Source organism: Acinonyx jubatus, chromosome E2 (assembly GCF_027475565.1).
Source record: "Acinonyx jubatus isolate Ajub_Pintada_27869175 chromosome E2, VMU_Ajub_asm_v1.0, whole genome shotgun sequence".
NCBI lineage: Eukaryota > Metazoa > Chordata > Mammalia > Carnivora > Felidae > Acinonyx > Acinonyx jubatus.
Window position 1 is genome coordinate 58,467,918 of NC_069396.1, and position 141,509 is coordinate 58,609,426.

Below are 141,509 nucleotides of genomic sequence, written 5' to 3' on the forward strand. Positions count from 1 at the left end.
CTTGTCAACTTTAAAAGGTAATAGAAAATGTTAGTCACTCAGGTTAAACATAATGTTTTGGGGCGCCTCGGTGGCTCGGTTGAGTGTCTGACTCTTGATTTCGGCTCAGGTCATGATCCAAGGGTCACAGGATCAAGCCCTGAGTCTGGCTCTGTGCTGAGCATGGAGTCTGCTTAAGATTCTCTCTCTCTCTCTCTCTCTCTCTCTCTCTCTCTCTCTCTCTCTCTCTCTCTCTGTCTCTCTCAGATTTCTGGGTTCTAGTGTTAGGGAGGTTTGTTTTAGCACCAAGTACAGGAATCCTTCTGTTAGGGGAGGTAATAATGGTATCATTAAACCAGAAGCTGAATGCCACCTGGTCACTTAAAGCTTCTGCTGCCATTAGGAGAGACTTAAAAAAAAAAAAAAAAGCAAGAAAGAAAGGAAAAATATAATGGTTTTATAAAGTTAAAAAGGGATGGGGTGCCTGGGTGGCTCCGTCAGTTAAGCATCCGACTCTTGCTTTCAGCTGAGGTCATGATCTCAAGTTTTGTGAGTTTGAGCCCCGCTTAGGGCTCTCTGCTGACAGCATGGAGCCTGCTTGGGATTCTCCCAGTCTCTCTCTCTCTCTCCCCCCCCCCCACCCATCTCTTCCCCTCCCCTGCTCTCCCTCTCTCTCTCTCAAATAAACATTAAAACTTTTTATTAAAAAGGGGGAAGGTTTTACAGTAGTTATTGGAAAGACATTATGGTTAGGGCATTTCCTTGTACTATCTGGCACGTCTGGGTATAATGTCCCATGTTCAGAATTGTTAGTTTCTCAATTCTGACTTATGCTTGTGTAAAGGTCTTAATCCTGGAGGAAGTCTTCCAATCAGGAATAATAATGGGTGCAGTGAAGGTTGAATGCTCTCTGTTCCATATGTCCCATGCCACTGGAGGGATAAAAAAGCCACAGTAGCTGATCCTGACAGACAAGAATAGAGTTGATGCTGAATAATGGGGCTTGGGAGGGTTATGGACAGTCCACACCCTTGAGTTGTCATGCACAATGGTAAATGGTAAACAGAAACCAAAGACACCTGTAATACCACCTAGGCCATTGATTGTTTGGGTCACACTATCCCCGGACCCAGGCAAAGAACCCTGACTGAGATGTAGGTCAAGCTTAGGAGAAACATGCAGTACATAAAGAAGTCCTAGACACCAATAATTACCCCAAGGCCAGTTCCAGAAAGAAGGACAGGTTATATTCTCTACCCATGGTTTTCTATTTGCTGGTTCATAATTAAGCTCCCTCCCCAGCCAGTGCCATTTTATCAATTCAAAGAAAGTGTTTTAATTAAAGTGGTTTAGGAGCCTGGGTGGCTCAGTTAAGTGCCTGACTTCTGCTCAGATCATGATCTTGTGGTCTGTGAGTTCAAGCCCCGCATCAGGCTCTGTGCTGACAGCTCGGAGCCTGGAGCCTGCTTCGGATTCTGTGTCTCCTTCTCTCTCTGCTATCCCCCTGCTCGTGTTCTCTGTCTCTCAAAAATAAATAAACGTTAAAAAAAATTAAAGTGGTTTAAACTCAGTTCCATCATGTCAATGAGGGCTTTACAACTTTATTTTTAATGAGGAAACATTTACACACAGATGTTATGTGTAAAATTTCATGAGTCTTTAAAAGCTGGTACAGTAAAACATACTTTAGGCCTAGAATTCTAATTTTGCCAAATTCATACAATTGTGTAACTGATGTGGTTTGAAGTGTTGGGGTTGGGAGCCGACGGCTCAGAAAGAATTCTTGAGGGACGCCTGGGTGGCTTAGTCAGTCAAGTGTCTGACTTTGGCTCAGGTCATGATCTCACAGTTCGTGAGTTTGAGCCCCGCGTTGGGCTCTGTGCTGACAGCTAACAGCCTGGAGCTTGTCTTGGGATTCTGTGTTTCCCTCTCTCTCTGCCCCTACCCTGCTCATGCTTCTCTCTCTCTCTCTCTCTCAAAAAAAAACAAAAACAAAAAAAAAAAAAACAAAAAAAAAAAACCCACAAAAGAATTCTTGAGACATCTTTGGTCCAAAAAGGTGCTTTTTATTAAGGTGCAGGGACAGGACCCACGGGAAGAAAGAGCTGCACTGGGGTTGTGACGGATGACTGATTATATACCTTCAGGTTGGGAGAGGGTCAGGGATAGCGTAAGTCTCTAAGGAATTTTGGAAGCAAGGTTTCTAGGATCATGAGGGGGCTAGCTGCTGTTAGGAAAAGGTCATTTACTACTGTTTAGTAAAACCTCAGTCATGAGACTCTTCAGATGTATATCAGGGGGCCATAAGCTTGGAGGATGATTGCCAACATATATCTTGGTGGGGGGGGGGAGATAAAGGAAGTTTCAAAAGGAATTTTTATATGTTAAAGTAGACTCACAGGATCCTGGAGGGGCGGGATAACCTTAAGCTAAGATTGCCCTTTGCCCCTAGCAAAGTGTCATCATCAAGGCAGCTGAGCTCTTAGAGGAAGGTCAGTCCACCTGTTTCAAGGACTTGCCAATGGGCTGTAGACAGTAAGGACATTTAATTTTTTCTTTTGCCTTTTGTTTCCCATATCATAACTACTACCACCAAGATACAGAAGACCCACAAGTTCCCTGTGCCTTTTGTAGTGAGTCTCCTCCTTCTCCTGCCCCCAGCACCCACTGCTCTCTTTTCTGTCTTAAGTGACATTACAAAATGTCACATAAATGTAACCGCATGCAGCCTCGATTCTGCGATGGTGGGTGTAGTAACGGCATTATGCCCGCACTGTTGTTAAGTGAGGTTATTCACCAAGCAGAACAAGGCGCTCAGCTCCAGGGATCCAGAAAGCTCCGGACTGGCCCTAAACAGTAAATGAATAAAAACATCAGTTAACTCAGATAATCATGAAGGTCACCAGGTGGGTGGCGTCTGTGACTGCGAGTCTGGGCAGCCCTCTGAGAGAGTGACAGAAGGGAACCAGCCCAGACGAGAGTTTGGGGGAAGACCATTCAGGTGCAGGACCCACCAATGCAGGCACGTAGCACCTGGAGGACCGGGTGGGGGCCGGGCCGACCCGAGTGTCCAGGGACAAGGGGACCCATCTGAGGTCGAAGGTGCGAAGTGAATCGGACGCGAGGGCACACGTCACTCACACGACCCCACCAGGATCACACTCTGGACACCGGCAAAGCCCAGCGCTGCCCTTGGCCGCATCTCGTCGGCGGGGACACCGCCGGGACGCCCACCCGCGGACCGCGCCACCTGCCCCGCCCTAGCGTCACCCTGCGACCCCGCCCCTCGCCTTCAGCCCCGCCCCCGCCCGGGAACTGCGCCTGCGCGCTCCGAACCCGGCGCTATCTCCCAGAAGCCCGTCGGGCGCTGTCAGTCCCCCGGGAGGCCTGCACTTCCGGCCAGGCACCGGTTGGGCATCCATAACCACCGGGGGGACCGCGATCCGGAAAAGCCGGAAGCGGCGGGCCCGGAGAAGGGATGACGGACGCTGTGTAGGCCCAGGGAGGGCCCGAGCCTTGCAGCCTGCGCTCCGCTCAGTCCCGACGCGGCGCTGGCCGGGACTACACTTCCCAGGAAGCTTTGCGGTGGCCGCACACGCCCACTTCCGGCAGCGGCCCGCGGCCCGGGTTGGTGCGGCCCGGCGGTGTCGGGGTCTCGGCGGCCGGGGTGGGCGCGGGGCGGGGCGGGGCCGGCTGGACGCCGGGCGTGCCCGGGGCGGGAGGGGGAGCGAGCGCGCGCGCCGCGCAGACATGCAGGGGGAGGCGGGCACGGGTAGGAGCGCGGGGTCCCGCGGGCAGGAGTCCCCGCCGCGGCGAGGCGCCCCCAGTACAAAGCCCGGGGCGGACCGGGGCCGGACTGCGGGGACCCCGACTGCCTTCGTCCGTCCCGCCCGGGGAAGGCCGCGCGGGAGGAATGGGCTCCCGTCCAAGGGCCAGCGAGGCGCGGTGACGACGGGGCCTGAGAACCGAGGTGAGGGTGACAGGTGGTCGGGCCTGATGGACGGGGACCAGCGATCCCCCTCAGAGGGCGGGGAGGGCGAGGTCGTGGGGCCAGGGGCTTCTGGGGCCCGAATGCGGGTGAGTGGTTGTCCCTAGGCTCTAGGCTGGTAGGTCGGAGGAACCCACCGGGTTGGAAGTTTACCCTGAGTCCGGGCATCAAGCAGCGGTGCAGGGAAGGACCTTGACTTGCCCCGGGTCAGCCTAGCCGGACACTTCCGCAGTTCATGCTCCTAGAGAGGGGAACCCCTCTCCGCTCCGTGGCAGCCCCCGGGGAGAGTAGTAGTAGTAGGCAGATCACCCCCTTCCAAATTAGTGCTGTCCTGTTCGTGCCCGAGCGTTCGATTCTGCACTTGTTGAAGCCTTTTCCGATTGATTGATGGCTGTGGTTTAAGACTCAGCAGGAAGGGACCGATTCCACGCCGGTGGTCAGGGGCGCGGTGTAGACTCGGCCTCTGGCCACTCCCTTCTGTTCCCCCAGCTCTGCCTTCCAGAGGCCCTGCGCTTCTCCAGGACAGGAGGCAGAAGCAGGAGGCCGCGGGGACAGGACCTGAACTGAAAGCCTTGTCTCGGGTGAGTTGGCATTTCCTCCCTCCTCTCGGAAATGCAGTCCTGCTTTTCAGGACTTAATAACGTTTATTTTCTTTTACAAGTTTTCAGTTTAAGATGCCTGTCCTGGGAGCTGGTTCCCATTTCCTCACATTCTGGTGAGTGGTGGGCTGCAGGGGTGGCCCAGGGCCTCCCTCCCTGCTTTCTCTGCATCCCATTTAGTGTTCATTCTTCACTGGTCAAGTGACTCAGCCCCTCGCTGGGCCGCTTCTCTCCGAGGGACCCTGATGGAGCCCAGAGGTGCTCCTTGGGGCAAGCATGACCGTAGCTTGTGCCAAACCTGGTTTGTTTGGTATCAGCTCTGTGCCAGTCCCTGGAGAAACAGATGGCTAAGCCCCAGTCCCTGCTCTCCAAGAGCTTACAACCTGTGGAAAGTCCTGGAAGCAAACAAGGTCCTCAAGTGCAGGTGAGAGGTGAGAGCTGAGTGCAGGTGAGAGCTGCCTGGAGGAGCTCTTGGCTCCTACCTGCCCAAGGGGAGGGTGGGGGGTTGGGAAGGGAGGTGATGTTTTTGAGCCAGAGTTTGAAGGGAGAGGGAAGGGCAGCACGGGTGCAGTATGGAAGGCTGTCTTTTTCTCACTTGATTGTGTGGCTTCTTAAAGTGCTAACAGGTAGTTTTGTTTGTGTCTGTCATCTGTGTCTCACAAATAGGAGAGCCAGCTCATACATACATGCACTGGGCTCCAATTGTCCCGCCCAAGCTGCTTCTAAGCAAGTTACCAGTGATCTCCATATTACCAAATGCAGTGCCCAGTTACCGTCTTTTTAAAAAAAATTTTTTTTAATGTTTGTTTTTTATTTTTATTTTTATTTTTTTCAATATATGAAATTTATTGTCAAATTGGTTTCCGTACAACACCCAGTGCTCATCCCAAAAGGTGCCCTCCTCAATACCCATCACCCACCCTCCCCTATGTTTGTTTGTTTGTTTTTTAATTTTTTTAACGTTTTTATTTATTTTTGGGACAGAGAGAGACAGAGCATGAACGGGGGAGGGGCAGAGAGAGAAGGAGACACAGAATCGGAAGCAGGCTCCAGGCTCTGAGCCATCAGCCCAGAGCCCGACGTGGGGCTCGAACTCACGGACCGCGAGATCGTGACCTGAGCCGAAGTCGGACACTCAACCGACTGAGCCACCCAGGCGCCCCAACCTAATGTTTGTTTTTTAGAGAGAGACAGAGTGTGAGCAGGGGAGGGGCAGAGAGAATGGGAGAGAGAATTCCAAGCAGGCTCTGCACCGTAGCAGGGCTTGATCCCATGAACTGTGAGATCATGACCTGAACCAAAATCAAGAGTCAGACGCTCAACCGACTGAAACCCAGGTGCCCCCGTCCTCAGTCTTTTTTGATTATCATTGGCTTTTGAAGTAGCTTAGCAATTGGCAAACTTTCAGTGTAAAAGGCTAGGTAGTAAATATTTTAGGCTTTATGGTAACTGCTGTAGCTGCTCCTCTCTGCCTTCTAGAGCTCCACTCCTTCTAGAGCTGAGGCAGCCACAGATGAGATATAAATTAATGGGCCGGGTTACGTTCCAATAAAACTTTATTTACAAAAGCATTTGGCTGCCAACCCGTGAAATAGCTCATCCCTTGCTCTCTGGTGGGACCCGTTTTTCCCTTGGCTTGTAGGGCACAACATCTGGCTTTCCTCCCACCTCCCTGACCGCTCTGTTCTCACTGCCGGTTCCTCCCCATCTCCCTGACCTACACCTGTCGGCATGCCTTGGGACTGTGTTCTTGGCTCTCCTAGTCCACCTGCGCACCTTCTGCTGAGGAGGTCAGTTCTCATCTGTAAAAACCAGCCACAGGCAGCCTTCTCCCATATTTGCCTTTCCAGCTCCAGCCTCTCCTCTGAGCTCCAGGCCTGTGTATCCAACCTGACTCCTCCTCTTGAATGTCCAACGGAAAACTCAGACCCAAGACATTCAGACCCGAATTCTGAGATTTCCCCCAAACTGGCTGCTCCCACCGTTGTCTCTGTCTCAGACCAGTGGCAGTTTCATGCTCCCAGTTACTCAGGGGTGATTCTTATCTCCTCTCTCTGCCTCCCATGTTTGGCTTGTGGCAAACCCTGTCAGTGCAGTTTTCACATTCACATTGTATTCGAACCTGAGGTTTTCACATTGTATTCAGAATCTGATGATTATCATTATGCCCACTGCCCCCATCACAGCCTCAGTGGTTATTTTACTGTTGGCCCCTTGACTCCGCTTCTGTGACATCTCCCACGTGTGTTCCTGCAGTCGTATCCCAGTGTAGCAACCAGGGAGAGTGTGTGTGTGTGTGTTCCAACTGCTGTGTCACTCCATGCTCAGAACCCTCCGGTGGCTTCCCTGAATGAAGGCCAAATCCTTAATGTACTGATGGGGCCCTGCATGACTTTGCCTCTGGACTTTTGGACCTCTGACTTTTTTTTTGTTTTTTTTTTAAAGTATTTATTTTTGAGAGAGAGCGGTCACGGGAGGGGCAGAGAGGGAGACACAGAATCTGAAGCAGGCTCCAGGCTCTGAGCTGTCAGCACAGAGCCCGATGTGGGGCTCGAACTCATGACCTGTGAGATCATGACCTGAGCCGAAGTCAGATGTTTAACTGGCTGAACCACCAGGCACCCCTGGACCTCTGACATTTACTGTCCTTCATCACACTTTGCTTCCTCAAAAATTGCCTTCTCATTTTCCTGATCCCTCTGTCGACAGTTCCAGAGCTTCCCACCCAAATTCTTCACACCCTCTTCTCCGCTTTACTCTTTGTTTTTTTTAATTTTTTTTAATGTTTTTATTTATTTTTGGGACAGAGAGAGACAGAGCATGAACAGGGGAAGGGCAGAGAGAGAGGGAGACACAGAATCTGAAGCAGGCTCCAGGCTCTAAGCTGTCAGCACAGAGCCCGACGCGGGGCTCAAACTCACGAACCGTGAGATCATGACCTGAGCCAAAGCCGGACCCTTCACTGACTGAGCCACCCAGGCGCCCCACCCCCCCCCGCTGTACTCTTTTTATTTTTTTAATTCTTAGCACATTCGAACGCACTATATATTTACTTAATATATCTGGTTTTCTGCTCTGAGTACACATGACACAGGCAGCGATTGTGGGCAGTTTCACCCCAGTGCTGGATTCAGAAAATATTTGGTGGGGGAGTGTGTGAATAAGTCTTAAATTTCTCTTGTAGCTGATGTTTTGCTGTTTAATGTAGCATGATAATAACTTTTATACCTGAGAATGCACTTCATCCCTGAGTATTTGCTATGAATACATTCCTAAAACTTTTTCTTACTTTGTGGATTAAAGTTTGTTACACTTACACGAAATTGGAATACTTCAGCAGCTGTATTTGGATGGAACAGCAGCAGAGCCTCAAAAACTAGAATGGGGGGGGAGTAGACTTCACCACTCCCCCCAAAATGACCAGTTTTCATTCATGTACCTTAAAAATTAATTGAATTGTACCAAAAAAAACCCCTCTTTAATGCATTTTTTTCTTATAGAATATTTATGTTCATTTTTTCCTATAGCATATTAATACAAAGTATTTTTCTGTAAGGATAGCATCGCTTTTTTCTGTTTGTTTTAATCCCTGTCCCATCTTTATTAAGAGTCAGACCACCGGATCTGATTCTTGTATCAGGTGTATCTTGGTGTTTTCACTATGGTGTGGTGTGACATGTCAAAACCCTTTTGGAAGTCTGCACGCTAACAACGGGAGTAAGAACATGACCCCCACACTTGAGAGAGTGCTGTGTCCCCTTGAATGAAGTGGGTTGACCCGGACACGAGTTGAAGAAAATTTGTTTTATCTGAGAGCCGTGTTGCCTTGTGGATCCTGTTTCACTGTCATCAGCATTATGGCTGGTGTCACCGTGGAACCTTTTACTAGAGGCGTGATAGTGTGATGTGGACCGTGGAGCCAGGCTGCCTGGGTTCGGAAGCTAGCTCTAACACTGGATCGCTGTGTGACCTTAAGGCACCTTAATCCACCACGTTTTCTTTGTCTGTAAGAAAAGGGAATGATCATGGTGCCAGCCTAGTATGGTTCTTGTAAGGGTTAACTAAGTAAGTATAGACACAGTGCCTAGAACATAGTAAAGGTGCCTGGCACTTGGTAAGATCTCAGGAAGTGTTAGCTCTCAGCACCCTCGTGTCATGGTGGTTTAGAAACGTACACACCAGAGCCTTAGATGATGTGCGTTAATGTAATCATTGGACGGGAGTTGGCAAACTGGCCTAATCCGGCCCGTCACCTCTTTTTGTATAGCTTGTGAGCTACAAATGGTCTTTCCGTTTGCAGTGATTGAAAAAAAATGACAAACAGTATGTCATAACATGTGGAAATTATAGAAGTTTACATTCTGGTGCCCATAAACGAAACCTCCTTTCAGCAGAGCACTGTGGTTTAGGTATCGTCTGTGGCACCTTTCACGCTGCAAGAGCAAAGTTGAGTCGTGACAGAAGCTGTCTGGCCTAAGACGTTTGCTCTCTGGCCCTTTACAGAAAGCCTTTGCTGATCCCTGATGTCAAGGTTAAGGGTGTGCACTATGGAGCCAGACTGCTGGCTTCCAGATCTTGGCTCTGCAGTTGACTCCACGATCTTGGGCAAGTTAGAGCTCTCTGTTCCTCATCTGTAAAAGGGGAATGGTGATAGTACCAACCCTCAGGGTTGTGGGGGTTGAGTAAGTTCAGAGTTGTGTCTGGACTATTACAAGTGTTGTGAGCGATAATTGTTGCTGTTTACAGTAAAAGACCTTTGTTAGCTCTCTTACTCTGGGCTGCGCTCACAGATCACCACAGAGCGGGTGGCTTCTATACAGCACACATTCATTTCTCCCGTTCTGGAGGCTGGGAAGAGCCAAGATGACGCTGTTGGCAGATTGTAGGTGGTGCCTGATGTGGACCCGCTTCCTGTTCTGTTGCTGGCGCCTTCTCTCTGTGTCCTCACATGGGGGGCTCTGGAGCCCTCTAGGGTCTCTTTTATAGGGACACGCAGCCCATTTGAGAGGGTTCACCCTCATGACCAAAGCACCCCCAAAAGGCCCCACCTCCAGATGCCATCACACTGGGTGTTAGGATTCCAGTGTATGGATTCTGGGGGGACACAAACATTCAGACCACGGCACTAACTGAAGCCATTGATTCTGTACATAAAGGGCAGTCTGTATAAACTGAGAAAATGTCTTACTTGGAAGGTTATACTGATAATGTTAGGTCTCTCTGGAACATAGGAGTAGAGAGGTGGATAAGGGGACATTTCTTACTAAGAAAAATCAAACCCCAAAAAACCCAGTTGGCAAATATGAGAAAATACTGGAACTTACACTCTTCTTTGTAGGAGCTCCCAATTCTGGTTTTATTACCGATGACCAAGTAGTAACAAAGGCTAGAAAAATGGGCACCATTTTCTCTTGTACCAACAGACTTAGGAAGTTATTGTAAAGATGCTGTAAAGATACTATAGATTTTAAAAAGGTGTTGTAATTTGTGTATCATTCATATGCTCTATTCTATGTGATTCGTTTCATTTAATAAAAGATATCTGAAAGATTTTTGAAATATTTGAATGTCCGGAAAATAAGGAATTGCAAGGAGGGAGCGTGTAGTTAGAACTGTAAGGCTGGAATCCGTGAGAACCCGGCTTCTAGAATCAGGTCAGAAGAAAAGCAGAGCAGTAGCATATGTCCGAGCACCTGTATCTTTGAACACAGTTTAAAATATTTGCATGGAAAGGGTTTTTTGTTTGTGTTTAAGCCACTTTGTTGAGGTATGATTGCCATGTAGGAAGCTGCACATTTTTAATGTGTACAACTTGATGAGTTTGAGGGAAAGTGTGTCCTGGTGAGACCGTGCCCGCCATCAAGGCCATAAGCTTATTCATCACCTTCCAAAGTTTCCTCCTGCCCTCATCATCGTCATCATTATTATTTTTGGTGGCGAGAACACTCAACCTAACATCTGCCCTCTTAGCAAATTTTAAGGATGCAACATAGTATTGTTAGCTACGGGTGTGATGCTATACATTACGTCTCCAAAACGCATTCATCCTGTGTGAGACTTTGTTCGCCTGACCACCACCTCTGCATTTCCTCCTCCCCTGGCCCCTGCCACCGGCATTCTACTCTCTGCTTCTGTAAGTTTGACTGTTTTAGCTTCACATATAACTGAGATCATGCAATGCTTGTTCTTCTGTGTCTGGCTTATTTCACTCCGCACCTGCCTCGAAACGCTTGAGTTTCAGTATGCTCGAAGATTCCACCGAGCCTTGCACAGTTTTCAGAATTTGAAGGCATTTACATGCTGGCGCACGTGGATATGAACAACCCAGGGAAAGAGAGCTCAGCAAAATTAGCACTCTTTTTTTTTTTTTTTTAAACTTTATTCTGAGAGGCAGCGCTCACAGAAGCTGGGGAAGAGCAGAGAGAGAGAGGGAGAGAGAGAATCCCAAGCAGGCTCCATGCTGTCAGCACGTTGCCTGATATAGCAGGCATGAAACCGTGAGATCATGACCTGAGCTGAAATCAAGACTTGGACGCTTAACTGCTTTAACTGACTGAGCCATCCGGGCGCTCTGAATTAGTGCTCTTATTACTTATTCAGCCAGCAAATCAGTTCCTCTGCTTTCAAGTCAGATGCTCCAACTTGCAAAATTATTGTCGCAAAGTTGTTGTTGAGAGCTGGCCAGCATTCGTTTTAGACTAGCGCTCAGGTGGGTGTATGAGCGTGTTGCTTGCTTAGAGCACACCAAGCAGCTCTGGGCTGTTTCCTGCAAGTATTCCTGGGTGTTTTCTGTGGTGGGGGCCCTTTCAGCCTCCCGCTTAGGAGATTTATGCGTCAAGGTTACTGTCTTCACCCAGGTTACAATGCAGAACCCGTTTGACTTGTCTTGACACAGTTCAGTTAAGAATACCTTCAGAGATGGTGCGGGTCAAAGAGGGCACGATAGAAATTATTCAACAGACACCACACCTCCAAGGAACTTTGTTTTCAGTAGAATTACGTGAAGCTGTAAGCGAGAAGGCTCACCCTCCGGTTGGCAGCATCATGGCTAACGTTCACGTACATGTGGCCCTTCCGCGCTGGGCCTGTGCTCCCTTATTTAGTCCACATCACAATGTGGGGTTTTGTTGATTTTTCCGTCATACAGCTGGGGAGCTGGGGTGTGCTGCGGTCTGGGTTCAGGTTCTGTGGGTGGTCGGACTTGCCCGCTTATTGGCTTGAGTATAGACTTTTAAAATGCCAGGGCTCCTGGCCCTCTAAACCTAGAGGACAGCCTCTAATGGGAAGCCAAAGCCACAGATTGCCGGGGTCACAGTTTGAATTAAATTAATGTTTAAAATACCTTGGAATGTGTCCGAATTCTGTGCTGAAATCATAAAAATCTGCTACATAAAAATCCACCATCTCTGGATGAGATGAGCAACAAACATGTTCATGTACCTCCTCGGTATGTCCTCGTCCTCGACACTTCCCAGCTTCTCGAAGGTGGCACCTTGATTCTTCTTTTATTTATTTTGAGAGAGACAGAGATTGAGAGGGAGAGAGAGAATCCCAAGCAGGCTCTGCACTGTCAGTGCAGAGCCCGACGTGGGGCTTGAACCCATGAAACTGTGAGATCATGACTTTAGCCAAAACTAAGAGTTGAGCCTTTAACCGACTGAGCCACCCAGGTGCCCCAGTGACACCTTGATTCTTAAAGGCATTTTGTAGTACTTATCATTCTTACTAAACACTCCTCTTTATTTCAGAAAACGGAAAAGAGGATTTTATTAGTGGATTTATTTACTTTTTGTTTTTACCACAAATGCTCCACATCTAATGAGCACTGAAAGTGAAATAGAAATCCTTAGAACCTAGTTTGGGGTTTAGTCCTCTGTGCCTTTTGAGTTTCATCTTCAGATTTATTTCCCCCCATTCTTGTGCTGATCCAGGCCCCTCGCGGGCCCTCGTGTCAAAAAATACTCTGACACCCGTCGTACATGGGGACAGTTGAGCCTCCATATTCATTGATCTGAATTGACATCACATTTTTCTTGTGTGTGCACCTGCACAAAATTGCCTCCATGTTTTTCTCTTTTCTCTGCATGTTTTTCCTTATCTGTATAGTCTCTTACCCCAGATGAGGAGAAGGTAATCCTTAGACCCCTGTCTTAGTCTGTTCAGGCTGCTGTAACAAAATCCTGCAGACCGGAGGCTTGGACAGCAGACGTTTATCTTCCCGGTCAGTTCTGGAGGCCGGAAGTCCCAGGTCACGGTGCCGGGAGGGTTGGTGTTCTCTGAGGCTTCTCCCTGGCTTGCAGCCAGCCGCCCTCTCTGCCGTGTCCCCGTCCAGTCTTCCCTTTGTGCACTTGCCTCCCTCGTGGGGCTTCCTCCTCTTACAAGGACACCTGTCAGAGTGGATTCGGGCCCGACCACATGACTTCAGTTAACTTTTAACAACCCCTTTTCAGGTTCTGTCTCCAAATACCATCACATTCTGAGGTACTGGGGGTTAGACTTCGACGTATGACTTTGGGGGACACAAGTAGCCCATAACAAGCCCAGTCTGTCGGGGCATGAGCACTGATTGAACAAGACTGCGGTTTTGTCCTTTCAGAGTTTGGTGACGTTCGGGGATGTGGCCGTAGATTTCTCCCAAGAGGAGTGGGAGTGGCTGAACTCGGCTCAGAGGAACCTGTACAGGAGTGTGATGTTGGAGAACTACAGGAACCTGGCCTCTCTGGGTAAGGGTGTCCCTCCACCCCTCATTCTGCCACCTCTCCCCCCGGCCGCTGCCCTGACTCAGAGCCCTCTGCTCCTTTAGCACCGGGCCTTGCTCTGTCGCCCTTTCCTCAGGCCCAGGGGCCCGCACCTTGGGTCTGCACTGACGCACAGCATGACCACTTCCTGTTCTCTTGTACGTAGGACTCTGCGTTTCCAAGCCCGATATGATCTCCTCGTTGGAACAGCGGAAAGAGCCCTGGATGGTGAAGAGAAGGCTGACAAGAGGCCGGGGCCCAGGTGAGTGTGGGAGACCTCCTGGGGTGAGGCCCCTGCGGCTCACAGCTCAGGCCCTAGGTACGTAGGATGGTCAGCACGCAATTCCTGAGCCTCCGGGCGTGGGGGGAGCATTGAGGCCTCTGGAGCACGGGCTCCCCTGTCTCCTCTCCGCCTCTGCTCCCCTCCCTGCGAACATGACTTCTCGCCCCTGCCCTGGATCCCGTTTCTTCCTCGCTCCTTCTAAGACCTTTTGTTGTTCAGGCTTACATAATCATGTCCGTTCTTTGGAAAATCCTTGGCTGGTTCCAGTGTCATTTTTACTATCTTATTTCTCTTTGATTAAAAGGCTACTTCTTGTATAGACTTCTCTCATTGACTTTTTTTGTCACTTATGAGGGAGGCCATCAGATGCTGCTTGGTGGATGACTGTAAGCTCTTAAAGAATTAACCGTGTCGCATGAGAAGTAGGGTGTATATCCATGGCTTACGTGAAGGAGAAAGTGCTGTCCCATGTATGCTAAGTATCAATAGGGATGTAAGAGGAAGAAGGAAAATCACTCCCAGTTTGAAGCCAGGGAAACCAGAATGAGAGTACAGTCTTTGGCAGAAACGTTAGAATTACAAGAGAGACCGGCAGGCCAGGGGATGGGTCTGGAAGGCTGTCATCAGACAGGCGCGGACAGCTGGGTGACTGGCTCTCAGGGGACAGGTGCACTGCTTCTGATTCAGGGGACGAGTCTTACAGATACCATAATGATATTTCTATCATGTGGGGATACAGGTATTTCAACTACTGTGTTACTTCTGGAACAAATTGATCGAGTAAGACAAGAGATCGGAATTCTAGACTGCTCTTGGAGGTCACTACAGCAGGAAATGGCAGTAATCTCCAAAGAATTGAGACTCTTGTAAGATACCTTTGTTCCAATCATATTTCAAGGGAAGGGTTTGCATCGACAGAACAGGACAGGCTGTGCAGATACAACTTCCGCCAACTCTCGTGGGTCGTCCTGTGGCACGGGAGAGCTCGAAGGGTGTTTTTGTGAAACTTTTCCATTTAACATACTAGCTCCCGTTCCCTGGATTTTCTAAAACAATGGGTTTTCCCTTCTGTCCATCCTTCATGTCTTGCTGAGATTCTAGTTGGTTGTGAAGACTTGAACTTCTAAAGCCGGGATTGGAACTTTTGTTAGTTAGCATCGTAATCAAAGAGGCACTGTTTAAAAAAGAGACAGAAGAAATTTTTGCTGGAAAAATGGAGAAAGAGTCAAAGTGAGTTTTACTTAATACTGCCGAAATAAGGATTGTATAGCAGTTCTTTTTTGCCTTAGCCTCCTTTCTCTCTTTGTTTGCATCAGCCACCTGGTATCTTATATCTACGTGAGAAAGCTCATATTGTATCCTTTAGGACTAAAGCTACATAAACATGGGATTGTAAGGTTGGTTAGTCATATAAGAAAGTTTTCGGGGTGCCTAGGTGTCTCAGTCGGTTGAGCATCCGACTTCAGTTCAGGTCATGATCTCACTGCTCATGGGTTCGAGCCCCGCGTCGGGCTCTGTGCTGACAGCTCGGAGCCTGGAGCCTGTTTCAGATTCTGTGTCTCCCTCTCTCTCTGCCCCTAGCCCAGTCGCATTCTGTCTCTGTCTCTCTCAAAAGTAAAGAAACGTTAAAAAAAAAAAAATTAAAGAAAGAAAAAAGAAAGTTTTCAATACATCACGTTACTTTGAGGATCTTAATTCCTCTGATTACATTTTGGAATTTTTCTTCGTTCTACTACATAATGGAGAAAGGTTCGGTTTCTTAATGCCTTTCAGATTTGGAGGCAGGGCCAGAGACCAAGGAGTTACCCGCGAAGAAGGACATCTGTAAAGAAAAGTTGTCCCAGGTGGTGATCATGGAGAGACTCACAAACCACAGTCTGGAATGCTCCATATTAGGGGAAGACTTGGATTATGGTGCTCTGCTTGAGAGGCCACCGGTAAGTCAGGAGATCAACCACTGAGCTAAGACACAGTGGCCTTCCTAAAGAGACCCTTCTTGAGGGAGAGACCACGAGTCCAGTAAGTTCGGGAGAAGTTTCCATTTGAATAGGGTGCTTCCTGTAGACAGAGGATCTGGCCAGAAGGAACAGCACGCGGTCTCGATGCGCAGCAGAAGGGGGGGGCGGTTCAGTTGTCATGAGCCACACACCAGCGTGTCTCAATCAGAAACATTCAACATGCCATGACGTGAGAACACTTGGAGCAGGATCTCCGCCTTCCCTTGTCATCAGAGATTATGTGGAAGAAAAAACCTGCAGGCTTGTCGAGTCGGGCATGTTGAAGGTGGGGAGACCTTCAGTCAGCCTTGGGAAATTCATACTGTGTGTAAGTTCGTCCTCCTCTGCAGGATTATACATCACCCATGGCAGAAACAGATTCTCCTATTTTTGTCTTTTTCCCCCAAACGTGTACAGTATGACTGGGCCCAGTCATTATGTGACCCGGAGCACTCAGGACCTGAGTGAGAATTCTTGGCACGGGCAGCCTCTGTCACACACCTTCCCAGAGCCACTGCCGGCTTGTGAGCCCGTTTGATCCGAAAGTGTGTTTGTACCGTTTCAGGGCTTGGTGACCATCACGAACATGGCCGTAGACTTCTCCCAACAGCTGGACCCAGCTCAGAAGAGTTTCTGTAAGAATGTGATGTGGGAGAATCATAGTGACCTGGGGTCCGTAGGTAAGGATGTCCCTCTCCTCAATCTGGACCCGTCTTCAGGACCCGCCACTTCCTTTCCTTGGTTTTGAATTGTGGAGGTCAGGGAGGGGTCTTCTGAAGTGTTGAGCTAAATTTTTGTCATGATTCTGAAGATGAGAATTTGACATTTGTAGAGTTAGGGTTAGTTGGTATCTTCATTGTGCTTGAAGCATCGTCTTCAGTGAGTCTCACATACTGCTCACTTTCCTTTTTACTTCTTACTATAATTAAACACTTTTCTTTCAAAACCAAGGAACTGGTTCTCGATTTAAGAGTGTCAAGGGGCCCCTGGGTGGCTCAGTCAGTTAAGCATCTGACTCTTGATTTCGGCTCAGGTCGTGATCTCGTGGTTCATGGGATTAAGCCCCATGTCAGGCTCTACGCTCACAGCTTGAAGTCTGCTTGGGATTCTCTCTCCTTCTCTCTGCCCCTCTCCTTCTTGTGTGTGCTCTCTCACTTCCCCCTCAAAATAAATAAACTTCAAAAAATATGTATAAAAGGGGCGCCTGGGTGGCTCAGTCGGTTGAGCGTCTGACTTCGGCTCAGGTCATGATCTCATGGTTCGTGGGTTCAAGCCCCACATTGGTCTCTGTGCTGAGAGTTCAGATCCTGGAGCCTGAGATTCAGATTCTGTGTCTCCCTCTCTCTCTGCCCCTTCCCCGCTCGCACTCTGTCTCTCTCTCTTTCAAAAATAAATAAACATTAAAAAAAAATTTTTTTTAATAGAAAAGAAGAATGTCATGTGTGTGACAGAACCTATGTCTTTCCATGTGCAGGGCCCTGTGTGTCTAAGGCCGACTTGGTCTCTCTGCTGCAGCAAGAGAAGGAGCCCTGGATGGTGGACAGAGAGCTGCCGAAGGGCCTGGGGTCAGGTGAGTGTGGCAGGCCTGGGCCGACTCGCTGCTGCGGGTGGGGCCGGGTCCTCACCGAGGTTCGGGAGACCCACAGGACTTCACCGAGTTCTCCAGGTCTGGACAGGAAATGGAGGTCTGGGCTTCAAAAGTACTCTCTTTCCCTCTTTGCTGCTGTCTCTCGGGTGATAGTTCATTCCTCGTATGTTCTTCTTCTGCTTGGCCACTCAGAGGTGCTCAGTCCCTTACACGTCCCTGTCCTGACCCCAGCATACTTCTGAGCTATCTTCTGTGATCACATGGCCCACTCATTTCATTGAGCATCCGCTCCTGTAAGACCCACGAATTGAGAGTTATTTGAGGGTGGCATCCTGCTTGGCGTTGGAAGGTAGTTGGAGAGGGAGGGAAGTTACGCATATGTTGAAGTTGCAGATGGTCCCTCCAATGGAAGGGATGAGACATGTTTATGGGTGAATGAATGAAGTAGAGTTTGCAGAATTTCCGGTGGGGCATTGCAGAGGCAGAGATGATTGATTCCTAGTAGCTTCCTTGTTTCAGTCGGGGGGTGGGGGGGGCAGAAATTGGATTGCAAGAATATATGTGGAGGGCCTCTTCCTCTTTTTTAAAAAAATTTTTTTAAGTTTATTTATTTTGAGAGAGAGAGAGATCAAGTAGGGTAGGGCCAGAGAGAAAGTGGAAGAGAGAGAATCTCAAGCAGGCTCCGCACCTTTAGCGCAAAGCCTGATGCGGCACTCGAGCTCATGAACCATGAGATCGTGACCGGAGCTAAAGAGTCAGATGCTTAACAAACTAAGCCGTTCAGGTGCCCCTCTCTTCCTCTTTTGATATAGAAGGGACAGAAAAGAAATTTCTTCAGAAAATAATGATTTGTGGGGTGCCTGGGTGGCTCAGTCAGTTAAGTGTCCAACTTTGGCTCAGGTCGTGATCTCATGGCTCATGAGTTCGAGCCCTACGTCGGGCTCTGTGCTGACAGTGTGGAGCCTGCTTTGATTCTGTGTCTCCCTCTCTCTCTGCCCCTCCCCTGCTTGTTCTCTCTCTCTTTCTCTCTCTTTCAAAAATAAATCAACATTAAAAAAAAAAAAAGAATCATTTGTAGGTAGGGGTGCCTGGCTGACTCATTTCGGTGGAGTGTGCCACTCTTGATCTTGGGGTTGTGGGTTTGAGCCCCACATTGGGTGTAGAAATCACTTCAAAATAAAATCTTTGGGGTGCTTGGGTGGCTTGGTTAAGCATATGACTTCGGCTCAGGTTATTATCTCAAGGTTTGTTCATTCAAGCCCCACATTGGGCTCTGTGCTGACAGCAACGAGCCCACTTCCAAACCTCTATCCCCCTCTCTCTCTGCCCCTCCCCTGCTTGTACGCGTGCGTGCTCTCTCTCTCTCTCTCTCTCTCTCTCTCTCATACACACACACATGAATAAACATTAAGGGGCGACCGGGTGACTCAGTTGGTTAAGTGTCTGATTCTTGATCTCAGTTCAGATCATGATCTCACTGTCTGTGAGTTTGAGCCCTGCATTGGGCTCTGTGCTGATGGCTCAGATGCTTGGGATTCTGTCTCCTCTCTTTGCCTCTCCCTTGTTCACTCGAATGCACACTCTCCCTCTTTCTCTCTCAAAATAAACTTTAAAAAAATGAATAAACACTAAAAAATAGATTATAAAAATAAAATCTTAAAAAAACAAGAGGAACGCCTGGGTGGCTTAGTTGGTTAGCAACCAGTCCCAGGGTCGTGGGATCGAGCCCCGTATTGGGCTTCCCACTGAGTCTGTTTAAGATTCTTCCTCTCTCTCTCTGCTTCTCCCCACTGCTTGCACATGCATGAGCTCTTGCTCTCTCTAAAATAAAAAAATAAATAAAATAATATTTAATAGGTAAATAAATAAAACTTGAAAAAAGAAAATGATTTGTAGAAAATGTAATCCCATCACCTGTTTGGAAACAATATTAAACCATGACCTATAATCACAATATGTTAACAAAGCAACTGTAGACTTCTTCAAGTCATGATAACACGTATCGTTCGTGTAGTCAGAATTACAGTATGTACATTCAGCCACGCATACAGATGTTTTTCACATGCATTCCATGTCATTTTTCCCATCTCTCAATTAGGTTACTTCACATTTCTAGTATCAAAAATACACTTGTGGGGTGCCTGGGTGGCTCAGGCAGTTGAGCATTTAACTCTTGATTTCAGCTCAGGTCATGATCTCATCGTTCATGGGTTCAAGCCCAATGTTGGGCTCTGTGCTAACAGCGCTGAGCCTGCTTGGGATTCTGTCTCTCTCCCTCACTGGCTCTCTGCCCCTCCACTGCTGTCTCCCTCTCTCTCAAATAAAAACATTTAAAATATATGTATGTATGTATACACACACACACACACGCACGCACATATATACTTGCAACAGTATCTTTATGTAAGTGGAAGCTATACCTTTCTGAGATTGCTGCATCTCTGGGTATGAACGTCTGTTAGGCTCTGAAGGTTTCGTTTGCTTTCAGCAACTCTAAACAGTGACTGGATGACTTGATGTTTGTGTGTAATTGCTTTCTCATAGCACTGGCTATGCTGGTGGGATTGCCTGCTTAGTATCTGGTGAAAGACTATTCCCAAAAGTTATTTGTTTTATTGTGAAAGAGATTGAATACTTTTTATACATTTGTTTCTTTTCTTTATCCTTCTGTAAAACGTTCCTCATTTATATTCATTTCTCTATTCTTGTCTTAACAGTTCCAGAACTTATCTTAACAGAACTTATCTTCTTAACAGTTCCAGTGATTTTTTTTATGTTAGCATACTAATTCTTTGATGTATTGTTTCAAACTTTTTCATATACAGTAATGAGTTTTTGTTTAATTAGACCTTTTTGTAATTTTGTAAAAATTTAAACATTCTTATGTAGTCTAATGTATTATTTCTTTTATAAATTGTCCTTCCATTTTTGTCCTCGGAAACTTGATGTGTGTAGTTCTACGTCATTGTTTGTTTTTGTTTTTGTTTAATTTTTTAAATTTTTAAATTTTTAAATTTTTAATTTTTTTTTAAATATGCAATTTATTGTGAAATTGGTTTCCATACAACACCCAGTGCTCATCCCAGCAGGTGCCCTCCTCAATACCCATCACCCACCCTCCCCTCCCTCCCACCCCCCATCAACCCTCAGTTTGTTCTTAAAGAGTCTCTTATGTTTTGGCTCCCTCCCTCTCTAACCTTTTTTTTTTCCTTCCCCTCCCCCATGGGTTTCTGTTAAGTTTCTCAGGATCCACATAAGAGTGAAAACATATGGTATCTGTCTTTCTCTGTATGACTTATTTCACTTAGCATCACACTCTCCAGTTCCATCCACGTTGCTACAAAAGGCCATATTTCATTCTTTCTCATTGCCACGTAGTACTCCATTGTGTATATAAACCACAATTTCTTTATTCATCAGTTGATGGACATTTAGGCTGTTTCCATAATTTGGCAATTGTTGAAAGCACTGCTCTAAACATTGGGGTACAAGTGCCCCTATGCATCAGCACTCCTGTATCCCTTGGGTAAATTCCTAGCAGTGCTATTGCTGGGTCATAGGGTAGATCTATTTTTAATTTTTTGGGGAACCTCCCCACTGTTTTCCAGAGCGGCTGCACCAGTTTGCATTTCCACCAACAGTGCAAGAGGGTTCCCGTTTCTCCACATCCTCTCCAGCATCTGTAGTCTTCTGACTTGTTCATTTTAGCCATTCTGACCAGCGTGAGGTGGTGTCTCAGTGTGGTTTTGATTTGTATTTCCCTGATGAGGAGCGACACTGAGCATCTTTTCATGTGCCTGTTGGCCATCTGGATGTCTTTAGAGAAGTGTCTATTCATGTTTTCTGCCCATTTCTTCACTGGATTATTTGTTTTTCGGGTGTGGAGTTTGGTGAGCTCTTTATAGATTTTGGATACTAGCCCTTTGATATGTTATTTGCAAATATCTTTTCCCATTCCATTGGTTGCCTTTTAGTTTCGTTGATTGTTTCCTTTGCAGTGCAGAAGCTTTTTATCTTCAGGAGGTCCCAATTGTTCATTTTTGCTTTTAATTCCCTTGCCTTTAGGGATGTGTCAAGTAAGGAATTGCTGCAGTTGAGGTCAGAGAGGTTTTTTCCCTGCTTTCTCTAGAGTTTTGATGGTTTTCTGTCTCACATTCAGGTCCTTTATCCATTTTGAGTTTATTTTTGTGTTTATTCTTATTTTTATTTTTTAAGTTTATTTATTTTTGAGAGAGAGAGAGACAGAGTGTGAGCAGGGGAGGGGCAGAGAGAGAGGGAGGCACAGAATCCAAAGCAGGCTCCAGGCTCTGAGCTGTCAGCACAGAGCCTGATGCGGGGCTCGAACTCACGAACTGTGAGATCATGACCTGAGCTGAATTTGGCACTTAACCGACTGAGCCACCCAGGCGCCCCTACATCATTGTTTTGATGGATGCCTAGTATAACAATAAGTAGATATACCATGATTTACTTAACTGGTTTACTGTTAAGGATATTTGAACATTTAGGTCTTTTCCTGTTTTTACCTATAATAAGCTGTGGTCCAGTTTGTACATGATCAAAGTATACATTTTCTTTAAAAAAAAGTTTCATGGATATAATGCTATACCATTGGAACAGTATATAAGAATACCTGTTTCTAGGCATCTTCACCAGTCGCGAGTACTTTGTATTTTTTTACTTTTTGCGAAACTCTTGGGTGAAAATGGAGGTTTCGTTTAATTTGCATTTCCCCAAGTACTTGTAATGTTGAGAAATTGGCAGTTTAAATCCATTTAGAGTGCAGGGGTGCCTGGGTGGCTCTGTTGGTGAAGCGACCGACTTTGGCTCAGGTCATGATAACACGGTTCATGAGTTCGAGCCCTGTGTCAGGCTCTGTGCTGACAGCTCGGAGCCAGAGCCTGCTTCGGAGTCTTTGTCTCCTCCTCTCTGCCCCTCCCCTGCTTGTGCTCTGTCTCTCTCTGTCTTTCAATAATTAATAAACGTTAAAAAAAATTTAAGTCCATTTGGAGTTCATATTCTGTTAATGGTGTCTTTATACCCATCTCCTACATTTCTGTTGGGTCAAATTTTCTTGCCTTTATATAGTATGAATATAAACCCTGTCTCAAAAATGTGATACATTTTGTTCCCACTTTTGTGTAGCCTGTTAGTTCGCACATGCTGTTTCTTCTCACCATGCAGTAGTTTAAGTCGGGTGGTATCTTTATTCACAGAAGCTTTCGTAGAAGTCTTTATTTATGTTGACCTTTTGTTTTCCTGATAGTTTTTTCTTTTTATTAATATGTGTATCATCCATTTGTACCACATCACAAATTTGGTCTTCTTTGAGTTACTTCTTTCTTTCTTGCTCTCTTCCTATCCATGAACACAGGATGTCTTCCCATTTATGTCCTCTTGATTTCATTCAGCAATGTTTTATAGTTGCCAGCATACAGTTTTGTGCCTCCTTGGGTAAATTTATTCCTAAATAAGTCATTCTTTTAAGCTATCTTTCATGGAATCGCTTTCATAATTTCCTTTTCAGATTGTTCATTTCTAGTGTATAGAAGTACAATTGATTTTTCTGTGTTGATCTTGTATCTTATAATTTTGATGAATTGATTTATTAGCTCTAATACTTTTCTCATGGATTCTTTAGGGTTTTGTATATATGGGATCACACCATTTACACATACAGTTTTACTTCTTCCTTTCTAGCTAGGATGCCTTTTCTATTTCTAATTGCTCTGGCTAGAACTTCCAGTACCGTGTTGAGTAGAAGTTGGAAAAGCAGGCATCCTTGTCTTGTTACCAATCTAAGAAGGAAAACTTTTAGTGTTTAGATGTCATTTAAAAAGAGTTTATTTTCCCTTTTTTAAGATCATTTTTTTCCCAGACATTTGACTCTCTGCATCATCTCTGCGATACCACTTTCGTCTACATGTATTTATTGAGATATAACTATACGTGCACAAATTTTGGGTGCATGCTAAGTGATTTTAGCAAAAAGACTTCAGGCATATACACTCCTCCACGTAAGCGTTAGAGTCCGAGGTAAGACATATGATTGTTCAGTTGTGTATGTGGTGTGATGAAATATAATGGTAGCACTCATTGTTTTTGTAAAAACAGTTGCTTCAAACTGAGAACTTAAATTGCAAGGTCCTGTGCATTGATATATGGCCAGAGAAGTGTCAGGCCTGTGAAAGCATGCAGGTAGGTGTAAAAATGGTATTCTATGTCCACTGAGCTTCTGCTGTCAGTTGGTAATGTAGGTTTTGTTAAAATTAATCAAAGAAGATGCAGTTAGCAGAAACACCATTTTCTGGTTGTAGGGGAATAACCCTTCAGATAATCGTGGTAAATGTTGAAGAATAAGTTCTCCTTTTTGTGCTTTGGGTTTGCTTCTTGGAATAGCTTTTGTGATGTGATGACTGCTCTGACATTGAAGTAGGATGGACAGGGCAGGAGGGAGAGTAAAGGCAATGAATGCCAGAGAATTTTTAGGTGGTGTGATTGCAGAACGTTTTCCTAGTTCCTTTCCCCTAATATGTAACTGATTCCACAAACACTTAATTCTTTTCTACTCGCCCCTCCTAGGCTCCTGGGGCTTAGTTACATACTTTGTAGACCCTATGTTTACATATTAGAGGCACCTAGTTTATGTGGTTTAATTAGGGTTTAATTCACCAACCACTGAATTCATTCATAATTCCCTTTTAACAAATTCCTTTTTTTTTCTAGCACACAATAAAGGAGATATTTATTTCTTGATATCTTTCAGGTCAACAATCTATACATGAGACCCAGGAATTATTTCTAAAGCAGGATTCATTTGCTGAAGTAACAGACAGAACTTCAAACACTAATTTGGAGTGTTCCACTTTCAGAGAAAATTGGGATTCTGAGGGTGTGTTTGAAAGGAAGCTGGTAGGTCAGGAGACACAATTCAGGCAAGAGACAATCACTCATAACAAGATGCTCTCGAAGGAAAGAGAACGTACTTTTAACAAATCTGGAAGATGGTTTCATTTGGACATTTCAGAAGAGAGAGTTCATAATCATGATTCAGTTAAGAAAAATTTTCCCAAAAATTCAGTGGTAATAAGACATACAGGAATTTATGCAGGAAAAAAACTTTTCAAATGTAATGAATGTAAGAAAACTTTTACCCAGAGCTCATCCCTTACTGTTCATCAGAGAATTCATACTGGAGAGAAACCCTATAAATGTAACGAATGTGGAAAGGCCTTCAGTGACGGCTCATCCTTTGCTAGACATCAGAGATGTCACACTGGCAAGAAGCCTTATGAATGTATTGAATGTGGGAAAGCCTTCATACAGAACACATCCCTTATACGTCATTGGAGATATTACCACACTGGGGAGAAACCCTTTGATTGCATCGATTGTGGGAAAGCCTTCAGTGATCACATAGGACTTAATCAACATAGGAGAATTCATACTGGAGAGAAACCCTACAAATGTGATGTATGTGACAAATCCTTTAGGTATGGCTCATCCCTTACTGTGCATCAAAGGATTCATACTGGAGAAAAACCGTATGAATGTGATGTTTGCAGAAAAGCCTTCAGCCATCATGCATCACTCACTCAACATCAAAGAGTACATTCTGGAGAAAAGCCTTTTAAATGTAAAGAGTGTGGGAAAGCTTTTAGGCAGAATATACACCTTGCTAGTCATTTGAGGATCCATACTGGGGAGAAGCCCTTCGAATGTGGGGAATGTGGTAAATCCTTCAGCATCAGTTCACAGCTGGCTACTCACCAGAGAATTCATACTGGAGAGAAGCCCTATGAATGTAAGGTTTGTAGTAAAGCATTCACCCAGAAGGCTCACCTTGCACAGCATCAGAAAACTCATACGGGAGAGAAACCATATGAATGTAAGGAATGTGGTAAAGCCTTCAGCCAAACCACACACCTCATTCAACACCAGAGAGTTCATACTGGAGAGAAACCCTACAAATGTGTCGAATGTGGGAAGGCCTTTGGTGATAACTCATCCTGTACTCAACATCAGAGGCTTCACACTGGCCAAAGACCTTATGAATGTATTGAATGTGGGAAGGCATTCAAGACAAAGTCATCCCTTATTTGTCATCGCAGAAGTCATACAGGAGAAAAACCTTACGAATGTAGTGCATGTGGCAAAGCCTTTAGCCATCGCCAGTCCCTTAGTGTACATCAGAGAATTCACTCTGGAAAGAAACCATATGAATGCAAAGAATGTAGGAAAACCTTCATCCAAATCGGACACCTTAATCAACATAAAAGAGTCCACACTGGAGAGAGATCCTACAACTACAAGAAAAGCAGGAAAGTCTTCAGGCAGAGCGCACACCTTGCTCACCCAAGAACTCATAATGGAGAGGCAACAGCACGCCCGTCTTTTCCTTCCACATCGAGTCCTGTGGATCTTCTCCCCAGGTTCCTCTGGGGTCCGCCGTCACTGTCGTCCCCCTAGTCTCAGTGTTATTTCAGCTGGACTGTTCCAGTAGTTCAAACACGGGCCCCTCTGTTCAGTGTGGTTTTGTTGTTTCCTTTATGAGTTTGTTCTCCATGTTGCAGTCAGCCTGATTTTTTTTTTAAAGTGTAAATACAGATCACTCCTCATATAAAAACTTGCGTTGGGATCCTTTAAACTGGTTAATCCGTAAGATGTGCTTAGCACGGTGCCTGGTTCATCCCAGGTGTTGAAAAAACATTGTTTGGGAACATTGAAGAGTCATCAGGGTCAGCTCTGAATAAAACAGTGCATAGAAGGAGGCCAGGAGACACCCATCGAGTGAGGTAGTCAGTGAAGTTTGGCCAGCAGTGGTTTAAAACTCGGTTCCATAATGTTGAGTTAGAACTGTGGCTTTCCAGCTCATCTGCATAAATGTGAGGTGATGCGACTTTATTGGTGAGGAAATTCAGCTTTACTATCCACCTGAGAACAGTCTTAGTGTAGAGAACATGGATGAGTGGTCCGCTTGGAACAAAAGAGCTGAAACAATAAAAAAAAATGCAAGATTTATACGCACAAAGTTAAAACTGTTGACATGGTACTCAAGACTTAGAAAATTTGGAAAGATCTGATCTATTTAAAATCACCTGAGCTCACAAATGAACTCAAACTTTTTTTTTTAATGTTTACTTATTCTTGAGAGAGAGAGACAGAATATGAGTGGGGGAGGGGGAGAGAGAGAGAGGGAGACACAGAATCCGAAGCAGGCTCCAGGCTCTGAGCTTTCAGCACAGAGACAGACGCAGGGCTCGAATCCACGAACCGCGAGATCATGACCTGAGCCAAAGTCGGACACTTCACCGACTAAGCTCCCAGGCGCCCCTATGAACTCATTAAACTTTTAAGGAACTGTCAACTGATAAGCTAAACTGATCTAAAGCAGGTCTCAGCAAACTGTGACTCACGGTCAAAGTCTCACTGACTGGTTTTGTATGGCCCATGGTCTAAAATTTTAAATGGTTGAACAAGTGAATAGAAGATTTTGTGACAACGTGAAAATTTACATTAAATTTAAATGTCAGTATCTGTAAATAAAGTTTTATTGCCGTACATTCACACTCACTTGTTCACGTATTTCCTGTGGCTGCTTTCACTCCACAATGGCAGAGTTGAGTCACTATTGAGGCAAAGCTCAAATATTTACTCTCTTTCCTTTTACAGAAAAAGTCTGCCAAACCCTGCTGTAGCACAGAGAGTATACAAAAAGTTCTAATCATTTCTACGAGCATAATGCAACTCTCACTTCAAAAACCAGACAAACTACAAGGCAACTTATGAATAGACGTAAAAAGGAATTATTGAAATATGAGAATATGTCGGTAGAGGAGAAATCTGTTTTTCTAGATGAAATACTCAGTACTGTTAAAGTGTTTGTAAATTGTCATTCACAACAGAGTCCCTGTAGGATATGTTTACTTTGACAGTTCTAGTTGAAACAGCACAAGGAAAGCTAATGTGGCAAGCATAAGCAGGACATTTTAAAAATAGGTTTCTTAGCATTTCAGATTTTGGTATAAACTAAAACTGGTTTTTCATTATGGGGGAAATTATGTTTTGACAATTGGTTATCCATTCTGTCAAAAAAAAAAAAAAACCACACACTTAAATTGTTGTTAACATTTCTAATTAGGAAGTGATATGCAAGAAACAACCTAAAAAAGAGGAAATCTTTCCTAACTCGGGTCCTAGAAGACATGGGCAAGAGAGTAAGTTGGCTTATACAAAGATCTAAAACTTCAGAATGGTGAAAGGCCCCCAAAAGATGTGAAAGACAATTGACAGACTAATACAAGTTATGTGACAAGTCATTTAGGAACAGAGCTATTATACATACAAAGCAGTGGGAAAAAATAGTGCATTCCCAACAGGCATGTCAGTTGCAGAGTTCAAATGAGTAAAGACAATCTGTAAAGTTCTTAGTCTCACTCATCAGAAAATTACAAGTTAAAACAAAATTTCTTGGCTTTCCGATGGATTTCAGTCTAACATTTGGATAATATCCACTATTGGCATCAGCGTGGGCAAACAGATACTTGATCATCAGCAGTGTCAATCGGTCTCCTGTCTTTCAGGATGGCAATATAGTATGACCTACCAACATTATAAATGTGCATTCCTTTTGCAACAGTAACTCTGGATCTAGGAGTGTTGTCCCGTTGGAATAAATAGATGTAAATGTTTATTGCAGAATTGTTGTAATTATGATAAATTGGATTTCAGCATCCTGCCAAGCAGGTTCATTAAATTGTGATTATCCAATACTGTATTGTCTGGTTAGAAGAAAGAGATTAAATTCTATGTATGCCTCTATGGAGAGTTGTCCGTCCACAATATATTAAAAGAAACATGCGACTTGCAAAACCTAATATGTAAACTCATCTTGTAGCCATAGAGTCAAAATTAATATTGGGTATATATATGTTTGCGTGTATATGTGTGTGTGTGTGTGTGTATACATGTTTTTTCAGTATAAATGTTGAAACCTTTTTTGTCTTTTTTTGTATTATAAAGTATTTTAAAAAAAAATTTTTTTTTTCAACGTTTATTTTTGGGACAGAGAGAGACAGAGCATGAACGGGGGAGGGGCAGAGAGAGAGGGAGACACAGAATCAGAAACAGGCTCCAGGCTCTGAGCCATCAGCCCAGAGCCTGACGCGGGGCTCGAACTCCCGGACCGCGAGATCGTGACCTGGCTGAAGTCGGACGCCTAACCGACTGCGCCACCCAGGCGCCCCTATAAAGTATTTTTTTAATGTGTATTCATTTTTGAGAGAGAGATAGACAGCATGAGCAGGGGAGGGGCGGAGAGAGAGGAAGACACAGAATCCGAAGCAGGCTCCAGGCTCTGAGCTGTCAGCACAGAGTCCAGTGTGGGGCTTGAACGCATGAACCATGAGATCATGACCTGAGCCAAAGTCAAAGGCTTAACCAACTGATCCACCCAGGTGCCCAAAATCTGTTTTTTGTCTTTCGCACACCCACTTCTAGCTCTTTGTTGGCACGTTCCCTTTCTTCATTCTGTGGTGCTCTGGTGAACTGCCAGTCACGCGTGGCTGCAATTAAGCCAATCAGATTTCCCATTTGTGGTTTGGAGACACAGGGACAGGAGCAGGGCCAATGTTCAGCCTTGCATAGTCAGTGTCCATTGTGATGGGCTGGGGCCCTTGTACCAGCGGAAGGAAGTACCATCGTTGGAAGTGAGCCATTCTTTGACAGCAGCCTGAAGACTTCTGCACCCCTACATGCCAGTCTGATCCACTAAAACCATTCCTGTCCAGGTTTTTAAATCTGTGAAGTACTTGGTATTCTTCCAATATTTAACTTCTGGGGCGCCTGGGGTGGCTCAGTGGGTTGGGCGTCTGACTCTTGATCTCAGCTCAGGTCTTGATCTGAGGGTCGTGAGTTTGGGCCTTGTGTTGGCCTATACACTGGGCACGAAGCCTACTTAAAAAAATATATTCTAATTTTAAGTTAAAATCTGCTTTTTTTGTTCCCAAAGCTAGCCCATGTGGCAACTGATACTAGAAAATGATTATCAGGGGCGCCTGGGTGGCTCAGTAAGTTAAGTGTCTGACTTTGGCTTAGCTCATGATCTTACAGTTTGTGAGTTTGAGCCCCTCATCGGGCTCTCTGTTGTCAGCATGGAGCCTGTTTTGGATCCTCTGTCTCCTTTTCTCTCTGCCCCTCCCTTATGTGCTCACTCTCAAAAATAAATGAACTTAAAAAAAAAAAAAAGAGAAAATGATTATCAAACAATAGGGAAGCAGAATATTAAGGATTGCTGAGATAGATCAAAAGATGAGAAACTTTTGTTTTGTATTAGGAATGGCTATTCTTTCTTCAATTTTATTTTAACTCCAGTGTAGATAATATACAGTGTTATAGTAGTCGCAGATGTACAATATAGGTACTCAACAGTTCTATCCATTGCTCAGTTCTCATCAAGAGAACCGTGCTCTTAATCCCTTTTATCTATTTCACCCATCCTGCCAGCCACCTCCTTGGTGGTAACCATTGGTTTAAGAGTATTTCTTGGTTTGTCTTTTTTCCTTTTGCTCATTTGTTTTGTTTCTTAAATTCCTCATATGAGTGAAATTGTGGCATTTGTCTTTCTCTGACTTATTTCACTTAGCATAAACTGTCTAGTTCCATCTGTGTCATTGCACATGGCAAGATTCCATTCCTTTTGATGGCTAATATTCCATTGTGTGTGTGTGTGTGTGTGTGTGTGTGTGTGTGTGTGTGTGTATACATGTTCTTTACCCATTCATCTATCAGTGGACACAGGCTGCTTCCATAATTTGACTACAGTAAATAATGCTGCTATAAATACAGTGATGCATTCAACCCTAGGAAAGGCTGTTATTAATTTTTTTAATGATTATTTTTGAGAGAGAGAGAGAGAGAGAGAGAGAGAGCAGGCGAGGGGCAGAGAGAAGGGAGAGCAAGAGAATCCCAAGCAGGCTCCCTTCTGTCAGGGCAGAGCCAGACACAGGGCTTGATCCCATGAACAGCAAGATCATGGCCTGAGTGGAAATCAGGAGTCAGACACTTAACCAACTGAGCCACCGAGGCACCTCAGAAAGGCTCTCTTTGATAGGGGAGGATTATAAGCCCATGGCACATTAATGACTAGGTAGCTCTTAGCAACAACGAAAGGCGATGAGGAATCCTAGTCCAAAAAGCATGTGTGATGCTTGTTTATAATGAAATTAGATCATTAAAAGGCCACTTGAAATTGTGGCCTTAAGCAAAGAGTTAAAATCAAGGCCTTTTTGTGATTATGTTGGGAATCATCTTACTCTCTAACCATGAAAGCCACAGTGGGTCCAGTTAGTTGTTGAGCTATGATTTTTTACTGAATCCCAACTTGTCACGTCTCTTAAATGAAACTGAAGTCTTAAGAAAGATCTGAATCTATGTTGTTAAAATGGAGCCATCATGAAGGATTCAAGCATCTTAGAAAATTTTGAATTCTCTCAAGCCTTAAGAAACCTCCCTACTCATCCTCCTTGCCATATCTCCCTTGTGACAGAAGACAAAAGAATTCAGGGGTTTAAAATGCTGGCTTGGGTTATTTACGTCTAAGCCTCTGGCTCACCTTTTGCAAGGTCCCCTGTCAGGGGCCAGTAGCCTTTCCATGTTCTTTTGACGTGAAGCACTAACATCTTAAAATTTTCCTCAAGCCTCCTCCTTTATGTATTGGGACTTCTCATGACAGATTGCATTTGAAAAGGGAGTACTGAACTATGTCATGTGTTGTAGCTGAATTACAGGGTAACTGTTAGCCACAGGAAGAAAATGAAATCGTTGTAATAAACCGCAGAACTCCAAGGATGTTCTGATACTTGATCTTTCCACCATATTTAATCATTGATTCCCCAGGGTTGAAACCGCATTAAGGTTTTTAGTTAAAAACACTTCATGGCATAGCTGTCAAGTCCCACACAGACTTGTGTCAATAGAAAAAGGACTGAGTAGGGGCGCCTGGGTGGCTCAGTCGGTTGAGCGGCTGACTTCAGCTCAGGTCATGATCTCACAGCTCGCGAGTTCAAGCCCTATGTCAGGCTCTGTGCTGGCAGCTCGGAGCCTGGAGCCTGCTTCGGATTCTGTGCCTCCCTCTCTGCCCCAACCCACTCGCATTCTACCTCTTTCTAAAAAATAAACATAAAAAAAAAAAAAAAAAAAGAAAAAGGACTGAGTACTCTTGAATGAGTGTCACAAAAACCACTATGAACATTTCCACTGGAATTCCTAAAAGACTTGCATTTATACATGTAGTTTATAGCAGGTCTGGTCACTAAAAACCTGTAATGATTATTTTCCAAGGTCCTGGGTATTTGTTAATGCTACCTGTGTTATGACTAGATGACCACCCCTTTTTTTATTGTCTGGAGTTGATTCTGGAATGGGAATATCCAGGTATGTTCTACATTACCCAGCCACTCTTGCTTCTAGTTATGGCTATTAGACTAATCTTCAGTGTGGTTTGGATAGGAGTATGTCAATTGGGGCTTTGTTATGATGCGGCTGTATGGTCCAGCTGAAAGAGGAATCTTGATAGCATGGAATGGCGAAACTGCAATATGGAAGAACTCCAGGCCCCTAAACTACTACTTGGATGAAAGCCATCAGTCACTGAAGAACACCAGCAATGGATTATTATGTGAGTGAAAAATTAACTCATATGGGTTAAGTTAATGACATGGTGTTTTTGTTGTATTTTTAATTTTTAATTTTATTTTTTTAATTTACACCCAAGTTAGTTAGCATATGGTGCAACAATGATTTCAGGAGTAGATTCCTTAATGCCCCTTCCCTATTTAGCCCATCCCCCCTCCCACAACCCCTACAGCAACCCTCTGTTTGTTCTCTATATTTAAGACTCTTTTATGTTTTGTCCCCCTCCCTGTTTTTATATTATTTTTGCTTCCCTTCCCTTATGTTCATCTGTTCTGTGTCTTAAAGTCCTCATATGAATGAAGAATGACATGGGTTTTAATAACAGTAGTTACTGTCATTCTAATCCCTGTGATATCCATGACTACTAAGAGAATCCCTATTTTAACTTACTGTATCATAGAGTTTAAGAGGTACAGTGGCAAATTAGTTAGCTATTGTGTATCAAATTACACTAAAGCATAGTGGCTTAAAACAAACATGTTTATTATCTCACTCTTTGGGTAAGGAGTCCAGGTGTGGCTTAGCTGGGTGCCTCAATTCCCACAAGGCTGCAGGCAGGTTGTTAGCCAGTGCGACATTCACCTGAAGGCTTCATGGGAGGATAATCATCTTGCAGACGTACTCATTTAAACTGTTGGCTGGGTTGGGGTCCTTGCTGGCTTTTGTCTGGACACATCAATTCTTTCCACATGGACAGCTCACAACATGGCAGCTGGCTTCCTTGAAAGTGAGCAGGCCAACATCAATCATCACCAGGGAAGTACAAATCAAAACCACAGTGAGATCCCACCTCACACCTGTCAGAATGGCTAACATTAACAACTCAGGAAACAAGAGATGTTGGTGAGGATGTGGAGAAAGGGAAATTCTTTTGCACTGCTGGTGGGAATACAAACTGGTGTAGCCACTAGGAAAACAGTATGGAGGTTCCTCAAAACGTTAAAAATAGAACTACCCTACAACCCATCAATTGCACTACTAGGTATTTACCCAAAGAATACAAAAATGCTGATTCGAAGGGACATATACACCCCAATGTTTACAGCAGTACTATCAACAATAGCCAAAGTATGGAAAGAGCCCAAATGTCCACTGACTGATGAATGGATAAAGAAGATGTGGTATATATATATTTATATACCCCCCACACACAATGGAATATCACTCTGCGAAGGAAAAGAATGAAATCTTGCCATTTGCAACTACATGGATGGAACTAGAGGGTATTATGCTAAGGAAATAAGCCAGTCAGAGAGAGACAGATACCATATGATTTTACTCATATGTGAAATTTAAGAAACAAAACATGGACATAGGGGAAGGGAAGGAAAAATAAGATAAAAACAGAGAAGGAGGCAAACCATAAGAGATTCATAACTATAGAGAAAAACTGAGGGTTGCTGGGGGTGCCTGGATAGCTCAGATGGTTAAGTGACTGACTCTTGATTTCAGCTCACGTCATGATCTCACAGTTCATGGGTTTGAGTGTGGAGCCTGCTTCAGATTCTCTGTCTCCTTCTCTTTCTGCCCCTCCCCCACTCACATTCTCTCTCTCAAAAATAAACATAAAAAAATAAGTACAACTGTACTTAATGTTTTCACTTTGACACTAAAAATAAGACAAGTACATCCAGTATTGCTCCTACCAAATAGCATGGTACTGGAGGTCCAGCCATCCCGTAAGGAAAGAAAGAACTAAGAGACACAGTGATAGGGAGAGAGTAGATATAACTGATAGATATGAAGATTTACCTATATGAAGATTTACCTATAAAAACCAATTAGATATGAAGATTTACCTATAAAAACCAATTAGAACCTGTAAGGGCATTAGCAAGAGTGCTAGATTGACAGTCACCTCACATAATCAATATTTTGTTTCCCCTTTTCTTTATGTCATCTTTGGTTTTAATTGAGACTTTTATATTATTATTTTCTCCCTTAGGTGTCTTTTCCCCTCTGGCAATCCTCCAAGATTTTATCTTTAATTTTTCTGCATCCTGAATATGATATGCCTAGGTGTATATATTTTTTGTATATATTTGTCCTGCCATGGTATTGTCTATGCTTCCTGGATCTGTGGCTTGGTGTCTGTCATTTTAATTTTAGAAACCTCTCAGCTGTTATTACTTCAAATATTTCTTTTCCTTCCTTCTATTGGTATTACAATTATGCATATGTTATACCTTTTGTAATTGTCCCATGGTTCCTGGATATTCTGATGGTTGTTATTTTGGTACTCTTTTTTAAAAGTTTTATTTATTTTGAGAATTGGGGGGGGGGGGGGCGGGGGGGAGAATCCCAAGCAGGCTCTGAACAGTGAGATCATGACTTGAGCCTAAATCAAGAATCCAATGCTCAACTGACTGAGCCACCCCAGGCACCCCCTGAGTGTTTTTCATTCTTTTTTTCTCTTTGTATCTCAGTTGAAAGAGTTTCTATTGGCATGTCCTCAAACTCACTCACTTTCCTTAGCTGTATGCAGTCTATTAAGGGGAAGGGGAACTATTGTATAATCTTATGATTAAATCTCAGCTTTTCAGTGGGCTTGAGCACTTGGACTCTGACCTTCAGAAGTGCTTCTTAGCCTTTACTGAGGCAGAAAGACTAGAGAGGCTGGACCTGCCCAAATGCCTTCCCTCAAGCCCAAAAAGGCTCTGGTATGTAGTTTTCCTAAGTGCAGGGTTTTGTTATGGAAAATGCTCTGAGTGTACTACAAAATGTTTACTTTTCCCCTCCCCTTGCCCAAAACTCAAGAAGATTCCCCCACCCTGACCTTTAGCGTTAAAACTTGGTGGAGTTCCTGGAGGTAAAATACATGAAAGTAGGAGAGCCCATCTAGGGCTCCAGGAGTTTAAACTCACAATGTAGTCCACACTAAACCTCCAGTTCACCAAAATTACCAGTGAAGAGTGTGTAACAGTTTATGATTCCAGCAGCTTCTGCTTCAGGTAAGCTCATACCTGCCATGATTTTCAGTATTTGCCGGTTTTTCCAAATTTTGGGGTGTGGTTTCCTTTGTGACTTCTATTTTCTGATGGGTCTTAAAAAAAAAGTTGTTGATTTTCAGTTTGTTGAATGTTTTTCTTGTGAAGATGTCAATGAAGGTTTCCAAACTCTTTATACATTACTTCTAAAATGGAGAATATCAGGGGTGCCTGGGTGGCTCAGTCGGTTAAGCAGCCAACCTCGGCTCAGGTCATGATCTCACCGTTGGTGAGTTCGAGCCCTGCATCGGGCTCTATGCTGACAGCTCAGAGCCTGGAGCCTGCTTTGGATTCTGTGTGTGTGTATCTCTCTCTCTCTCTGCCCCTCCCCCACTCATGCTCTGTCTCTCAAAAAAATGAATAAATGTTAAAAAGTTAAAATAAAATGGAAACTATCAGTATCGTCTTTATCCGATTCTAACCACAAATTATTACAAACACTAAGCTTCCATTTACAGTTACTTAAAGATGGCGTCGTCGCAGCTACAATTCACTTCATGGCGGGGTCCACAAAGTCAGAGAGATTGGATCCTGGAAAACCAGCGCCTCGATGGGGCTGTATTGCTTTGAGTGACGGGATGTGTCTGAGAGTGGCTTAAGTTGGGAGTGTTAGGTAGTGGACCAGCCTCTGCACACTTGGGAATTTTATTTCGTTACACACACACATACACAGTCACAAATCACAAGGGCACAAAACAGTCAAAACTCAGACACACACACACACATTCACAAATCACAAGGGCACAAAACAGTCAAAACTCAGATCTCTACTCACCTATCAATAAGGATCCGCTTCTGGGCCCGCCGGCCCTAAGCCCCGCCCACTTTCGGGCCGCTTGCGCGCCGCACGCCTCCAGCCATACTATAGGCGCAGGCGCGGGGACGCAGTACCCAGGCCTCCGCGCTGTGCGCCTCACCGCGGCTCCTGCGCACTCTGAGCCTGGCGGGGGTTCCCAGAATCCTCGGGACTCGGCTCGCTTCAGGGAGGCGGTCTGTACTTTGGGCGCCTGGAGTCGGGACTGAGAGGCTTCTGGGCGGTTCTGTTCCCCGTCTGGGGGCCTCAGCAGGGGGCTGAGTGTAGCGGCCCCGAGGCCGGGTCGGGGAACCAAGCCCAGCAGTCGCGCCGCCGGGTCTGGACTACCCTCCCCAGGGGCCGTTGCGACGGGACGACACGCCCACTTCCGGCGGGGATCTAAGAGAAAGGCGGACCCGGCGGGGCGGCCGCGCGCGTTCTGGCGGCGCGTGAGCGGCTGGCGTGAGGGAACGAATGACGGCTAGAACACGGGCTCCGGACAGCCTCCCCGGGGAGGCCAGCCCCGTGCGCTCCAGCTGCCGCCGCCGCCGCGAGGCCGGCGCGGGCCCGGTTGGGGCCGTGAGCCTGGAGGGGTGGACCGGAGCGGATGTCGGAGGTAAGGGTGACAGGTGGCTGGGGCGCGGCCGCGACAGTGTTGGCGGAGGGCGGCCCCGGCCGCGGGGGCTGGCGGTCCCAGAGTCCAGAGTTGAGGATGGGGTCCCTCGGGCCGGGGTATGAGACAGGGGTCCCCTGACCCACAGGCTCCTTCCCGGGCTGGTGGACCCAGGAGTCCAGAGTCAGGGGTAGTGTCCCTAGAGCCTGGGTATAAGACGGGGGTCCCGTGACCTGACACGCTCCTTCCTGGGCTGACAGTCCCAGGAGTCCGGAGTCTGGGGTGTGAGATGGGTCCCCTGATCCGACAGGCTCCTTCCCGGACTGGCGGACCCAGGAGGCCAGCGAGTCGGGGGCCGGGAGTGTGAGGCTGACCTGCCCAGAGTCACCTGACCTGGTCCAAGGTCCTGCCCCGCAGGTCACTGTGGGATGGGGTTCGCAGGGGTGGGCTCCTGTGGAAGTGGAGAGGGACCCCGCCTTTCCAGGGTGTGGTCACAGAACCCATCCCATTCCTGCTTCACTCTTCTCTGTCGCGCCCTCTCCCCGCCACCAGAGAAAGGAGGCGGAGGGTGGGGGGGTGGGATGCAGGGGAGGGGGAGGGGTGGGAGGAAGCACAGCTCACAGCCAGACTGTTCTTTCCTGTTTTGCTGCAACAATAATTATAGCCACTGTTTTCTGGGTTCTGGGACCTTTTGGGGACAGTCACACCAAATGTCACTTCAGCAAGCAGAAACTCTGGTCCCTCCTTTTTCACAGATGAGGACACTGAAGCAGACAGAGGCCGGGTAATCGCTAGTGTGTGGAAGAGCCGGGATTCGGTTCCAGGACTGGAGGGCTCCGGAGTCCCTCCGGTACTGACTCTTGTGTAATCCTCTCTACAACGGCTTCAGGTCAGTATCCTTAACTACTTGGGACGGGTGAAGAAGTGACTCTCAGACGGTTAAATAATCTCAAGGGTTGAGATCCCCCAAACCCCCACCGAGCAAGTTTTTGTTTCTCAAACTTTTGACCCAGTTTCTCCTACGTGGCATGGAGAGGAGAGTGTGTACCTCATAGGACTGTTACCAGGGTTCACTGAGCTCATGCCTGTAAAACACTTATCCTGCCACATAGTAAGTGGTCAATAAGTGTTCATTCTTATTGTCATTTTTGAAAAAATGTTTATTTTTTGAGAGAGAGAGAGCCGTGGAGGGGCAGAGAGAGAGGCGAGAGAAATCCCAAGAAGGCTCTGCACGTTCAGCACAGAGCCCAAAGCTGAGGCTGGTGAGAACTCACGAACCACGAGATCATGACCTGAGCCGAGACCCGAGTCGAAACCAAGAGTCAGTGCTTAACCGACTGAGCCACCCAGGCGCCCCCTGTCGTCATTTTAATAAAGGCTCGAGGAAACCAGAGTTTTGAGGAAAGAAACCAGAATTAAGTCAGGGACTTTATCCTCTTTCTGATTGAAGAAACTTGGCTCAGAAGAGACATGGTTTGTCACAGAGCAAAATGGGTCTCTTGATGGGTTTATTTGGTCCAGTTATCTGGAAGCCATGTGGACCCTTTGTTGTAACAGAGGTAATAGTTCTCTCTGGGGAAGATGACTGTTTCTAGATCCTGTAGAGTCTGGACCGACCCTGACTAGTCAGCCGCACCAGGTCCCGTAGAGTCTGGACCGACCCTGGCTAGTCAGTTGCACAGTTGTCTGCTTGAGCAAATAGTCTGTGAGGGTTCACTCAGGCAGCACCCCTGGTATGTCTCTGTTGTCAATGATGGGTGGCTTTGAGACGGAAGGAGGTTGCACTCAGCCTGAACACCCAGAGCAGAGTAAGTCTCCCACTAAGCTCCTGGTGGCGAGGGGATGTGGGGGTGGCGGTAGGGGAACAGAGGGAGCTGAAGGGAGGAGAGAGTTCTGGGCTGTGATTATTACAGCCGCTCAGCCTCTCACTGCTCCTTTCTCTGCCAGCTCTGCCCTCTCAGGGTAGAGCACTTCTCACGAGGAGCCAGGAAGAGGAAGAGGTGATGGGAGTTGAACTTCTTAAAGCCATGCCCCTGGTGAGTTAGTCTTCTCTCTTTCCTTCTTAAAATACTGTCTTGCTTTCTAGGACTTGAGAGTGTTTGTCTCCTTCTGAAAATTGTCTGCCTAAGAGTTGCACCCTGAGGCCCGGCTCCCATTTCTTCCCTCTCTGATGAGTGATGGGGCCACAGAGATAGACTCAGCCCAGCGCCCTGGCCCAGCTTCCTCTTCTTCCTACAGCTGTTTAGTCTTCATTCAAGAAATGACCACTCTGAGCCCTTCCTTCCCTGTGCTCAGTTTTCCCGTATGCATCTGACAACACAGAAATACAGTCCTTAGAGGCAATTTGAGAGCCATGATCTGCCTAGTCCCTAAGTACCAGTCCTGGCTTATAATCTGTTGGAGAAATGAAAAGGCAACCAACATTTATTTGTGCAGTGTGGTCAGTGCTGTAGGTGTGGAGTGGACTTGCTGTGGAGAAGTGGGCAAGTCCACATGAATACCTTTGGGTGAATTAGAAAAAGGTGTCCTTTCCTCTGGCCCGGTGAAGCTCTGGGACAGGCCACAGTCTAGCAGGACGAAATCTACTTTAGTTTTAGCTCCTTTTTGCCTCCCTGGTGACAGATCCAGGTACGGAATAAAGCCTACACAGTCGTACTCCCTGTTGGAGCGAGGAGGCAAGGGAGGTGTGACTCCTGAGGTGCATCTTGAAGGAAGGGGAGATAAGCAGGCACACGTGATTTGGGTCGGAGGGTGTGGAGTTGTCCCCTCCCCACGTGACTTGGAGCCATGAACATCTTAAAATGCCAGGGAATGTTCTACTTCCTTTTTTCTTTCTGAGATGAACATCCTCATCTGTTTAATCAGCCCCTTGTTCCATAGCTGAGTTGTTGCCATGTTTTACTATTTAATAGAGATTATCGATCAGATTGTTGATCATCTTTTGCCCTCATCACTGATTATTTTCTTGGACTAAATTCCACATTTTTCATTTCTTATTGATTAGAGTTTCTCGAACTTCGGAATATTTTTAATTTTAATATTTTTAAGATCAATAATAGAATTAAGAACTATAATTCATATTCTGATTAAAGTGGACTGCTAAATGAGGATGATGAACAAATTATTGTAAGAAATTATAAAATTTGGTTAGTGAACTTTATTATTATTTTGTTAATGTTTATTTATTTTTGAGAGAGAGACAGTGTGAACAGGAGAGGGACAAAGAGAGAAGGAGACACAGAATCTGAAGTAGGCTCCATCCAGCCTCTGAGCTGTCTGCACAGAGCCTGATGCGGGGTTCAAACTTGGGAATGGCAAGACCATGACCTAGGAACCCCAAAATTTGATTAATAAACCTTAAAATGGCTTTTTAAAAAAAATTATTGGGGCGCCTGGGTGGCTCAGTCGGTTAAGCGGCTGACTTCACTCAGGTCATGATCTCGCGGTCCGTGAGTTCGAGCCCCGCGTCGGGCTCTGTGCTGACAGCTCAGAGCCTGGAGCCTGTTTCGGATTCTGTGTCTCCCTCTCTCTCTGACCCTCCCCCGTTCATGCTCTGTCTCTCTCTGTCTCCAAAATAAATAAACGTTAAAAAAATTAAAAAAAAAAAATTATTATTTAGGGGCGCCTGGGTGGCTCAGTTGGCTGAGTGTCCCACTTCGGCTGAGGTCCTGATCTCATAGTTCATGAGTTATTTTGGAGAGCGAGCGAGAGTGTGCAAAGTCTGGGGAGGGGCAGAGAGAGGAGACAGAGAAAGCCAAGCAGGCTCCATGCTGTCAGCACAGAGCCCAACTCAGGGCTCAAACTCACAGACCTGACCTGAACCGAAATCAAGAGTCAGACACTTAACAAACTCAGCCACCCAGGGACCCTGATTAATAAACTTTAAAAACTAATCAAATAAAAAATAACAGCATAGTAAAATTGTCTTTATTTTATATCAGTGAGCAGCTTATAGCAAAGCAAAACACCTTTTCTAATCAGATTCAACACTATAAAACATGTACTACCAATGGAACTCGTTTGTTACACAGTTAAGCGTTTTATATATATTTTTTTAATGTTTATTTATTTTGAGAGCAAGAGTGTGCAGGGAACAGAGAGAGAATCCCAACCAGGCTCCATGCTGTCAGTGCAGAGCCCAATGTGGGGCTCGATCCCACCAACCGTGAGATCATGACCTGAACTGAGATCAAGAGTCTGATGATTAACTGAGCCACCCAGGTGCCCCAGCACTTAAACATTTTAGATGAAATCAGTATTGTTACTTGTCAGAGGAAAATATTTTGAGAGTGGCAGAGTATGGCAAAAAGATTAGTAATGTGACTATGGGACCACATTGCCTGGCTACGAATTTGTAGCTCCACTGTGTACTAGATAGAGCACCTTAATTTCGGTTTCCTCGACCACAAAATGGGAATAATACTAGTACCTAATTTATAGTCCTGCTGTAAGTGTTAGTGAGTTAATATACTTGAAGTGTTTAGGAAAGTAAGTGGCACATAATAAGCACTGTATAAGCATCAGCTTTATATGCCGCTATTTGCCTGGACAGCTGCTGTCTGCCTGTATGCCCGTGTAATTCTTCATATGATGTATAGAGTGTGTGCGCGCGCGCGCGTGTATACACTCTAACAGACCTGGGAAAAACCTACAACATGGCATTTGATGCACAAGAAGCACTGAACATCAGGAGGTTTTTATTTCCAACGGAATATTGATTTTAAAACTAACAGTAATTTATGCTGAAATTGGGAGAGCCCTTGTTCCGGGAAAGATGGACTGAGCACATGTCACCCTGTCTTTCCACTGGAAGCTGCTGTAGGACCGGGACAGCAGGCACGGAGCAGCCATCTGAGGTCTGTAAGTGGTAAAGAACAGCAGGCTGATGGGGAAAGAAACCCACAATGCAATGTGTTTACCTTTTTTTTTTTTCTACCTCCCAATATCTCCTAGCATGGATTCGACAAGCACAAAACCCACAAGGGGTTTTGGCATGGATAAAAAGAACTGCAGGAGACACCTAGTTCAGGCTCAAGAAGTAGGAAGGGGATCTAATACTCAGAAAGGGTGGATGGGATTCTACCTTAAAAAAAAAAAAAATTATGTTTTCTTGTGTCCTGAGACAGTAGCAGTGGGGTCTAAAGGCATCTAAAACTTTGAAGGAGGAGAAATGTCTGTGATTGAGAAGCTGTGTCCCCCAGAGGGTGGAGTAAACTCTTACTGCTTTGTTTTCTTGCTTCTGTTCTCTCCCTGCTTGGTTCCAGGGGTGGGTACAGTCAGGGCAGGGGCACAGTCAAGTGGAATAAATAAGCCCCAGCCATCTGGCCAGAGGACTGCGAAGGGGAACCCCTAGGAGGTAGGAACTACTGGAGAAATCACAGAGAAGAGGAGCTTTGGGAATCAACTGTATAAAGCTGTTTCTGAACTCCCAGGCTCACCCTAGCCTGCTCATGCGTGTATCTGTCCCCAGTCAACGAGAAGTGAACTGAGGGATAGACTGCTGGTCACCAAGCAGGACATGTGTACGACAGAGGCGACTGTCACTTCATAGGCTCTGCAAATGGAGCCGGAACAAAATACCAACATTCTCCATATAATTTAAACAAGACGTAAAGTCTCGTAACATTCAGAAGGTCCAGGATACTATCTAAAATTACTCAAATGATGAAAAACTAGGAAAATTTCAATTCACGGGAAAAGCTAATCACCAGACGCTGGCATTGATGTGACCTGGATGTTGGGATTATCTGATAAAGGTTTTAAAGCAGCTATTATAATAATGCTCCAACAAGTGAACTCTCTTGAAGCAGACAGCCTCAGCAAAGAAATAGAAGATAGCAGCAAGAAATGGAAAACATAATTACCAAAATAAACCCACTGGATGGGCTTAGCGGCACAGTGAGAAAGGCAGTAGGAAGAGTTGGCGACCTTGAAGGTACAGAGAAATTGTCTTATCTGAACAATTGATACAAGATTTAACAGAGCCTCAGGGCCCTGTGGGACAATACCAGAACGTTAAACATTTGTATCATTGAAGCCCCAGAAGAAAAGAGAAAGTGTAGAAAAAATATTTGAAGAAATAATGGCTGAAAAATTCCTAACTTTAGTGAAAGACATAAAGCTGTGGATCCATGAAGCTCAGCAAACTCCAGCGTGATAAACTCAAAGACATCCTGCCTGGCGGCTCTGTCATCAGACTGTTAAAAACCACAGACAAGGGAAACAGCCCGGGAAGAATGATGCTTAACATATAGGGTAGCAGCAACTTCAATTCTGGGTTTTCCATCAGAAATCATGCAAATCAGAAGGAAGTAGAGCAACTTTTAAAAAGTACTCAAAGGAAAGAACTGTCAACCCAGCATTATGTGTCCAGCAAAAAAATACCCTTCAAAATTGAATGTGAAATAGTGTCTCATATGGAGGAAAACTAAGGAAATTCATTGGCGGATTTCTCAAAGAATTACAAAAGGAAGTTCTTCTGATAGAAATTATACCAGAAGGGAAGTGAAACATCAGGAATGAAGAAAGTGCAACAGAAATGGTAAATATGTATGTGTAAATACAGTAGGCTATTCTTCTGAGTTATTCAAAAGATCTTCAAAGGTTGAAAACAAAACTAATATCTTCGGTTTAATGAACAGAACAGGATTTGAACATAGGTGGTCTGGCTTCAGAGACCATGTTCTTAACTACTATAACATGTTGCAATTAGATAAAATAAAACAAAAGTAAAACTTTTATTGATGTATTAAATGAAATGTTTTCATCTGTTGTTGGCTGCCCCTTCTCTTCCTTCTTTTCTATCCCTCCTTCATCATTATCATAGGTAACAATTCTTGAGCACTTAGCCAGGTACTGTGACTGTTACTTCATTTAATTCTCACAGTGCAGCTGTTAGATAGTACTAAAATTGTTCCTGTTTCTCAGGTGAAGAAACTGAGGCATATGTAGTTAATTAACTTGGCCAAGATCACCTAGTTAGTCAGTGCCAGAGTCTGAATTCTTTGGAATAGTCTGACCTTTTTCTCTGATTTTATTCACAACTGGTGGGTTTTTCAGAACTCATTTGTAGATGTTGATAACAAGTGAAATCACAGAGTAAGAACTGGAAAATCTGCCAGCAACCACAGAATGGATGGCTGGCATCTCTTGCTGGTTGGTTAAGAAATTCAGCCCATGTAACAAAACAGGTTGTGCTCACTTCATATGATCTCTCTCGGTACTTCTCGGCAAATTATCAAAAACCAGCTTTCCAAATGTGTTCTCTTAATGCAAAACATATTTTTATGACAAAAGGAAAAAATCTTGCTATGGGTTTTTTTCTTTTGTTTTTTTTTAGACATACCTGTTAACATCTCAGAGCACTAGGATTTCTTACAATGTATTGTGGAAGTTGAAAACTTGCTCATCAGATCAGCATCCTTCCTTGAAATTCCCTCACAGTCTCAGAACTCTTTAATTTCTTCACGTAGAAAAACGATCTAGCTCCTAACATGATAAAGTACAGTTGACCTTTGAACAACATGGGAGTTGAGGGCTCTGATTCCTGCACAGTTGAAAATCCGCATATAATTTTTTACTCCCCCCAAACTAACCACTAATAGTCTACTGTTAACTGGAAGCCTTATTGATAATATAAACAGTTGATTAACACATATATTGTATATGTATCACATATTTTTATATTCTTAGAGTAAAGCGAGTTAGAGAAAAGAAATTGTTAAAAGACATATGGAAGAGAAAATATACTTACAATACTGTACTTGTTTATTGGAAAAAGTCACACGTAAGTTCACACGTAACTAGACTTGTGAAGTTCAAACCTGTGTTGTTCAAGGGTCAGCTGCAGTTTAGTACTTGACGTTCTATCTTACATGCAATCAGTATATTTTCATATGAGAATGTCTTCTCACCACCGTAAAATTGTAAATGCTCGAAGAGGAGAGAATGTCTCATATTTTTTCACTTTCCTAATATGTACAATATAACTAGGCAGAAAAGTTGTCCAGTAACTAACCATACAACCTGGATGATTTAGACTCCAGTATAATTACTTATGCCCAGTGCAGGGTTTTTTTTTTCTCATAGTGTGAACAGCGTAAGTCTTTACCCCTAGAGCCGGTTAAGTAATGGCACGAACACTGAGTAAGGTGAGATTTGTGTCATTTCAGGATTCAGTGACTTTCACGGATGTGGCCATAGATTTCTCTCAAGAGGAATGGGAATGGCTGAATCTTGCTCAAAGGACTTTATATAAGAAAGTGATGTTGGAGAACTACAGGAACCTGGTTTCATTGGGTAAGAGTATCTTCTTCTACCCCCCCATTGGAGTCTTTCCACCTCAGTAGTCTTTCATGCCTTTATCAGCATTTTCCTACAATGTCCCTTTTCTCTCAGTACCTCTTAGAATGTATCATAGCTCTGCAATATCCACAAAATGGCTAATTTTGCTGTCTTTTCTTATATGCAGGTCTTTGCATTTCTAAACCAGATGTGATCTCCTTATTGGAGCAAGGTGAAGACCCCTGGATGATGAAGGGAGAGAGGACAGGAGGCCTCTGCCCAGGTAAGTGCAGATAACGAGAGTGGGGAAACTATTCTCAAGATCTTTCTTCTCTGATAATTGTTGGAAAACACCCCTCAAAATCCCTCTCAAAGTAAAACTTTTTGTCCTGACACCATATTTTAAATGGATCTTCTCTTCTCCACTACACTTTTATCTGTACTGATTTCCTGCAAATAAAGTACAGTCTGTTTGTGAACTTTGTTATACTCCATGATGTTTACCTAGTTCTCAAGTACCATAGTGTTAACAATCATCCCTGAAGCTCAACATTCCTGCATTCTTTAGACAAATTTGTTTTTAGTTTGAAGTGGCTTAAAAATTTCCCTTCTTTAAAATATGAGTTTATCAGGTTAACAATTATTATTAGCTATGTTCTTCCCTCCACTTTTAATTATTTTTGTCTCTGGGGTTTTCTGTTCTGTTATGTATTTTTCCTTTGTTGTTTGTGTATGTTCCCCCCACACACACACACAATACCATCCCACCCCTTGAATTAGAAAGGTTTTTAGTCTTACAAGTTGTTACTTTCATGTCTTTATATTTTTTAAATCTGTATTTTAACGTTTATTTTTTGAAAGAGAGAGAGCGTGCATGCACATGAATGGGGAGGAGCAGAGAGAGAAAGGGAGAGAGAATTCCAAGCAGGCTCCATGCTGTCAGTGCAGAGCCCGACATGGGGCTCAATCCCACGAACTGTGAGATCATGACCTGAGCCAAAATCAAGAGTTGGACACTTAACTGACTGAGCCACCCAGGTGCCCCTTATATCTGTATTTTAAAATTCATCCACTTGAGATTCAAAACCTCATCTTTTAATACTCCTACAAAAGATGAATAAATGAGCTAACTACTATTACCTCCTTTCTCTTCGTCCATCACCTCTCCACTTCTCTTGTACTCAATGGGATTTTGGCCCAGTTTATATTTTATTTTTCGCTGCCTTGCTTGAAAGCTATTGTTCTGTCATGAAAGGTAGATAAGAGTTTATAGATTATATATTACAGTGGAATCAGCCTCGAGTGAGATGGTTACATTTCATTCTGTAGCTTGTAGTATAGCCTCTTCCTGCTTTCAGTTTTCATAGTTTCAAGAAGAGGATTGTTGATAGGTCACTTATACTCCTAATGATATACGTTAATAAATAAGAAATAAAGTATCCAATTCAAGATAGTAGAAAAAGAACAAAGTAAGTCTAAGGAGAACTAAAATAAGTTAGGTATAGTGACTTATACTGCTAGAGATAAAAGTAGGAATAAATGAACTAGAAAATAGTAGATTTAATGAAAATAAATCAAATAGGTGCTGCTTTAGAAAACCAATAAAATAGGGACACCTGGGTGGCTCAGTCAGTTAAACATCCAACATCAAGACTCTGCTTGAGTCTTGATCTCAGGGTTATGGGTTCAAGCCCCACATTGGGCTCTGCACTGGGCGTGGAGCCTACTTTAAAAAAAAAAAAAACCTAGTAAAATGTGTAAACTGTCAAATATAAACAAATGAGAGAAGGCAAAAAAAGAAATGATAGTAAGTAACCATTGATGCCTAAGTACTTAAAAGAATCATATGAATCTGTTACCCTCAACTGTCTTTAAATAATTTGAAAACCTGGATGAAATGGGTAATATTTTAGAGGATATAAATTATTGAAACTGGGGCACTGGGTGACTTGGTTGAACGTCTCTTGATTTCAGCTCAGCTCATGATCCCAGGGTCATGGGATCAAGCCCTGCATCGGGTTCTGTGCTGAGTGTGGAGCCTGCTTAGGATTCTCTATCTTTCCCTCTCCCCTCTTCCCCTCATTCTCGCTCTCAAATTAAATAAATAGTAAGTAATTAAATAAACAAATAAATAAATAAATAACGGCAACTGACACCAGAAGAGATAGAAATTTTAAATAGACTGTTTACCATTGAAGAAATGTAGAAAGTTAGCTAAGAACTGCCTCCTCCAAGAATTCACAAATTCTGTAAAACTTGTAAGAAAAAAATACCAACATTGTTTAAAATGTACCATGACAGAGAATAAAAAGAACTTTAAAAAGTTTTGTTTATGAAGACAGCATAACATTTGGTGCCCAAATCTTACCAAAATAGCATCAAAAAATGAAAATACAAATCTCAGTTATGAATACTGGTGCAGAATCTGTCATATTGATATAACATACCAGAGCCAAGGAGGGTATATTCCAGAAATGCAAGGATGGCTGCACTGCCTGACTTTATATAAGATTCTCAGAGACCTCTGTGGTCTTCAGTAACTGTTTGATTCACATGGTTTCACTTTTGAAGTTTCCATTCTTCTAACATTAAGTAAAGGAGACATTTGCTTTCTCAATATCTTTCAGACTTGGAGTATGTTTGGATGACCAAGGAATTATCTCCAAACCGGGACATTTATGAAGGAAAGTTATCCCAGGCAGTGATACTGGAAGGACTTCCAAGCTGTGACCTTACCTGTTCCACATTAGGGGAAAACTTGAAATGTGAAAACCTGTTTAAGAAGGAGCTGGTAAGTCAGAAGACACCTTTCAGTCAAGAGACAGTCACTCATATTGGTACCCTTATCGAGAAAAGAGACGACTTTAACAAATCGGGGACACTTTTACATCTGAATAGATTATCTTATCTAGAGCAGGTATTTTCCATAGAAGAGAGAATATATAATTTTGACACAGATAAGAAAAGTTTAAAAACACATTCATTTGTCAAAAAACATAAGCAAGTCTTGGGAGAAAAGAAACTTCTGAAATGTAACGACTGTGAGAAAACTTTCAGCAAAATCTCAACCCTTACCCTTCATCAGAGAATTCATACTGGAGAGAAACCCTATGAATGTGTTGAATGTGGGAAAGCCTTCAGCCAGAGTGCCCACCTTGCTCAACACCAGAGAGTTCACACAGGAGAAAAACCCTTTGAATGTACTGAATGTGGGAAAGCCTTCAGTCAGAATGCTCATCTTATTCAGCACCAGAGAGTTCATACTGGAGAAAAGCCTTATCAATGTAAGCAATGTAACAAAGCCTTCAGCCAGCTTGCACATCTCACTCAACATCAGAGAGTTCATACTGGAGAGAGACCCTATGAATGTATTGAATGTGGGAAGGCTTTTAGTGATTGTTCATCCCTAGCTCATCATCGAAGGATTCACACTGGAAAAAGACCATATGAATGTATTGACTGTGGGAAAGCTTTCAGGCAGAATGCTTCTCTGATACGTCATCGGAGATATTATCATACTGGAGAGAAACCATTTGATTGCATTGATTGTGGGAAGGCTTTCACTGATCACATAGGACTTATTCAGCATAAGAGAATTCATACTGGAGAGAGACCTTACAGATGTAATGTGTGTGGGAAGGCTTTTAGCCATGGCTCATCCCTGACTGTACATCAGAGAATTCATACAGGAGAGAAACCTTACGAGTGTAACATCTGTGAGAAAGCCTTTAGCCATCGTGGCTCACTTACTCTTCATCAAAGAGTTCATACTGGAGAAAAACCCTATGAGTGTAAGGAATGTGGGAAAGCTTTTCGGCAGAGCACACATCTTGCTCATCATCAGAGAATTCATACTGGAGAGAAACCCTATGAATGTAAGGAATGCAGCAAAACTTTCAGCCAGAATGCACACCTTGCACAACATCAGAAAATACACACTGGAGAGAAACCGTATGAATGTAAGGACTGTGGTAAGGCCTTCAGCCAAATTGCACACCTTGTTCAACACCAGAGAGTTCATACTGGCGAGAAGCCTTACGAATGTACTGAGTGTGGGAAGGCCTTTAGTGATGGCTCCTATCTTGTTCAACATCAGAGACTCCACACTGGCAGGAGACCATATGAATGTCTTGAATGTGGAAAGGCCTTCAGACAGAGGGCATCCCTGATTTGTCACCAGAGGTGTCATACAGGCGAGAAACCTTATGAATGTAATGTTTGTGGGAAAGCCTTTAGCCATCGTAAATCCCTTACACTACATCAAAGAATTCATACAGGAGAGAAACCTTACGAGTGTAAGGACTGTAGCAAAGCCTTCAGCCAGATTGCCCATCTTACACTGCATAAGAGAATTCATACTGGAGAAAGGCCCTATGAATGTAAAGAATGTGGGAAAGCCTTCAGGCAGAGTGTACATCTCACTCATCATCAACGAATTCATACTGGAGAGTCATCCTCGATTATTCCCTCCTCACTCCCATACCACCAAGTCCTCTAGATTCAATCTTCTGAAGGCCTCTAGAGTCCACCACTTTTTCCCAGTCTATGTCCCATTATCATAGTCTAAGCGGTAACCATCTCATTTTTATGTTTACAACAGTGTTACAAACATTTTCCCTCTAGCTCCCCTCAAGTGCATTTTTAACACTGTAGCCAGCTTAATCTTTTAAAAATAGGAGTCAGTATTCATGTTATTTTCCCATTTAGAACGTTTGTCTTTAAGAATATATTAGATACCATTTAAGGGCTTAGCACACGATCCTTGACATATAATTAGTGCCATTAAGGTAAGGGTTTCCTTGCTGTTACCTTCAGCCGCAAATAAAATCCAGTAGGTCAAGACTAAGAAATCTAAGGATTTTAGAGCAGAGGACTCTTCACTCTCCCAGAAGGTAGGGAAATGAACACATTCAGAATTAAAAGATTCTGTGATGGACAAGGTAACATGGTGGCTTACCACTCTCTCTGTGTGAATAAATACAAAGACTTGTAGGATTGCTGATGAGGAACTCTCCGCTTCACCTGGCATGCAGAAGTGAGAATAGGCCAGTCACAACAAAGGCATTTGGTAGCATGTAGGACTAGGCAGGTATTGAAAGCAAAGTAAGCAAGCTAGAAGACCTGATTAGAGTAACAACCATGAAATAAACTGAAAAAGGTAGTTTAATACTTTTTTTTTAATTAAAAAAAAATTTTTTTTAACGTTTATTTATTTTTGAGACAGAGACAGAGCATGAATGGAGGAGGGTCAGAGAGAGGGAGACACAGAATCTGAAACAGGCTCCAGGCTCTGAGCTGTCAGCACAGAGCCCAACGCGGGGCTTGAACTCATGGACTGCAAAATCATGACCTGAGCCGAAGTCGGCCGCTTAACCGACTGAGCCACCCAGGCGCCCCTAACACTTTTTTTTTAATTAAAAAAATTGTTTTAATGTTTATTTATTTTTGAGAGAGACAGACCCCAAGCAGGGGAGGGGCAGAGAGAGGAGACACAGAATCCGAAACAGGCTCCAGGCTCTGAGCTGTCAGCACAGAGCCTCATGTGGGGCTTGAACCCACAAACCTTGAGATCATGACCTGAGCTGAAGTTGGACACTTAACTGACTGAGCCACCAGGTGCCCTGGTAGTATAACCCTTTTACCTGTAGAAAAGCACCACAGACAATTCCTGTGATGTTTAAATTGTTCTAAAGCATAAAATAAATATGGTAAAACTGCCCATCTTATTCTGAGACTAAGACTGACATCAAAACGAAAACATATGCTACAATAAGCTTATGAATGTAGATACTAAAACGTAAACTTACTTTAAAAATTTTAAAAGGTAGAGTAAGTGGAAAGCTAGACATGTCTTTGTATAGAAAGTCTGGCAAGGATATTTCTCTCCACATTAAATATGTAAATTAATTGATATTCCAGTAAAAATCCCAATATATTTTGAAGTTGACAAGCTGATTCTGACCATCTATAGAGTTGTGGTATTATAGTAAGGAATGTACTCCTCATTCAGTTAACATTAAATGAGCATTTGCCAATGTGCCAAGCCCTGTTTTAGGTGCTGGGGACACAGCCGAGTGCAAAATACACAAAAGTTTTTGCCCTTCCAGATCTCGTGAGAGAAAACAAAAGAAGTTGAAATACAGTAAAATCTTGGGTTGCGAGTAACTTGTTCTGTGAGGGTTCCCGTAAGATGAACAAACATTTCTAATAAGTTTTAACTTGATAAATGAACAATGTCTTGCAATACACGTAGTATGTGATGCCAAATATCACATGATCACAACTGAGCCAGTGGTTCTTCTCTCTGTCTCTGTCTCTGTCTCTCTTTCTGTGGGATTGTGGGTGATCATCTCCCATGCTTTGATGCTCACTCTCAGGCTGTAGTGTTTGGCAGAAATCAGTGATTTGTCAGAACGTTGGAAGGTGCCCACCACTGGCACTAGTGTATTTTTTGTCTCTTCAAAGCACCTATGAACAATCCTTTACTTTTCCATACAAGAGTGAGCTTAGGAAGGCTTTGCTTCATTGTAGATCAGGCTGCCTGCAGATATAGACCCTTTCTTCTGCTGCCTTCTTGCCAGTTACATTAAATACAGTATATGACAAGAGTTTATTAATGCTGTAGTGTAGTCAACATCTGTTAGTGATAGTGAAAGTAATCCTACACAACAACCCTCCTCTCTTGTCTCCCTCACTCCAGCCACAAAGGTTTTCAAAAGTAACTGCAGGTTAATTTGCTTATTTTTTTTATATTTTGTATTTTATTATTTTGTATTATATTACAAAATATTATATTCATTCTTACATGAATATTTTTGGGTTGTAGAATGAATCGTCTGTGTTTTATTTCTCATGGGGAAATCGCTTTGATATACAAGTGCTTTGGATTACAAGCATGTTTCTGTGATGAATTATGCTCGCAAACCAAGGTTTTAGTGTATATACTATAAGTGTGTAATATGTACCACAAAGAGAAATCATCGAAAGAGGGAGCTGAGGAGTGATGGGAAGGAATGCCTTACTATTCCCAGAACATATGGGCATTAGAAGCAGGGGACAAGGGAGATAATGTCAGACACAATGGACATAATGAGAATAGTTTTGTTCCAAGGTAGATAATTACACTTTCAGTGTTGCAAGAAGACAGAATTGATGGTTTAACAAGGATCATGAGAGTTCTATTTACTCTTTATCAATGGTGATTTCGAGTCTGGTGGAGGTTTTGTTTTGTTTTGTTTGTAACAGCCTTATTGAGATGTAGTTTGCATAACATACAATTCACCCATTTAAAGTATACAGTTCAGTGACTTCATATGTCCAATGTTGTGCAAACATTACCACATTTCTTTACCTAAAAACAGGATACCCTCACCCCCAGAGGAGTACTCTTACTTGAAGCACCTAGTGCTTGTGGATTCCCTCTCGACTGCTGCCTGTGGCAGCATAGAAAGCTATTTGAGGGGAGCTCTTGTCCAGAGGACATGAGTGCTAGAAAATGGAGCTTTGGGGCTCCCTTTACTTTGGGATAGAGAGGAGGGGGTGAGTGGTCTTATTAGACTCCCCTTATGTATGATAAAAGGGATTTTTCACTGCAATGGGGGCAAGATAGATTGATCAAATGGTGTTGGGACACGTAGCTTCCTGGAAAGACAAAGATCTATACCCTGTACACTAACAAAGCCCTGAAAGAGCAAAGATCTAAATGTACAATATTAAAGTACAAGAAAAACGGTATTTCTGTAAGTCTGAGGCAGACCTATTTAGGTATTATACATAACCCAGGAGCTGACATTAAAGTAACATGTATGTGTGGAAAAGATCAGAGTCACAGTTAATAGACAAATTTAAGATTGAAAGAAAATGTTTGCAAACAGATATAACAAAGGATAATCCTGATATTCAAAGCATTCTTACAAATCAATAATAGTAACATCTGCAATTCGGTAGAAAAGTGGACAAAACCAATGGCCAGTTCAAAGAAGATGAGAAAACAGCTAATGGAAATGACCCAGTATCACTACTAGTAAGGAAATGCAAAATATAGTGATGTTGTATATACTTCTTTCCCCAGTAGGTTGATGTTAAATCCTAGAGGAGTGATTATGTCTAGTGGTGAATGTGTCAAAGCCAAGACAATTCCGTTGTCAGGTGTATAAATTTATGTGTGTATATACCATTTGAACCATTATTTCCCAGAAACCAAAGTGTACAAAGGTAGGTGACTGTATAATGGCAAAAATAACTTTTAATGGTGAACTCTGTTAGAAACTACTAGGGTCCTGGGTAAATGAGTAAGTTAATTATGGTGCATTCATTCAATAGAACTTTATACACCTGTTGATAAAAAGAAATATAAATGTGTATATGGCCATAGATAGTTGTATTATACCTAATGAAAAAAAATTTTCAGACTGTATTCTAGTATAAACTCATAATTGTAATATCAAAAATAAAACATAAAAATATGTATTTTTCTGTTTTACTCTGCCCAGTTTTCCTTGCCTCCTTCTTTGGACTACACCGTCTCTTCCTTTCCTTTGAGCGGCTGCCCTTACCATACCATACCGGACCATAACGGCTTTGATGGTCTTGACTAATCAGATTCTGTCTGGAGTTTGAAAGGCAGTTGGGTCTGTGTCATCCAGTGGCAGCTCCCTCTAGGGATGACGCTGGTGTTGTCCTGGCTGGGATCTTTGTGCTTCCTGTGGCTGTAACTCCCCGCACTACCCGCTGTGCTTCCAGTACTTCATTTTTTACGTATATTGCTTGCTTGCTTGCAGTTAAGGAAACAGCCAGTAGAGAGTTTGGTATGAAGACTGGGTGACAGGCTGTAGAATCTTTGGAAAATGGAGGTGTTAGGGATTGGTTTTGGGTGAGATGGGCAAGTAAGACTCCTATTTCTTTTCTAGCCTAAGAGAGCACGAGCTCTTGGTGTGCACTGAGTAAACATCCAAGTGAATTAGTATTTGTAGTCACCTGAGATGAATAGGGGTTGGGGTCCTGGATAATGGCATTTTAGAGAAGAGGAATGCTGAGTCCAAAGAGTGTATAGGATGCTGTTATCTAATTGCTTTGGATAATTTAAAACTCAGATCTTGAACTTCTAGCATCAAGGCAAACAATTTCAACTAAAGGTCTTTTGGATATTGTGGAAAGAGGTCTTATATTATTTGAAGTCATAGGGTTAAGACTGCTCAACCAAATTGAGAGACTCCTTTTATGGTTTGCTAAAGTGGGATGCTGGTTAAATTCCATATTTTGTCATAGAGTATTGGAATTTTAAATTTTAGTGTTTTCAGAGGAAATAATAGACTTTAACCAAATTCCAAATAATTTTAAAGGAAAAATTATCAAAAGAGAAAATGTGCTTCAGCAAATTAAGAAGACCTAAGTGGCTGAAAATTAATGTTAATGTTGAAAAGTCAAAGTAATTTAGAAAACACACATTGTTTTGAAAACATGTGAAACAGGCTTTTCTTGGGGTCCATAAAGTCAATCAATTATGTAAATTTATCAGTTGAAACTTTTATTTTTTTAATCTGCTTCAGTATTTTCTTCTTTGAGAAACAAAATTTTAGATACCCTGAAAATGTCATAGGACAGGAACAGGGTCTTGAGAACAAGTCTCAAGATGAAGTGACCTTTTAGAGTAGATGAAGTGGGGCACCTGGGTGGCTCAGTCTGTTAAGCGTTGGACTTCAGCTCAGGTCATGATCTCACGGTTTGTGGGTTTGATACCCATGTTGGGCTCTGTGCTGACAGCTCAGATCCTGGAGCCTGCTTCGGATTCTGTGTCTTCCTCTCTCTCTGCCCCTCTCCCGCTTGCACTATTTCTCCCTCCCTCTCTCAAAAATGAACATTAAAAAAATTTTTTAAACAAAAAATAAAGTAGATGAAATAATCTTTTAAAATGCATGAATATTTTGTAAATGTCTACATACACAAAACGTTGCCAGTCATTCTAGACTTCCAGAAAATGACAAAGTAAAAAAAAAAAAAACAAAAAAAAACCCACATCAAAACCTGATTTTTTAGGTGAAGAGAGAAAAAAGAACTGCATGCAAAAATTAGGTGCCTGCTAGACTCTTCATCCCGTGTTCCTGGTTCTGAGGGCCACTCAGCCTGGCCACCAGATCTCCCCAGACGACCTCTGCCTCTCAGAAGTCACACAATTCTTAAATGAGAAGGGACAGTTGGTTGCTGGATTTGGGAACACAGGCCCCAAAGAACACAGGCCCTCTAGGATTGTGGAGGTTCTGGAAAGAGTCCTGGGGACAAGGTTCTGCTCTGCTGGTGTAGAGGATCCAGTTGGGGCAGTAGGTGATGAGGAAGCCAGTCTGCTAAGCAGGGCGAGGACCTGGGGCGAGAGCTTTCCCTGTTCCAGGGACAGTGCTATAGACTGTGTCCTTTCCAAATTTTTATGTTAAAACCTGATCCCTAAGGTGATGGTATCAGGAGGTGGGGTCTTTGAAAGGTGACTAGGTGGTGAGGGCGGAGTCCTCGTGAATGGGACACCAGCCAGCCCAGCTCAGGGAGTGTGGGGGGGGGGGAGGGTGGGGGCACACTCCATCCCTTGTGTCCATCTCCCCAAAACCAACTGCATACCTGGCATGTGCACAGAGAGCCTGTATTATTGGTAATGCTGTCTGACAGTGGGTCCTCTCTTCCTCCCTCCCTCTCTCTGTCTCTCTCTCTCCCTGAAAGTAGGATGGCCCCCATTTGGGCATCTCTGATGCTCAGGGCCATCCCTGAGCAGGCACATTGGCTCTGGATCTCCTCCTGCGCTTTTTGGTCTGGGTCATTTGTGGATCATTCAAACAAAAATGAGCCCCATCATGGAACCAGTAGTCGTGAGCTAGGAATGCATGAGAGAAGACATCCTGAGGGATAGGCAGAGGTGCAGGACACCTGGACACACGGGCCCATCTGCAGCCCCCACTGGTTCCCCCCTGTCTGCCCTCCCTTGGGCCCATTCGCCCTTCACACACAGAAAAGCAGCAGCATCAAGGTGGGGGCAGGATTGGTTTCTCCTGGGGCCTGTGTCCTTGGATGGTAGGTGGCCACATCCTCGCTGTGTCTTCATGTGGTCGTTCCTCTGTGCTGTGTCCTAACCTCTTATAAGGACAGCAGTCGGATTGGATTAGGACCCGCCCTAAAGCCTCATTTTAACTCGTCACCTCTCTAAAGACCTTATCTCCAGACATGGCTGCCTTCCGAGGTCCTGGGGGTTAAGGCTTCAGCATATAAATTTTGGAAGGATGCAAACCAGCCCTTCACATCAGAATTCAAGTTCTCTGAAATGTCTCTGATGTGAGTTCAGAAACTAGTTTCTTGTCCCAGTAAAAGTTAGTTTCTCACCGGCAGTGAGGATTGGGGACTCTGCTCTACTCAGTCTTGCAGGGACATAGACCTCACCGTGTGGCTCCTTCATGCCCCAGGGACTCGGAGTTCTCATTCAAAGCCTCTACATTTTGTAAGCAAATGAGGGACATAACACCTGTCTGATGAAGGACTTTTATCCAAAATCTGCAGTGAATTCTTAAGACCCAACAATAAGGGGCCCCTGGGTGGCATAGTCGGTTAAGCATCTGACTTCAGCTCAGGTCACGATCTGTCGATTCATGAGTTTGAGCCCCACATCAGGCTCTCTGCTGTCAGCACAGAACCTGCTTTGGATCCTCTGTCCCCCCCAACCCCACCCCTCCCTTGCTTGTGCACGCTCTCTCTCTCTCAAAAATAAATAAACATTAAAAAAAATAAGAAAAGTCAAGTGAAAAATGGGCAAAGAATGTGAAGAGACAGCTTACAAAAGATCTATAGATGACAAATAAGGATAGGAAAAGATGGTCATCACCATCGTGTCATTAGGAAACCACAGGTTAATGAGATACCACTGCACACCTATTAAAATGGCAAAAATCCAGAAGCAACTCAATACTAAATGCTGGCAAGGATGTGGAGTGACAGAGCTCTCCTTCCTTGCTGGTGGGAATGCACTTTGGAAGAGAGTTTGGCAGGGTCTTGAAGGCTAAACCTAGTCTTACACCATCCAGCAATCATGCTCCTAGGTATGACCGAAGTGAGTTGAGAACTTGTGTCCACACAAAGCTGCATGTGGGTGTATATAGCAGGTTTATGGACGCAAATAAGATGTCCTTTAAGAAGGTGAATGGATGCATAGACTATGGTATATACAGTATATTATTGTTCAGTGATAAACACTAATGAGCTGTTGAGCAAAAAACAAAAAAACAGGGGGGCAGGCACGTAAATGCGTATGGAATGCTCAGTGAAGGAAGCCAGTCTGAAAATGCTGTGTATTGTCTGATTCCCACTATATGACATTCTGGAAAGGGCAAAACTATGGAGACAGAACAAGTATCAGTGGTTGCCAGGGGCTCATTGAATACGGAGGAGGATGAACAGGAGGAGCATTTTTAGGGCAGTGAAACTATCCTGTATGTGACTGTCATGGTGAATATGCATCATGCATTGGCCCAAACCACCAAGTGTACCACACGGAGAGTAACCTTAATGTAATGATGGCATTTTATTAGTAAAGTATCAGTATAGGTTTATCAATGGTAACACATAGGCCACACCAACGCAAGTGTTCAATAGTTGGGGAAATTATGGGTAGGTTGGTGGGTATATGAGAACTGTCTGTACCATCTGCTCAATTTTTCCGTAAACCTAAAACTGTTCTAAAAACTAACGTCTATTAGTAAAAACAAGAACAAAAAAACCCCCACAAGATGCAATATCCATACACACCAAAATGGCTGAAATTTTAAAAAATATGGCCACATTAAATATTGGCAAGGATTTGGAGAAACTGGGTATCTCGTAAATTGTTGGAAGGGATGTACAATGGTGTGGCTACCCTGGGAAACAGTGTAGCGGTTTGTTTAAACAAGAAAAAACTTAAAGTGCAAACACCATACTACCTAGAAATTGGACTCCTAGGTATATATCGACGAGAAGTGAAGATTTATGTTCACACAAAAAAACTGTCATGAGGAAACAACAGTGAAAGGGCAACGTATGCAACAGGATAATATTTGCAAACTAAATATCTGATAAAGGGTTAATGTCCAAAACATATGTGTTTTTGCCACAATGAAAAGAAAAGGAAAAAAAAAAAAAAAAAACCCAACCTGGAATAGCTCCAAACTGGAAACATCCCAGATGTGATACCCAAATTACAGTATGTCAATGCTGTGGAATAGAATTTGGCAAAAAAGTAATGAACTATTGATACATAAAACAACTTGGAATTATGCTGACCAAAAAAAAAGGCCTATTATATAAGTTTTGAAAAGAGAAAATTATGGTTATGGAGAACAAATTAGTGATGGGGTTAAGGAAGGATGGGGTCTGGAGGAAAACGGAGGCGGTTATGGACGAGCAACTTGAAGGAATCTAGTGGTGATGTGAATATTCTGTATCTTGACAACATCCACATCAATATCCTAGTTCTGATGTTGCAAAATGTCATCCTTGGGGGGAATCAAAGGGTGCTTGGGATCTCTCTATGGTTTCTGTTTTTATTTATTTTTAAAAATTTATTCATTTTTGAGAGGAAGAGAGAGACAGTGCAAGTGGAGGAGGGGCAGAGAGAGAGGGAGACACAGAATCTGAAGCAGGCGCGTCAGCACAGAGCCCCACGAGGGGCTCGAACTCACAAACCATGAAATCATGACCTGAGCCGCAGTCAGACCCTTACCCCACTGAGCCACCCAGACACCCCATTCCCACTTTCCTCTTATGTGGCCTCTCTTGTCTGCACCACTTTCCTTATGTGGAAAGTAGCTTGGTTGCGATGATTAAGTGAGTTCATAAATCCTAAAATGCAAGAACAGAAGCAGGTACATAGGAAACATAATAAGAAGGGTCAATACTTTATTTTAAAATTATGATCATTTGCTTCTTTGCATCCCTGCATGCTTTACAAATTTTCCTACAAATCAGCGTGATCCTGAGGTTCAAGAAAGCTGTCCAGTGTTGTCCCCTAGTGTGGTCCACTGGCCGGGCTGCAGGATGTCTCCAGATGTGCTGGGGCCCCTTCTCTCTGCCTCCATCCACGACCCCTCCTTTTCTGGAATTTTCCCTCCCCCTTCTTTCTTGTCCGCTCCCCATTCTCCTCCCCTCCTGCTCTCCCTCCTCAGTCCTACTTTCTTTTCTCCCCCTGCCCTGTTCCTCCTTATAGATCTTCCTCTCATCTCCTCCCACTCTTTCTTCTTCCTTCTCTCCTCCCTTTCCCAGATCTTCCTCCTCCGGGTCCCTCCTCCTCCCATCTCTTCCCTTCTCCTCGTCCCCCTCCCTCCTCCTTCTAACTAGGCCTCCCCTTTCTTTTCCCTTCTCCTCCCGGATTCCCCCTCCCATCTTCCCTCTCACCCTCCTCCCATCTTCCCTCTCACCCTCCTCCCCTCCTTCTTTGCCCTCCTCCCCATACCCTCCCTCCCCTCCTCTCTCTCCCTCCTCCCTTTCCCCCCCTCGCTCCCGCCCCGCCCTCTTCCTCGTTCCTCCCACCCGCACCCGCACCGCACCCTTTTGGCGCGTTGCTGCTGGGACCTCCGGGAGGTGGAGGGGCGCTATGGGGTCTCGGATGGGCTCGGCTCCGCTCGGCTCCAGCGCAGGGCCCGACGGAGGCGGTCGTGCGCGGGCCTCTGGGTAGTGTAGGCCGCCCTTCCGCGCAGGCTCAGTGCGGCCGGGCGGGCCCCGCGGGCGCGGGTCATTGTCCTGGCGGAGCTGCGCGGGTGAGTCCCGCTGCGGGCGGGGCGGGGCGGGGAGGGGAGGGGCGAGGCGGGAGGAGAGGGGGCGGGGCCCCTGCGCGCTCCCCAGACCGGGACCGACCCTCGCCCGGGGAGGGGACCTGTGGGCCGAGGTGAGGGGCGAGGGCAGGGGGCATGCGGACTCAGGAGGGTGTGCTGGCACCGGGACGGTATTTGAGGGCTGTGGTGGGAGTGGGGAGGTCTGACCGGAAAGGGGGCGCGTCTGTGTGGCTGTAGCGCGTGTGCAAGTCAGTGTGAGTCTGGGCGGCCTCCTGTGGCCTCGCCTCTCGGTGCGTGTGCATGTGTGCGCGCAAGGTGTGCATGTGTGTGTACTCGCACGTCTGTGCGTGCGGTGTGCGTGTACTTTGTGCCTACGTGTGTGCATGTGTGTGCACCGTGCGCGTAGTGTGCCTGCGTGTGAGCGCAGTGTGCATGTGTGTGCACCGTGTGCGTGGTGTGTGCGTGTATACGTGCCTGCGTGTGCGTGTGTGTATGTGCTCGCGTGCACCTCCCTGCGGTGGCCTCTCAGGGTATCCACCAGTGTTGAGTCCTGTCCTGTCTCTAATGGGGGGGGAGGGGGTCACTGTCCTGTCCACCTGTACCTGTCTGCCTTTATCAGTATGGCCAGAGTGTCTCTGTGAAGGTGCCATCGGTTGCCCACCTGTGTCTAGGCTTTGCCTCTGGACCTGTCTCCATGCGTCTCTCTGAGGCCCCCCTCCGTCACTGCCTTTACCTGTGTGTGTGTGTGTGTGTGTGTGTGTGCATGTGTGTCCACCTGTGTCTAGGCTTGACCGTTCCTAGGTGTGTGTGTGTGTGGGTATGTCCGGGTGTGCTCCTCCCAAAAGCTTGTGTGAGAGACCGTGTGTGGCCGGACAGGGGGACCTAGCCTGGGGCCACCAGATTCCCCAGCTCCTTGCACGCCCTCACTGCCTTGTCTGGCCCGTAGAAGGCTCTGGAGGGGCTGGGAGCCTGTGGACCGCAAAGTGTGTGGGTGACAGCATGTGGGGCTAAGGAGGGTTGCTCTTTCTTCTCCTCCCTCCTCCCCAGGCCCGTCTTAAAGGGGAGTCTGAAACCCCTGCCCCATTCTGACCAGGGCTTCATTTGTTCAGGGAACGTGTTCTGGGCACTTTGCAGGGACTACCTCCATTATAGGCCTTCCAGAACTCTGAGGTGGGAGCCGTCATCATCATCATTTTACAGATGGGGAAACTGAGCTCAGACTAAGTCAGTCATCCAGCTCTACACCCGGTCATCCGGGTCTCAGAGCCCCCGTGCTCCATCAACAGACAAATGGGAAATTCTTTTTTCTTTTGGATTCATCTGAGACAAAGTTCCATGATTTTTCCCCATGGGATTGTCCCCTAGGAACAATGGAAGGAAGGAAATGCCAGAAAGCTGAGAGGAAGAGGAGGAAAGAGGGAGCCACCGGCTTTGCGGAAGCACGGACCCTGGGCCACACTGGGTTCAGCCGTCACCAGCCCCCTGGACAAGTCACCTTACAGGGCCACTGTGACTTTGTGGGCTCCTTTAAAATTTTGCTTGAAAAATCACAGTTTGTGATTCCACTGCCGTAAGGACAAATATAATCTGGGTTGGATCAGATTCACCTTTTTTGACATCAGGGCCCCTTGGCTCACTGTGCCTCTTGGGTGAATTGGGTCTGGTTACGTCCCTGTCCAGCCACCAGACGAGCTAGTGTGGTTGACCTCACAGTATGGGGATGGGAGCCAGAGACTGCCAGTGCAGAAATAATACCTTTTTAAAAATCAAATTGTGTTTCAAAACCGATGACCTTGATACTGCATCCAGGGAAACAAAAGAATACAAAGGAAAAAATGCACAACTCCTTCTCATTCCCACTTGGTCCCCCTCAAGGCGCCACCTGGTGTCTTTCATTCCCTGTTCTTGCCCCAGGGCTCAGAAATGACACACGGGAGCATACCCACCCACATGTGCTGCCTTTTTTTTTTTTTTTTTTTTAATGTTTATTTTTGAGAGAGAGAGAGACAGAGCATGAGCAGAGGAGGGGCAGAGAGAGAGGGAGACACAGAATCCAAAGCAGGCTCCAGGCTCCGAACTGTCAGCACAGAGCCTGACTTGGGGCTCGAACTCATGGACCGCAAGATCATGACGTGAGCCAAAGTCAGATGTTTAACGGACTGAGCCACCCAGGCGCCCCGAGAACAGCTTTTTGAAAAGACAGTTGTCAATAATGATGTCTGCTGTAAGAAGATGGTGGAAGGGCGGGGAGAGTGTTGCCACTTGAGCTCAGGGGTCTGGGGGTGGGGGACTTGTCCAAGCAGGTGACCGTGGGGAGGAGCTAGCCACGGGATGGGCATTTCTGAAGAGGGAGGCACATGGGAAGGCCGACGTGCCTGGGGCCAAGTGTTCGAGGTCTGGGCCGCGTGGGAAGACTGTGGATGATCTCTGATGCTGTGGGAAACCACTGGAGAGTTTTAAGCTGGAGGACATGTTTCTTGAGGGCTTGCTGTAGGCCAGACTCTGTGCTATGGAGTTTGCGGACGTGGGTCGTGGGTCATAAGAGACCTGTGCCCACGCCTTTGTGATCAACGGTGGGGATTCCGAGCATCCACACTGTTGACGTTCGTCTCGTGCAGTGATTGAACAGCATCCTTGGTCTCCACCCACCAAATGCTCATGGCGTGACGTGCCCCCAAATTGTGGCACCTACAAATGTCTCCAGGTGTTGCCCAATGTCTCCTGGGGCCAAAATCACCCCCGGGAGAGAACTGGTATTCTAAAGGTTTCTGCCAGCCTGTCCTTATGTGTGACCTGCATAGTTAAAATCACAAATTTTTGCTTGTGAAAGTGGGGGGCCATTTGGCCTCAAAAAGGCCCTTCTTTGTCTTTGTGGTTCTTACACCTTAAGAATTTCGTTTGGAAATTACACACTTTAGTAATTCCGTTTGGAAATTATGGTTCTGGACCCCCATCCCACATGGTTTGATGCAGAGTGTCTGGACGGGGGCCTAGGGATGTGTGTTCTGAATAATAATAAACATCCCTAGTGATTTCTGGCACTTGGAGAAATGGCACGGTAGCTAACCGTCTGTGCCTGTTCCAGGTGATCCTGAGGGAGGTCTAGGGAGGCATATTTTTGGCTTCTAGCAGAAGGAAAACGTGTTTCTATTCAGAGGTATTGGCAACATAGGTAGTGAGCTCCCCATCACTGGAGGCATGCAAGTCCTGGCAGGTCACCATGGAACCAAGAGTGAACCAACATACCCTAAACTCCCAGGAATTTGCCCTAACCTGTGCCACCTGTCCAAAGTAAAACTTTGTCTTTTATTTAAATTGGCTCACTGGTTTTTAAATTTTATTTATTTATTTTACTTAAATCAGCTGCGTTTCAAAGGGCATTCTGTGTGACTGCCGTAACCGGAAGCGGGGCATTGCTGTAAAAAAGGAGACCCATTGAAACAAAGCTGACGGCTTCCCACTGGACCCATAACAGTAATAACCGCTGATATGTCTGGAGCTCTTACAGTGAGCTGTAAGGCTCCGGTTCCTTCTGTGTGTGTGTCACTTGAACCTCACAGTTACTCCACGAAATGTGGGGAAGCTCCCCCAGGGGTGGGGAGTGGGGCCCCAGACCAGCACTCGGACACTCGCACACTCTTGCTGGGTGAGTGGCTGTGGGTGGGTGTCCGGGTGTGCCTTCGAGAGGCAGCGAGCACGTGGGTGGACCTGGACGTACCCTGCCCAGCTCCATTCCCTGTGGAATCTTGGGCACGTGGCTTAGCTCTCGGGCCTCAGTTTTCTCATCTGTGAAATGGGGTGGAAATAGGACTCACCTTGAGGAGCATTAGGATTGAAGGAGAGACGTGTGTCTGGGCCCTTGCATGCAGTAAGTGTGGTTAGCATTTGTTACTGGTGTGTGTGTGTGTGTGTGTGTGTGTGTGTGTGTCCCTCCTTGTCTGCTTCCTGCTGGGTACGTGTCCTGTCTGCACTGTGAAGCAGGCCCAGGCCTGGTCTCTGGTCTCTCACTGTACCCTCACTCTCTCTCTCCCAACCACAGTCGGCCCGTTCCTGTCACCCTGGGCGCTGGAGGGATGGCCACCCAGCTGCTGACTGACGAGGCCCTGGTGAGTCATGTGGCCCTCTTGCACTGCATTCCAGAGGCTAAGGCCAGAGGGCAGGGCCCCTGCAGGGCTCACATACTCGGCCCTGTCTCCTGAGGGCTGTGTCTGCCCCGAGGATGGGGTGGCCTGCATGGGTGATGATCCTCTCTGCTCGGCCCTTTCCGGGCCCAGCAGCCTCTTGCCTGCCCTGCGACACTGGCTTTGGTCGGCCGAGGGGGACGGACAGAGCTTGGGGGTGACCAGCTCTGTCCTTAGGGCTTTCTGGAGACACTGATGGGCGCCTGGGGAGTGGTGGTTTAAACACATCACATCCAGTGTGACAAAGGCCCCTGGGCAGCACCGTCCCACACGTGTGACTGTCCCTTATGAGCATCCACACGCGTGGTGAAGGACACGCGCTGGAACAAGGCTGCACATCGAAGACAGCGGTCACCTTCAGGGAGAGCAGGGATGACACTGGAGGGGTAGGGGTACCTGGGCGTCTGTGGCTCCCGCTAACTGTGCTTTATGCTTTAGAGGGGGGTATGTGTGTGGCTGTTGTATTTTTCTCCAAACTTCGTTTTATGCCAGAGATATTTCATAATTAAAAAAATAGCATATAAATAAATGCTCCTTCTAGAAAACAGGAAGAACCCATAAACTATAGGTAAGACAGTATAATTCACCCATACACAGTCCCTCTACCCACAGATAACCATATGGATATTTGTGTATTCATTTATTCTGATTACTCTTCTTTTTAATGTTTATTAAATTTATTTATTTTTGACAGAGAGAGAGCACAAGCAGAGGAGGGACAGAGAGAGAGGTAGAGAGAGAATCCCAAGCAGGCTCCGTGCTGTCAGCAGAGAGCCTGATGCAGGGCTCGAACCCACGAACCGTGAGATCATGACCTGAGCTGAAGTTGGACGCTTAACCGACTGAGCCACCCAGGAGCCCCTCTGATGATTCTTTTTAAAAACTGACGAAGTATTGGCTTTGCGGTTTTAATATTGGTATTTTTCCCCCATCCAACTTTAATCAATAAGGATTTCCCAGGGCGCCTGTGTGGCTCAGTGGGTTAAGCGTCTGACTCTTGGTTTCCGCTCGGGTCAGGATCTCACGGTTTTGGGAGTTTGAGCCTCAAGCAGCCTGTGCACCGAGGGTGTGGAGCGTGCCCTCTCTCTCTGCCCCTTCTCTGCGCACGCTCTCTCTCTCTCTCAAAAAATAAAATGAACTTTAAAAAAAAAGGATTTCCCTTATTTTGAAACTTCATAAACTTTACACACATCACTTGTTTGCTTGCATTATCGTTGTACCTAAATGTTCATCCAGTGACTTTGATTTCTTTTTTTTTAGTAATTTTTTGATGCTGTAAATAGTCTATGATAAAAATCAAAGAAAATTTCTGGTAGGTAATGACATTCATGATCATTATAAAAGGCTTAGAAAGATCCAGAAGAACACAGCTAAGACAGTCTGCATGACCTGTGATCTTACCCCAGGAGAGAACCTCTCTGGAATGTTTGTGAGCCTTTCTCTCCCTGCACACGTGGTGTTTTGCAAAAATAAGAACGACCCTGGCTAAGCAGTTTTTATATCCTGTTTTTTTTTTTTTCGTCAAAGATTTCATCCTAAGCATTTCTCTGTGTGGTTCAGAACGGCCTGTAACATCAACTTCAATGTCTATGTGAGGATTTTCTCTAAGGGCTGTAGCTGGCTTCCTCAGTGGTTGCCCTGTTGTAGGACGTGTATCTGTCTCCAGTTATGCATGGTTACAGATAATGTCAGGAGGGACATGGCTGGGCAGAAGTCTTGCCCTGCATCTCGTGCGATTTCTCAGGAGCGATTTCTTGGAGAGGAATCCGGGGAATCCGTGGTTGGATACTTCTGAGGCGTTCCATGAGTCCCCAACCCGTGGTGGCAGAATGTGTTCCCCCCAGGACAGAGGAGAGGCCTCCCCTGGGCGGGTTGGCCGTCGTCAGAAGTTAACGTTCTGCACTTTAGGTATAAGTGACAAGTGGTACAAACCTTGAGCGTGATAGGTGGTGGCAGAAGGTGTCCCACGGGCTCTTTCTGAGTAGCATTGTTTGTGTTATTACTGAGGCTTTATTTCCAGAAAATGTTATTAGCTATTTCTGCAGGCGGGGGAATTATCTGTCTTGTGCTATAGTCAGCCTACAGGACTTGCTGTATTCTTGCAATTTTATTCTTGCAATTGTATTCTTGCAATTTTAAACAGGTATGTGTATGTGTGTGGGGGGGGGGGGGAGTATTCTTCCCAGGCTTGCTTTTTTGTTTTTTGTTTGTTTTAATGTTCACTTATTTTTGAGACAGAGACAGAGTGGGACTGGGGAATGGGCAAAGAGAGAGGGAGACACAGAATCTGAAGCAGGCTCCAGGCTCTGAGCGGTCAGCACCAAATGTTGGGCTCGAACCCACGAATGGCGAGATCACGACCTGAGCCGCAGTCGGATGCTTAACCAACTGAGCCACCCAGGCACCCCATGTTTCTTAATTTATTCTATAATTTTAAAATACAAAAGAGCTTCATATGTTTAAAACCAAATCTGTCTCGGGGCACCCGGGTGGCTCAGTCAATTAAGCATCTGATTCTTGATTTCGGTTCAGGTCATGATCTCATGGTTCATGGGTTCGAGCCCCGCATTGGGCTTCACGCTGACAGCTCAGACCCAGCTTGGGATTCTCTTTCACCCTCCCTTTCTCTCTGCCCCTCCCTCACTCTTACACATGCGGGCACACACTCTCTCTGCCTTTTAAAATAAATAAACTTTAAAAAATCTGTCACGTTTTTGTTAAAACTGGATTAAAAACAAAAAACGGGGGCGCCTGGGTGGCTCAGTCAGTTAAGTGTCCGACTTCGGCTCAGGTCATGATCTCACAGTTCGTGGGTTTGAGCCCCGCGTTGGGCTCTGTGCTGAGAGCTCGGAGCCTGGAGCCGGCTTCGGATTCTGTATTTCCCTCTCTCTCTGTCCCTCCCATGCTCATTCTCTGTCTCTCAAAAATAAATAAACATTAAAAATTAAAACAACAACAACAACAAAAAAACCCTCACCTTCTCCTTAGACCCAGCATGTCCTTTCTAAGAATTGATCCTACAGTTCTGTTGACACATGAACACTGAGATCTATTTACAGGGATATTCTTGGCACCTCTTCTTTTTGGTGCGGCGGGGGGGGGGGGGTCCACTCTAATAGCAATGGGTGCAAACAGCCTAAAGGTCTGTCTGCAAGGAACAGAGGCTGGCTAGAAGAGTCATAGTCCAGGGGCGCCTGGGTGGCTCAGTTGGTTAAGTGTCTGACTTCAGCTCAGGTTGTGATCTCGCCGTTCGTGGGTTCGAGCCCCATGTTGTGCTCTGTGCTGACAGCTCAGAGCCTGGAGCCTGCTTTGGATTCTGTGTCTCCCTCTCTCTCTGCCCCTCCCCTGCTCCTTTTCTCTCTCTCTCTTTCTCAAAAATAAATAAATGTGAAAAAAAAACCCTGTCCATAATGCAAACAGGAAATGTGTGCCCCATTACCAGTTATTCCCACTTTCCTCCACCGGCCCCCTGCCCCTGGCAGCCGCGAATCTGCTTTCTGTCTCCATGAATTTTCATATCCGACACATTCCATGTAAATGAAATCACACGTTGTATGGTCTTCTGTATCTGCCTTTCAGCATCATGATTGTTTTTTAATGTTTATTTACTTGAGAGAGCACCAGCAGGGGAGGGGCAGAGAGAGAATCCCAGGCAGGCTCCACACTGACAGCACGGAGCCCAGATGCAGGGCCTGAACTCATGAACTGTGAGATCATGACCTGAGCCCAAGTCAAGAGTCACACAGTTAACTGACTGAGCCCCCCAGGCGCCCCTCAGCATCCTGGTTTTGAGGTTCCTTCATGTAGCACAGGCTAGTGCTTCCTTCCTTTTCATGGGCGAGTAATACTCCACTGTGTGGCTAGAAAAAACACATTTTGTTTCCCCATTCTGCGGGTGATGGACATTTGGGTTGTTTCCACTGGCTGGTCATTCTCAGTCATGCTGCAGTGAACATTCCAAGGCTTTGGTTTGCACCCGTGTCTGCATTTCTCCAGCGTATAGACCCAGCAGTAGGATTGCGGCCTCATGTGATGATTCTGTTTAACCATCTAGGGAACTGTCAGACTGTCTCCCAAAGCAGCCGCACATGATGTCTTCATTTATAACTGGTCCGGGGTGGTTGTCTTGATTTCTTTTACCTGCGTTACCTAGGAGGACTGCAACAGCTTGTGCGTGTTGGGGGGTTAAGCCTCCTCGATCCCCTGCTGTCTGCCCTCCCAGCATCCTTTGCTGTAAGGTGTAGGGTCCAAAACTTCAAGACTGTCCATTTTGGCTTCAAGCATTTTTGTGCACCCCCAGCCCAGGCTGGGTGTGTGGGACCTGCTTGAAAAAGAGTTTACCTAGTGAGTGAGTTGAGATGGAACATGTTTAGGGAAGACTTTCTGAAGGGATTATTATATTAAAAAATAAAACACGTTTTTTTTTTTTTTAATTTTTTTTTTAACGTTTATTTATTTTTGAGACAGAGAGAGACGGAGCATGAACAGGGGAGGGTCAGAGAGAGGGAGACACAGAATCGGAAACAGGCTCCCGGCTCTGAGCTGTCAGCACAGAGCCTGACGCGGGGCTCGAACTCACGGACCGTGAGATCATGACCTGAGCCGAAGTCGGCCGCCCAACCGACTGAGCCACCCAGGCGCCCCTAAAACACGTTTTAAAGGGGAAGGAGGAAACTTTTAGAAGTGATGGATAAGTTTATGGCCTTGATTGCAGTGGTGATTACATGGGTGTGTACTTTCCAAACTTAATTAATATCCACAGCTCTTTGTATGTCATCCGTACCTCAATAAAGCAGGGGTTTTTAAAGAAGGAATTATTGGGGCACCTGGGTGGCTCAGATTGTTAAGCGTCCGACTCTTGATTTCAGCTCAGGTCGTGATCTCACGGTTCATGGGATCAAGAACTGCATCAGGCTCTGCACGCACAGTGCAGAGCCAGCTTGAGATTCTCTTTCTCTCTCTGCGCCTTGCCCCCCCCATGCACACTCTGTCCCTCTCAAAAAAAAAAAAAATAAATGAATGAATAAACACTTAAAAATAAATAAAAAAAATAAAGAAGGAATTGTTATTAGGACTGGCCAAAGGTCCTATTAGTTCAAAGAATCAAATAATAGTATTACAATGATAATAATCACTATTAATACTAAATATATAGAGAATATATATATGAAATGCCAAAATTAATCAGATGATGATAGCAAAAGTTGACATGAACCAGGCACATACTTAGCTGTACCAGACTGTGCCGGAAGCATACGTACATTACCTCGCTTAACGCCCATGACCAGTACAGAGCGGGGGACATTGTTGGTCTGAAGTTCATGACCACTAAGGAGGGGGAACGTTGTTGTTCTGAAGTTCGTGACCACTACGGGGGTGGGGGGACATTGTTGTTCTGAAGTCCGTGATCACTAATGAGGGGGGACATTGTTGTTCTGAAGTTAGTGACCACTACGGGGGGGGGACATTGTTGTTCTGAAGTTTGTGACCACTATGGGGGGGGGGACATTGTTGTTCTGAAGTCCGTGACCACTATGGGGGTGGGGGACGTTGTTGTTCTGAAGTTCGCCACCACTAAGGAGGGGGGACGTTGTTCTGAAGTTTGTGACCACTACGGGGGGGAGGGGACATTGTTGTTCTGAAGTTCATGACCACTACGGGGTGGGGGGGGACATTGTTGTTCTGAAGTTTGTGACCACTACAGGGGGGGGACATTGTTGTTCTGAAGTTCGTGACTACTAAGGAGGGGGGACATTGTTGTTCTGAAGTTCGTGACCACTACGGGGGGGGGGACATTGTTGTTCTGAAGTCCATGATCACTATGGGGGGGGGACATTGTTGTTCTGAAGTTCGTGACCACTACGGGGGGGGGGACATTGTTGTTCCGAAGTCCATGATCACTATGGGGGGGGACATTGTTGTTCTGAAGTTTGTGACCACTATGGGGGGGGGACATTGTTGTTCTGAAGTTCGTGACCACTACGGGGGGGTATTGTTGTTTTGAAGTCCATGATCACTATGGGGGGGACATTGTTGTTCTGAAGTTCGTGACCAGTACGGGGGGGTATTGTTGTTCTGAAGTCCATGATCACTATGGGAGGGGACATTGTTGTTCTGAAGTTCGTGACCAGTATGGGGGGGGGAACATTGTTGTTCTGAAGTTCATGACCACTAAGGAGGGGGGACATTGTTGTTCTGAAGTTCGTGACCACTACGGGGGGGGGGGACATTGTTGTTCTGAAGTCCATGATCACTATGGGGGGGGGGACATTGTTGTTCTGAAGTTCGTGACCACTACGGTGGGGGGAGACATTGTTGTTCTGAAGTTCGTGACCAGTACCGGGGCGGGGGGGGACATTGTTGTTCTGAAGCCTGCTGAACAAACAAGACACAGAAGGGTTAAGACAGTAGCCCAAGGACACACAGGAAGGGGCAGAGCCAGGATTTCGCTGCAGGCTACCCGGCTCCCAAGTCCAAACCCATAACCACCGGGTTATGCTGCTTCCACGTCAAGTGGTGGGGGCCGCTGAGACTGAGATGGGGGGCACAGCGTGAGCCCTGGCACCGGGCAGGCACTCGGGACAATGAAGGGAGTGGCCCGCGGAGAGGGTCTCTCACTGTCCATCCGGCAGAGGTGCTCAGAGGACCGAGGAGAGAGTCGAGGACGAGTGGGCGGCAGTAACGGTGGCTGACGGTGTTTGAGCACTTACTGTATACGTGCAATGTTCTGAGCCTCAGACGTGGATTAACTTCCTCAGTCCTCATGCCCTCCTTACTCACTGATCCACGGATTCATTCAGGAGCTACTTAGTGAGTGCCTACTGTATGCCAGGCATGGTACAAAGCACTGGGGATCACAGAGAGCAAGACGGATGTGTTGGTTTGCTAAGGCTGCCGTAAGAAAAGTGACCCCAGACTGGGGGGCTTAAACAACGTAACTGTGTGTCCTCACAGTCCTGGAGGACGGAGGCCACAAGGTCATGGTGTCGGCAGGGCCGTGCTTCCTCTGAAGGTGTTAGGGAAGGATGCGTTCCGGGCCTCCCTTCTGGCCGCTGGTAGGTCTTGGCTTGTGGCGGCATAGGGTCACTTCACAGGGTGTTCTCCCTGTGTGCCCGTGCAGGTCTGAATTTCCCTTTTTTATAAGGATGCCAGTCCTGAAGGTTTAAGGGCCCCCCTCCTCCTCCAGTATGATTTCCTCCTAACTAATTACAACTGCACTGTCCCTAGTTCCAAATGATGTCCCATTCGGGGATGCTGGGGGTTAGGACTTGGGGGTGGGCAGAACTCGACCTATAACAAGCACTTCGAATGGGACCCGGCCCATAGCGTCTGCATAACAAGTGATAGGTCTTGTCACCGTTGTGATGGCCGCCATCGCCCCCCGTCATTACCTCCCGTGCTATGGGATATTCGTTATATCCACGGGGCTCACGGCATCAGCTGGGAAGGCACTGAGGCTTCCACCCCGTGAACTTCCCACCGTCCCCCGCCCTGGGCCCATCTGCCTTTTAGCCTCAGGTCTTCATCCCAGCCCCTCCCCCCTCCAGAATCTCATCCCACGGACCCAACCACTAACTGTCCCCTCAGACCACATTTGGTGTCAACTTTCCGAAATCTCCCCGGACACCCCCTCAGGCTGCCTTTGCTCAGGTGCCTGGAGGATCTCGTTCATACCTTCACAGTGGTATTGAGCAGATGGCCGGTCTGTCCCGTGTGTGTTCCTGCCTCGTCCACGAGGACCTGGTTCTTGAACTTTCCATGGCTCCTGCCCAGCACCCAGCTCAGTGCCTGCAGCTCCGTAGGGGCTCAGGACAGTTTGTTGAACTACTGGATCCCATCTAGGATTCTGCCTTTGACGGGCAATTCATGCACAGGGCGATTCACAGGGTTACGGTCATTATACCTTTGGTTCCTTCTCTGCTTCTCAAGTGTGTCACTTTCCGCTCTAAACAATCTTACGTTTGTTTTGTTTCTCTGTCCGAGGACCATCCCAATAGAAGTAGGCACCAAGGACACTGAGCAGTTGGTCCCTTCAGAACTCCGAACCTTGTTGAAATCACTCCAGATTTGTCTGCCCTCCCTAAATCCTCTTGGCTTTTCCGGCCATTTCTCCAGACCTCTGTGAGCAGGGCCCTGCGGTGAGCGGTTGTGGGTTTCCTCTTACAGGAATCAGTGACATTCAGGGACGTGGCCGTGGACTTCACGCAGGAGGAGTGGCAGCAGCTGGAGCCTGCCCAGAAGGACCTGTACAGAGATGTGATGCTGGAGAACTACAGGAACCTGGTTTCTCTGGGTAAGGGGGCAGCTTTGCTGAATTTCTCACCGCCGGCCTGCAAAGAAATAAGAAAAAAGATGGGCAGATTTGACTATGTAGGAAGTTTAAATGACTCAAAGATAAAAATAAAGTTGACAGGTAATGGGGGAATAATATTTACCACCTGTATACTGGTCAAAGGATTATAATTATATAAAGAGCTCCTAGGAGTAAACAAGAATAAAACAAGAAAAAGGATGATAGGAAGGTAGACCAAACCTATGAGCTGGCAGTTCATGAATGTAGAAATATACAAAATTACACTTCATAAAAAAATTTTAAAGCTTACCAATAGTCAGAGAAATAAATACAAATCAAGTCAAAGAAATCTAGTTTTTGCCCATGAGGTACACAGAGATGAAAAAGAATGAAAATAGCCTGTATTATGAGAGTGTAGGGAAAAGGACTTTCTTGTTTTAGGAGCATAAAGTTGGGACAGCTCTTTTGGAGGACCGTTTGGCGTTATCAACCACATTTTTAACGGTTCTGTCTTTAGCGATCTCCCTGTAAGATATCTCCCTATAAGTGTGCAAAGTTTTACATAGGAGGAAAAGGATAAAAGGCCTAAATGCCTACCTACACAAGACTGGCTAAACATATCCCATTATACCAGTGAGATGGAGACCACACAGCTCTTCAAAGATGAGGGCTCTCTGTAGACGCTGACGTGGAAAGATGTCCCTTGATAATAGTGTTAGGTTAAAAAAACCCACTAATTTTCAGAACTAGAATATGTTCTCACTTCTTTTATGGCTTTTGTGAAGTATAATTGACCTACAGTTAACTGCACTTTTTTAAAGCGAACAATTGGATGCATCCTGACACCCGTCTACACCTGGGGGGAAGCCATGACCACGGTCCAGATGACGAACATATCCATTACCCATTTCCAGCACCTGCCAGTGCTTCCTGCACGCACCTCCGTTCCTTGGGCAGCCTTACGGCATTTTGGTTTAATCTGCGCATTCTGCAACTTTATATAGATGCATTGATACAGCCAGTAGTCTTTTTGGTCTGATTCCTTGCACTCGGCAGAAGTATTTTGAGGTTCGCCATGTTGCGTGTACAAGTAGTTCACTCCTCTTAATTGCCGAGTAACAGTCTACTTCCTGGATAGAACACAGTCTGCGTGTCCCTTCGCTTGTTGGCAAACATCTGCGCTGTCTCCGATTCTGGGCTGATAGAAATAGAGCTGCTGTGAACCCGTGCGGACAGCTTTCACCGAGGACCTGTGTTTTCCTTTCTCTTGAGCAAACACCAGGAGAACAGTTGAACCATGCAATGATGTGTCCCGACCTTTCAGGAAACCGCCAGACGTTTTTTGCAAAGCGGTTGGTGCCATTTCACATTTCCGTGCTTAGGAGTTCCGGCTACTCTGTGATCTGTCAAAATTTTGGATGTGCAATCTTTGTTATTTTAGCCTTTCTTGGGGATCTTCCATGCTTTTGGTGTCCTAAGAGACCATTGCCCAACCCAAGCCGCTAAGATTCCTTCCTGTGTTTTCTTCTAAGACTTTTATAGTTTCGGCTCTTTGTTTAGGTTGTTGGTCCATTTTGAGTGAGTTTTTGTGAACCGTGTAGAAAAGGGGCCTGACGTCACTGTTCAATGCAGGTGTCCAAGTGCCCCACAGTCAACTAATTGTTGAAGAGCAGAAGTTTTTAACTTGACGAAGTCCAGTTTATCAATCATTTTCCTCGAGGATCATGCTTTTGGGACCATATCTACGAAATCTTTGCCTGTCACAGGCCACAAAGGTTCTCTTCCATAAACCGTAGGGTTTTTAGGTTTTGTGTTTTCTTCTGGGATCCCTAGAGAGTTAATTTTTGTAATGATGCAAAGTGTTCATTGAAGCTCAATTTGGTCGTTGAGAGTATCCACTTGTTCCACGGGCTTCGTTAAAAAGGCCGAACTGTTCCACTGGAAACATTTCCACTGAATTTTCTCCACTGAATTGCCTTTGCATGTTTGTCAAAAATCAGCTGTCCGCGTGCGCGTGTGTGGGTCGAACTCCCGGCTCTGTTCTGTGTCCTTCATCTGTATCTGTTTTGACATCAACCCCGTGTCATTTGACCTGCTCTCACTTTCTGCCATTATGACCTGTGCTCAGTCTAGACGGCTTGCTGTCCCCACAACCCCCTGAGTGCCCTGCCCGCTGCCCGTGAATTCGATGGTGTGGGTTACCTGGCTGGCTGGTGTGAGAAGGCTCTGTGCCCAGCCCTGACGGGCTCTGGGTACTGCTTTCAAATCCTTTTGGGTTCTTCTGCGAGCGTGGGTAGTTTCCATGTATGCATGTTGTGATCTGTAATCTGATGCTTCAGGGAGGACCTTGCAGATCTCCAAAGCACTCTCTCTGCTCAGGGGGTCTGCTGGGCTCTGCCTCAGTTTACTCCTCGGTGCTGCAGCCTGCAGCCTTTCCCGTGAGTAAACTGGGTGATCGTAGGACCACCTGGGTGGCTCAGTCAGCTGAGCATCCGACTCTTGATTTCAGGTCAGGCCATGATCTCATGGTTCGTGAGTTCTCCGCCGATCGTGTGGAGCCTGCCTGGGATTCTCTCCATCTCAACCTCTGCCCCTCCCCTGCTTGTGCTTTCCCTCTCTCAAAATAAATACATAAACATTAAAAAATAAAATATAATAAAAAGGTAGGCACTGGGGAAAAAGTTCTGTAAAAGTACACACCAAACAGTTAATGCAGACAGAAGAGATCGCAGGAGGTTTCCGTTTTATGTTATTTTTTGATGTTTGGTGTTTTACTGACAAGTGTGGATTACTTTGTGATCAGAAACAATCGTAGAAATCCAGAATACAGGAAAACAAACTGAAGGACAAGAAATCGAGTACCACATGAAAAACAAAAAACAAAAAACAGTACATCCATATTTAGACCAAAAGGAACAAATAGCATTTTGCACACTAGCGGCTGTTTGCCAGAGTGACCTCAGCAGACGCTGTTAGCATTTTCTCGATGGTAGGCAAGAATGCCTGTGTCCACCAGCCACGCATCATCAGCACTTTGCTCCCGGCCAGTCTCTTTGGTGAAATGCCCGGTGGCGGGTTGGGTTCATCTGGTTGCCGTCGAGCTGTGTATTCACAGCTTGTCATGGCTCAGAGCGGAGTATGGGCTGCAGAAGACTTTCAGCTATTCTCATAGTTGACTCTCTGCCCGCTGTGAGCTTGTAGCCACAGCCAGCTTCTGTCCCAGCATGTCTCAGACCCCATCGCCCCCCCCCCCGAAATCCACCATTACCCTCCCCCCCCACCACGATCGTCACGTCCTGTGCCACACTCTGCCCAAACATCTCAGCATCACACCACACCCCAAGGTGACTAAACCACAATCATTCCTCTACCTTAAGTATTTCTCAAATCTTTCCCGCTGGGAGAGGAAGACAACTCACAGCAAAACAGTGACTCATTGGGGGCCACCACTCTGGGAGCAGACCACTTGGATCCCAGCTCTGCCTCTAGTGCTCTGTGGCCTTGAGTATGTGACTTCCTTCTCAGAGCCTCCGTGTCCTCTTCTGTAAAATGGGCACAATCTTAAGAGTACCTAAGTCGCATGTGGTGGTCAGGGTCACATGGAACGATACAAGCCGATTGCTTAGCACTGCAGGTGCCCAGTGAATGTGCATCTGATACCTTCTGTGTGCCAGGCACTGCCGCAGGAGCTGGGCCAGACAAGCTCACTTTCCACAGTGGGGTGGAAATCAGCAGGTCCAGGGACAGACAAAAGTTGCCATAGACCATGATGAGTGCCCACAACCAAACCGGAAAGAGACTAGCAGGAGGAGTCTTCCTTTCCACCGCAGGATGCACAGGAAAGACCTCCCTGTGGAGAAGTGTTCACTGAGGGCTGAAGGACGAGCACCAGTGGGAAGGGTGGGGCAGCGGCACATGTAAAGGCCCTGAGGCAGGAAGAACTTGGCAGGGAGTAAAACGGGAACGAGAGGGCAAGTGTGGCTGCCAGCAAGTGAGCAGGGGATGGAGAGTGGGGGACGGCTCAGGAGAGGGGGCCCTGGCGCTGTCCCAAGGACCCTGTAGGCCAGGGAAGGCGGTGGTTTCACGTGTCAGCATACCAGGAAGGCGCTGGACGGTGTGGTCTGACTGCTAAGAATATCCTCTTGCTGCTGAGCGGAGAATGCATTGCGGAGGGCTGAGGGTGGCGGGTCTTGCCGCATTCAGGCAAGAAATCCAGGGTGCCTAACTGGATCGCGGGCAGGGGCGACGCGAGATTGGATCTGGTCTAGTCTGTTGTGCACGTCCAGGGGCTCTTGTTAACAGTCTGGAGGGTGGGAGGGAAGGAGTGAATCAAGGATGACTGCCACATCTGTTTTTATTTTATTTTATTTTATTTTATTTTATTTTATTAAATTTCATTTCATTATTTTATTTCATTTTTTATTTCATTTCGTTATTTTATTTCATGTTATTTTATCTTTTATTTCGTTTTATTTCATTCCATTCCATTTTATTTTATTTCATTTCATTTCATGTTATTTCATGTTTTTTTATTTAATTTCATTTCATTTTTTGTTTCATTCAATTCCATTTTATTTTACTTTATTTTATTTTCTGTTGTGGTAAGACATACATAAAGTTTACCGTTTTAACAGTTTTTAGGCGTACAGTTTGGTGGTGTTAGGTACATTCACACTGATCTGCTGCCGCCATCATCCATCCATAGAACTCTTTTCTCCGGGCAGAACTGGAACTCTGTGCCCTTTAAGCGCCAACTCCCTCTCCCCCTCCCCCTCCCCCAGCCCCTGGCGCCGTCTGCTTTGTGTCTCTGTGGACGTGATGCCCCCGGGAACCTCACGTCACTGGATTCCTACAGTACTGGTTCTTCTGTGTCTCACTTACTTGCTAAGTCTCTTTGATGAGCCTTTCTTTTTATCATAGTGCTTGGAGGGGCAGGGGCCCCAATCAGATGCACTAGGTTTGCAGTATCCCGGGGGGGACACCAGGTAGGCTTTCGAATATTCCAGCAGAGCTCAGAGTGTGGGCTGGACGGGTAAATGGGGGAGGCATCAGCATATAGAAGACCCTGAATTCCAGACTGCCGTGTGGCACAGCCGCACGATTTAGGGGAGGGGTCTCAGACTCCAGGGGTTGCGGGCTAGGTGGGGGTTCAAGTGGGAGAGCGGGATCAGCTGCTCCTCCCCTGCTGGGTCTTGTCGCCTCCTGGGAAGGAGGGCTCCACGTGGAGATTGTTGTGTGAAGATCTCACAGCTTCTGCATGTTGGGAATGAAGCCGTTGGACCCGTGATACAGAGTCTGGAACTCAGGAGAGTCCCCTGGACTGGAAATAGAGATTTACAAACCAACAGGGTACATGTAGGCGGGCACTCGAGCCGCGGCGGGGCTGTGATTCCGGCGCGGGGGGGGGGGGGGGGGGGGATGTGCAGAGGTGCGAGGGTCTGGGCAGCGGAGGAGGGGGGGAGGGGCAGGGGAGGGCGGAGCTTGGCTGGCAGGTGGGGGGATAGAGGACAAGCAGCACACCCCCATAAATGTCAGCTGTCACCTTAGCGTTTCTAACAACGCCTGATGCTTTGAGAAGCCTCCGCGGTTGGGGGTGTTCGGGGTGGTCCCTGGAAGCAAGGAGCCCATTGCAGAACTTGTTCGGGTTTCCTCGAGCTGATCCGCTCGGTCCAAGCCTGGTACCTCCTGTTGTTTCTGTACAGGCGGCTCTCCTCTGAGCTCCTGTGTGCGGGCTGGGCTGCCCTTGTCTCCGCTCCCCCGAAGGGACAGGTCCTGTCCCCTCCACCCCCCTCCGCCTCATGTGGGCTCTGCCTCTTCAGACCACCTTTGCCACCCGCTCATCGCTGCCCTTGCGCTCGGCAGGGCGGTCTCCGATGTCACCTGCCCATCCCACGCTCTGGAAGGTCCTTGCTCCCAGCCTTGTTAACTCCATGTGTCTCGTCTTCTCTCTCCCCTCCCCCAGACTTGGAGTCTAGACCTGAAATGAAGGAATCGGGTCCAAAGGAGGACATTGCGGAACACAGGCCATCCGTCGGGGCGGTGGCCGAGGGACCCACGAGAAATGGTGCCTGCGGCCTGGCCTTTGAAGGCGCATGGACCCTGGGTGACTGGGTGGAGAGGAGGCAGCAGGGGGGCGCCAGGACATGCCTGGGGCGGTCGGAGGTTTCTCAGGAGCTTGCCCCCGAGTGTCGTCGGGAACCTCAGGTCCTCACCCCCCAAAGCTCCAGCCTGCGCCCGCCACCATCGGCGGGTCCGGGGGAAGCAGGGTCCCAGCCGCGTGTGGTGCTCTGCGCAGACCTCAGCCAGCCCTCCAGACTGGACGCAGAGGAGAAGCCTTACGCGTGCGCCACGTGCGGCAAGGCCTTCAGCCGCAGCTCGTCCCTCGTGAAGCATCGGAGGACCCACACCGGGGAGAGGCCCTTCGAGTGTGACGAGTGCGGGAAGCACTTCATCGAGCGCTCGTCCCTCACCATCCACCGCAGGGTCCACACCGGGGAGAAGCCGTACCGCTGCGGGGACTGCGGCAAGGCTTTCAGCCAGCGCATGAACCTGACCGTGCATCAGCGCACGCACACGGGCGAGAAGCCGTACGCGTGCGCCGCGTGCGGGAAGGCCTTTCGCAAGACCTCGTCCCTGGCGCAGCACGAGCGCGTGCACACGGGCGAGCGGCCGTACGCGTGCGGGGACTGCGGCAAGGCCTTCAGCCAGAACATGCACCTGACCGTGCATCGGCGCACGCACACGGGCGAGAAGCCGTACGCGTGCGCCGAGTGCGGGCGCGCCTTCAGCCAGAACATGCACCTGACCGAGCACCGGCGCACGCACACGGGCGAGAAGCCGTTCCGCTGCGGGGACTGCGGCAAGGCCTTCAACAAGAGCTCGTCGCTGACGCTGCACCGGCGGAACCACACGGGCGAGAAGCCGTACGTGTGCGGCGAGTGCGGCAAGGCCTTCAGCCAGAGCTCCTACCTGATCCAGCACCAGCGCTTCCACATCGGGGTCAAGCCCTTCGAGTGCAACGCGTGTGGCAAGGCCTTCAGCAAGAACTCGTCGCTCACGCAGCACCGGCGGGTGCACACGGGCGAGAAGCCGTACGAGTGCTCCGTGTGCAGGAAGCACTTCACGGGCCGCTCGTCCCTGCTCGTGCACCAGACGGGCCACACCGGCGAGAAGCCGTACGCGTGCGGCGAGTGCGGCAAGGCCTTCAGCCAGAGCGCGTACCTCATCGAGCACCAGCGCATCCACACGGGCGAGAAGCCGTACCGCTGCGCCCAGTGCGGCAAGGCCTTCATCAAGAACTCTTCGCTCACCGTCCACCAGCGCATCCACACCGGCGAGAAGCCCTATAGGTGCGGCGAGTGCGGGAAAACCTTCAGCCGGAACACCAACCTCACGCGCCACCTGAGGATCCACACCTAGGGGGAGGCGTGGGGGACGCCTGGTCCCCGGGAGGCGTGGGGGGCGCTTGGGGGGGGGGCTGAGCCCACAGCACGGGCGGTGCAGACGCGGGAGCCCCCGGGTAGCGCGCCTCAGGCGGGCCTTACGAACGGGGACTTGTGCACAGGTCCTCTTGCTACGGGGCACCCGCAGGGCCGAAGGAGGAAGCCAGTCCCTCCGTGTCTGATGTGCTTAGGAACATGGTCAGGGTCGCTGTGGCTGGACACTCACGGGAGCCCCAGGAACCGGGGCATCAGGGTTCTAGGCCGTGGGAGTGGACTGTAACGGCTGGGACAGAGCACTTAGTGTCCCGGGGGGGACACTCCGGAGGAGGGGGCTGAGAGGGGAGGTGGACTCCATAAGTGAATGTGGACATTTTGGGACCCTAGATCTAGTGCAGATGCCAGGTGGGCACCCTCTTGAGTTTCCTCCTGGGGTGGAAGCCAGAGCCCCGCTCCCCTCCATCCCTCTGTCTGTCCCCAAGCCACTAACGCCGCAGAAGCTGACAAGCTGTGTGACAGGGAGGAGGTGGTTTTCAGGGTCAGCAAATAATAAGCACTTGGGATGCCGAAGTTTCTCATAGTGGTCGTTTAGGTTTTTTTACAATAAAACTTTTAACGGTGTAATTTTAAAAAAATGTTTATTTATTGAGAGAGAGAGGGAGAGAGTGGGGGAGGGGCACAGAGAGCATCCCAAGCAGGCTGCACGCTGTCAACAAAGAGCCGAACACAGGCCTGGATCTCATCAACGGTGAGATCATGACCTGAGCCCAAATTAAGTCGGATGCTCAACTGGCTGAGCCACCCAGGCGCCCTGAGAGACCAGTGTCATTTTAAACAGTCGCCGGGTTCAGAAGATACAGGAACCAGTTCCGCCATCAAAATCAGTCTCCTGCTTGTGGGGAGAGGGGGAGGGCAGGTGATTCAGGTTTAAATACTTAACTGGGTTTAGTCAGTACGCATTTCTGAACACAGACTGCCTGTTTTTATAGCTGTTTTTTGCAGTCGAGTTTGAAGGTAGCTCCAAGTGAGTCTTCTAAGGCTGACCTGATGCTTTGTTTACGTGAAGAGCTCCCCCAGGGTCTCCTTTCTCGGGGGACTTTGATGCTGCCCTTTTTCCTTTTAACATTCGATGCCACTTGCCCCAAATGTCCTGGTGTTTCCTAACGTCCTACGCTTCTTGGTGATGTCCGCAAAGAATAAACAACTCACTTTGAGAGATCAGTTTCTATCAATACGCACTTTGTGTTGTGAGTAGGAAATGCAAGTGCTCGGGAGCACGTAATCAAGGCGGACAGGTTTTCGGGTCTGGCAGCCGGGTGGGCATCAGGGTGGGTTTGTTCCAGTTTCGGCATTGGAACCGCAGCTCTGGTTGTCTGGCTCGCCCTTCCTGTGCCGGCCGTCTGGGTGGAGACAGGGCTCTGGCAATCAGTGACACACCCCCTGAGCTCCCTTCTGTCAGACTCCCCCACAAACTGACTCCCGTGACCAGAGAAATGGCATATGCTGCTTGGCCTGGGTCTGGGTCTTGCCCTCGTCCTAGTGGCAGCAAGGAGCCCAGATGGGCCTGAGCGCTGTGTGTCTTTGATGTGGACATGGCGTCCTCCCATCCAGACCTCACTCCGGGGGAAGTGGGGAGCGAGCAGAGAAGGCGGCCCGATGTCGTTAGCCCTGGGGGGTCACGGGGCTTACAATCTCATGGCCTCCCTGGCACTCATCCTTAGAGTGAGGCCGCGCTGCAGCAGGGGACGTTTCCTTCAGGAAGTGCTGTCCCTGCCGTGGTCACTAGGAGGGCCCTCAGTCGCCTCCGTCTTCCATCCTCCCACTAACCCTGATGCAGGGCAGCATGGGGCCTGTCGGAGGGCCCCCCCCCTTCCCATAGCTGAGACTCAGCCTCACGTCTGCTTATTCCTATCCTCACACTTCATGCCTGGCATCTGCACGGCGGTGGCTGGGAGGCGGGGGGCACAGCTGTCCCTGGTGACTGAAATCCACAGCAGCGCGTACAGAGGCCCTGTGGCGAGCTATGACAAGCGTGAACGGTGGCTGGCTGGGGACCGAGCCCTGACTGCAGCTGCCGCAGCCTGAAACGGGGCAGTGAGGCCTCCGGGGCTGCCGTTCAGGCATCGCGAGCGGACCCGACAACACAGGGCCTCCGAGAACAAAGCCCCCCTCTATCTCTGTCTCTCTCTCCTACAAAGAAAATGAACCGGGTCCCACCCCAAGTGGTCAGCTAGGTCTGTCTGGGGACACGTGTTCCAGCCAGCAGCCCGGGAGACGCCGCTCTGAGGCAGGTCTGCCCTTCGGAGCGGGACCAAACATGGCCCACGTGGCTCCCGCTGGGATTCTGCTGGTGGCTGGCTCCCCTCCCATCTGCGTGCCAGCTGGGCGGTGGCCTCTCAGTGTGTCAGGGAGGGGCACACGGAAGCCTGTCCTGCTGGGTGCGGAGGTACTGGGTGTCTGGCGGCCGGAGCCAGCAGCGGTCGTCCCCACGCCCCTGTGCTTCCTTCCCTTCCACCGCCAGCACCGTCCCGGGTCCACACTCCGTTGGCACCTTCACTGTACTGCTGAGATGAGGCCATCCATGTCTCCCTGCTCCATGCTCCCAGTTCTCCCAGAACATGAGGGAGTGGAGGGGTGAGGCGAGAAGGGGCGGTGGCTCCCCTTTCACTCACTGCCACCTTGTCCTTGAAACTGGGACGGGATGAGGGACACTGAGGCCGGGGACAGAGACAGGCCCCATGGGGGCTGTCAGGCCCCGCTGGGCACTCATTCTACGTCCCCTGGGCGTGGGACGGGGGCCACGCTGAGCCCAGATAAGGCTCGTGCGTGGTGGAGCTTACATTCAAGAGCCACGGGGCAGCAGGGGTGAGGTAGAGGAGCAGAGGAGTGCAGAGCAGGAGAGCCATCCGGGGCTGAGGCCGGCCCAGACCGGGTGGCCAGCCAGGCTGCTCAGGAGAGGTTTAGGCAGACGGGTGAAGACTCCCCGTGAAGGGCCCAGAAGATGGATGGGAAGTTCAACACCGTTTTTGCGTGAGGGGCGAGGGGACACGATATGACGGCTAGTGTTTATGGAGCGCTTAGCACGCACCCCGGGCCTGACACCACGCTGGTGTCCTCCCCACGCTGTCCAGGCGGCAGATGGGGGCGCCGAGGCTCAGAGACACTCAGAGGCTGCAGTGAGATCACACCGCCTGGGCGTGAGGGGCTGGGCGTGGGGCTGTCTCAGGCAGGACCCCCACTCCTGCGGCCTTCACCGACCCCCAACAGGAAGACAAGTAGTATTTTTTGTATCATTTTACACAAATTTCCTGAGTCAGTGAAAATGAGTTAATACCTGTAAAAATTTAGAACGGCACCTGGCAGGTAGGACTCCATAATGTAGCAAGTGCCTGCTGTCACTACCACCCCTGCAGCGAGACACGAGGCCCTCACTCCACGAATGAAGGAAGGGGGCAGAAGACTGGAGCCAACAGGGACAGAGGCTCCGAAGTCAGGCTGCCTGCCTGGGTTCAGATCCAGACTCTGACCTTGCTGTGTGACTTTGGGCAAGTTTCTTAACCTCTCTGTGCCTCATTTTCCTCATTCGTAAAATACATGACGGAAAACAGTGCTGTAGACTGAATGGTTTGTGCCCCCTGGAGAGATAGTAGAAACATTTTGTATATATTTGTCTCTGCCCCTGGTTCCTGGCACAGAGCCCCTAAATCCATTCGAATCTCCTGGGTGATAGCAGTGTCTCCTGTTCTAATGCGGTGACTCTGGGTGGGCCCCTGGAGGGCTGGTCACGGAAAGACCAGGCCATGATTAGAAGGTTGGGATTTTCAGGGGCGTCTGGGTGGCTCAGTCAGTTGAGCGACCGACTTCGGCTCGGGTCATGATCTCATGGTTTGTGAGTTCGAGCCCCGCGTCGGGCTCTGTGCTGACAGCCCAGAGCCTGGAGCCTGCCTTGGATTCTGTGTCTCCCTCTCTCTCTGCCCCTCTCCCACTCATGCTCTATCTCTCTGTCTCAGAAATAAACATTAAAAAAAAAATTTTTTTTAAGAAGGTTGGGATTTTCAGCACCACCCCTCCCCCAACCCATTCTCTAGCGAGGGGAGAAGGCTGGAAATGAAGTTAATGATTGACCATGCCTACGTGAGGAAGCCTGCATAAAATCCCAAAACACGGCATTCACAGAGCTGCCAGGTCGGTGGCCACATCCACATACCAGGAGGTGACACCTCAACTCCACAGGACCCTCCCAGACCCTGCCCTGTGTACGTCTTCATGTGGCTTTTCATCTGCGTCCTGTATCACATCCTTTTAGAATAAACCCGTAACCTAGTGAGTGAAATGCTCCTGAGTTCCGTGAGCCCCTCTAACACGTTAACCAAACCCAAGGATAGGGATGTGGAACTTTTTTTTTAAGTTTATTTATTTATTTTGAGAGAGAGAGAGAGAGAGAGAGAGAGAGAGAGAGAGAGAATGCAGGGGAGGGGCAGAGAGAATCCCAAACAGGCTCTGTGGTGATGGATCTCGAACCTATCCACCATGAGATCGTGACCCGAGTGGAAATCAAGAGTCAGACGCTGAACTGACTGAGTCACCCAGTCAGAAGGGCAGGTGACAGTCTGGACTTGTGAATGGCATCTGAAACCGTGGGGCCGGGGGCTGTCTTGTGGGCCGAGCCCTTAACCTGTGGGATCTGATGTTGCCTCCGGGTAGACAGTTGAGTCAAATTGTAGGACACATTGTTTTGGTGTTAGGCAAATCCCCACTCATCTGGTACCCAGGAGAAGTGGATGTTTTTATACTCATATTTAGTATATAAATTTATACTTAAATATTACACACATGTAATATACATATAATATATAATTATATAATTATACTATAATTACTATAACTATATACTATATAATGTACATTATATATTTTTTGTAATGTACGTATAATAGTTATAAAATAAGATTATTTTTAAATTTTTTTTAATTTTTGAGAGAGAGAGTGGGGGAGGGCAGAGAGAGAGGGAGACACAGAATCTGAAGCAGGCTCCAGGCTCCGAGTTTTCAGCACAGAGCCCAATGTGGGGCTTGAACTGATGAACTGTGAGATCATGACCTGAGCCGAAGTCATAAGCTTAACTGACTGAGCCACCCAGGCTCCCCTAAAATAAGATACTTTTAGAAGTATATATAAGATACATATACAATGAGATATGATAGGATATATATCATATGTAATAAAATACATGATATATAAAGATATGTATCATACGATATACATGTATATATAATATGTTAAACGTGTATATATATAATATGATATACATGTATATATATAATATGATATACGTGTGTATATATAATATGATATACATGTGTATATATATGATATGCATTTATATATATGATATACATGTGTATATATATGATATACGTGTATATATATAATATTATATACATGGGTATATATAATATGATATACATGTATATATAATATGATATACATGTATAATAAGATAGGGCTTGTTTTTCTGGAGGAGCCTGAATGACACGAGGTCCCTGCTGGAACATCACCTTACTGACTTCCCTCTTTGAAACTGTAGCTCCGTCCGTGGCCTCGTGCTCCTCCATTGCACAGACCACAGTCTGTCTGAGTACTGATTTTACTCAGTCATCTGTCTTCACAGGAATGAGGGCAGAGCTTTGACTTCGTCTCTTTTGCTCACCGTTGTTTCCCCAGGACTTATAACAGTGCCTGGTACACAGCGGGCACTCCATAAATGTTTGCTGTATGAATGAGTCAGGGATGGCACACAATAAACGCTAACCAGCTGGACTGTGGATAAGCGAGTTAGTCTTCTCAGGCCCCAGCCCATTCCATTCCAGACCTGACGTGGCTCCTGGAGACCTGGATGTGGCTTGTGTCCCTTAGTCCCACAGGAAGGAAGGGGGGAGGCAGGGTGAGCAGGTTTAGGATCTCCTGGTTTGAATCATGTCATGGCTGTGGGGCACGTGGGTGCTGCAGAACTGTCTGGTACCTGCCCTGGGGAAAGAGGGCAGGCCAATGGTGGCTGGAGCGTGAGAGCCTGATGGAGAAGCTTCCTGGGGTGGGGGCTCTGGATGGGTTGATTGGTGTTTGGAAAGCGTATTTACGGATGAGTCATTTCCTGTCTCTAGGAATTAGCTAGGTCTGGGAGGGGGCAGTCTCTCCAGCGTCAGCAAGGCCCCAAGATGTCAAAGCGTCAGGAAATAAAAGCCACGGTCACTCAGCCTCACCATGGTGACTGGACAGGGCTCCCTGCTGGCCTCTGGCCAAGCTGCAGCCCCAGGACAATCAGGCCAGAGTGGGGGTGGCCCCTCTGCCCTCATGCGCCTAGACACTGCCCTGCTGTTGGGAACCCTGTCAGAACCTCAGGAACCCAGCACACTTGCCCCAGAATCTGAGGAAGGGGTCTGCTGGATGAGCCGACTGCCCCTCACCGCCCCAGATTCCTGGCCTGGGAATGGTCAGACCAGGAGACTGGGCCCCAAGCCACCACCTCAGAGATGGGGTAGAAGGAGGCTCATTCTGCAGACACCCAGTGGGGAGGGGGGTGGTGGCGAGCCTTCCCAGGCAAAGCCGGGAATCTCTTGGAAGTTTTGGAAGTACGGGAGAAGAACAATCCTCTCTCAAATCGCAGACTAACCGCTACTCTCTCCGCCAACCCTACCACGCTGGATGGAATTCTTGTGACCATGAAGCCTTTTGAGTTAAGCACATGGTTATCCAATACCTACGTCATCCACAACCTTAATAAAATTCTATTATTTTATTAATGATGATTGTGCTCTATTATTGTCAACAATAAATAGTAAATAAACGTAATAGTGCTCTATTATCAATAATAAAATTTTTATTAATAAATAAATAATTCATATCTAGAGTACTATTCTTATCCCAGTTTTCCAGGGGAGTAAACTGAGGCTCAAAGCACTAATACTTTGGGAGTATTGGGACCTGGGAGCCGAAAAGACAGACTTTTTATTTGCAATGTTTGTTTTCTAAATGGCACCCAGTTTCCATACTTAAGAAATGTTATTTGGACCAGAACGGGACAGGCCACACAAGCTATATCTGGGGGTGGGGAAGAAGCAGACCAGACCCCTGGCCTGTAGCCTGTGTGGTGTTGCAGGGTGATCGAGTCAGCTCTGGGGTCAGTGGATCCTGGGTTAAGTTGCTGGTCCCGACACTTACTAGGTGGTGATCAGTGAACTTCCTTGGGGCCTCCTTGTCCATTAAGCAGGAACGGTGCCTGACCGCCCACGGAGGGTGGAGGCAATGGGTGGGGTCACAGACCTGGGTCAGCGTGGACTAAATGCAGCCAGAAGCCCCAAAGGCCTGGGACGTTATTCCTCACAGCCAATTACAAGGAGGCTCTGCTTCTTGGCGGCTCCCTCCGCTATCTTGCACCGCCATGCCTGGAGACACGTGGGGTACAGCACCCAGGGGATGGATCGGGGAAGGGGAAGTGGCAGTGTGAACACATCCCTCTCCTCGCTATCCACAGGTGAGGGGTGGTCCCTGTCCCCTCCTGAATGCAAGTGGGAAAGGTGGTCTCCGACAGGATTGCTGTGTCCCCAGACCAACTGCACACCATGAAGGAAGGAAGAAAGGAGAGTGAGCCCAAGGTGAGTGCCCAGCTTGCCAATACCACGTAGACATCAGCCACAGATATCAGAGGTCAAATTTCTACCTTTTGGGGATGTCACAGATTGCATAGGTTCCCCCCAAATTTCTATGTTGGAATACTAATGCCTGGTAATTTCAAAATGTGACTGTGTTTGGAGATAGGGACTTAGTGGGATCATTATCCTAATCCAATGGCTGGTGTCCTTATAAGGAGACAGAGACAGCAGGGGCTCACACAGGCACAGAGGAGTAACATGAAGAAGCAGCAAGGGGTCTGCCGTCTGCAAGCCAAGGAGAGGAGCCTCAGGAGGAACCAACCCTGCGGACTCCTCGATCTCAGATTTCCAGCTTCTGGAACCGGGGGAAAATAGATTTCCATTGCTGCCAGTGTAAACTAATACAGTGAATAGAGGGGCCACACAAAGCTCCCATCCAGCACACTTTCCTTGCAGGAGAGTCCCCAGCTCCTGCTGCAAACGAGCAGCCACTGAACAGAGAATCACATTCATTCCCTTCTTGAAGTGCCGGGTACACAGATAGCTGGCGGGGTTCAGCACCAAGGACAGTGGCCGGTCTGGCCCACAGGGAGGCCTAGAGCTGAAAGAATGGAGCCATCCCATCTCAGCATCCTGCCACCTGATGTGGAGGAGCCCACCCAAAGAGAGCCACCAAAGACCATGAGACCAAGTGGAGACCTCGGCACATCGTGGTGAAAAAGAGTCTGTAATTCTCGCAGATTACAGTTGGCTGATGGCCAAGTGTTGGCAAACTTTCTGTGAAGGCCTAGATGGTTAAAATTTTTTTAAATTTTTTTTAGTGTTTATTGTTAAGAGAGAGTGCGTGCCAGGGAGGGGCAGAGAGAGGGAGACACAGAATCCGAAGCAGGCTCCAGGCTCTGAGCTGTCAGCACAGAGCCTGACACGGGGCTTGAACTCACAAATCGTGAGATCATGACCTGGGCAGAAGTTGGACGTTCAACCGACTGAGCCACCCAGGCACCCCAGTATTTTTTTTTAATGTTTATTTATTTGAGAGAAAGTGAGCGAGTAGAGAGAGAATCCCAAGCGGGCTGCACACCCCGTTCCTCCTCATCCACAGAAACAGAGACACAGCAGCCACACCACATGGGCTCCCACTACCCAGACACCCCCAGTGTGGCTGGGGAGGTGGACAGTGGAGACATCTCTCTGAGGCAGGATCAGACCCAGGACCACCCTGCCTGGCACCCCCACCATCCTGGACCCAGCTCACAGGGCTCTGGAGACAAGCAGAGCCTCTTTCCTTTGTGCCGACCCAGACCTTGTTCACAGCTCTCCTCTGACAGATGTCACCCTGGGCTGGTGAGCTGTGAGGCCACAGGAGCCTGAAACCTGGGTTCAACTCCCAGCACTGCCACTTACCTGCTGTGTGTCTTTGGGCAAGTAACTTACCCTCCACGTGCCTCAGTTTCCTCTTCTGGAAAATGAGGATAAGGTGCCCATCACACAGGGTCATTATGAGATTTCAACAAGTGAGTAAAAAAGCATGTGCCATATGGTAAGAGTATGGAAATGTTTTAATTTTTTTTAAGTAAGCTCCATGCCCAATGTGGCCTTGAACTCACATCCCTGAGACCAAGAGTTGCATATTCTACTGACTGAACCAGCCAGGTGCCCCTATTTTATTTTATTATTACCATCTGTATGTAGAACATCCCCCCCACCCCCAAACTGGGGGGGGGGTTCCTTTTATTAGCCTTTATCCCAGGACTCTACATAGGATTGGGTCTACAACAAGCCTCCCCCTGGTTTATTATAGTCAAATACACATAACATAAAGTTTACCATTTTACCAAATTTAAAGGGTACAATTCAGCAGCAATTTAGTACATTCACAGTGCTGTGTCCTGATCATTGCTGTCCACTTCCGAACCAAAACATCTCCACCCCCAAAAGGAGACCTTATACACACGAAGCAGTCTCTCCCCACTCCCTCCTTCCCCCAGCCCCTGGCGACCACCAATCTGCTTTGTGTCTCCACGGATTTACCTGCTGTGGACATTTCATGTAAACAGAATCACATGGTTCATGGCCCTCCTGTCTGGCTTCTTTCACTGAGCATGAAGTTTCCATTCCGCCTTTTGGCGATTGTCAGTAATATTGCTGTGAATATGCATGGCCAAGGGTTTGAGTCCCTGTTTTCAATTCTTTGAGGTGTACACATACCTGAGTGGAGCTGCTGGGTCGTGTGCTAATTCTGTGTTCAACTTACCAAGGAATCACCAAACTGAACTGCCATTTCCACAGCAACAACAGGTCCTTTTAAATTATAAGAAACTCTGGAAATACAAAAGTGGAGACCAGGGTCTTTTAGGTCATCTGGGGCCACAGGGTCTCAGAACCTGCGTTTTAAACTGTAAGAACAGATACTACACTTGATCTTAGCCAAAAGGCTGAGAAGTGATCAGAACCTGCGTTTTTAACCAGTCTTCCTTCCCACTAAACGCCCTGCACACATACTCTAAATACCATATTGCCCTGTGTGTATATGAGATGTAATCACCCTAAATACCATATATACACATACATAAGATATATATGAACTAATATACATGATGTGTATATGAGACTTATACATACTAATATCATATATATATGTGGTCCAGTCATACACTAAATACCACATATACCTCCATATGATAAATGATACCTTTATATATGTGTGCTATGGTGCCAAATACCTTACATACCTGTATTTGGCATGTAAACAGGCATACTAAATACTGTGTATACATGTGAGATATATGTAAACGGATAATATATATGTCATTGTTATACATGTGCATATAAACCTGTTTTCTCATCTGTAAGGTGAGGGACCTACTACCCTACCTTATAGGGTCGATGTAAGGCGGTGCAGGGCAAAGGCCTCGTAGATGTGGTTATTAAATCGCACTAACTCTTCCACCACTGGAGGGGGTGGGGAGGGGCTTTTCATTTTTGTGCCTCAGTTTCCACATCTGCAAACGGGGTGGGGGGAATCCTAGTGCGGGGGCTCCCGTGGAGTTTAGGGAGATAACAGGTGTATCTCTCTGTCTTCCGCAGGCCTGCGCGGCAGCATCTCGCGGGAGCTCGAGAAGCCCCGGGCCCCGCCCCCCGCGACTCCGGGCCGGCCTTCCCGGGCGGGGTCGGGGTCTGCACCTCCGAGGAGCTCTGGCGCTGCGGGGGAGGGACACCCCGCTCGGTGGGGTGCTGACCCAGGCGCGGCAAGTGCACGCTCCGAAACTGCCGGCGGCGCGGCGCTGCAGTTACTGTTACCTAAACAACAGCGGCAACCAGAGCAGCTCAGACGGAGGGAGCCTCGCGCACCACCCCCGCACAGGTGCTGTCCTTGGACCCACTGTCCGGGCGGGAAAACTGAGGCAGGGAGAGGCAGGGGATTTGCAGCCTCTTCCGGGTCCCTCCTCCGATCCCGGGTGCGGGATCCACCCCACCACGAAAACCTGGGGCCGGGCCTCGGTGGGTCCCGGGAGAACACGAACTGCGCCTGCGCACCTCGGCGCTCCCGCTCCGGCCTCGCGGGACCACGCCCCCCTCAATTCCAGAAGGTTGGGGGGGGGGGCCGAGGATTCCAGAGGGTGGGGGAGAACGGAGGACGAGGAGGGGAGGGAAGGAAGAGGAAGGAGAAGGGAAGGGGAAGAGCTGAGGGCAGGAGGGAGGAAAAAAAGGAGAGGCTTGGAGGGAGTGGGGAGGGGGGAAGGGGCTTGGAGGGAGGAGGGAAGGGGTGGGACTTAGAGCGGGAAGAGGGCCGAAGGAGCGGGAAAGGGAGGGTAGGCAGGGAGGGGCTGAGGGGGAGGAGTGGGGAGGAGGGCGGTGCGGAGAAAGGAGTGAGAAAGAGGGAACGGGAGAGGAGGGAAGGGAGGGTTGGAAGAAGGAGGATGAAGAGAGGGGCAGCTGGAAAGGACCGGGTAGGAGCTCAGCTGTAGGAACGAAGAGAGGAAAGGAGGTAGGGTCAGAGGGAGGAGGGGCGAGGGGGAGGAAGTTGGAGGGCTGGAGAAGAATGGCAGGGGAGGAGGTGAAGGAAGGGGAGCCAGAAAGGGGGTTGGGGAGGACCTGGGGAGGGGAGGAGGCCAGGTAGACAGTGAAGCTGAGGAGGAGGGGGGAGGGGGAGGAAGGGGAAAAAAAGGAACAGTAAGAAGGTGACACGTCAGAAACTGGGGGGAGCAGGGTCTCTGGCACCAGGTATGCCTGGGCTCAGATCCCAGCTGTGCATCTTTGGACTAATGTCATTTCCTGAGCCTGAGTTTCCTCACCTGCAGAGAGGTTCCCTGTAGGGAAACCTACCCTGTAGGGCTGCTCTGTGGGTTGCAGGGGTTAATTCAGGCAGCCTCCTTACGCGAGGACCTCTAAGGGGACCCCATAAAGCCGCGCTGTCCTCAGGTTTCATGCACAAGTGCAAATGCTCTCTGTCTGCACTGCCCTGTGTGGCGGCTGCTGCGGGCCATGGAGCTGAACTTTTAGCTGCATTTGACTTTTTCAAATTTTTAAAGTTACATCCAAATTAGTTAGCATATAGTGCAACAATGATTTCAGTAGATTCCTTAATTCCCCTTACCCATTAGCCCATCCCCCTCCCACAACCCCTCCAGTAACCCTCAGTTTGTTCTCCATTTTTAAGACTGTCTTATGTTTTGTCCCCCTCCCTGTTTTTATATTACTTTTTGTTCCTTTCCCTTATGTTCATCTGTTTTGTTTTCTTAAAGTCCTTATATGAGTGAAGTCATATGGTATTTGTCTTTCTCTAATTGTGCTTAGCATAATACCCTCCAGTTCCATCCACGTAGTTGCAAATGACAAGATTTCATTCTTTTGGTTGCCGAGTAATACTCCATTGTGTGTGTGTGTGTGTGTGTGTATACACACCACATATTCTTTATCCATTCATCCATCGATGGACATTTGGGCTCTTTCCATACTTTGGCTATTGTTGATCTTGCTGCTATAAACATGGGGGTGCATGTGTCCCTTCGAAACAGCACACCTGTATCCCGTGGATAAATGCCTAGTAGGGCAATTGCTGGGTCCTGGGGTAGTTCTATTTTTAATTTTTTGAGGAACCTCCATACTGTTTTGCAGAGTGGCTGCACCAGCTTGCATTCCCACCAGCAGCGCAAAAGAGATCCTCTTTCTCCACATCCTTGCCAACATCTGTTGTTGCCTGAGTTGTTAATGTTAGCCATTCTGACAGGTGTAAGGTGGTATCTCATGGTGGTTTTGCTTTGTATTTCCCTGATGATGAGTGACGTTGAGCATTTTCTTCATCTGTCTGTTGGCCATCTAGATGTCTTCTTTGGAGAAGTGTCTATTCATGTCTTTTGCCCGTTTCTTCACTGGATTATTTGTTTTTTTGGGTGTTGAGTTTGATAAGTTCTCTATAGATTTTGAATACTAACCCTTTATCTGATATGCCGTTTGCAAATATCTTCTCCTATTCTATCAGTTGCCTTTTAGTTTTGCTGATTGTTTCCTTCACTGTGCAGAAGATTTTTATTTTGATGAGGTCCTAGTAGGTCATTTTTGCGTTTGTTTCCCTTGACTCTGGAGACACATTGAGTAAGAAGTTGCTGTGGCCGAGGTCAAAGAGGTTTTTACCTGCTTTCTCCTCAAGGATTTTGATGGCTTCCTATCTTCCATTTAGGTCTTTCATCCATTTTGAGTTTATTTTTGTATATGGTGTAAGAAAGTGGTCCAGGTTCATGCTTCTGCATGTCGCTGTCCAGTTTTCTCAGCATCACTTGCTGAAGAGACTGTCTTTATTCCATTGGATATTCTTTCCTGCATTGTGAAAGATGAGTTGGCCATACATTTGTGGGTCCATTTCTGGGTTCTCTATTCTGTTCCATTGATCTGAGTGTCTGTTCTTATACCAGTACCATACTGTCTTGATGATTACAGCTTTGTAGTATAGCTTGAAGTCTGGGATTGTGATGCCTTCTGCTTTGGTATTCTTTTTCAAGATTGCTTTGGCTATTCAGGGTCTTTTCTGGTTCCATACAAATTTTAGGATTATTTGTTCTAGCTCTGTGAAGAATGCTGGTGTTATTTTGATAGGGATTGCATTGAATATGTAGATTTCTGTGGGTAGTATTGACATTTTAACAATATTTGTTCTTCCTACCCAGGAGCATGGAATCTTTTTCCATTTTTTTTTTTTTTTGTGTGTGTGTCATCTTCAATTTCTTTCATAAGCTTTCTATAGTTTTCAGTGTATAGATTTTTCACCTCTTTGGTTAGATTTATTCCTAGGTATTTTATGGTTTTTGGTGCAATTGTAAATGGGATCGATGTCTTGATTTCTCTTTCTGTTGTTTCATTGTTGGTGTATAGGAATGCAACCGATTTCTGTGCATTGATTTTATATCCTGCAACTTTGCTGATTTCATGAATCACTTCTAGCAGTTTTTGGTGGAATCTTTTGGGTTTTCTATATAGAGTATCATGTCATCTGCAAAGAGTGAAAGTTTGACCTCCTGCTGGCGGATTTGGATGCCTTTTATTTCTTTGTGTTGTCTGATTGCAGAGGCTAAGACTTCCAATACTATGTTGAATAACAGTGGCGGCAGTGGACCTCCCTGTCTTGTTCCTGACCTTAGGGGGAAAGCTCTCAGTTTTTCCCCATTGAGGATGATCGCATTGGGTCTTTTGTATATGGCTTTTATGATCTTGAGGTGATCCTTCTATCCCTACTTTCTTGAGGGTTTTTTTTTTATTAAGAAAGGATGCTGTATTTTGTCAAATGTTTTCTCTGCATCTATTGAGAGGATCATATGGTTCTTGTCCTTTCTTTTATTGATGTGATGAATCATGTTAATTGTTTTGTGGATATTGAACCAGCCCTGCATCCCAGGTATAAATCCCACTTGGTCGTGGTGAATAATGTTTTTAATGTCTTGTTGGATCCAGTTGGCTAGTATCTTGTTGAGGATTTTTGTGTCCATGTTCATCAGGGAAATTGGTCTGTACTGTTACTTTTTACTGGGGTCTCTGTCTGGTTTTGGAATCAAGGTAATGCTGGCTTCATAGAAAGAGTTTGGAAGTTTTCCTTCCATTTCTATCTTTTTGGAACAGCTTCTAGAGAATAGGTGTTAACTCTTCCTTAAATATTTGGTAGAATTACCCTGGAAAGCTTCTGGCCCTGGAGTCTTGTTTTTTGGGAGATTTTTGATTACTGATTCAATTTCTTTACTGGTTATGGGTCTGTTCAAATTTTCTGTTTCTTCCTGTTTCAGTTTTGGTAGTTTATATGTTTCTAGGAATTTGTCCATTTCTTCCAGATTGCCCATTTTATTGGCATATAATTGCTTATAATATTCTCTTATTACTGTTTTTATTTCTGCTGTGTTGGTTGTGATCTCTCCTCTTTCATTCTTGATTTTATTTATTTGGGTCCTTTCCTTTTTCTTTTTGATCAAACTGGCTAGTGTTTTATCAATTTTGTTAATTCTTTCAAAAAACTAGCTTCTGGTTTAATTGAATGTTCTACTGTTTTTTGCTTTCTATGGCATTAACTTCTGCTCTAATCTTTATTTCCTGTCTTCTGCTGATTTTAGGTTTTATTTGCTTTTCTTTTTCCAGCTCGTTAAGGTATAAGATTAGGTTGTGTATCTGAGACCTTTCTGCCTCGTTTAGGAAGGCCTGGATTGCTATATACTTTCCTCTTATGACTGCTTTTCCTGCATCCCAGAGGTTTTGGGTTGTGGTGTTATCATTTTCATTGGCTTCCATGAACTTTTTAATTTCCTCTTTAACTTCTTGGTTAGCCCATTCATTCTTTAGTAGGATGTACTTTAGTTTCCAAGTACTTGTTACCTTTCCAAATTTTTTCTTGTGGTTGATTTCGAGTTTCATAGTGTGGTCTGAAAATATGCACAGTATGATCTCGATCTTTTTGTACTTGCTGAGGGCTGATTTGTGTCCCAGTATGTTGTCTATTCTGGAGAACATTCCATGTGCACTGGAGAAAAGTGTATATTCTGCTGCTTTAGGATGAAATGTTCTGAATATATCTGTTAAGTCCATCTGGTCCAGTGTGTCATTCAAAGCCATTGTTTCCTTGTTGAGTTTTTGATTATCTAATCTATCCGTTGCTGTGAGTGGGGTGTTGAAGTCCCCTACTATTATGGTATTACTATCAGTGAGTTTCTTCATGTTTGTGATTAATTGATTTATATATATGGGTGTCCCACATTTGGCGCATAAATGTTTACAATTGTTAGGTCTTCTTGGTGGATAGACCCCCTTAATTATGATATAATGCCCTTCTTCGTCTCTTGATACAGTCTCTATTTTAAAGTCTAGATTGTCTGATGTAAGTATGGCTACTCCGGCTTTCTTTTGTTGACCATTAGCATGATAGATGGTTCTCCATCCCCTTACTTTCAATCCGAAGGTGACTTTAGGTCTAAAGTGGGTCTCTTGTAAACAGCATATAGATGGATCTTGTTTTCTTTTCCATACTATTACCCTACGTCTTTTGATTGGAGCATTGAGTCCATTGACGTTTACAGTGAGTACTGAAAGATATGAATTTATTGCCATTATGTTCCCTGTAGAGTTGGAGTTTCTGGTGGTGTTCTCTGGTCCTTTCTAGTCTTTGTTGCTCAGAGAGTCCCCCTTAAAATTTCTTGCAGGGCTGGTATAGTGGTCACAGACTCCTTTAATTTTTGTTTGTCTGGGAAACTTTATCTCTCTTTCTATTTTGAATGACAGCCTTGCTGGATAAAGAATTCTTGGTTGCATATTTTTCTGATTCAGCACATTGAATATATCCTGCCTTTCTGGGCTGATGAGTTCCTGTGGATAGGTCTGCTGCAAACCTGATCTGTCTTCCCTGGTGTGGGGGAGATTAGGAATCCTACGCCAATGGGTTAACAAGGCATAAAGAAACACAAAGTCATAAAATGCTCACACCCAAGTTCGGGAAAAACAGATTGGCACTCTAAGAATAGGGAGGCACAAAAGTGCCAAGAATAGTGGGGGTGAAAAGGCACCCCCAAATAGGGAGGGGGTGCTGAACCCCCCAAAATAGAGAGGGAGAGGCAAAGTCCTGAAAACAGAATTGGTGCAAAGGTGCCCAATACATAGGAATAACAAGATTAGATATTCAGGGTGAAAGCACCCCAAGTTTAGTACTATAGCAGAAAGCTGCTTTCATAGGAGAATAGGGCCAGGTTAGGTAAATTGGTGAATTGGACTTTGGACTGCTGTGATGCAGGTAAAGCAGCCCAGAGCGCAGATGGTTAACAAACAAAAAGGTGTCTTGTTAACCCTGAGGTTATTCCCCCTATCTGTCTCATCCCCTAGGCTGGCAAAGATAAACAGGCAAGGTGCCTCCTGTCTGCTGTTAACAACCATCTACCCATCTGCCCAGCACCTGGATTTTGTTTTTTATATATACATTTTTCCCCTCTTTTATTATTTTATTTTATTTTTTATTTTTTTATTTTTTTATTTTTAAAATTTACATCCAAATTAGTTAGCATATAGTGAAAAAATGATTTCAGGAGTAGATTCCTTAGTGCCCCTTATCCATTTAGCCCATCCCCCCTCCCACAACCCCTCCAGCAATCCTCAGTTCTACATATTTATGAGTCTCTTCTGTTTTGTCCTCCTCCCTGTTTTTATATTACTTTTGTTTCCCTTCCCTTATGTTCATCTGTTTTATATGAGTGATGTCATATGATTTTTGTCTTTCTCTGACTATTTTCATTTAGCATAATACCTTCCAGTTCTATCCACATAGTTGCAAATGGCAAGATTTCATTCTTTTTGATTGCTGAGTAATACTCCATTGTGTGTGTGTGTGTGTGTGTGTGTGTGTGTGTGTGTGTGTATGTATATAAATATGGTAGAAAAAATTAAAAATATTTTAATTTAACGTGGTATATATATGTGTGTGTATATATATGTACACACACACACACACACACACACATATACACACCACATACATTTTCTTTATCCATTCATCCTTCAATGGACATTTGGGCTCTTTCCATACTTTGGCTATTGTTGATAGTGCTGCTATAAACATTGGGGTGTACGTGCCCCTTCGAAACAGCATACCTGTATCCTATGGATAAATACCCAGTAGTGCAATTTCTGGGTTGTACGGTAGTTCTATTTTTAGTTTTTGAGGTACCTCCATACTGTTTTCCAGAGTGACTGCACCAGCTTGCATTCCCATGGATTTTGTTTTATATTGACCCAAACCCCAGATACTGTATTTTCAAGACCCCCTTTTCCCCCTCACGTCCTCAAGTTAATGTTCACAGTTTCTTTGTCTCTTTTTGCATGCCCATCACATTTGTAAGCCTTCTGATCTGAATAAATATGAGGCAAGGACCCTTATTCGGGGCTCTTGTCTTTTTCCCAGACATTAGCCATCTCTCATTTTAATCCTGTGTCTGCTCTTTTGCTAGACAAAAGAGAACTTTAGACTTAGAGTCTACGACACCCTTGTAGGTTAAGGACTTTTTTTCCCTTGCTGCTTTCATGACTCTTTCCTTGCCTGAGTATTTTGTGAATTTGACTATGATATGCCTTGTTGATGGTTGGTTTTTGTTGAATCTAATGGGAGTCCTCTGTGCTTCCTGGATTTTGATGTCTGTGTCTTTCCCCAGGTTAGGAAAGTTTTCCACTCTGATTTTCTCACATAACCCTTCTACCCCTGTTCCTCTCTCTTCCTCTTCTGGGACCCCTATGATTCTGATGTTGTTCCTTTTTTTAAAAAAAGTTTTTTTTAATATTTATTTATTTTTGAGAGACAGAGTGAGACAAAGTGAGACTGGGGGAGGGGCAGAGAGAGAGAGGGAGACACAGGATTGGAAACAGGCTCCAGGCTCTGAGCTGTCAGCACAGAGCCTGACGCAGGGCTCGAACCCACAGACTGTGAGATCATGACCTGAGCCGAAGTCGGACGCTCAACAGACTGAGCCACCCAGGTGCCCCTGATGTTGTTCCTTTTTAATGAATCACTGATTTCTCTAATTTTTAAATTGTGCTCTTGTGCCTTAATCTCCCTCTTTTTTTCTGCTTTGTTATTCTCTATAAGTTTGTCCTCTATATCACTGATTCTCTGTTCTGCCTCATTCATCTTTGCCGCTGAGGCACCCATTCAAGATTGCAGCTCAGTTATAGCATTTTTTATTTCATCCTGACTAGCTTTTACTTCTTTTGTCTCCCCAGAAAGGGATTCTGATCTATTTTCGACTCCAGCTAGTATTCTTACTCTCATGATTCTAAATGCTGGTTCAGACATCTTGCTTGTGTTGGTTAAGTCCCTGGCTGTCATTTCTTCCTGCTCTTTCTTTTGCGGTGAATTCCTTCATTTCATCATTTTGAAGGGAGAAAAGGAATTAATGAGATAAAAAAATTAAAATTAAAAAATACTAAAATTTAAAAATTGAAAAGACACACACACACACAAAATCAAGTAAATGATGCTAGATCCTTGGTGTGTTTTGATCTGAGTGTTGAAAGGGGCTTGATAGATTAGAGAAAAAAGGGAAAAGAAAAAAAAAGGAAATCGTTTGAAAATTTGAAAAAATGAACACTAAAGTAGAATAAAATGAAATGATGGAAGTGAAATAGAATTTGAAAAAATTTACATAACAGTAAAAAAATATAGTAGAAAAAAATTAAAAATATTTTTAATAAAAATTGAAAATAAAAATGAATTTTTTTCTTTTTCTGTATTCAAGAAAAAGAAAAGAAATAAAAAAAGGGGGAAAAAAGAAAGAAAAAAATGAATAGATGAACTGGCAAACAGACTGAAATACGACTGCAATTACTTCATTTTCCCCTAGAAGTCAAACTATGAAGCACTTGATCATCCGTTAACTAGCAGGTGGAAAGACTTGTGTTCCTGACGCGCATGGTTGGCCCAGGTGGGTGAGGCTTAGTGTAATGGCTCTGTTCTCCACTAGATGGCGCTGCTTAGCTTACTGGGGTGGATTGTTGTTGTGCAGGTAGGTGCGTATGCGCATGCGCCAGAGCAGTGAAAATGGCGTCCCCCAGCTACCTGGTCTCGGAGCTCTGCTCTCTGACTGGCTATCGCCACTGGTCCTTTGTGTCCGGCTTCCATTCACCGCCCCCCCCCCCCCCCCCCCCCCGTTTCTACACTGTCCGTGACCAAGCCATTAGGTTGCCAGGCGGCACCTCCCTCCTGAATTTTTATCTCAGACGCGGCTGTTTCTGGCCTGTCACTTCTGAGGGACTGCGGCTTTGTCCCCGCTCAGACCTTCTGCGGGAGGGTCTCACCGAGCAATGGCTGGTGCCGGCCGCCCCCAGGAACGTTCTCGAGACCGTGCTGCTGCCGACACCCAGAGACTGTGGACAGGTGCCAGCCCGCCCCAGAAAAAGTTCACGCAGCGTTTCAGGGATTCTGCAAAATCACAACTCACATCTGGAGCCAGGCTTCACCCCCAACAGCCTTGTCCCAGCACTAGCGAATGTGGTTGTTCTCCTGGGTCCACTGGCCCCTTTGCCTTTGGGGAACCGACACAGCCTCTACCAGGTGTCCTCCCAGCAGGGGAACCGCCTCTCCCCGTGTGGCCCAAGGACCGCCTGGACTTCACTCTGCTCCTGGGGATTTGCCTTTCCCACCAGAGCACCAACAGGTATCGAGCTGCAGAGTTTCAGATTCTGCACTCCCCCTGTTCTTAGAGTCTTAATGGAATTTAAACCCTCTTCTTTCTCCTTTCTCCCTTTTTAGTTCAGTCCCTGCGGCTGTTTCCACTTTTCTACTTTCTCTCCAGCTGCTTTTGGTGGGGGAGGTGCTTTTCCCCGAACTCCCCCCCCCCCCTCCCCGCCCCTCCGGCCTCTCTCCACAAGCACAAATGGCTCCCTGCTCTCTGTGGCTTCTCTCTCCCCCAGTTCACCTCTCCGCGCCTCGTACCTGCTGAATTCTGTGGTTCAGATTGTACAGATTGTCATGTGAATCCTCAGATCCATTTTCTAGGTGTGCAGGATGGTTTAGTGTTGGTCTGGCTGTATTTCATGGATGCGAGACGCAAAAAAACTTCCATGCTATTCTGCCATCTTGGCTGGTCCTCTCCTGCATTTAATCTTAATTCATATAAGTTGTCATAGTTACATGTGGCTCCTGACTGCTGTGTTCAAGGGTGCAGCTCTAGAGCCTTAGTTAGCTACTTTTATTGTATATACTAAGCTCGTCTTGTGTTTTGTAACAATTTCATGGGTCCTCTTGAAAACCCAACAGTAACAACAGCAATACCGCACTCACCACTTACCGGGTCTTCATTAAGTGCCAGGGACTGTTTTAAGCACGTGACATGGATTAACCCACTGGGTCCTCACTACGTATCCATGGGGTGTGCCCACAGTATAGCTCTCACTACTGCTATCACTTATTGAGTGTGTACTATGTGCCAGGCGCCCTGAGAAACTCTTGACACATGTAATGTCATTTAACTGCAGGGGGAGGAGGCTTCAGGGTAATGAATTTGGGAAAGGTGGCAGGAAAGGGTCAGCAAGATGGGGGGGGGGGTGGCAGCGTGTGGTTGTGTTTTTCACTCTACTTGGATAGAAGCTAGAGAATTCTGGAACTCACAGAGAAGGGATGGGCAGAGCAGAATTCTGCTTAGTTTTTTGTTTTGTTTTTCATGTCGTTGCTCCTTGCTGTTCTCTGCCCCCAGCCTGCCTTTCCTTTTTCCTTGTAAAACTTTCTCGTTTCGGGTATTAAAAATGGCCACACATTTGTTGCCGCCCCTGCTGTCTCATTTCACATTCTTTGAATCTGTGCTGTCCCTGTGGCTTGCTTGGGCCAATAGAATATGGCGGAAATGATGGTGTAGGATTGTGGAAGTTAGATCTTCTGATTCTGATTCCGTCATTCTGTGTTCCCCCCACCCCCACTTCCGCCCCTGCATGCCACCAAGCGATTCTCTGACACTAGCTGGGTGTTGGAGACCCCATCTACCCAGAGATAGTATCAGTTTGAAATAGCTGAAAGATACACCTTCCCAAAGTGATTGCCCTATTGGCACTCCCAGCACCAGTGTATGAGAATGCCTGTCTTAATTACTGCCCCCCACCCGCCGCCCCATCAGAGACAGTGGGCTTGAGCTCCTGGATTTTTGGGTGGGGGATCAAAGTGTGGGGGTGGGGGGTGGAGACCATGCATTGCCCCCACAATATCTTGTCTCCACTTCTTCCACAACGCTGGAACTCCTAGGTTTTAGGTGTGGCCGAGCGACTAGGTTCTGACGAATGAGGTGCCTCTGGGGCATCAGGTGAGAGCTTCCAGGCAGAGCCCTGCTGCGTTCAGATTCTGGTTTTGCCACTCCCCTGTTAAGGAACCTTGCAGGGGTTGGGGGTGGGCTCCTGGGTGGCTCAGTGGGTTAAGCATCTGACTTCAGGTCAGGTCGTGGTCTCATTGTTCGTGAGTTCGAGCCCCACGTTGGGCTCTGTGCTGACAGCTCCGAGTCTGGAGCCCTGCTTTGGATTCTGTGTCTCCCTCTCTCTCTGCCCCTTCCGCACTCGTGCTCTGTCTCTCTCTCTCTCTCTTTGTCTCTCAAAAATAAATATTAAAAATAAAAGGAACTTAGGGAAAGAGACTTAATTTTTCTACACCTCAGTTTCCTCATCTGTACGGTGGGGATAGGGATAGTATCTAACTTACAGTGCTGTTGCAAAGGACAAATGGAGTCATACAACAGAGCACATAGTGCACTTCTTGGCACATAGGTTCTATTATGTGTGGCCATTAGCATCATAATAACGTTGTCATCACTTCCCAAGGTTGGTGTGAGGTTTAAGTGCAACTCCGCTCCATGCCTAGTATCAGAACAAGTTTCCATAGTGCTTATTGGTCTCCCAAGACCAGGGAGAGATATTAGGGGGGAATTCTATCCATCCATCTACTCTCACCCACCCCTCACCAGCACCGCTAAAGGAAGTTCGATAGATTTTTCCATGTCCTTCATCATAGATGTTTGCCCAGTAAGTATTTCCCAATTCATAGGCGGGATCTGTCTTTTGCTCAAGTTTCTTTAAAAACTGCCTATGGAGATGTGGATGTTTATTTATAAGTGATCACCTGCTTTCCAGAGAAGGTGAGAGGCAGGAAAGAAGTGGAGGAGAAGGAGAGGCAGGTGTGAAGCTGGCGTGTTTCTCACTGCTGAATTTAATGTGGCACAGGGAGGTTGGTGTGAGCGAAGTGGGTGGGAAGGGGGAGGAGATAATTGGGTTAAGAAGGAGACTGAGTTTTTTTCTTCTTTCCCCTTTAGCAGTGGGGGAGAGACTAAGAAATAAAGTGGATGAATACTTATACTTCCTGCATCCTTTGATAAGCAGGGACTTCAGGGGACAAGAGGCTTGGGGTGAGCAGGGCATCTTTCCCTCAATAAATATCTGAGCACCTCCTCTGTGCCAGACACAGCTCTAGGAGCTGGGAATCCCACAGTGAGCAAACTGAAGCCACTAGTGCTAATTTCTGAGTGGGATCAGAGGCAATGAGGTGGAGAGTGGGGGTGGGGGAGGCGGCTTCAGCTTTGGCAGTCAGGGAGGCTCTCTCTCAGAAGGTGAACTTTGAGCAGAGCCCTGATTAGCAATACACACAGTAGGAGAAGGAACACTGTGATTTCTAGGTTGCTAATTTATTGAAATGCTCCAGTGGCAGAGACAGAAGAGAGCTTACTTACCCTATCTTATCTGAAACCAGGACCCTCCTGTGCCTTTCAGAAAAACTAATGATGAAATATTACAAGCCTACAGGGTAGTATTGAAATGAGACAGCGTTTCTTTCATGTATTTGCCACTCAAATTTTTTTTTTTTAATTATGCAGGTACGTGACTTTGATTTTAAATTTTTTTTTCAACGTTTTTATTTATTTTTGGGACAGAGAGAGACAGAGCATGAACGGGGGAGGGGCAGAGAGAGAGGGAGACACAGAATCGGAAACGGCCTCCAGGCTCTGAGCCATCAGCCCAGAGCCTGACGCGGGGCTGGAACTCACGGACCGCGAGATCGTGACCTGGCTGAAGTCGGACGCTTAACCGACTGCGCCACCCAGGCGCCCCATGTGACTTTGATTTTAAAAAGTAGTTTTAGGGGCGCCTGGGTGGCTCAATTGGTTATGCGTCCGACTTAGGCTCAGGTCATGATCTCACTGTTCATGGCTTCGAGTCCCACATCGGGTTCTGTGCTGACAGCTCAGAGCCTGGAGCCTGCTTTGGGTTCTGTGTCTCCCTCTCTCTCCCCCACCTCTCCCGCTTGCTCGCTCGCGCGCTCTCTCTCTCTCTCTCTCTCTCTCTCTCTGGAGCCTTTAAGAGATGTCGTACATGTACACACACACACACACACACCCCATCTCCTCTGATCCTGACAGGGCCAGCAAACAAGGGAATCGAATGGTAGGACCCTCTTTCTCTCTAACACCTGAGGGAGGGTTTCCATGGCAATCAACCGTCTCTCACAGATGGAAAGAAAAGACAGGTTGGCTGCCCAAGAATGGATCCAGGATCCTCGCTGGGAGAAGAGGACCCCCGAGGAGACCCAATGCAGAGACTGAACAAAGTTGATACAGGCAGCCATGGCCCAGCCCCCTTCCCCTTGGGAACGTGCATTCCTGGGGGTGAGACTGGGGAGGGGAGGTGTCCCTCCTGGTGCCAAAGAACCTCCAGAAGTAGTCTGCCCCAGGGAGCAGGACAGGGGCGGGCTTTAGAGTCAGTCTCTCGGATCTGAATCCCAACTCTGCTGTTTACTGGAGGTGTGAACCAGGTGACTCGGTTTGAGAGCTGTCAGAAGGCGTTGGGAATCGGGGGAGCAGGGCCGTTCTTATCCCAACTCTTAGAGGGGGACTCACCTTCTCCGAATCCCTTTTTAATGAGTATTGTTTTATTTTGTTTTTTGACAGTTAATAAGTAAACACATTTTCTTTGTCAAAGGTCAAAACATATTGATAAAGCAAGACTTCCTGCTGATCTCGCTTCATCAACTCCAGCCCTCTGCTCTGGAGGTGAGTACCTTGCGGGTTTGGGGTGCTCTGGGAAGGATGCATTTCCTTCTCATGGGCGTACATGTCTGTACCCATAGAAATAGATGTAATTTTTGTGAGAATATCTGGAAATGCATTGATTCACTCTCCTTATCCATAGAACAAGCCTGGCCAATATTACCCATCCCATAATAACAAATCCAAATATATGTGTGTGTGTGTGTGTGTGTGTGTGTGTGTGTGTATATAATAGCATATATATCATAGTTATGTATATATATACATATATACCTATGATATATGTTATTATTGAATACATTTCAGTAATTAAATCTATATTTCTTTGATGCTAAGGTGCATTTTTTAGTTTTTTACATTCTAACATCTCTAACACTGAAATATGCCTTAATATTGTCAATATCTTTGGATTTGAGGATTTTAATTTTTTAAGCAAAACCATCCTATTCGCAGCATACCACCATCAGGAAGAAAAATTAGTTTTCACCCTGAAATTAACCAAGTATAACAAAGCCACTCTGTCTAGTCCTGATCCTCAAAAAATAAAACACTTCATATAAACCTGTAATCCATGGCCAAAAACTTAATCCCTGAGGCTAGCCATGCTGAGATTTGAAGATACATGTTCTGGCTGGGTAATCATTTAACAAAATTACTGGTTCTTCATCACGAGTGAACAAACGTAGGCTTGATAAACTTGGTAATCCTGTGAGCCCTTTCTCTTAAATGCCTGTTGCGTCTTGAATTTGGCAAGCCTTTATGTACACATCTATGCGTGCATAGAAAATATCCAGCATTGTTTTATGTTGTTGGGTTTTCATATGAGTGATGTCAGACTGCGTCTGTGGTTTTGCAACCTGCTTTTTTCCACGTGATATTTCCATGCAGTGGTGTGTGTTCAAGACCTTTCCATATCAGTCCACAAAGATCTATTTTATTCTGTGAAGTGAGGGTCGTAAGATTACCCAACTGACAGCATGGAGGAGGGCACGTATTTCTCTAAGGGCAAATCTGCCTTGTTAGTATTTCACCCCAGACCTACCCACCCCTGGCCCCAGGTGACTAGCTACTTCAAGGTTTTAGGCAACTAGGGGAATCTTCTCACTTCAATCATCCATCTTTTCCCCTGTAAAGTAAACTGAACAGTCCTCAGTAGTAGTGAAACAGAAAGGTCTTTGGCGACAGGTTGCCCTGGGTTAAATCCTGGCTATTTACGAGTTGAATTTGGGCCTTTCCCAAGAAGTGTGAGGGTCCCAAATGACCACTCTGGAAATAACCTTAATGTCTGCCAGCTGGGGGAAGGGCCACATGACTAGATGCAGCCACATAGTGGGATTAATACTCTGGAGTTGTTAAAAAGAATGAAGTAGATTCTCTTCTTTGTGAGATAATCCTTGTTGATAGGATTCCTTGTCTGATGCCACACACCCCTGTCTTTTGGGTCACAGCCAAAGGACCAGGGTGGGAAACAACAGATCACCTGCCCATGGAGTGTTCTCATGCAGAATTTTGCTCAGTAAGAATTGATGATTAGATGACTCAGCTGGTCAGACCATGGGCTGCATCCAGCCAACTGATGTGTTGGTTCACTCACCTTCTTTTTAATTTAGTGAGCTGTCATCATTAAAATAGTGGGAGGGGCACCTGGGTGGCTCAGTTGGTTAAACCTCTGACTTTGGCTCAGGTCATGATGTCACGGTTCATGAGTTCGAGCCCCAATTGGGTTGTGCTGACAGCTCGGAGCCTGGAGTCTGCTTCGGATTCTGTGTCTTTCTCTCTGCCCCTTCCCTGCCCTCCCTCCCTCCCTCTCTCTTTTTCTCTCTCAAAAATAAATAAACATTAAAAAAGTTAAAGTATTGGGATATTTTGGGGCACCAAGCTGGTTCAGTCACTAGAGCACCTGACTCTTGATCTTGGGGTCATGTGTTTGAACCCCATGGTGGGTATACAGATTACTTAAAAATAGTAATTTAAAAAAATTTAAAGATTCTGGTGGGGGCCCCTGGGTGGTTCAGTCAGTTGAGTGTCCAACTTTGGCTCAGGTCATGATCTCCTGGTTTGAGAGCTGCTGTCAGTGCAGAGCCCACTTCGGATCCCGTCCCCCTTTCTCTGCTCCTCCCCCACTTGCACTCTCTCAAAAATAAACATTAAAAAATAAAAGATATTGGGATAATTTGTGTTTACAGATAGGACTTTGATTCATTTAATCCTTCAAAAATAAAAACATTCATAGAATATCTGGTATGTGCCAAGCAATGTTTGAAGTGCTAGAGGATCAGGAATGAACTAGAAACACAGAGTTCCTACCACCATGGAGTCTACATTCTAGAAGGTGAGGCAGATAATCAAGAAAAAAAAAGCTATAATGTAATGAGCTCCACTTCTTTAGGGAATTTGGAATGTCAATACCCACCGGGCCAACAACTCCATGAGAAGATAGAAAAGTAACTAAGAGCCAGGGGAACCTGGGTGGCTCAGTCAGTTAAGTGTCCAACTCTTGATTTTGGCTCAGCTCATGATCTCATGGGTTCATGGGCTCAAGTCCCACATCAGGCTCTGTGCCGTCAGCATGGATCCTACTTGGGATTCTCAATCTCCCCCTCTCTCTGACCCTCCTGCACTCACACACTCTCTCTCCCTTTCTCAAATAAGATAAACTTAAAAAAAATGGATAAAAGCCATACTTCCGTGACTTTGAGGTGATCAAAGAGCTCATATCAGAGGCTTAAAGCTTCCTGCCTCTTGAAAGGGTGTGGAAACCATCCACTTAGGGGAAGGGGATATGCCTCAGGCATCCTGGTTGTCCCCTGCAATAGCCAGTACATAGTGGGTGCTTTATGAATGTCTGTCTCTTGAGAGATAGGAGCAGCTGTGGCTTTCCTGGTGACCAGATCTTTGGGAAGAACAAATTTATTCATTTGTTCATTCATTAATCCCACAGTGGTTGGAGTTTATGCCAGGGACTCTTTCTTGAAGAACTTGGACATTTCATTTTTTTTTTTTTAATTTATTAGAGATAGAGACAGCATGAGTGCGGGAGGGGTAGAGAGCGAGGGAGACACAGAATCCGAAGGAGGCTCCAGGCTCTGAGCTGTCAACACAGAGCCAGACGCGGGGCTTGAACTCACAAACCGTGAGACCATGACCTAACCTAAGCTGAAGTCGGATGCTTAACTGACTGAGCGTCCCACCTGCCCCAAAACTTGGACAGTTCAAAACCCACCTAATTTAAGACTAATCCTAACAGAAGGTGGTTGGTATGTCTCTTTACCAGGTAGAGTGATATTATAATAACAAGCATAGCTTACAATGTACATAATTGGTCATATTCAAAAGTATGGACTTTTGAGGAAGTTTTGAATTGTGAGGCTTCTTCTCATCTCATTTAAAAAAAAATGCCACCACCACCCCCCCATGCTCATGATTTCAAATGTTTATAATTCAGGTTAGCATAAAATATAGCCATGATGTATTTGTATTAATCTACAGTAATACGCTTCTTGTGACCCCATCTCACAACATAAAAACTAGGGCCTTTCCAAAAATTCACATATACCTATATAGTAACTCCTCTGTTTCCCCCCAGCCCAAGGTAACCATTAGCTCTAATCCTGGGAACCTTTCCTGCTTTTTGTACATCCACCCCTACCCCTCAGATGCTTTGGAAACTCCGTGTTAATAATTCAGGTCAGATGTAGCCAAGGGCCTGCTGTCCTAAGAGCCAAAGCTGCTTCTTATATATAAATGACTCTGCGTTTTTGCCCTCATTTGCTTTCATCTGCGCTCCCCACAGCCAGAGAGTTTTGTTTCCAGGCAATGACAGGGCTTTTCCCAGGCAGATGCAGATAGGGTCTTTGAAAAGGGGAGAGGGAGAGAGGATGAGGGCGGCAACAGGGCGGGCGGAGAGGGAGAGAGGGAGAGGAGAGAGAGGAGAGACCTTTCCAGCTAGTCTGCTGCAGATTCAGCACCTCGGACAGCTCAGGCCCTGCCGGTTCAGCACCGCGGACAGTTCCGGGACCATAATTTTGCCGCTGCCTCTGCTGGAAACCTGAACCCTTGTGAGCAGATTCCTGGACCTCACTGTCACCCCCAGAGTTTCCGAATGCTGGTATCTGGGTATCCTAAGCTCTCCTAGTATTAACCTCAGAAACACAGGCATCGGGTATTTAACATGCCCCAAAGAGGGAATTCTGGATTCTCTCTCTGTCTCTCTCTCTCTGTCTCTCTCTCTCTCTCTCTCTCTCTCTCTCTCTCTCTCTCTCTCTCATACACACACACACACACACACACACACACACACACACACAAAGTTGGTCTACTCTCTTCATTCACCATAGAGCATGTAGTTGCTTAGGCTTAAAGTCCAAAAGTCTGCCTCGATTCCTTCCTTTTTCCTACCTTTCACATGCCATCCATTAGTGAGTCCTCTCAGCCCCATCTCTAAAGTGTATTCTGCATCTGTCCACTGCCCTCCCCCCTGCTGCCAGACTACCATCATGTTTTACCTGGTTGATTGCAGCAGCCTCTTAACTGATACTCCCATTTTACCTTTTGCCCCTTCTAGAGTTTTCCCCACACAACAGTTCCAGTCATGCCTTGAAAATGTAAATTGGATTATATCACAGCCTTCCTCAATGCCCTTCCGTAACTTCCCAGTGCACTTACAATAACATTCAAAGATGTCACTGTGGCTTTCAAGACCCTGGATGACTGATCCTATATCCTGTTACTCTCTCCCTTGTCTGACCACTCTGGTTACATTGGCCTCCTTGTTGTTCCTCAGGCCCTGCTGTCCTTTCTGCCATGAATTCTTGCATAACTGCCTCCTTTTCCCCTTTCAGGTCTTATCCCAAAATGCCACCTTTTCAAAAAGACCTCTCCTGACCACTCTCTTCTAAAGTGGCCTCACAGTTACTATCATGTCGATCTATTTCATGTAATTCATTGAATTAACACAAACTATATTTTTTTCTGTATTTATTGGTTTGTCTGCTTCATTTCACTAGACTATAAACTCCATTAAGACACAGGCCTCAACTGTCATGGCACTCAGAACGACATCTGCAACATAACAGCTTTTTATTTTTATTTATTTTTAAGTTTTTAATGTTTATTTTTGAGAGAGAGAGAGAGAGTGAGCAAATGGGGGGCAGAGAGAGAGGGAGACACAGGATCTGAAGCAGGCTCCAGGCTCTGAGCTGTCAGCACAGAGCCCAATGCAGGGCTTGAACCCACAATATGTGAGATCATGACCTGAGCTGAAGTGAGCCACCCAGGTGCCCCAAGAGCAACCTTTAATCATCTGAACTATCAGGATCACACCTGGAATTTTCCCCCAAGTTGAGGATCTGGTGATCAATAACAATGGCTCAATCTGTATGCAGTATGCATGTATTAACTCCTTTGATGTTGATGATAACCCTATGAGTTAGGAACTGTTATTGTCCTTATTTTATAGATAAGGAAACGGAGACCCAGTTAATTCACCTCCCACAGTTACACAGCTGGTGCACAGTGGATCTAGGTCTGGAAGCCAACCTCTCAAGCCCATCAAAGGCTCCATGGGCTGGGCGGCTCCCCTGGTGTCCTGCACAGGACGTTTTGCTATCAAAGGAAGTGGTGAAGGGGTGAATGAAGGGCCTTTATCTAAATCCACCTCCCCCTGCCTATCCCCTCTTCACAGCGAACTATGCTGGGCATGGCTGGAAGTTCATCTCCTAAACTTCTTTTTTAAATTATTTTTTAAATGTTTGTTTACTTTTAAGAGAGAGAGACAGACAGACAGACAGCCTGAGCTGGGGAGTGGCAGAGAGAGAGGGAGACACAGAATCTGAAGCAGGCTTTAGGCTCTGAGCTATCAGCACAGAGCCCAAGGCAGGGCTCAAACCCACGAATTGCAAGATCATGATTTGAGCCAAAGTTGGACACCCAAGTGACTGAGCCACACAGGTGCCCCATCATCTCCTAAACTTCTAAACAAAGAAAGCTTCCCTTCCGAATTATGTGGCAAATATGGAAATGCCTAAGGAAACCAATCTGTATCCTCCCATATTCTTGCCATGTGTCCTCTGGACAAATCCTTTAATTCCTTCATGCCTTAGTTCCCTTCTCTGTTAAATGGGGATAATAATACCTACCACTTGGGGCCTTTGAATGAAATGAAATAATGGACATTTGATGCCTTTGCTCATCAAATTGGTTGGATAAATGACAGTTATTTTGACTGCTTTTCTGGGAAACCAGAATTATTCAACTGTCTATCCATTTGGAATATAAAGTTAAGTTTTTACTTCACACTATTCCAAAAAGTTCCAGCAGGTACAACAAACTAAACATAAAACAAGACTGTAAAGTATGAGACTGTAGAAGAAAGTGTGCTTATGAAAGTAGGAAAAACAGATAGCTTTTACTTCATCAAAACCCAAAATTTGAGGTACTGTGTAAGCAAAGTGAAAAGACAAGTGACAGGCCAGGAGAAGATATCTGCCACAGGTAAAGTAACGGGCAAAGGATCAGTATTCAGAATATATAAAGAATGCCTATAAATCAAGAAGCAAAAGCTACACAGAGTAAGGCAGGGAAGGTATAAACAACCAATTCACAAACAGAAAATAACTGATCAACAAACACGTAATGAAATGAAAATAAGACCAAAAAGAAAACCACTTTCTTCCCCCCACCCATGGCTTTATCAAAAATCTAAAAATTTGATGTAGCTTCCCCGAGAGCAATTTGGCAGGTAGCGATTACATTGTAAAACTTGAACAACAGTGATAATAGTAGCAACTGTTAGGCACTGTTCTAAACACCATACAAGCACCATATGTATTTTTTTTTTTTTTTTACCTGGGAGGTGGTAAGCATAATCATTCCCACTTAACAGAATGGGAAACCGAGGCCCAGACATGCTAAGTGACACACCCAAAAACACCCTAGGAGCAAATGGTAGCGCCAGCCTCTGACCCTAGGCAGCCTGGCCTCCGGGTCCCAGAGGCTGCCATACCTCTGCTCCAAGTCCTTCCTCCTCCCTCCTACCCTGACCCAGGGTTGTGGAGTAGAGAACCACCACGAGCCAAGAAAGTTGGTGGGCTTGGCACGCAGCTGCAGCAGGGGAAGTAGGACAGAACCTCGGTGCCCAACAGCGGAGGATGGGCGGCTCATCCCACTGTGGCCGATCGGCATGCCGGGCACAAGCCCCACAACCGCACCGCAGCCAACTCGGTTGGGTATGGAACCTGGGGCCCCTCCGCTTGGTTCCCTACCCTACTGCAGGCGCTGCTCCCCGGGAGCCGAGCGGAGAGGGGAGGAGGCGAGAAGGCCATCCCCCTCTTCCACTTTCCCCCCTCCCCCCTCCCCTGCTGCCTCCACGTCTGCGCAGCCGCGGTAGCTGCGGCGCCCGCTCTGCAGTGCCGGGACTGGGTCTGGTTGGGGAGGGTGAGTCCTCCGAGGGACCCCCGCGGGCGGGAGGTGGGGCTGGGAAACTGGGCTGGGCGGGGGAGGGAAGGGGGGCGCGGGCGGCGACCTCAGGAGCGCGCGTGTGAATGTGTGCAACTTGTCTGTGTCTGGGGGTGGAAGCAGAGGTGCAGGCCCGGGGAGGGGGTCTCCAAGCCCCTCTACTGGAAGAGTGACCGGGCTGGGGCTGGGTCGGGTCTGTTTGTCCGAGCCTGTGCGCCTCGCCCCGTGCGAGGAGGGGAATGACCCCGCGTTGCGCAGCCTCGTGGGTCGCCGCATGCACGTGCGCCCAGGTCTCGCGGGGGTCTTAGCATCTCGGTCGGTCCCCCCCAATGCGTGCAGCACGCCGTGTCCCTGTGCCCGCCCGCGTGTGCACTTGCGCGAGTGTGCGTTGTGTGTCTGGGCGCGCGTGTACCACCCTACAGTGGCGCTGCGCACAGGCGCGGGAATCGGACACGTTTGCATCCCCGCCCAGCTCCGATTAGCTGTGTGGCTTTGATCGAGGGCCTTCTCCGTCTGCAAAATGGGCGTGACAGTATCTGCTGCGGAGAATTATGGAGAGGAATCCGTTAGGAAGAGGGTGGGGCGTGTGCCCCAGGCCTGGCACACCGGAGCGCTCCTGGAAAAGGTGGCTGCCCGTGTTGCTGATACTGTTACTGTTGTTACCGCATCCCCCTGGTTTCTTCTTCGCGGATGACCTGTTTGCTATTTCTCGGAGGACAGGGAGGCTGTGCGGTGTGAATTCCACACACACACACACACACACACACACACACACACACACACACACACACACCCTTGTCAGCCCCGCAGATTTCTCTCTGTCCCTCCCCTCCTCCCGTCTCCATCTAACCAGATCCAGCCTCTTCTGACCTGGATCCCGGGGCTCCTGTCTTCTCCATTGGCCACCCCTCTTCCTGGGTCTTCCTTCCTGTTAGCCTGAACACAGGATTATATATTCATATTAAAAACGAAAAAGGTAGAGGGACAGAGGAAAAGGAAAGAAGAACCAAACGGGACCCCGCCACTCGTGCTGTTTCACTAACTTTTCTATGAAGGCCAGTATTTTCTTTTCCCTTGGAAAATGTTTGTGCTCACGGCCTCCTCTCCCTATCCCCAGCGCTCCCCAGCGCACACCTTGATTGCAAACTCACAGCCGCATGACCTGTGCTCTTTGGCTCACTGGCCTGTTGTCTTCCTTTTAAACATTTGAAAGTATTGGCATTTTAAAATGTGGAAGATGTCATCTGAACCTATAGACTTCCAGTGTTCTCTTGAGAAATCAGAAGGTAGGAGACACTGGGCCCACATTTTCACTCTGCAGATATGGGTAGGGCGGAATGGGGCTGCTTCCTAGACACAGTCTCCTTTGCCACAGTCCCCACTACTCCCTATCTCCTCTGCCCATATCATGCACTGCTCATGTTGGCATTTGCCCCTGTTTCCCTTACAACAGAGAAGTGTTTCTCTGGCCTCATAGCTAATTTTCACTTTCAAACAGTGAAAGTAAAAGCGGAAGGTGTGGGTGGGGAGGGATCCTTTATTTAGCTTTCTGGATCCATCCCATTTGTGTTCTACGCCAAACTCCTGGAGGTGGAGCCTTACCCCCGGGGTTCCCCTCCGCTGCAACACCGGGTCTGCTGCTCTCCTTGCTCCTCTCTGCTCACTTCTCCTCCTCCCGCGGGACAATGGGAGCTACTGAAGGTGTCCGGTGCATCCTCAGGTGCCCAGTACAGGCCTTGCACAAAGTTCTGGCTGAGAAATGCTTTGAAAAAGTCATTTCCATTCCAGCACTCGTGGGTGGCAGGTGTTAACAGGGTCCCACAGGAAGTGATGTCTCGGCTGAGCCCTGAGGTGTGGGCACAGTTTCTAGAAGCCGACACAGAAGGGCAAGGACAAGTCAGGCAGAGGGAGAACCAATTGGTTCCCCCACTCCTCAGGCACTCCTGGGCATTAATCTCCTTCGGTTTCAGAAGAAAACACACCACAAGTCTGTGAGATAGCTGATGCCACTATACACACCCCCATTTGACAGATGAGCACATTGAAATGGGGAGAATTTTTTTCAAGTTTGTTTATTTGGGGGGGGTGCAGAGGAGGGGGAGAGGGAGGGAGAGAATCCCAAGTAGGCTCCACACTGTCGGTGCAGAGCCCAACTTGGGGTTTGAACCCACGAACTGGGAGATCGTGCCCTGAGCCGAAATCAAGAGTCGGACTCTTAACTGACTGTGTCACCCAGGCGCCCCAAAATGTGGGGAATCTTAAGTGACCTGCCTAAGGTCACGCCGCTAATGTGTGGCAGAGCCGAAATTCACCCCACGCCGTCACGCCCGTGCCTTGCCCTGCTAGCAGCAGTGACTATCTTATTAGTCTTATTAGTCTTATTCTTTTCCTACCTCTGCGACTCTTGTCTCCTCCAGCAACACCCTAGCATTCACCCAGCTTTCACCTACTCTTTATCCTTTAAATCCTCCCCACCTTTTTTTTTTCCCTTCTAGCATTTTTATTTGACACCTGTGGTGGGCAGAAAGATGTCCACGCCCTCACCCCCAGATGGTGTGAATACGTTGGTTACAGGGTGAGGGAAGATTAAGGCTGCAGATGACATTAAGTTTGCTAATCAACTGAGGTTTGGGATAGGGGCATGATCCTGGATTATTTGTGTGGGGGTAGTGCAATCATAAGGACCCTTAAAAGTGGAAGAGGGAGGTGAGGGAGAGTCTCACACGCAGTGTGAAAAACGCTCAAATGGCCAGTGCTGGCTTTAAAGACGGAGGAAGGGGCCACGGGGCCAAGCAATGCAGGCGGCCTAAGATACTTGAGAAGGCAAGGAGACTGATTCTCCCCCAGAGCTTCCAGAAGGAGCACGGCCCTGAGACACCTTGATTTTATTCCACTGAGACCCATTTCAGACTTCTGAGCTGCAGGACTGTAAGATAATAAGTTTGCGTTCTTAAGCCACCCAATTTGTGGTAATTTGCTGCAGCAGCCATAAGAAACTAACACGGTGTCTAAAGAGTTCTTTTTAATGTGGTCAGGGGAGGGGCACAGAGAGGGAAACACACAATCTGAAGCAGGCTCTAGGCTGTGAGCTGTCAGCACAGAGCCTGACATGGGGCTCAAACTCATGACCATGAGATCATCACCTGAGCCAAAATCAAGAATTGGATGCTCAACCCACTGAGCCACCCAGGTGCTCCTATTTTAACTCAACTTTTAAATAGCAATAAAAGAGGGTGCTGAAGAGGTGGGGAACCTTGCCTCTTTGGGGTTCAGTGCTATTCAGGTATGTCTGAGACCACCTCCCGGACTGTCCTGAAGGAGGGAAAGTGTAGGGAATGTGGTGACCTGCCTCCACCCGTGTGACCAGAGTGGATCTTGAGGTGCGTGCAGCTGATGGGATGGACTGGGGAGAGGGGTTAGGGAACAGGATTGGTGGGGTCAGTGGTGGAGTGGACTGGACGGGCCTAGAGCAGAGCAGGGGAAGCATTCCGTAAGACAAGAGCAGGTGGGCTTAGCGGTCCTTCGGATGTGCGGGTGAGGAGGCAAGTGGACAGTGATGCTTGTGGACAGTGGCGGGGAAGATTCATGGTGGAGCCCTGGTCAAGAGTAGGGGACCCAGGAGGCAGGATGTGCAGGAGGTGGGGGAGAGGGCACAGGTGTCTGGGGAAATGCATTTGAATTTGGGTTTCGAGGGTCTGGGAGTCACCCCTGTCCGTAAGGAAGACCTACGTGATGATTAGTGACGTTGAAGCGAAGGACATAGTCTGCGTATCCACAAGCATATGTTGGTTTCTGTTATGAAAACATTTCACATCTACTCACGGGTACAAGGATGGTCTGAGAGCCACCATCTTCCACTTTCCAGGTTGAGAAATCATCATTTGTTTGTTCTGACCCCCTGTTGTCTACTTCTTTTGACTTCACTGCGGAAGTACCTTATCATCCCATCCCTTCCCTTCCCTTCCCTTCGCTTCCCTTCGCTTCCCTTCGCTTCCCTTCCCTTCCCTTCGCTTCCCTTCTTCCCTTCCCTTCCCTTCTTCCCTTCCCCTTCTTCCCTTCTTCCCTTCCCCTTCCCTTCCCCTCCCTTCCCCTCCCCTCCCTTCCCATCCCAACTTTTAAGTAGACTCCACACCCAATGCGCAACGTGAGGCTTGAACTCATGACCCTGAGATTGAGAGTCAGATGCTCTACCCACTGAGCCAGCCAGGCGCCCCTTAGAAGTATTTTAGAGCAAATCTCAGCCATCATGTCAGTTTACTCTGACATATTTTTTTCCAACGTTTTTTTTGTTTGTTTGTTTGTTTTTATTTATTTTTGGGACAGAGAGAGACAGAGCATGAACGGGGGAGGGGCAGAGAGAGAGGGAGACACAGAATCGGAAACAGGCTCCAGGCTCTGAGCCATCAGCCCAGAGTCCGACGCGGGGCTCGAACTCCCGGACCGCGAGATCGTGACCTGGCTGAAGTCGGACGCTTAACCGACTGCGCCACCCAGGCGCCCCTACTCTGACATATTACAAAAACATCTCTAAAAAATTAAGATGGACATTTTCTTAACTGTCCATAAGGCCGTGTCCACACCTAATGGAAGCAATGAGAATGCCTTGACCTCCCAGTCCATAATCCATTTTCTTGTCTTAAAAAAAATTTTTTTCACACCAGGTGTCTTTGATTCTGACTCCAAACATGGTTCCCATATGCATTTGATTGTGGAGATGCTAATATCTCTTTGAATCTAGACTGTATTCCCTGTGGTTTTAAAATTTGATGTAACAAGTTTTATTTGTATAAACCTGATCAAAGAAGAAAATGCTTTGAAAGGCTTTTTTTTCCCTCCACACCAAGATAACTTATTTTTTTATTTTTAATTACTATTTGGAGCGCCTGGGTGGCTCAGTTGGTTGAACGTCCAACTTCGGCTCAGGTCATGATCTCACGATTTGTGGGTTTGAGCCCCGCGTCAGGCTCTGTGCTGACAGCTCAGAGCCCAGAGTCTGCTTCTGATTCTGTGTCTCCTTCTCTCTCTGCCCCTCCGCCTGCTTGTGCTCTGTCTCTCTCTGTCTCAAAAATAAATAAAACATAAAAAGAAAATTACTATTCACGAGGGCATTCAGTAGGTTAATATAACACAAGGTTGATGACACATGCAGTTTCCTAGAATAAGAACGTAAACCAGCACTAGAGTCTCAAAGGGTTACACCACGTAGTTCAGGCGGCTTCTTGCAAACAACCTTCTGAATTTTGGGTTGACAAAGTATACACAATAGGAATCTTAAGGAGTATTTTATTTTTAAATGTTTATTTATTTTGAGAGAGAGAGAGAGAGAGAGAGAGTGAGCACACATGCACAGGGAAGGGACAGACAGAGGGAGAGAGAGAATCCCAAGCTGGCTCCGAGATGTCAGCGCAGAGCCCTACATGGGGCTCGATCTCAGGAACTTTGAGATCATGACCTGAGCTGAAATCAAGGGTCAGAGGCTTAACCCCCTGGGCCACTTAGGCACCACGCTCTGCCCCCCACCTTGAAACTTCTATTCCCTTTCTTGCTTCATTGGTCTCTGGAGCACGTACCATCGTGTGGTGCGCTGTCTGGCTCTCCCCACCCCCACCCCTGCTGGAATGTGAGCCCCACAAGAGCAGTGGGCTTTGCTTCCATCACTGCGCTGTCTCTGGCACCTAGAAATAGTGCCTGGCACACAGGTGACACTGTGTTTGCTGAATGACTAAATGTTTGTCGGTCCTCAGGTTCTGAGTCCTGTGCCCGGGAACCCAACGGGAACCGGAGGAGAAAGACGAACTCGCCCCGCCTCCCGGGAAGATGCAGAGCCTCAGGCCTGAGCAGATCCGGGGGTTGCTGGAGCCCGAGAGGGCCAAGACGCTGCTGCCTCGGGAGAGCAGGGCCTGGGAGAAGCACGCCACCCCCACCAAAGACTGGGTGGCTGTGGAGGTCGGGGCCACCGGCTGTGATGGTGACGAGAAAGGTGAGGGGCGGGGGTCCCATGGGAGGTTGGCGGTGGGGTGGGGAAGACACAACATTCGTTAACATTTATTCAACAAATGTTTGTGGACCTTGTGTCCGTCAGCTTTTGCTGTGGAGCGAGTCGCCCCAAAACTCAGTGGCTTAAGGCAACAGTCATTTCTCCGCTCATGCTTCTGCAGGTCAGCAGGATGATGTGGGCTGAGGGGACCCCTGGCTGGCTTCCCCAGCCTGCATCTGCACCTGCGGCCACAGCGAGCTGGCGAGGCAGCTGGTCGACCCCGCGCGTCTGGCTGGCTTGATGGTGCTGACTTTAGGCCGCTTGTTTCCCGCAGGCCAGCCCGGGCTGGTTCTCACGAGAGTCGCCCGGGCCAGCTTGGGGTCAGTGTCAGGAGAGTTTTCTCTTGATTGTGGGCGAGAGAGGGAAGGGCCTCCATTCACAAGCAGTTTTTTAAGCTGTGCTGGCAACCCACCTGCTTAGGGGCCGTTGCTCCAAATAAGCTACTCGGTCAAGTTCAGCATCACTGAGGGAGGGGACCGCCCAGGGGTGTGGATGTGGGGGTCAACGAACAAGTTGAAGGCCCTTGGGGACGAAAATCTACCACAAGCACCCACTGTGTGCCAGGATCTAGCGGCAAACAAGATGGCCGCAGTAGAGCTCAGATTTTAGTGGAGAAACCGACAACAAACAAGTTTTGAAAGAAGCAGCCAGGGCCACACATGCAATGACCCTCCGTGGTGACAAGCTTGCTGTGTTCCAGGAGGTTATGGTGACCAGAGGGAGAACGTGAGTTCTTGCTGATGGAGGTGAGGAGGGGTGGACTAGAGAGACACCAAGGATAATGCCTGGGGTTTGGGCTCAAACTGCTGGACAAGAGCTGGTGCCATTTGCTGAGACGCGGAACCCCGAAAGGCAGCCCCGCAGCAGAACGGGGACTGGACCTTCTACTGGGGCAGGGTCCTCCCTTCTCCCAGAGGGGAGGAACAGCCGCCGGGCAGAGGCGTGGATGCTGTGGGTGTCCGTCCTGGTAGTGGGGAGGGGGTTGGGGGCTCCTAGCAGGGCCTGGGTGCAGGAAGACTGGAAAATGCCGATCTTTGGCCTGACCCCCATTTCTCACCAGCTAAGGAGTGAGAAGGACGTTGATGTCCTCATGTGGGGAGTTTGCTCCACCAGCGGCTGGCAGCTGGGGAAGCCTGCTTCATCCTGGTTTCATTCCGTGGATTAAACCTCACTGGGTTTTGCTGGAGGCCTGGAGAGAAGGGACCGTTTTACCCATTTGACAGGTGCAGGAACAGAGGTTCCGGTGGCAGATCACATCAGGTGACCCGCTTGAAATCTTCCAGGTAATTACAGAAATAGGACCGGAATTCAGGTCTCCTGTTCTCTCTGCCCTACCTGAACCACGTGGGCCAGAATGTGTGCGCATGCGCCACGTGCCGTGGGAAATCAGGAGAAAAGGGACAGGACGCCAGGTGGGGCGAGCAAACAGAGCCCACCCCAGCCAGCCTGGTCACTCACTCCTGGCTCCTTTCTCCTTCCCTCAGGTCTGTCCTCTCAAGAGACTGGGCTGGCCCAGGAGTGGACCTCGGCGGACGTAGATGACGGGTCAGAGGACTCGCAGGTATGTTGGCCGGTTCCTTCCTCTTTCGCAAACCCCCGCCCTGCAGATCTCGGTGGGTTGTCCGTTCCTTGCCTCAGAATTCCTCCGCCTCCCGAAAGTCTGTTTGGGGAATGTGAGCCCCGAGAAGCCTCCCCCTGGAAACAGGACATATCCCTGTGGTAGTCAGACATGGCACGGAGGGTCTCCAGGTGATGTGTAGCTCCATGCACACATACCCCAAAACCTTCACTCATAAACTCAAAGTAACCGTTCATTCATCTGCCCCTCATTCACCCACCCAACCTTTCATTTGCCCGCTCATGCATCTGCCCATCCCACCCATGCCTCCATCCGCCCGTCCATTCACCTGCCTCATCTGTCTGTCCACTTATCCATCCACTCACTGATCCTCCTATCACATTCCCACCTGTCCAGCCACCCGCCCATCCATTGATTCACGGACCCATTGTATCCATCCACTGGCTGTGGTCAGGATTTGGTTACTGTTCAGCCACCCACATGCCTACCCATCCGTCTGTTCATCTCTGTCCATCCGCTTGTCCACTCGCCGACCCACTCAGCCATCCCTCCGTCCGTATACCCGTCCATCCACTAACCACTCCCTGGGTTTTAATCCCAATAATACGCGTGAAACCAAGCAGAGTTATCAAGCACGTTCCTTCATTGAAACACCTAATGTTTTCTTTGGGGAACATAAGACATCAATATGTTAAATATTAACAGTGGTTCTTTTATTTATTCATTTATTTTATGCATTAGGAAAATCATACAACCACTCTCAGGAACACGAGGGTCCCATCTCCCAATCATCTGTCAGAAATCCAACTGAGATTGGTTTAAGCCAGGAAAGCAATTTACGGACTCACACTGGGGGGAGGGAGGAAACCATGAAAGTGCAGAAACAAGTACTGGCTACAGTGGAAGGCTCAAAAGAAGTAGTTAACGATGTGGGCCTAGAGGCTTAGTCTAGAATATTCTGGAGATAGGGAAACAACAGACCTCGGGTTTTAGGGGTAAGAATTTATAGAGCAGGGAAGGAAACATATTTTCCTCCGACCAGGCAGAGGGAACAGCATTTGCAAAGGCACAGAGGCATGATGTAGCATGGCATAGTTGGGCGGGGGGGGGGGGGGGGGTGGTGGTATTGGACTTGAGGGGAGAGCAGTGGGGGATGTGGGTGAAAATCTGCCTGGAATGAGATCATTCATTCATTCCACAACTGTTTCTTGAGCACACACTATGTGCCAGGCAGTGTTCAAGACACTGAGGCACAACAGTGGATCGGATAGAAATGGCACCTCCCTTCATTGGACTTACAGTCACTGAGGTAGACAGACAATAAGCAAAATGAGTGGCTAAATTACAAATCGTGCTGGGTGGTAATAAGTGCTACCGAGAAAAATAAGGCAGGAAGGGGGTTCAAGAGTATGGAGTGGGGTAGGAGTTGCCATTTTAGGAAAGGTGTCCAGGGAAGTCCTGAGAGAGAGATACCGGAGTAAAGGCATGAAGGAGGTGGGAGAGTGAGACTGGCAGGTGTCCATTGGGAAGAGGTTCTAGGCCGAGGGGCACAGCAAGTGCAAAGGCCCTGGTGTAGGAGTGTGCCCGGCACGTGTGCGGAACAGCAGTAGGGGTCAGTTGGCCGGAGAAGAGTGGGAGAGTAGGAGGAGACAAGGTCCTAGAGGTGATGGATGATGTAGTGTCTGTCGACCATGGTAAGAATTATATTTGGTTTTTACTCTGAGTGCAGCGAGAGCTATAGGAGAGCTCTGGACAGAGGAGGGAACTGTTCCAGCTTAGGTTTTAACAGGAGCCCTCTTGCTGCCAGGTTCCATGCCACGGGGGTTGGGTGAGCCTTACAGGCAGCGGGGAGCCATTCAAGGGACTTGCGGATACACAGAAGTCTCGCTGGTAGCCCATGTGGAAGGAAGGGGGTTGGATGAGGTGGAGGGATAGGTGTGGGAGCAGTCAGGAACCTCCAGGCAGGAAACAAAATGGGTGAGGATTCACCTCGTTGCGTTGTGAGCCTGACTTGATTCTTAGTGCTTCTCATTAATTCATTTATTCACCAACCTTCACTATCTCTTGCTATCAAGTCCCAAGCCCTGTGAGGTAGTTAGAATGGCCCCTCTCGCTTAAGAGAAGGAAACTCTCAGAGGGCACTGTAAGGGCAGGGGAGGTGCCTAGAGGCCTCTGCAATAACATTCATTCGTTTGTTCATTCATTCATTCACCGAGCCGTGACCCATTTACCTGCACTGATGGAGCATTATGCTGGGGGGCATCGCTCATTGGCAGGCTGTGGGTCCTGCATGGACACAGTCTCCCTCCTGTGGGACCACAGACCATTAATAATAATAACAGTAGCCAGGCTCCACAGCCCTCCCCATGAAGCTTTCTCAATTTGATAATCTTTTATTTTTTAACATTTATTCATTTTTGAGAGAGCAAGACAGAGCTTGAGCGGGGGAGGGGCAGAGAGAAAGGGAGACACAGAATCTGAAGATGCTCCAGGCTCAGAGCTGTCAGCACAGAGCCTGACGTGGGGCTGTGAGATCATGACCTGAGCTGAAGTCAGATGCTTAACCAACTGAGCCACCCAGGCGCCCTTTGATAATCTTTTAACAGTTCCTTGAGATAGGATCTATTATGGTCCTGTTTTAAATATGGGGAAACTGAGGCACAGAGAAGTTAAGCAACTTTCCCTAGGTCACCCAGCTTGTAAATGATGGAGCTGGGATTTGAATCCAGTATGTCTCTTGACCATTTTAAGGTACTCTACCTGTCTGGGACTTGGTCCTCCCCCAAGGGAAGACTAGGGATAAGGGCCTGTGTCCAACCCACGAATCAGATGTCACTCCACCTCTCATAGGGGGAGTCAGTGAAGGAGGGGAAGGAAGGAGAAGAGTTACTTTCCTGACATTTCCAAGAGGGCAGAAGATCCCCCTCTGTGGCCCCACAGGAAAGTACGGAGGAGAAAATGGTCCCATCACTCTGTCCTGTAAAATGCAAGCATTTGTCACAAATGCAAACCTCATCTAAGTGTGTGAGGTTAAGGGAGAAATGCCAAACCCCAGAAATAACTCCTAGTGGGTAAAAGTTGCTGTACTGACAGAACTTGTCTACACCATCAGAAGTCGAAATAGTGTTAGCTTTGAGAGGGGTTAGGTGAAGGAGGGAGGGAGTATGAGAGGGGAGGACTTTGGGGCACAGAGGATGATGTGCTTCTTGTTCTGGGAGCTGGTGACATGGGCCACTCACCTTCCGAGGATTCATCAGGCTGTACCATTAGAATGTGTGTACTTTTCTTTTTGCATATTGTACTTCAGCAAAATGGTTTTTATGTTTTTTAAAAGTTGCCATATATCCTAGTAGACATTCTTCCCTTTAGAAGCTGAGACTGGAGGCACCTGGGTGGCTCAGTTGGTTAGGTGTCCAACTTTGGCTCAGGTCATGATCTCATGGTTCGTGGATTCAAGCCCCACATCGGGCTCTGTGCTGACAGCTCAGAGCCTGGAGCCTGCTTCGGATTCTGTGTCTCCCTCTCTCTCTGCTCCTCCCCTGCTTGCACTCTGTCTCTCTCTCTCTCCCCCTCTCAAAAAATAAATAAATACAGGGGCCCCTGGGTAGCTGAGTCGGTTGGGCGTCCAACTTTGGTTCAGGTTATGATCTCGCGGTCTGTGAGTTTGAGCCCTGCGTCGGGCTCTGTGCTGACAGCTCAGAGCCTGGAGCCTGCTTCGGATTCTGTGTCTCCCTTTCTCGCTCATGCTCTGTCAAAAATAAACATTAAAAAAAAATTAAAATATGTTTAAAAAAAAAAAAGCTGAGACTGAATTGGGATTTTTGTGCAAGGGATTTATTGAGGGAGTGTGCTCTCAGGGGGAAGCTGGGTTTGATTGGGGGTCCAGCCTGGGCCTGGTCCCACAAGGAGCTCTGGAGCATCAACAGTCCTTGTTCTCCCCTGAGCCAGTGGGGAGTGTGTTATACTCTATCCCTGGGCGCACGACTGTTGGGGATGAGCGTAACCGCCTGTGTAATTCTCTAGGGAGGTGGATCCCATTAGCAAAGGGCATTTCTAAGAAGGGGGCAATCATAAACCTAAGCGATAAACCAGAAAGTTAGCAGCCCATATGCACAGCAGCTGGAAGAGAAACAAAAGAGAACCAGGTGAGGCACTGGTGGGTCTATTAGCAGTAGTATGGTGTGTTTGTGTGTCTGTGTAAAATTTTTACACTTCAGATGACCTGTACTTATGTTTTCTTAACTTTGTACTCTGCTTAAAAAACTGTTGTATTTCCAACAAAATGCACAGATAAGGGAGTGTGCACACATATATATGCCCATGTAACATCCCAATGAGCACTGCCATTATCTTAGAAGATACCCTCATCTTCTTTTCTGATCTCTGTCCCCCACCCTGAGGCAACCACATTTCCGGTTTTGCCTCATATAGATTAGTTTTGCCTATGGTTAAACTTGATGTAAATAGAATCCTACAGGAAATCACATACATTTCTTAAAACCCAAAAAAGATTATAGCAAAATGCTTACCCTACCATTTGGTATTTTCATAATATAATAGCTTTCCATATGGATACATATTGATGTCCTTTGTTCTTTTGTATTTTACTTTTTAATGTTTATTTATTTTTGAGGGGGGGAGGGACAGAGAGAGGGAGACACAGAATCTGAAGCAGGCTCGAGGCTCTGAGCTGTCAGCACACAGCCTGACATGGAGCTCGAACTCAGGAGCTGTGAAATCATGACCTGTGCTGAAGTCGGATGCTTAACTGAGCCACCCAGGCGCCACTGTTTTTTTTAAATTTACTTTTTACAGCAGCCAAATATTCTGTAGTATGCTCTGTCATGACCATTTCCTCAACTGACGAATGATCAGGTTGTCGTCGCCGCCACTGAATAATATGTATTTGTCAAGTTGTCCTCCTAGTCTATAGCATGGGTTATGAGGAACTTCATAAAAACCCGTATTCTCTGGGCCTATCCAAGATCTGCTGAATCACAGAATCCAAGGGTGGAGCCCAGTTATTTGAAAAAGTCACCCAAGTTTTTCTGATGCTCTGCCAGGCTTAGGAGCTGCTTCTGTGGTTTATTCTTTCTCCAGGATGTAAAGGGGAGCTTTGAAATGTGATGGCATCCAGCAGGAGACAGCAGGCTAGAGGAAGAGTTAGTCCTTTTCCCAGGATTAGAGATGTGAATTCCATCAATGATTTCTAATATGTTGTAACATTTCATAGTATATGCTATTTCTCTTTTTTCAGGTTTTTTTTTTCATGTCCCCACTGCCTAGCTTTCTAGATAACTCATTATGTCATATCCATTCCCCAAACTTCTCTGATATTTTTAATAGTGGTTGTACTAAACCCATCACTAATTTGAAGAAGAACTGTCACCATTAACCATTCTGTCTTCCCATCCTTCATCATGGTAGGTCTTTCTATTCATGTATTCATTTGACAGATATTTACAGAATTCATATTCTGTGTCCGGCACTGTTCAGGCACTGGGGCTACAGTCATTAGCAAACCAAAGTCTTTGCCCTTATAGGGCGTGGAGCAAAAGAAAAGCTGGGCAAGGGTAGTTCTGTGGTTTTCTGTGGGAAGGTATTGGGGTGTACAGTTCTGAACACAGTGATGAGAGAAGCATTTTTTAAGGAAGTGACAAAAACTGAGTGATGGGAGATGTGACAGAGAAAGCCTCACGGATACTTGGGGAAAAAGCATTTCAGGAAGAAGAAATCATAAGTGCAAAGGCATGGAGACAAGAGTGGCTGGGGAAGAGTGAGTAATGCACGGAATGACTTCAGCTTTGGAAGGAGCACTCTGGCTGCCCCATGGAGAAGAAATTGGGGGTTGGGGTAGCATCAAGGTAAGAGTGATGGTGGCTGTGACCAGGGTGGAAGCAGTCAGCTTCTGGATGTATTTTGAAGGTAAAGCCAACAGCATTTGTTGATGGCTCGAATGTGTGTGGTGACAAAGAAAGAGGCATCAAGAAGGCCACAGTTACAGGCCTGGAGGGGCCAGAAGGAGAGATATGGGGAAAACTGCATGAGATTTTTCTTTTTAGTTGGAGGAGGGATATTAGGGTATTTGGGATACGTAAAGTTTAAGATGTCCATTAGATATCTGAGTGGAGGGGCACCTGGGTCGCTCAGTCGGTTGAGCATCTGATTTTGGCTCAGGTCAGGATCTCACAGTTTGTGACTTCAAGCCCCACAGTGGGCTCACTGCTGTCAGCACAGAGCCCGCTTGGGATCCCGTCCCCTTCTTTCTGACTCTCCCCTGCTTGCGCTCTCCCCAGAAGAAATAAATATTAAAAAAAAAAAAAAAGATATCCAAGTGGAGATGGCAAGCAGATGGTGAGATTTATAAGTTAGGAATTTAGGAGACGGGTTGGGTCATACACACACACAGTTGAGGTCACTGGTGTATAGATGATATTTAACACTGTGAAACTGTATACGTCATCTTGAAATTTTTCATCACATGTATTCTGATCTTTCCTCTGATACAGCATAGGTGTATTACTTATTTTTGTATATTTATGTTATATCTGGTCACTTCATTGTACAGTTGTGAATGCAGCTTTTCAGTTGATATATCATTTCATTCCCAATCATGCAATCACATTTTCCTGCAAGAAACAATGGTGGCCCCTCCATTTCTAATATTTATACTTTTTTTTTTCTTCTGTTTCAGGGCTTTGTGGAGTGGTCAAAAGCTCCACAACAAACGACCATAGTCTTGGTAGTGTGTGTCCTGTTTTTGTTCCTGGTTTTAACAGGGATGCCTATGATGTTTCACATTTAACTATAATGGTGGCTATTGTTTTGAAATAAATGGCCTGCTTCTTGTTAAGGAAATAGTTAAAAATCAGGAATAGTATTGAATATTAGCAAATGCCTTTTAAACATCCATCAAGATGCTTTTTTTTTTTGTATTTAACCTTTTGTTATGAGGTTTTACATTATTTCATTGAACTTAAGACATCACTGATTGTAAAACACATATTGCTTTATATACCACTGAGAAAGAAAAAACATGCTTCTTAATTGTAAGATGCCACCAGCTGGAAGATGTATCCGGACTTCAGAGACGATGAAAAAATGTGCAATTTAGGACTGATGAAATCTGTTCGATTTCTTAATATCAAATCCTCTTTGTATTCTTAGGGTTGTGGTACACTAGTCTTTTCAGATACTGAATCTTATTTCTTGATATTTTATGTATGATTCTTCACTCTATCTTCACATGTAAGATTGGTGCTATCTTTGTCAAGTTTTGGTAACATGGCTAGGCTTACATCATTGAAGGACATAACCTTTATTGTCTTCTAAGCTTTAGAATAGTTTCTGTAACTTAAGTATCACTTCCTTGACATTTTGAAGAAATTCACCAGTAAGGCAATCAGGGCCTGGAGGTATGGAGAGGGAGTTTCAGCTGAATTCTTGGGCAGCTTTCTCAGTTTCTTCTCATGTTACCAGTTTATTATATTTCATTAATTTTGATGATTTATAGTGTTTTTTATGCTTAGAAAATTCTCCATTTCATTGAACTTTTCAGATTATGAATACCATTCTATAATTAAATGAAAATCTTCTCTTTATTTTGTTCTATCTCCTTTCTTCCTTTCAACTTCTGCTTGTGGGTTTACCCATTAGTTTTGTCAAAGTTTTATCCAGTTTACTATTGCTTTTCCAAAGAACCAGCATTAGAATTTATGTATATCCATATTTCTCTAGTTTGTAATTTGTTTTTCAATAATATGTATTAGGCTCATTTTTTATTTCTATACCTTGTCTGTTTTTATGTTGAATAATTCATTTATAATCTTTTTTTTACAAAATTATTTGCCAAAATAGTATACTTCATAATAAATATACTTCTGATTATAGCCTTGGCCACATTTTAATTTGATAATTTGTGTTCCTGTTTGTTGTTGTCTAAATGTTATATCGTAGTGTTTATAAAGAGTGCTTTGAAACTCTGATCAGGTTTATTTAAAAATAGTTTTACTGATTTACTGCACTGTGAACAAAGAATGTGGCCTCTAATATATATGCTTTCAAAAGCTTTTTAAAAGCTCTTACTGTGGCCTACAACGTGTCCAGTGTTTGTACATGTTTCACGGACATTTAAGACGAATGTGTATTTTCAGTCTGTAGAATTCAGAATTCTACATGTCTGTTGATGAATTCAGTCTTATCAATGATATTGCGTAGGTTCATATGTTAATTTTGCCTCACCTTATCTGTCAAAAACCAATAAGGTTATGTGAAAATCTGTTAGTATGACTATGTTTGTCAATATATTTTGTATAAACTTTGCTTTATGTATTCAGTCACTATGTAATTTGATGCATATGAGGTACAGCACTGTTATGTCTTTGCCAATTAAAGGGTATACGTACACCACCAAGCACAATGCCGGGCAATAGTAGCCATGCAATAAACATTAGTTTAAACCTGATTCTGAATCCTTTGTGAAATATAAAATGATTGTCTTTAAACCAATTTAATCCCGAGGCTTGAATTTTACTTTGTCTATCAGTGGTTGGTATTTCCATCCTGCTCTTTTTAAATTTGTGTGTGTGTGCACACGTGTGTGTATTTAGACCCTTCGTGTCGTTTTGATAGGATTTCCAATGGCCTCTCCAGGTTTGCCAAAAAAAATCTGGGCAGGTAGAAGTATGGGATTCTGTCTCCCCATAGTTCCCTCCAGCTGACTGCATCAAAAAACAAGCAACAATCCTCCCTTCAAACAGACACAAGCCTCAGCTGTTACATTCATTACGATTTATCAGTTGCAAGTAACAGCAGCTGATTCAAAGGAGCTTAAGTTTGTTAATGATCAATTACTGACTCCTGTTACACCAAAGCCTGGAATGAATTTGGCTCAATTTATAGCTGGTTCCCGGGGCCTAAAAATATCACTGGGACCTTTCCTCTCCACTGACCTCAGGGTTCCACTCCCTTGCAGGGGTGACCTTCTTTTTCTCCACTCGGCTGGGAGGATGGCTACCACCACCACCCTGTTCTACGTGGCAAAGTGGGGGACACCAGATAGATTCTCCTCACACCCTCACCTCCCAGCCCTTCCCTGCCACAGGAACTGGAATCTTGAAATAAGGGAGAGAACGGCAGCTGGAGGCAGGAACTAGCTGTCCTAGGAGTGGGCAGAGCATAATGGACTGCAGCAGGACAAAGGTAGAAACCGGAGATGCCTGTGGGGACCGTGCCAGATGTCCCGAACGGGGGGGGGGGGGGGGGGGCTGCTGTGGAGGCTGTGGGTTGAGATCCGCTCAGACTGTCCCACGTGCCTTAAATTTGTGGGATATTGCAAACCGTCATGATAATATAAACCACAAAAGCAATGGCCCTTCATTTGGGTTCTATCACGTGCCAGGAACCACATTTCATTGATGACAGAAATATCGACTCGCACCCCTGATGGTCTCTTCTCCATTCGACAGCCAGATACATCCCATGACACCACAATTAAGACCATTCACAATCCACCCACTTCAGCAGGTAAAAGCCAAAGTCCTCACAGTGGCCATCCATCCCTGCAGTAAGGGCTGGCGCTCGCCCCCTCCATTCCATGCGCGCGGCCTTTGCTGTTTGAACAAGCCCATCACATGCCTGCCACGTGCCTGCCTCGGGACCTTGGCACGGACTGTGGAATGGACCTCTGCCTGTAATGCTCTTCCCCCAGACGCTCACGTGGCTCCCTCACCTGCAGTGCTCGGCTCCCACATCTTCCCCCACCGTCCCCAAATAACACTTACCTCCGCAGGTGATTCTCCTGGTCTTCAGCGCCTGTATCACCACCTGACAATTACAGGTTAACTGATGGTTAATTGAGGTTCTGCTCTGTCCACCTCCTCTGCCGGGTCTCCCTGGAGGAACTGAGTCCTGGGAAGGTTGAGTGGGGGAGGGGGGCTGCAGAGTTCAGCCTGCATTTCTCGGGAATTCCCTGCACGCCAGCCTGTGGGACCCCGACCCCTTCCGACCCCCTCCCCCATGCGCTTGAAGCTGCTGGGTTCTCCCCTGGAACAGGACACGCTGGTCCCAGGGTAGCATCTGCATACAGTATCCGGGGAACATAGTGGGGGACGGAGGATGTCAGGTAAGTTGGCAACTATGGCAAATCTAAACCGCTAAGGCAAACACTGGCACGCCCGTGGCTTGCGGGAGCCGTGGGAGCGGCTTGGGGCTGGCTGGCTGCCTGACTGCGCTGCCGTGTTCCCGAATGCCAACTCCTTTCCCTCTTCTTACCAGTAATTCCGAAAGCTCTGAACAGGTATTTTCGGCAGCTCCCCCTCCCGGGACTCAGCTCCTTCACGGCTGTGGACTCAGGGCACCGCTCGCGCGCGCCACTCTCACTGCAACAGGAGGGACCGCGGACGCTCCCGTCCTCCCGGCTGCGACTCTCGTCGCTCCTGCGTCCACCCTCCTGCGTCGGCCCCGCAGCACAGCCCACCAACCGCCCGCGGGCGGGGCCAGCTCGCGGCGTTACGCCCGGCGCCTGCGCACTGCACCTAGCCGGCTCTCGTTGAAGTCTTGGCGGAAGGGCTCAAAGGCGGGACGCCGACCCCGCCCACACCTCGCCCGCACCCTCCCCCCTCTCCCCCCGCAGAGCCGGGGCATCCGCAGCCTTGGCGTTGCGGAGGACCAGTTTCCCTCGGTCTTTGGGGTGACTGAACTCAGGCTTATGTCTGTAAACTGGGCTCCCATTTCACATTCATCCCTTCACGCAGCACTGCCTGAGGGCCTACTGTGTGCCTAGCGCCTGGGCTGGGCGAAGGTCAGAAGGAGGAGCCAGACCGTGCAGTCCATGCAAGACCCTGAATGGCTCTAGGGTTGCAGCTGGACATGGTCAACCATTCATTCAGTCACTCAGTATTTCCTGAGGACCTACTGTGCGCTGAGGCCTGAGGTAGGAGATGTCTGGGGCATAGCCATGAACCGACTGTGTCGTCCCTCCTGACCGTGAATAACTCCTGGCCTGATGCTGCGATGTATAACTATTCAGCTATCTGGAGCTTCTTAAGGACCTACTGTGTGCTAAGGCTTGGGCTAGGCAAAGTTGGGGTCACAGGAAGGAACCAGTATGCATGTTCTCTGATCCAGGACTGGTGCTGAGGATGTTTACTTATTCATTAATTTACCTGGCCTATTAATTTAGATCTCCCGAAGACCCACTGTGTGCTGGTGCTTGAGCTGGCTAATGCCTGGGAGACAGGGGGGCACCGAATGTGTGGCCTCTGACCCTGAATGATGCCAGGGCTGATACTGGGATGTACAACTAGTCACCCAGTCCTTCATGAGTACCTACTCTATGCTGGGGCCTGAGTGATGTCTGCAGCACAGAGGAAGCGCAAACACCGTAAGTCTTGACCCTGCAGGGCAGGTCAGGGATTTGTCACTCATTTATTTATTCACATGAGATTCCCTGAGGACCTACTGCGTGCCAAGGCCTGTGCAGGTAACGCCAGGGCGAAAGGAAAGGCACGCATCTCCTCCGAGGCCCCTCACCAGCTTCCTTGCTAGGACTAAGAGCTGAGGAAGCTGGTGGGCAGGGAGACAGATGTCTCTTTACACGTCCGTGTGGCTGTTTTAATTTCTCTCCTTAGTTATACACATTAAAGATCATTTATGTTTGAGGTATTTTCAGGGCTTGGCGTTATTTTCTGATAATTTACATCACTTTTTCAGGGCCCAAGGAAATCTGAATATGGACTGGACACTGGATGATATCAAGAAATTAATGTTTCACTGGGTGTGAATGATACTGTGGTTGTATAGAAGGTACTTTTGTTGTTGTTAAGAGATGCAGCCTAAGGTATTTAGCAGTGAGATCCTGTCGGTAATTTACTTTAAAATAGACCAGGAAAAAAAAATAGGCATTTTCATGAATTATTTTAAAAACAAATATATATCATAAAATATGGTAAATTTTGTTATGAAAGCACTTTTAGGTATTGCATTCCTATTCTATTAAAATTGTTTCTTTTCTTTTCTGGTTTTGAGAGAGAGGGAGGAACAGAAAGGGAAACAGAGGGAGAGAATCCCAAGCAGGCTCTGCACGGTCATCACAGAGCCCTATGTGGGGCTCGAACTGATGAACTGTGAGATCATGCCCTGAGGCAAAATCAAGAGTTGCACATTTAACCGACTGAGCCACCCAGGCACCCCAAAATTCTTTCTGTTTTTTAAGGCAGTCAAAGTGGATGGGCATGTGGGGATATATTGTACATTTTGTACAACTGCAAAAAATCTCATAAAAATTCTTTATGTAGGGGGTTCCTTTTTATGCAGAGGGGGGTTATGTTATGTTGTTATGATATGTTATGTTCAGTTATGTTGTTCCATGACACAGGACCGTTTGTTGGTCAACCTTGTAAAAAAGGCATTCGTAACTGAAAAATATTTTTGTCATTTTTTTTTCCTGGACCTGAACAAATCAGTGAGATCAAAACAAACATACATGATTCTCTACCTAAGAAATCTTACACCCAAACTTTGTGAAATGATAACATCCGGTGCTTCCAAATATAAAATAAATAAAAGGACAGAAGCTGTGGGCTGTATGCTACTATCTGTGTAGAAAGGTATACTGTACGTCTTTATAGCATGTTTATACATATAAGCAAATACCCATATTATTTGCTATATATGCATAGATTATGTTGGAAAGATACCAAGAAACTCAAGAATGGTTGCCTCTAGGGAGGGGAACTTGGTAGGTAGGGGGGGATGGAGGAGGACAGGGCTAAGATTTTTTTTCACTTTGTTAACTGTGGACCAAACAAATGTTGTCCATAACAAAATTTCGTAAAGACCATGCTGTAGGACTATAACTTATTTCACGGTGATAGGTGACTGCGTTAATCATTCTCACATTTCACACTTCTAACCACATGGTTGTATACTACCCATGGGCTTGGCTATAACTCTTGCTTTGGCTAGTGGGTCTACACGCAAACTTGACATAATCAGGGGCTTGAAACTGTGCTTGTGTGCCCACTCTCTCCAAATCCCTGCTACTGTCCTGAGTGCACACCCTTAGAGTCTTGAGGAAGGCAGCAGAGATGGCCCAGCTGAGCCGTCCTGAACAGCCACCCCCATCCAACCCTCAGCTGACCACAGATGCGCCACTGAATCTAGCCAAGATCAACTGGGCCTAGTCCAGGCCAACAGAAACCCCCACCATGGGAAATATATTAGATGGACAACTGAGGTCTGGATGCTTCGTTACACAGCAACAGCTAACGGACACAACCATTAAAGTCAGGATTTTGATTGTGGGTGGGTGGGGGGCACAAGGCTGGAGTAGGGGAAAGTGTTTCCTCATCCTAAAAAAGGCTGGGGTGCACTCTGAAACTCACCCTTTGCAGGTCAGGGGAGAGGCAAGTCTCTTCTAGAGCTTTTCCTTCTCTGGATGTCTCTGGCTCGTTCTAATTTTGGAACCACTGTTTCAGTCCTAGGGATCCACACTTCTTCAGACCCCGCTTCCTTAGTCAATATGCCAACTTGAAAGGAGCCGAACCTTTTATCCAATTAAATTTATTGAACAAATGCCTACGTGATCATCAAATCTTCGACCATTCAAAGGCTAGCTAGAGACGCACAGACACTTCTTTGGGTCTACTTTCGTGGGTCGCATTTATAGTTCCGAACCAGGAGGCAGAATGTGTGTGTTGGGGGGAGGGGCAGTCCGGCAGATGCGGAGTCCAGTCCCGGCCCTGTGACCTCCTCCCTGTGTGACCTTGGGCAAGTCCCCGGGCCTCCCTGAGCCTCGGTTTTCTCACGGACGAGTCGGGGAGGAGAAGGTGCCTCCCCTTGGTGCCGAGCGGTCGGAAGCGGGGTGGAACAGTGCCGGGCGCGGTGCCGGGTCAGAGGTCCCCGTTAGGCATCAGCTCGTCCTTCTGCCGGTCTGTGGCACTCTGTGTGGGGTCGCTGCCGCCGCCTGGCTCCTCCTCCCGGGGGGAGCCCGGGGGCCCCGTCGGGTGCGGCAGCGAGGTGGCGGGGTGGCCGCAGCGGGCGCGCGGACAGGGCCTCCCGTCGGCGTGCGTCCGCTGGTGCCGAATGAGCGCGGAGGAGAAGCTGAAGGCCTTGCCGCAGCCGCCGCACTCGTAGGGCTTCTCGCCCGTGTGCACGATGTGGTGCTGGATCAGGTAGGAGCGGTTGCTGAAGGCCTTGCCGCACTCGGGGCACGCGTAGGGCCGCTCGCCCGTGTGCGTGCGCCGGTGCAGCGTCAGCGACGAGCCCTGGCTGAAGGCCTTGCCGCAGTCCCCGCAGCGGTAGGGCTTCTCGCCCGTGTGGATCTTCTGGTGCTCGATAAGGGACGACACGTGCCCGAAGGCCGCCCCGCACTCCGGGCACCGGTAGGGCCGCGCGCCCGTATGCACGAGGCGGTGCTGTGCCAGGTGTGAGCGGTTGCTGAAGGCGCGGCCGCAGTCGGCGCACGCGTACGGCCGCTCACCCGTGTGCACGCGGCGGTGCTGCGCCAGGTGCGACACCTGCGTGAAGGCCTTGCCGCACTGCGCGCACGCGTATGGCTTCTCGCCCGTGTGAATGCGCCGGTGCTCGGCCAGCGAGGCGCTCTGGCTGAAGGGCGCGCCGCACTCGGGGCACGCGTACGGCTTCTCGCCCGTGTGCACGCGCCGGTGCTGCGCCAGGTGCGCGAGCTGCGTGAAGGCCTTGGCGCACTGGCCGCAGGCGTACGGCCGCTCGGCCGTGTGCGTGCGCCGGTGGCGGATGAGCGCCGAGGAGAAGCGGAAGGCCTTCTGGCAGCGCGCGCACGCGTACGGCTTCTCGCCCGTGTGCACGCGCTGGTGCTCCAGCAGGGACGAGCGGTTGCGGAAGGCCTTGGCGCACTGGCCGCACGCGTACGGCCGCTCGCCCGTGTGCACGCGCCGGTGCTGCGCCAGGTGCGTGGGGCGCGCGAAGGCCTTGCCGCAGTCGGCGCAGCGGTGCGGCCGCTCGCCCGTGTGCGTGCGCCAGTGCGACGCCAGGTAGGAGCCCTGGCTGAAGGCCTTGCCGCACTCGGGGCAGGCGTACGGCCGCTCGCCCGTGTGCGTGCGCCGGTGGAGCGTCAGGTGGACGCTCTGGCTGAAGGCCTTGCCGCAGTCGGCGCACGCGAACGGCCTCTCGCCGGTGTGGGTTCTCTGGTGCAGGGTGAAGGCCGAGCAGTAGCTGAAGGCCTTGCCGCAGTCCCCGCACGTCCACGGCTTCCGGGGGCCGCCCCCTCCTCGCTCCTCCTCGCCGGAGCCCGCCCTCTTCTGCTTCGGGTTCTTCCTGGGTGCGCCGCGCCTCGGTGGCCGGCCGCCGGCTTGGGGCAGGGGAGGACTCCGGCCGGTTCCCGGCACCCCGCCGAGCTCGCCCCGCTCCTGCACACCGTCCCTGGCGGGCTCTTCCCCGGGGGCCGTGGCCTCTTGCTTCAGACAGCTTTTCTGGTTCTCCTGCCGGCCCTTGAACCGACCCTCTTGTTCCCGGGATTCCCCCACCTCGGGGCCCTGGGGGGTGGCCACGCTCGAGAGTCCTTCCATCGCTGCTTTCTGAGTCACTGCCTTGTTTTCACACCTTTGTCTCTGGATCTGAGGGAAAAGAGGAGAAAAACCAACTTGGGTTGGACAAGGCTTAGTGCAGGGTCTCAGCCTCCACACTGCTGTGCACTGGAGGGTACTTAGCAGCATCCCTGGCCTCTACCCACTGGATGCCAGTAGCACTGCCCCAAGTTGTGACCACCAGAAATGTCTCTGGACATTTCCAAGTGTCCCCTGACTGAAGATCACAGACTTAACTGAAAGCAATTGTATTAAAAAAAAATTTTTTTTTAAGTTTATTTATTTTGAGAGAGAGCGCAAGCAGGAGGGGCAGAGAGAGAAAGAGAGAATCCCAAGCAGGCTCCAAATGGTCAGCACAGAGCCTGACATGGGGCTTGAACTCACGAACTGTGAGATCATGACCTGAACTGAAATCAAGAGTCCGAGGCTTAACCCCCTGAGCCACCCAGGCGCCCCTGCAAACAATTTTAAAAGATCTTTGCAAAAACATGAACCTGACAGCTCTTAAATATAGCCTTGCAACTTGGTGCTCTGGACCAAATCATGTCCCCTCCAAATTCATAGATCAGAGCCCTAATGTGATAATGTCTGGAGGTTGGGCCTTTGGGAGATAATGAGGTTAAATGCCCGCCTCCACCATGGGATTGGTGTCCTCATAAGAGGAAGAGACCAGAGCTCCCTCTCTCCACCATGTGGGGACAGAGTGAGGAGGAGATTATTTGAAAGCCAGGAAGACGGTTCTCACCAGAACCCAGGCCAGGCTGATGCCCTAATCCTAGACTCCCAGCCTCCAGAACTATGAGGAAATGAATTTCTGTTGAAGACACCCAGTCTGCAGTACTTTGTCACGGGTCTCTGAGCTGAGGGTTTTTTCTTTTCTGGAGAAAAATCGTACACAAAGGAACAGCTAGCTCCCAAACTCTATGCATAATATACTGCCGGTAGGAGCGTGCACTGGAAAAACCACTGGCATTTTCTAGGAAAGCTGGAGACACATGTCCCCAGTCCCCCAGTAATTACATTTTCTGGAACGTAAGCAAGAGAAACGTGCACACGTGTACCAGGAAGCCCGTCCAAGATTGTGTGTAACAGCCAAATGCTAGAAAACAGTCCAACTGTCCATTAACAAGGGAACGAACAGGGGTATATTCATACAGCGGAGTATCACACGGCATAAACATGAGTGGCTGCCAGCTGCCCAACGGCTCAGAACCTCAAATACAGTGTTGGCAAACAGTTAAGATGCAAAGGCTGTATCAGGTAGGATGTTATTTAGGCTGAAAAACAGGCAAACACAGCCATCTACGTTTTAGGGATTATGAACACGTGGCAAAGGTTCATTGCTACACCCTGGCCCTGGGGCCCAGCGGCACTGCCGGTGACAGACTCAGAGCTTAGGCCCCTCTGCAGGCCTAGCGACTCAAAATCTGCTTTTTATGGGAGCCCCACGTGATTCGTGGGCATGGGACCGTCTGAGAGGTGCTGGTCTTGGCCCCTCTGACACCGACTCGGGAGTACTGTTACAGCGGTAACAACCAGCCTCCGCTGAGCACAGAGCCGTATGCCCAGCCTTCTTCTTTAAAAAAAAATTTTTTTTAACGTTTATTTATTTTTGAGACAGAGAGAGAAAGAGCATGAACGGGGGAGGGGAGAGAGAGAGAGGGAGACACAGAATCGGAAGCAGACTCCAGAGAGAGAGGGAGACACAGAGAGAGGGCTCCCAGAGAGAGAGGGAGACACAGAATCGGAAGCAGGCTCCAGGCTCTGAGCCATCAGCCGAGAGCCCGACACGGGGCTCGAACTCACGGACCGTGAGATTGTGACCTGAGCCGAAGTCGGCCGCCCAACCGACTGAGCCACCCAGGCGCCCCAAGCCTTCTTTAAGCTCTTGCCACGAACTAGCTCACCTGCTCCTCAGTAAAGCTCCCAGAACTGGCAAAGCTAGAGCCCACGCCTGGGCCACCTGGCTACGGGGCTTATCCTCTCCGACACCCTTGCCTGCCCCAGGCTCATACTCTCCAATATAGGCCTCCCTGCTGCTCCTCAAACATTCCAGGCATGCTCCTCACTCAGGAGCTGAGTCTGACTGGCTGTTCCATTTGCCTGGAACCTTCATCCCCTGAGGCGAGGCCCCGTGGAGAAGAGAGACTAGATCCAGAAATGAAGGAGTGAGTGATCTGGGCTGTGAGAGCAGCAGGGGCGAGGGTCCCGAGCAGGACCATGGCTGGGGTGACAGAGGAAAAGCAGAGGGGCAGGGCAGTGGGGGAGGGGTGGAGAACAACTGAGGCAGCCGGCAGGTGGGATTACGGATGGCAGTGGTGAGGGTCACATGAAGCAGGGTCTGTATGCAGCGGCGAGAACTTGGCTGGTGGGAGCCGGGCTAGCCCTGGCCCAGTTCCAGAACCGTCTCCACAGGCGGCTGTCAGGCCCAGACAGGCCTCCACACAGGGCCGTGGTACCCACCTTGTGGTCTTCAGAGCATCAGATCCTGTGTGTGTCACTCACGTTGTGGCCCCTGCTCTGGCCACCATGCATCAGTGGGTCCAGACCACATCTGTGAGAGAAAGAAATGGGAACCATGAAGGAAGATTCTGGGGCTGAGGCGTTGTCACCGCAGACACATGCACAGTCATAAGTGCATGTCGTAAGTGGGCAGAGCATCACACGTGCCCAAAGTCATGTGTGCTGGGTCTCCCCCACGTGCAGAAACGCAGTGACCCCAAGGTTGCCCAGTGTCTCCTAAACACATCCCGTGACGCCTGCATAGACCTCCACATGCACAGTCATGTTCAGGCACACAGAATGGCCAGCTCCGGGATGGCAGACACACCCATCGAAACGCTGCATTCAGGTGCACACCGAGACACACGTAGAATCACACACTTCACACCTAGGAGAACACATTCCACATGTGCCTAAATTTACCCATGGGCACAGGTCTCCAAATGCAGACACACAGTCTATTACGCGTGCTGCGGCCCCTGTACAGGCACAGCCGGCAGGCTCAGTCACGTGCAGACACACGGTGACATGGGGGACGTACTCACATGCAGAGTCACACGCACAGTTACATACTCACAAGGGCACAAACTGATGTAGTCACCCACATGCAAACACACAAGGGCCGGACTCACACGCACGGCTCACACCTGCCTAGGCACACGGGTACAAATACGTTGCATGAGGGGACGGACTCACACGGAGAGTCACGCACAGCTGCATGCGCACAAAGTTGTGGAGTCGCGCACGGGCAAACGCAGGGACATGCGGGGCGGGACTCACATGCACAGGGACACGCACAAGGCCACACACCTGCATTGGCACAAAGTTCAGTAGTGACACACGTGCAAAAGCAAGTGCACAGGCGGGGCGGGATTCGCATACACACAGCGCTGGAGTCACGAACACACAGCGACAGAGCGACACGGACACCCGCGCGCACACCCACTCGCGCTCGCGCAAACCACGCACCAGTGTCCTCGACTCCCGGCACCGCCTTCGAAGGCCTCGGAGGCTCCCCGCGAGCTCGGTGGGTTCGGGTCAGGTTCTCCTCAGTCTCCGGCCCTACCCGGCCGAGGCGGACCCCAGTAACCCCAGGTCCCACGGTGGAGCGGACGAGCAGGCCTCACAGGTGACCACGGCGACCTCCGCGGGTGGGCCAGAGCGCCAGGCCCGAGCGGACTGCGCTTGCGCACCGGCACAGCTACATCCCGCGCGCCGCTTCCCGCGAACTACAACTCCCAGAAGGCACCGCGCCGCTGCGCCTGCGTCCTGGAAGAACCAGTCCCGGGGACGCCTGCGGGGTCGATGCTCAGGGGTAGGTGCAGGGGTCGGTGCTCAGACCGACCTCCGCCCGACGGGGCCGGGACTCAGGGTGGGGGGCGGAGCCAGAGATATGGGGGCGGGACTCCGCCTCCTCAGGGGAGGGCCACAGTCCGCAGGCTTAGGGAAACAAAAACCAGCTGAGGATCAGAGAGGTTAAGTCACTTAACGCAGGCCGAACAGCATAGCGAGGGCGGAAGCTGGCGCTGACCACCCACAGCTCACCACGAAGTCATGGAAAGCTATTCTTTCCCTCGGGAGTTTGATCTAATTCCCCTACAAAGCAAAGAAGTGGACAACCCACCGACTGTGCAAGTGATGATAACCGCGAGCGCGTACAGCCACGCACTGGCCAGCCAGGATTGTGAAGTGCTTCTTATGTAGGAACTCTGTTAGCATTCAGAACTTACTGACCTGGGAATGCAAAGAAATGGGTGAACGTAGGGTGGGAACACTAATGGATTTCACCAAAATTGACATGCCATTGATTGTGAGACACTACATTATTTCATGGACACCCCCCCCCCCCCCGCCAGGGCTGCTATTACACCATCACACACTCTTTCTTCACGCTTGAAATTTTCATTTTATATGTAGACTTCAAGAGGCATTTTGTGTTTTCCCTTATCCTTCTGGAAGCTTCTGGCCTTGCCGTAGTAAGAACATGCCCAGGTCCTTTCAAGCGGGGGACTCGTGGAGCAGGGTCTCCCACCTAGTCCACCGACCTGTGAGCTTGAGAATAAAGGATTGTGGTTTTGAGTCATGAAGGGTGGGCTTTTTTTTTTTTCTGGCTTAGTTTTATATTTGAATATTTAAAAAAATACCTCTCACATATTCTTTATAAACCATGTTGAGAGCTCATAAGTCTGCAGCATATTCTCTTAATCACTAAAAAGATTTTTTTTTAATCCCCTCTGCGGGGGTGGGGGGGTAGAAACAAGCAGGAATTATTCAAATACAAAAGAACCTTTCTACTGATGTATATCATGAGGAACATTTTATTAGGCTCATTTCATTGTTTTGTGGTATAGAAAGTAGGCAGGGCACAGCAGGGAGGGCTTCATCTCTGCTCCACAATGGACCAGGGGTGGCTCGAACAGTTGCTGGGGACGAGTCACTTGGGGCCATCCATCTGGGGCCTGGGTTTTTCTCCATGTGGTGTCTTTTGGGGCTGACCAGACACCCCCTGTGGCTAGCTTGGCCTTCTCACAGCATGGTGGACACAGAATAGTAGAAATTCTTATATGGTGGTTCAGGGCTTCAATAGGAGTAATCCAGGAGCAAGCCACTGAATGGGGGGCTATTTGTTACACAGCAGTTTAGTGGCATAGCTGACTGAGACAGGGGCAGGGCCAAGAGATGAGGCTGAAGATGTAGGGATTCAGTTTCTTGTGGGCCATACTAAGAACATTTCCTGAGAGCAGTTGGGAGTGACTGTTGTGTTTTTTCTTCTTTCAAAGCTGGAGGAGTCTGCATTTATGATAATATGTGTCTCTGCCCAGTGTGAGTGCTGGGCACCACTCATTCTAATCCTTTTGGTGGTTCTTGCCCTCGTCGCAGGTCATTGTTCCACTAAGTGTTCAAGTGGGACCCTCTGGGGGTTTTCCAACTTCTTTCTCTGTGCGGCCTATCGAGTGCTCTTTCCCATAAACTCTAGCCACATTGGTCTTCCTGGAAACTCAGTTCCATCTCTCTCTCTCTCTCTCTCTCTCTCTCTCTCTCTCTCTCTCTCTCTCTGTTTAGCTTATTTAATTATGTTGAAAGAGAGAGAGAGAGGCAGAGAGAGAGAATCCCAAGCAGGCTTCACACCGGCAGTGTAGAGCCCAACACGGGACTCGAACTCATGAACCATGAGATCACAACCTGAGATGAAACCAAGAGTCGGATGCTTAACCGACTGAGCCCCCCAGGAGCCCCCAGCTCAATCTCTTTAACTCAGGGTGTTTACAGGGCTCTGCCAGGATTCGTCGCCCTGGACCATGACCTGGAAACTCTCCTAAGACAGTAAATTGGGGCAATCATAGGGCTTACCTTATTCTCTTCCCATGTGCCAGGAATCACCATCCTTCATGGCCTGAGCTCCAATGGCTTAAAAACTAAGTTTTTGCCCCTTTTATGGTTGTTTTAGAGAGAGAAAATCTGCTCCCTGTTACTGCATCTTGGCCGTAGCAGAAGTCGATGCTATGTTGTTTTTTTTTTTTAATAATTTTTTAATGTTTATTTTTGAGAGACAGAGCATGAGCGGGGGAGAAGGAGAGAGAGAGGGAGACACAGAATCTGAAGCAGGCTCCAGGCTCTGAGCTGTCAGCGCAGAGCCTGATGCGGGGCTCGAACTCACAGACCGTGAGATCATGACCTGGGCTGAAGTCGGAGGCTGAACCGACTGAGCCACCCAGGTGCCCCTACATATTTTTTAAAGTCAATTTCTTTAGAAAGCTATATTTACCTGTTTGGGGCTGAATTGTGCCCCGCACTCCCAAGAAAAGAAAGTTGCGTGGGAGTCCAAACCCTCAATATCTCAGAAGACCTTATTTGGAGACAGGGTCATTACAGAGGTAATTAAGTAAAAATGAGGTCATTAGGGTGGGTCCTAATGCAATATGACTGGTGTCCTTCCTGGAGGGGGGGGTGGAGTTTGACCTCACAGGCAGGCACACACATAGGGGGCAGATTGCAGGTGTCACCCATAAGGACAGGACACCTGGACAGAAACACCTGGATTAGCATGTGATTCAATCACAGGGGCTGGAGGCTGGCCAGGCCCACACGTGAAACCCAGCATTTGCAGGGGCCTCCAGGGAAAGTGGGTTAGAATAGTGGTGTGCAGAGATCCATGTTAGCTCTCAGCATAATTGGAGAAAGCACCAATACGTCTTATTCCCAAAAAGATAAAAAAGGACACAGGGCAAGTGTAAACCATGGTGAATCTAATCGTGTTCCTCTGTCCCCTCCGAAGACTGATCACTTGGGGGCACTGTTTCCTCACAGAAGGATCAAATCTGCTCAAACAAAGCCTTTCCCTAAAACAATACGGGACAAGATGGGGGGGGGGGGGGACAGCCAGGTGGAGCGTGGGGAAAGCCAAGAAGTCGCTCTAGCCCAGTTGGGGTCCTATTCTATCCGCCCAGGAAATGCAGTTTTTAGGTCCCTT

General features: G+C 47.4%; 4 protein-coding genes, 2 long non-coding RNA genes and 1 pseudogene across 25 annotated transcripts; 3 read left to right on the plus strand and 4 right to left on the minus strand.

The window, feature by feature from the left end:
• The first annotated feature begins 3,322 nt into the window (after window positions 1–3,322).
• On the plus strand, window positions 3,323–53,029 carry ZNF470 (zinc finger protein 470). Of its 8 annotated transcripts, none has more exons than XM_027037426.2 (8): window positions 3,323–3,949; window positions 4,457–4,548; window positions 13,163–13,289; window positions 13,471–13,566; window positions 15,361–15,524; window positions 16,150–16,264; window positions 17,059–17,154; window positions 23,939–27,284. In XM_027037426.2, the coding sequence occupies exons 1-8, from the start codon at window positions 3,730–3,732 to the stop codon at window positions 25,639–25,641; spliced, it is 2,613 nt and encodes an 870-aa protein (XP_026893227.1). In that variant the 5' UTR covers window positions 3,323–3,729; the 3' UTR covers window positions 25,642–27,284. The 8 variants fall into 8 exon arrangements, with proteins under 8 accessions (XP_026893227.1, XP_026893233.1, XP_026893228.1 ...); XM_027037427.2 differs by lacking the exon at window positions 3,323–3,949 and adding an exon at window positions 4,629–4,682; XM_053210605.1 differs by lacking the exons at window positions 3,323–3,949; window positions 4,457–4,548 and adding an exon at window positions 5,594–6,356.
• Window positions 32,329–35,769, minus strand: LOC106985887 (uncharacterized). Its single transcript, XR_001432001.3, has 3 exons — window positions 35,629–35,769; window positions 34,830–34,909; window positions 32,329–32,586 (listed from the first exon to the last, which is right to left on the minus strand). It is a non-coding gene; the product is annotated as an uncharacterized LOC106985887 (long non-coding RNA).
• Window positions 53,030–58,959: 5,930 nt separating the features above from the next.
• Window positions 58,960–79,233, plus strand: ZNF71 (zinc finger protein 71). Of its 7 annotated transcripts, none has more exons than XM_027037469.2 (4): window positions 58,960–59,301; window positions 63,356–63,422; window positions 71,664–71,790; window positions 77,753–79,233. In XM_027037469.2, the coding sequence occupies exons 2-4, from the start codon at window positions 63,390–63,392 to the stop codon at window positions 79,207–79,209; spliced, it is 1,617 nt and encodes a 538-aa protein (XP_026893270.1). In that variant the 5' UTR covers window positions 58,960–59,301; window positions 63,356–63,389; the 3' UTR covers window positions 79,210–79,233. The 7 variants fall into 7 exon arrangements, with proteins under 7 accessions (XP_026893270.1, XP_026893271.1, XP_026893269.1 ...); XM_027037468.2 differs by lacking the exon at window positions 58,960–59,301 and adding an exon at window positions 59,355–59,429; XM_027037467.2 differs by lacking the exon at window positions 58,960–59,301 and adding an exon at window positions 60,073–63,184.
• A 9,938-nt stretch (window positions 79,234–89,171) lies between these two features.
• On the minus strand, window positions 89,172–89,325 carry LOC113593489 (uncharacterized; annotated as a pseudogene).
• Window positions 89,326–98,942: 9,617 nt separating this feature from the next.
• SMIM17 (small integral membrane protein 17) lies at window positions 98,943–127,434 on the plus strand. 2 transcript variants are annotated; one of them, XM_027037519.2, is made up of 5 exons: window positions 98,943–99,540; window positions 103,832–103,902; window positions 117,099–117,334; window positions 118,876–118,952; window positions 125,665–127,434. In XM_027037519.2, the coding sequence occupies exons 3-5, from the start codon at window positions 117,172–117,174 to the stop codon at window positions 125,773–125,775; spliced, it is 351 nt and encodes a 116-aa protein (XP_026893320.1). In that variant the 5' UTR covers window positions 98,943–99,540; window positions 103,832–103,902; window positions 117,099–117,171; the 3' UTR covers window positions 125,776–127,434. The 2 variants fall into 2 exon arrangements, with proteins under 2 accessions (XP_026893320.1, XP_053066679.1); XM_053210704.1 differs by lacking the exons at window positions 98,943–99,540; window positions 103,832–103,902; window positions 125,665–127,434 and adding an exon at window positions 111,030–111,333 and having other exon boundaries at window positions 118,876–119,348.
• Window positions 116,124–121,492, minus strand: LOC113593368 (uncharacterized). The gene is made up of 3 exons (XR_003413476.2): window positions 120,661–121,492; window positions 118,850–120,627; window positions 116,124–118,580 (listed from the first exon to the last, which is right to left on the minus strand). It is a non-coding gene; the product is annotated as an uncharacterized LOC113593368 (long non-coding RNA).
• Window positions 121,512–138,380, minus strand: ZNF835 (zinc finger protein 835). 6 transcript variants are annotated; one of them, XM_053210646.1, is made up of 6 exons: window positions 138,008–138,380; window positions 137,000–137,090; window positions 132,356–134,566; window positions 129,243–129,349; window positions 128,753–128,879; window positions 121,527–122,718 (listed from the first exon to the last, which is right to left on the minus strand). In XM_053210646.1, exon 3 carries the CDS (start codon window positions 134,516–134,518, stop codon window positions 132,863–132,865), a length of 1,656 nt encoding a protein of 551 aa, XP_053066621.1. In that variant the 5' UTR covers window positions 134,519–134,566; window positions 137,000–137,090; window positions 138,008–138,380; the 3' UTR covers window positions 121,527–122,718; window positions 128,753–128,879; window positions 129,243–129,349; window positions 132,356–132,862. The 6 variants fall into 6 exon arrangements, with proteins under 6 accessions (XP_053066620.1, XP_026893265.1, XP_053066622.1 ...); XM_053210643.1 differs by having other exon boundaries at window positions 121,529–122,718; window positions 128,753–128,795; XM_053210645.1 differs by having other exon boundaries at window positions 121,512–122,718; window positions 129,243–134,566.
• Between the last annotated feature and the right edge of the window lie 3,129 nt (window positions 138,381–141,509).

Bases quoted from the DNA above. Each gene is read 5' to 3' on its own strand.
- SMIM17 (XM_053210704.1), top strand. From the start codon at position 117,172: ATGCAGAGCCTCAGGCCTGAGCAGATCCGGGGGTTGCTGGAGCCCGAG. The intron at 117,335-118,875 runs GTGAGGGGCGGG...TCCTTCCCTCAG, and splicing joins CTGTGATGGTGACGAGAAAG to GTCTGTCCTCTCAAGAGACT.
- ZNF470 (XM_027037426.2), top strand. From the start codon at position 3,730: ATGCAGGGGGAGGCGGGCACGGGTAGGAGCGCGGGGTCCCGCGGGCAG. The intron at 3,950-4,456 runs GTGAGGGTGACA...CTGTTCCCCCAG, and splicing joins GACGGGGCCTGAGAACCGAG to CTCTGCCTTCCAGAGGCCCT. The intron at 16,265-17,058 runs GTAAGGATGTCC...TTCCATGTGCAG, and splicing joins TAGTGACCTGGGGTCCGTAG to GGCCCTGTGTGTCTAAGGCC.
- ZNF71 (XM_027037467.2), top strand. The intron at 63,423-71,663 runs GTGAGTCATGTG...TTCCTCTTACAG, and splicing joins TGCTGACTGACGAGGCCCTG to GAATCAGTGACATTCAGGGA. The intron at 71,791-77,752 runs GTAAGGGGGCAG...CCCCTCCCCCAG, and splicing joins CAGGAACCTGGTTTCTCTGG to ACTTGGAGTCTAGACCTGAA.
- ZNF835 (XM_053210645.1), bottom strand. From the start codon at position 134,518: ATGGAAGGACTCTCGAGCGTGGCCACCCCCCAGGGCCCCGAGGTGGGG.